This window comes from Hemitrygon akajei, unplaced genomic scaffold (assembly GCF_048418815.1).
Source record: "Hemitrygon akajei unplaced genomic scaffold, sHemAka1.3 Scf000036, whole genome shotgun sequence".
Lineage (NCBI taxonomy): Eukaryota > Metazoa > Chordata > Chondrichthyes > Myliobatiformes > Dasyatidae > Hemitrygon > Hemitrygon akajei.
Window position 1 is genome coordinate 4,932,934 of NW_027331922.1, and position 144,179 is coordinate 5,077,112.

Here is a 144,179-nt window from a genome sequence, read left to right on the forward strand (position 1 = left end):
TCTGCCTACTTCACCCTACAGAACTGTGTCAGACCCCGAACTAATTCCACAGGATCGCCCAATGCGCACAGCCCTGCGTCAGTCACCAAAATAATCCCCGGGGCCGACAGCAAATCGTCAAAATATTTCGCTGCCCACTCCTGTGACTGACACGTATCTCTCCCTAAAATATTCCCCCTGTATCGTTCTCTCCCGAAACCAAATCCCAGCCCCAACTCTCTTCTCACAAACCTACTTCAGTCCGTAAACTAATCCCATTTTCTCCCCTCGGGACAGTGTCAGACCCCGAACTGATCCAGTTGTCCCACTCTCTCCCCCAAGGTCAGTGTCAGACCCTAAACTGATCCGGCTGCATAACTCTTTCTCACAGAGTAAGGCCTGTCGTCAAACCTATCCCAGTCTGCCTACTGCACCCTACTGATCAGTGTCAGACCCCCAACTAATCCAGTTGTCCCACTCTCTCCCCTCAGATCAGTGTCAGACCCCGAACTGATCCTGTTGTCCCACTCTCTCCCCCCAGATCAGTGTCAGACCCCAAACTGATCCAGTTGTCCCACTCTCTCCCCCCAGGTCAGTGTCAGACCCCAAACTGATCCAGTTGTCCCACTCTCTCCCCTCAGATCAGTGTCAGACCCCAAACTGATCCAGTTGTCCCACTCTTTCCCCCCAGATCAATGTCAGACCCCAAACTGATCCGGCTGCATAACTCTTTCTCACAGAGTAAGGCCTGTCGTCAAACCTATCCCAGTCTGCCTACTTCACCCTACAGATCTGTGTCAGACCCCCAACTAATTCCACAGGATCGCCCAATGCGCACAGCCCTGCGTCAGTCACCAAAATAATCCCAGGGAAATAATCCCCGGGGCCGACAGCAAATCGTCAAAATATTTCGCTGCCCACTCCTGTGACTGACACGTATCCCTCCCTAAAATATTCCCCTTGTATCGTTCTCTCCCGACACCAAATCCCAGCCCCAACTCTCTTCTCACAAACCTACTTCAGTCCGTAAACTAATCCCATTTTCTCCCCTCAGGACAGTGTCATTCCCAATCTCCCACCACACAGTTCAGTCCAAAACTCACCCGTTCGCGCATTGTCCAAGCCAGTAATCAAGGTCTTGGGGATCAAGAGACCGTAAAACAAAACTCTGTAAAATTAAATCCCTTTGATTAATGGCGAGAATCGAAAACTGTTTACGGGAGAGTGTGATGGGATGGGGTGGAGAGAGATTCACTCTGTGTCTGACCCCGGGTGTGCGTTACGGGAGTGTATTATGGATTTTCACTCAATGTCTTGACACCGCGTGTGTGTGATGATTCCTGTGTTACTGTGGAATCTTCCCGTGCTGTACACATACCGATTCATCCCTTGAATTGATTTCCAGCAGCCTTGAATCTCGGTTTGAACATTCTTGCATCGCTCTGGGGAAAGATGTTTCAAACGTCGAAACATAATAACACCGGTCTTTATTTGTGACCCAGCCCCTGGAACACGTTTGCTCTGGAAATCAGGAACAAGAAACAGTGAGACACGGAGTGAATTATCTCTTCACACTTTCCCATCACACAGGCGCGGTGTGTCACAGAGTGTATTTCCCGCCACGCGGTCTCATCACGCACACCTGAGTTCAAGCACAGAGTGAATCTCCCCCCACGCCGTCCAAACGCACATTAACAAGGATCAGGAACAGTGAAGTTCCCTCCAAACCATCCATCACACACTCACGGGGTGAAGACACAGAGTGTATCTCCTACCACACTGTCCCATCGCACACTCCTGGGCAGAGACACAGAATGAGGTTCCCTCCATAACGTCCCATCAATGGTTCACAGGATCAAACACAGAGCGAAGATTCCTCCACATCATCCATCATAGACTCTCCAGTCAGGCACAGACTGGGGGAACGTCTAACCCTCCGCTGATACACAGACGGAGTCAGACACTAAATGATACTCGCTCCACACCATTTTATCACTCATTCAGAGTGTCAGAAAAAGAGCGATGCACCCTCCACACTGTCCTATCAGAGACCCCTGAATCAAACATGGAGTGAAGCCATTGCGGATCGTCCCACAGCCTCTGGGCCGGATCCAGAATGAAGTTTGCCCCACACGCTCCACTCTCCCGCGGTCAGCCACAGAGTGAAACGCTCTCTCTCTCTCTCTCTCTCTCTCTCTCTCTCTCTCTCTCTCTCTCTCTCTCTCTCTCTCTCTCTCTCTCTATCTCTCTCTCTCTCTCTCTCTCTCTCTCCACTGCTCCATATCACACACACACATAGGTTTAGACGTTTACACTGCACTCTGGTTATTGTCAAATCTCACGCTCTTGCGGACAGACAAAGAGTGAAGATGCTTCCAAACCGTCCTATCACACATTCCTGGAGTGAGACACAGAGCTAAGCTGCTGTCACAGTGTCCAATCGCACAATCCAGGGATGAGACACAGTGTAGCTCCTTCAGCAGCGTCCGATTACTGACACCCGGAGAGAGACATGGAGTGAAGCTCTTTCTCACTCTCCCATGACACAAGCGCAGGGACAAAAACAGTGTGCACCGTCCGCACCGTCTCATCACACACTCCCGAGATCAGACACAGTGTGAAACTCCCTCCACTCCTCCATGGCCTCATCACACATTCCAACGGTCAGAGTGAGGAGCGAGGGAGTCAATCTCTTCCGGGGTTAGAGTCTGGGTCTTCCTCCCTCCACATCGTCTCATCACACACTCCCTGGGTCAGAGAACAGAATTTATATCCCTCCACAAACTCCAGTCACACACAACCTTGGTCAGACACACTATGAATCTCTCTATCCACGGCCCCATAACACTCTCCAGTGGTCAGACACAGAAAGAAACTCCCTCAACACACACGACAAACGTCAGAGGGACAGTGATTCCTCCTGTATATCTTCTCAACACACCACACAGCAAAGTGTCAGACACAGAGGGAAGCTGCCTCCATACGGTCCCATCACACACTCCCGAGACTAATACAATGTGAATCTCCCTTCTTATCGCTGTTCCTAGCGGGTCACAGAGTCAGGCTCTCTCTGAACCGCCCCATCACACCCTCCTGTGTTCCCACTGTTACGTATTCAGGCAACAATAAATATATATGAGTTCGGCAAGGGTTTTTATAACAAATAACACGTTTATTAAACACTGAAAACAAACCCCACAAAAGTAAACAAACACTAGCGTAACCGGAAAACAGCTGCGGTGCGGCAGATTCACAGTTCTTAATAGCGTTGCAGTTCAAACAGTTCTTAAAGCTTTATTGAAAAAAAACAGTTCTTTAAAGCGGTATGCCGAAAGTTCAAAAGCTCACAGTCCATTTAAAAGGAGAGACTTTTTAAGGCGATTTAAATTCTCTTCCACGTCGTTGTCCTTCGATCCCCGGCGTCGAACTTTCCCACGAAGAATTTTATGAAATATAACGGCTTAAAGGCACTGACCTTCCTTCCACACTATTCTCAAATCCTTTCTGGTCAAACCCAGGGATTAATAGCAAGAATAGTCAACGGAATCCTTCCGAATGAGGATCAAATAAGGTCGAAACCCATCCACCGTCGAAAATCGATTCTCCTCGATGTTTAACTTCCGAACACCGATATTCACTCTCCACTAGCAAAGAAACTGCTGGCAATGACCTTTTAAACTTTAGGCATTATATAAAACTTCATTTTTCAACTAAACTGCGTCATAACATTAAATCACGCAGTGACATGAAGTCAGCTTGGCAAACCCAGCCACGAACTGCCCCACCCCACAGGGTGGGTCTTCCTTTTATAACCTGTAAAAAAAACCTGTCACATGACCTCTACTGGCGAGAAAATGACGTCACTCCACCATCACAAGACCATTACCTCATGTCCATTATAGCTTCAACCCCAGTCACGTGACAAGGGTACCACGTCACGTGTCACGGGTACGTAACACCTCCCTCCAAAAAAAAAACATTTTTGATCTTACAAGAACAAAAATTTTAACTATTACTTACAAGAAAAACAAATGTATAAATTATATAACATACACAATATACAATACAGTAGGAGTGTTACAATAAAAAAAACACCCCAAAAAAAATACATTGTACATTCAACATCGAGATAGACAATCAGCAACCACATTATCTTTACCTTTAATATGAGTTATCACAATATAGTACTCTTGTAACATCAAACTCCAATTTAATAATCTTCTGTTTTTGTTTTTCATCTTACTCAGAAAAACTAACTGATTATGATCAGTGTAAACAATAAGTGGTTTTTGAGTTGTACCAATATATACCTCAAAATATTCCAAAGCTAAAACAAGAGATAACAATTCTTTCTCTATTGTGGAGTAGTTTCTTTGATGCTTATTAAATTTCTTAGAAAAGTAAGCTACTGGATGATCAACCTCATCACCATCATTCCTTCGCATCAATACTGCTCCCGCAGCTTCATCACTAGCATCTACAGCTAATGAAAAAGGTTTTTCAAAGTCAGGTGCCTTAAGCACAGGTTGTTGACATATCATTGTTTTCAATTTTTCAAATGCTTCCTGACAAGGCACTGTCCACACAAACTTCACATTCTTCTGCAGAAGGTTAGTTAATGGAAGGGCAACATTAGCAAAATTCTTACAAAATTTTCGATAATATCCTACCATTCCCAAAAATCTTCTGAGAGATTTTTTCCCCGTCGGAGTGGGAATCTCTAAAATTGCCTGAACTTTTGCCTGAACAGGAGCTACCTTACCTTGACCTACAACATAACCAAGGTAAGTCACAGTGGCATGTTCAAATTCACTCTTAGCTAAATTAATAGTCAAGTTAGCTTTTGAAAGTCTTTCAAACAATTTCTCCACCGCAATTATGTGTGCTTCCCAAGTATCATTTCCTGTCACTAAATCATCAATATAAGCATCAGTATCTTTCAATCCCTGAATCACAGAGTTAATCATCCTCTGGAAAGTACCTGGGGCATTCTTCATCCCAAATGGAAGAACATTATACTCATATAACCCAGATGGAGTTACAAATGCAGAAATCTCTCTACCTCTGTCCGTTAATGGAACATACCAATACCCTTTCAATAAATCAATCTTTGTAAGGAACTTTGCTTTTCCAACCTTATCTACACAATCATCTACTCTAGGAATTGGATATGCATCTGTTTTCGTTACAGCATTCACCTTCCTATAGTCCGTACAAAACCTAATACTACCATCAGGTTTTGGCACCATAACACATGGCGAACTCCAATTCGTGTTAGAATGTCTAATAATATCATTCTCTAACATGTATTCAATTTCTTTCTCAGCAAGTTCACATTTTTCCATGTTCATCCTATATGGATGTTGTTTAATAGGTTTGGCATCTCCAATATCTACATCATGTGAAGCTATAGTAGTCCTTCTCGGAACATCTGGAAACAAATCCTTATATTTAAAAATCAATTCCTTCAACTGTTGTTTCTGCTCTAGCTGTAAATGTGCTAATTTCTCATCCATATTTTTCAGAATGGTCGAATTAGGTAACCTAACAGAAACAATGTTAGATTTAGAATGAAAGTCAGATGAATAATCTATTATGTTCCCAGTTAAATCAAACTCATTCTCACTAACCACAACAGTCACAGTATCAGATTGTTTCCCAAAATATGGTTTAATCATATTAATATGGCAAAGTTGTGTTGACCTTCTACGATCTGGAGTTTTTATTACGTAATCCACATCATTGATTCTAGACACAATTTCATAAGGACCATGAAATCTAGCTTGTAAAGGATTTGTCTGCACTGCGAAAAGAACCAACACCTTATCTCCAGGCTTAAACATCCTCATCCTAGCTTCTTTATCATACCTAGTTTTCATTTTCTCCTGAGCCAAATTTAAATTTTCCTTGGCTAAACTACAAGCTTTATGTAACCTGTCCTTAAATTTCAAAACATAGTCCAACAAATTAGTATGCACTTCCTTACTAATCCACTGTTCTTTCAATAAAGCTAAAGGTCCTCTAACTCTATGCCCAAACACAAGTTCAAATGGACTAAAACCTAAAGAATCCTGTACCGATTCCCTTACTGCAAATAAAATTAAGTTTATACTCTCATCCCAGTCACTTTCATTTTCCACACAATATGTCCTAATCATATTCTTGAGGGTAGAATGAAACCTCTCCAAGGCACCTTGCGATTCTGGATGGTATGCAGACGAAGTGATTTGCTTAGCTCCCAATTTATAAACTATCTGTTGAATCAATCCAGACATAAAATTACTGCCTTGGTCAGTTTGTATTTCCTTAGGCAATCCAAAATAAGTAAAGAATTTTATAAGAGCCTTCGTCACAGTTTTAGCTTTTATATTCCTAAGTGGTACTGCCTCTGGAAACCTAGACGAAGTACACATGATAGTCAACAAATACTGATAACCAGTTTTTGTCTTTGGTAATGGACCAACACAATCTACAATAACTTTTGAAAACGGTTCACCAAATGCTGGAATAGGTTGTAATGGAGCTACTGGTGTAACCTGATTTGGTTTACTCACAATTTGACAAGTATGGCACGTTTTACAAAACATCGCCACATCTTTTCTTAGACCAGGCCAGTAAAAATGTTTTAAAATCTTGTCCACAGTTTTCCTTACCCCTTGATGTCCACCTAAAGGCACACTATGAGCTAAAGTCAAAATCTCATTTCGATAAACTTTAGGAACAACTACCTGGTAAACAACATTCCATTCCTCACTTGCAGGAATTGTAGGCTACCTCCACTTCCTCATCAACACTCCTTTTTCCAAATAATATCCTACTGACACCTTCTCAATTTCACTACCTAGTAAAGCTTGTTCCCTTAATTTTATCATCTCAGGATCTCTATTCTGCTCTGCTATCATCTCCTTCCGAGACAGAGATAAATCTTCATAGTCAGACTTACTCCCAGAATCTTGTTCAAACAACGAAGGTAAGAAAGTCTCTGACACATCCTCAAAACTCGAATCCTGAGTTGAACAGTCATGAGTAACAACCTCATTCTGCACATCAATCTTTTTAGCCATAGCTCTAGTCACAACACAGGAAGAATCTGTGTTAGAATTCATCTCTGGTTCCTCTGACTCCATTGTCAAATGCACTTCTGGAAAAACTTGTCCACCTGCCAAGTCATTACCTAACAATAAAGAAATACACTTCACAGGTAAGCTATGCTGTAATCCTACTTTAACAAATCCTGTAACTAACCCTGATTTTAAATTTACTTTATGTAAATGTACAGGCATAAAATCACTTCCAACACCTCTTATGTAATTTACCTCACCAGTATCACTCTCTTCATTAAACTTCAACACACTATCTAACATCAGTGATTGAGAAGCTCCAGTATCCCTAAGGATTTTTATTGGCACCAGAGTAGATCCTTCTTTCAAGGATACAAACCCTTCAGTTATAAAATGATCATATCCCTTTCTAACTTGGTCAGACTCTAACAAATCCTCATTTGTGTTTACCAAACCCTGTAACTTTACAGGTGCTTCAGTATGTTGCACACAAACATCTGGAACTGCTTCTTTCTCTTTCTTTTTCAATTTGAAACAGTTAGCTATTACATGGTCAGGCTTCTTACAATAGTTACAAATAAGACCAAACTGTCTTTCCTTCACAGGTTTTCCTTCCTCCTTACCTTTTTCATTAACCTCTGATTTAATTTCTGATTTACCTTGAGTCTCCATATTATTCTTCCTCGTAAAAATTCTACCCTGAGGAAATTTATTCTTATGGATTAAATCATACTCATCAGCTAATCTAGCACAGTCCTGCAATTTATCAGTATCCCTCTCATTTAAGTAGGTCCTTACTTCAACAGGAATGCTTCTTTTAAATTCCTCCATCAAAATCAGCTCTTTCAATGTACTATAGTCGTCATTTACATTTTTAGAAGAAACCCATCTCTCAAAACACATAGCTTTATCATAGGCAAATTCCACATAAGTCTTTTCCACAGTCTTTTTCAAACTTCTGAATCTTTCCCTATATGCTTCTGGGACTAATTCGTATGCTTTGAGATTATTCGTTTTCACAATATCATAATCTAATGCTTGCGCAGCAGTTAAAGCTGTGTAAACCTGCTGTGCTTTGCCTTTAATTACACTCTGTAACAACACTGACCATTTTTCTTTCGGCCAGTCTGACATCCGAGCAATAGTTTCAAAACGTTGAAAATATCTTTCCACTTCTGTTTCACTAAATGGAGGGACCAATTTAATTTCTTGACTAGCAACAAACGGTTTTTTAGAATCAGAAGACTGATTCCCAGACCTTAATTTCGCCATTGCATATTCAAAATCTCTCTGCTTCTGTTCAGCTTCCAATTTACACCTCTCTATCATCATTTGTTCAATTTGCAATTGCATCTCCAGATTACTTATTGGAAACGATTCTAAAATCGATTCATCAAAATCACCCGAAGCCACAAAGTGTGATGCGATTTTTCTCTGTATTACAGCTTTTGATGTAGTCTTCAAAATACCTTTAAGGTGCAATCTACGAGCTATCTCAGATACATCAGTTTTTTTCGCCTTCGCTAACAAATCCACGGCTGGCGAATCCAGAAACTCATCAATATTCATCGTTGCCGAAAATCACTCACAAGCCAATCAAACTAAAGAATCGAGCAGTCCCCGTTACCAAAACACCGATTCAAAAGTTAACAAGCATTTAAACCCAAACAATCCAATCACGGACGAGCCCCCATATTTATGATACGTATTCAGGCAAGAATAAATATATATGAGTTCGGCAAGGGTTTTTATAACAAATAACACGTTTATTAAACACTGAAAACAAACCCCCCAAAAGTAAACAAACACTAGCGTAACCGGAAAACAGCTGCGGTGCGGCAGATTCACAGTTCTTAATAGCGTTGCAGTTCAAACAGTTCTTAAAGCGGTATTGAAAAAAAACAGTTCTTTAAAGCGGTATGCCGAAAGTTCAAAAGCTCACAGCCCATTTAAAAGGAGAGACTTTTTAAGGCGATTTTAATTCTCTTCCACGTCGTTGTCCTTCGATCCCCGGCGTCGAAATTTCCCACGAAGAATTTTATGAAATATAACGGCTTAAAGGCACTGACCTTCCTTCCACACTATTCTCAAATCCTTTCTGGTCAAACCCAGGGATTAATAGCAAGAATAGTCAACGGAATCCTTCCGAATGAGGATCAAATAAGGTCGAAACCCATCCACCGTCGAAAATCGATTCTCCTCGATGTTTAAATTCCGAACTCCGATATTCACTCTCCACTAGCAAAGAAACTGCTGGCAATGACCTTTTAAACTTTAGGCATTATATACAACTTCATTTTTCAACTAAACTGCGTCATAACATTAAATCACGCAGTGACATGAAGTCAGCTTGGCAAACTCAGCCACGAACTGCCCCACCTGACAGGGTGGGTCTTCCTTTTATAACCTGTAAAAAAAAACTGTCACATGACCTCTACTGGCCGGAAAATGACGTCACTCCACCATCACAAGACCATTACCTCAAGTCCAGTATAGCTTCAACCCCAGTCACGTGACAAGGGTACCACTGTCACGTGTCACGGGTACGTAACACCACACACAGCGAAATTCCGCTCACACACTCACGGGGTTAGACTCCCTCCACAATATCCAATCACACAGTCTGGCGAAGCATAGAATGAACTTCCCTCTGCACTGTCCCATCACACAACCCCGCTGTCAAACACAGAGTGAAGTTGGATCCATACTGTCCCATCAGACATTCCGGGAGTGGGACATAGGGTGAAGCTGAAATGTTACGTCTCAAAATCCCGGGGTCAGACACAGAGTGAATCCACCTCCACAACGTCCCATCACACTCTCCTGGATTCAGTGACAGAGTGAAACTTCCTCCACGCAGTCCCATCACACTCACCGGGTCAAACACAGAGTCAATCATCCTCCATACCATCTCATCACACACTCCCGATATCGAGCACAGAGTGACGCTTCCTCTCCCCATGCCTGCCCTGTGTTGAGAAACGGGTGAAAGTGGAGGATGATGTCTCACCTCTTCTGCTGGTCATCAATTCGCAGATTTGAGCCTTGGTTTCGTTGACAGATCTGTACTTCGTTTCCATCTCAGTGAACTGATGACGGAGATTGCTGTGCCTTCGTTTAAGATCGGACAGATTAGAGTTCAGCGCAGAGAGATTCTTAAGACAGCTTCTCTGGGAGAGTTCCGGATGGGAATTTTCCGATATTGTGGATTCACACACTCCAGGATCCAGACACAGAGTGATGCTCTCTCTGTTCCGTCCCATCTCTCTCTCTGGGATTCAGACACAGATTGAATCCACATCCACAACGTCCCATCACACTCTCCTGGATTCAGTGCCAGAGCGAAACGCGCTCCATGCAATGGCATCACACTCGCTCGGTCAACCACAGAGTGGATCACCCTCCATACCATCTCTTCACACACTCCCGATGTCAGACACAGAGTGACGCTTCCTCTCTTCATGCCTGCCCTGTGATGAGGAGCGGGTGAAAGAGGGGGATGATGTCTTACCTCTTCTGCTAGTCAACAATTCGCAGATTTGAGCCTTGGTTTCGTTGACAGATCTGTACTTCGTTTCCATCTCAGTGAACTGGTGACGGAGATCGTTGTGCATTCGTTTAAGAGACTGACGAATCTGTGATACTGAGAGAGATGGTGAAGGATGTTTAGCGTTTACAGTGACACGTGAGTCAGCGTCACGCTACCGAACGGGTCACAGAGAGTGTTGTGTCAGTGTCACGGTGAAGGGTGTCACAGTGTTGAAATGTGCTGCTGACACAGTGGGAGGCGCCGGCACCACGTTGAGGGGTGTGTCTGTGTCAGTCTGAGGGGTTATTAATGCCCTGGTAAACGTTTTTCTGTTGTTACAATGGGGTCTGTGTCAGCATCGTGGTGATGATTGATTCCCTGTCTCAGCGCGGGGCATGTTCGAGCTGCTGCGCGGGACAAGTGGGGGCTACTGTGATAGGTGTTTCTGTGCCCCGTCGAGAGGTGTGCCGGGCCACAATGCAGTGTATCTCGATGACAAGGCGAAGGATATTTCAGGTGCGGGAAATGTCAGAGTGAGGGGTCTGGTTGTGTCATGGTGTGTGGAGTATCGGTGTAATGTGTGGTTGTTGGTCTCATTGAGAGGAGTGTGTCTGTATCATTGTGAGAGGCATGTCATGGCCACGGTGTGTGTCCGATTGTCACGCTGAGCTGTGTGTCAGTGTCACGGAGAGGACTATGTCGGTGTCATTGTGAATTTAGGTCTATGTATCAAGGTAAGGGGTTTGTCTGTGTCAGGGTGAGGTCTGGGTAATTGCCTCAGTGAGCGGAGCATCGGTGTGATGTTGAGGGGCGATCTTGTCTCGGACAGGGGTGTCACCTGTGAGTCCTTGTCTCGGTGGAGAGCTGGGCTGGTCACGTTGAGGAGCCTGTAGGTGTCAGTGGTGGCTTAGAGTCACGGTAAAGGGCGTGTCGGTGTCACTGCGGTGTGTTTCGCCTTGAGACAGGTTGTCTGGGAGAGACCTGGGTGGGAAATCTCAGATATCTGGGATTGAAAGATTGAGTTTAACTCATGGACATTGGCGTTGGGTCCTGTTCATCAGCTGATTTTCTTCCCAAAGGAGTATGTAGTTCGGTCAGAGGTGATCTGAGATGGTGAAGGATGTTTGGCGTTTATAATGTGTCAGCGTCAAGCTACTGAGCGGGTCACGGAGAGTGGTGCGTCAGTGTTACAGTAAGAGGTGTGCTGGGCGCCACCGTCAGGTACGTGTCTGGGACGCACTGAGGGGTATATCAGGTTACGAGCGAGGTTTTCGTCAGTGTCACGATGGGAGATGCGTCAGTATCGCGGTGATAGTTGATTCCCTGTCACACCGACTCGGTGTTTCAGTGAGAAACGCGTAGCTGTCATTGTGATAGGTGTTTCTGGTTCAATTTGAGAGGTGTACCGGGTCACATCGCCGTGTATCTCTATGTCGCGGTAAATGATAGGGCATTGAGGAATGCAGTAGAACAGAGTGATCTAGGAATAATGATGCATTATTCCCTGAAGGTGGAATCTCATGTGGATAGGGTGGCGAAGAAAGCTTTTGGTATGCTGGCCTTTATAAATCAGAGCATTGAATATAGGAGTTGGGTTGTAATGTTAAAATTATACAAGACATTGGTAAGACCGAATTTGGAGTATTGTGTACAGTTCTGGTCACCGAATTATAGGAAAGATGTCAACAAAATAGAGAGAGTAGAGAGGAGATTTACTTGAATGTTACCTGGGTTTCAGCACCAAAGTTACAGGGAAAGGTTGAACAAGTTAGGTCATTATTCCTTGGAACGTAGAAAGTTGAGGGGGGGGGACTTAATAGCGGTATTTTAAATTATGAGGGGATAGATAGAGTTGACGTGGATTGGCTTTTTTCCATTGAGAGCAGGGGAGATTCAAAAAAAGAGGACATGATTTGACAGTTAGGGTCAAAAGTGTAAGGGTAACACGAGGGGGAATTTCTTTACTCAGAGAGTGGTAACTGTGTGTAACGAGCTTCAGTAGAAGTCGTAGAGGCAGGTTCGATATTGTCATTTAAAGTATAATTGGATAGGTACATGGACAGGAAAGGAATGGAGGGTTATGGGCTGAGTGCGGTTCAGTGGGACGAGATGAGAGTAAGCGTTTGTCACGGACCAGAAGGGCCGAGATGGCCTGTTTCTGTACTGTAATTGTCATATAGTTATATGGTTTCTGGGTCCATGTGAGAGGTGTACCGGGTCACATCCCGGTGTATCTCTATGTCACGGTGAGAGATATGTCGGGGTCACAGTGCGAGGTTTGACGGTGTTACAGTGAGAGACTCACCAGTGTCATAGTGTCCGATGTATTGGTGTGACAGCGGAAAAAATATGTCGATGTCACGGTGAGGGGTGTGTTTGAGTCACGGGGAATGACCTGTTGTGGTCACGGTGGATCTGTCGCTATCACAGTAAGTTTAGTGTTGTTGTCACGGTGAGGACTGAGTGGGTGACGCTCTGAGGGGCTTGTCGGTGTCACGGTGAGTGATGCGTCATTATGACGGAGAGGGGTATATCGGTGTTTCCATGGAGTGGCTTTTGCTGTCATGATAAGAGATGAGTCGTTCTCAAAGTGATGGACGTGTCTGCGTCACAGTGAGGGATATGTCTACGTCACAGTAATGGATGTGTCCACATCACAGGGTGTGACATGTCGGTGCCACGTCGAGAGGCGTGTCAGTGTTATATTGAATCGTTATTACAATAGGTTGTGTGTTGGTATCAGGCTGAGGGATATGTCAGTTTCATGTTGAGGGATGTGTTGGTGGGGGTTGTGTCGGTGTCACGGTGAGCGTTGAGTCGTGGACATGCTGAGAGACCCGTCAGTACCACAGTGAGGGGTGCCTTGGTATCACAGTGAAAGGTGTTTCTGGGAAGTGTTGGGAATGAGTCGCTGTTACAGTGGCCATTTTTATTCTCTGCGGTGTGGTCGTTGCGACCTGTGTGAAACTCACCATGAATACTCCAGCAGATACCCGTGATAACGAGGGCCGCTGTTAAAACACAGATTAGCCATATGCGTCGGTCTGATCGGTCTCTCCTTGTTGGTTGTTCACTGCCCATGTAGTCTGTGGAAAAATCGGGTCCCTGTCTTTGTCAATCCATCGTCATATTCCCAGATCTACCCCACCCCTGCTCTTCCCATCCTCTGAGTTTAAATCGCATCCTTTCGCTGAGCGTAAATTACAGAGCAGAACAGACGCTTCGTCCCAAATTTTTTGCCACACAAATTATACTTAATACCTAAATCGTTTTTGCCTTCACGGTTTATTTCCGTCCAATCCCTGAACATAAAAGTGACAGTCTAAGAACCAATGAAACGCCTCCATCGATTTTCCTTCACCACCACCCCTGGCAGCACATTCCAGTCACCCACGCTCTCTGTGTAAAAAAAAATCTTGCCCCTCACCTCTCCTGAAAAGATCCTCCCTCTTCCCTTCCATTTCGTGGTATTAGCCAATTCTCTCCGGGGGAGAAATGCACCGGTTGTGTTTTGTGTTTGGTCCCTTCGTCCTGCAGTATCGCAGAGTCGTTTGGCTGTATTCATGTGTATTCATGTATGGTTGCATTGCAATGCAACGTATTGAATTGAAACCGTCTCTTCTCTACCGGTTTCACCTGCTTGGGAAGGGAACCCAAAGCAACATATATCCGAATCTGCTTTCACTACGGATCGCCTCATCTTCCCCACCCTGCTTCCATTCTAACTCACAGAACCATGCTCAGCGCCAGAGATCTGACCGGTGAGACTTTCCTCACTCCGAAACTTCCGCGAATCGCTGCTTTTTAATGCGCACTCGCCCAACATTTACCTGGCTCCTGATCTCTGCTTGGAGACGCCGAAACCGTGTGTCTGTTTGACTCAAACACAGAGGGAGGCTCAATCCATACCATCCTGTCTACCATCCCGGAGTGAGACACAGAGAGAGGCTCCATCCACAACGATCCATCACACAATTCCCTGAACATGCATGGAGTGCAGCTCATTCCAAATTGTCCTATCGCTCACTCCCGTGGTCAGACACAGAGTGAAGCCCAGTCTTCCCCGTCCCAAAGCACACTTCCAGGGTCAGAGAAGAAATGAAGAAATGATACACACTGACTCGTCGCACATAACGGGAGTTAGACATCGAGTGAAACTCACTCCACACAGTCGGATCACAAGCTGCCAGGGATCAGCTACAAAGAGAAGCTCCATCGACACCTTCTCATATCACGCTCTTGGATTCAGATATTTTCTGAAGCTTCCATCCCTGGGCTCAATCGAGGCACAAGCTACGGCACTCAAAGACAGATCAAAGCTCCCTTCCTCCCCTCTCACCAATCCCAAGTCCTTCTCGGATTGTGTGTGTGTGTGTGTGTGTGTGTGTGTGTGTGTGTGTGTGTGTGTGTGTGTGTGTGTGTGTGTGTGTGTGTGTGTGTGTATGTATGTGTGTGTGTGTGTGTGTGTGTGTGTGCGCGCGCGCGCGCGCGCGCGTGTGTGTGTGTGTGTGTGTGTGTGCGTGTGTGTGTCTGTGTAGATGGTAGGCTGCGGGATGAGGGTGGAAGGGGAGGATAGTGGAGGTGATAGAAAGGTTGTCAGGATTGTAGATACTATGCAAGTGGTGTGGAGCCACACGACCGGCCTCTGCATGGAGAGTTCTGAAGAGGCACAGATCGTGTGGATAGATATCCAGTGAAAGGGGAGAGAGGTAACTCCAGACGTCATCTCTCCACATACGCCCCACAATTGCTTGCGACACAGACTGGATGGGGAAAGTTTAGCACATGGATTGTATCTGAGAGACGGAGAGCGGCGTAAGGAAATTACGGTGCGTTGAAGAGGTAGAGCGAGTGTGTGAAATAGACGCGGTAGAGCAAAAGAGAAGACACTGGAGGAAGAAATGTGGAGTGTGCTAGAGACAGAGCGAGAGTGAACAATAACCACTGGCCCGTCGAACATACACGACCGGGGACAGAAACAGTGTGAATCCCCCTCCACACCGTCCCATCACACGCTCCCGGGGTCAGACACAGAGTGTATCTCCCTCCACACCGTCTACATCACAAAATCCCGGGGTCAGACACAGAGCGAATCTCCCTCCACACCGTCCCGTCACACACTCCGGGGTCAGACACAGAGTGAAGCTCCCTCCACACCGTCCCGTCGCACACACCCGGGGTCAGACACAGAGTGAATCTTCCTCCGCACCGTCCCTGCACATACTCCTGGGGTCAGACAAACATTGAAGCTCCCTACACACCGTCCCTTGACACACTCCCCTTTCAGCCACAGAGTAAAGCTCCCTCCGCCCCGTCTCATCACAAGCTGCCCGGGACAGAAACAATGTGACCCTCTGTCCGCACCGTCCCATAACACGTTCCCGGGGTTAGACAAGGGAAGCTCTCTTCACACACTCTCGCTCTCTCTCACACATTCACGGAGTCACAGAAACACAGAAGCAGAGAAAACCTACAGCACAACACAGGCCCTTCGGTTCACAAAGTCATGCCGAGCATGTCACTTCCTCAGAAATTACTGGGCTGATCTGTAGCCCTCTATTTTTAAGATGCTCCATGTACCAGTCAAAAAGTCTCTTAAAAGACCCTATTGTACCCGCCTCCACCACGGTGGATTTATGTTTGCGGATGAAGATTGGAGGAGTTGTGGATAGAGTTGTAGGTTGGTCGAAGGTTACAAGGGGATATAGATAGGCTGCAGAGTTGTGCAGAAACAAATGGCCGTTGGAGTTCAGTCTGAATAAGTGTGAGATAATGCATTTTGGAAGGACAAACCAGATTACTGAGTACAAGATTAATAGTCAGATACTTTAGAGTGTGGATGAACAAAGGGAGATACATCCCTCAACATGAATATATATCCCTCAAAGTCACTGCGAAAGTTGATAGGGTATTTAAGAAGGCCTATGGGATGCTAGGCTTCATAAACGGGGGGATTGAGTTCAAGAGTAGAGAGGTCATCTTGCAACTCTACAAATCTCTGGTGGGACCCCTCTTAGAGTATTGGGTTCATTTCTGGCCACCTGATTATAAGAAGGATGTGGAAGCTATGGAGAGGGTGCAAAGGAGATTTACCTGAATGTTGCCTGGTTTGGAGAACAAATCATATGAAGCAAGGTCAACAGAGCTGGGACGTTTCTCTTTGGGGCGTAGAAGAATGAGAGGGTTGATAGAGGTCTACAAGATTATGAGAGGCGTGAGTAGGGTGGATATTCAGTTCCTGTTTCCAGGGCACTAATAGCAAACACCAAAGGACGTATGTACAAAATTAAGGGACGGAAGTTTAGGAGAGACATCAGGGGTAAGTTTTTTACACAGAGGATTTGAGTGCCTGGAATGACTTGCTAGGGATGGTGGTGGAGGCTAAAACATTATGGGTATTTAAGAGCCTATTGACCTGCACATGGATGAAATAGAAATGGAGGGTTCTGGCATAGTGTGGGTTTAGTGCTTTTTAAGGATAATGGTCGACACAACATGGAGGGCTGTAGGGCCTGTACTGTTCTGTGGTTCAATGGTTCTATTGTTTCCGGTAGCCCATTCTACGCACTTATCACTCTCCGAGGAAAAAGAAAACTTAGGTCATAAAATAGTATAGCACATACAGGCCCTTCAGCCCACAATGCTGTGCCGACCCATAACCCTGCCTGCCATATAAACGCCTGCTAAAAGTCCTCCATAGATCTGTCTCGTAGACTCCAAAATGTTACTATTATACCTGCCCTCCACCACTGACTTAGGCAGTGCATTCCACGCAGCAACCAGTCTCTGAGTGAAAACTTTCCTCTAATATCCCCCTTGAACTTCCCACGCCTTACCTTAAGCCAAGTCCTCTGTACTGAGCAGTGGTGCCGTGGGGAAGAGGCGCTTGCTGTCCACTCTAACTATTCCTCTTAATATCTTGTATACTTCTATCATGTCCCCTCTCATCCTCCTTCTTTCCAAGTGTAAAGCCCTAGCTCCTTAATCTCTGATCATAATCCCGTACTCTCTAAACCAGGCAGCATCCTGGTAATCTCCTCTGTACCCTTTCCAATGCTTCCACATCCTTCCTATAGTGAGGCGACCAGAACTGTGCACAGTACTCCAATTGTGGCCTAACCAGAGTTTTATAGAGCTGCATCATTACATCGCGTCTCTTAAACTCTATCCCTCGACTTATGAAAGCTAACACCTCATAAAATTTCTTAACTAACCATCTACCTGTAAGGCAACTTTCAGGGATCCGTGAAGATATACCCCCATATCTCTCTGCTCCTCCACACTACCAAGTATCCTGCCATTTACTTTGTACTCTGCCTTGGAGTTTCTCCTTCCAAAGTGTACCACTTCACACTTCTCTGGGTTGAACTCTATCTGCCACTGCTCAGCCACTTCTGTATCCTATCAATGTCACTCTGTAATCTGTGACAAATCTCTACACCATCTACAACACCACCAAACTTCGTGGCGTCTGCAAACTTGCCAACCAACCTTTCTACCACAATTTCCATGTCGTTAATAAAAATCACGAAAAGTAGAGGTCCCAGAACAGATCCGTGTGGGACACCACTAGTCACAATCCTCCAATCTGAATGTACTCCCTCACCACAACCCTCCACCTTCTGCAGGCAAGCTCAAAGAACTCTATAAGGCTTGTTAAGCACGAACTGGCCTTCATAAAGCCATGCTGACCGGCTGCTCCTGATCAGACCATGAATCTCTAAATGCCATAGACCTTATCTCTAAAAATCTTTTCAAAGCTTTCCCACCACAGACGTATGGTTCACTGGTCTATAATTACACGGACTATCGCTACTACCCTTTTTGAACAAGGTGACAACATTCGCCTCTGTCCAATCCTCCGGTACATTCCTGTGACGAGGACATAAAGATCCTAGCCAGAGGCTGAGCAATCTCTTCCTCGCCTCGTGGAGCAGCCTCGAGAATATTCCGTCAGCCCCCGGTGACTTATCCGTCCTAATGTATTTTAACAACTCAACACCTCCTCTCCCTTAATATCAACATGCTCCAGAACATCAACCTCAGTCATATCGCCCTCACAGTCATCAAGATCCCTCTCATTGGTGAATACCGAAGGGAAGTATTCATTGAGGAACTCGCTCACTTCCGCAGACTCCATGCACATCTTCTCAGTTTATCTCTAATCGGTCCTATCTTTACTCCCGTCATCCTTTTGTTCTTCACATAATTGAAGAATGCCTTGGGGTTTTCCTTTACTTCTTCGCCAAGGCCTTCTTATGACGCTTTCTTGCTCTTCTCAACCCCTTCTTAAGCTCCTTTCTTGCTATCCTATATTCTCAAAAGACCCATCTGATCCTTGCTTCCTAAACCTCATGTATGCTGCCTTCTTCCACCTGACTAGATTTTCCACTTCACATGTCACCTATGGTTCCCTCACCCTGCATTCTTTATTTTCCTCACCGGGGCAAATTTATCCCTAACATCCTGCAAGATATCCCTAAGCATCGATCACGTACATAGTACATTTCCCTGCTAAAACATCATCCCAATTCACAACAGCGAGTTCTAGCTTTCTAGCCTCATAATTTGCCCTTACCCAATTACACATTTTCCTCTCCTCTCTGAATCTATCCTTTTCCATGAAACTGCTAAAGGTCGGAGAGCGGTGATCACTGTCCCCCAGATGCTCACCCCTGACAGATCTGTGACCTGACCCAGTTTATTACCTAATACTAGATCTAGTATGGCATTCCCCCTCGTCGGCTTGTCAACATACTGTGACAAGAATCCATCCTGAACACACTTAAACTCTGCCCCATCTAAACACGTGGAACTAATCAAGTGCCATCAATATTAGGAAGTTAAAGTCACCCATGATTACAAAGCTGCTATTTTTGCACCTTTCCAAATCTGCCTCCAATCTGCTCCTCCGTATCTCTGCTGCTAGCAGGTGGCCTATAGAATACCTCCAGTAGAGAAACTGCTCCCTTCCTGTTCCTGACTTCCACCCATACTGACTCAAAATAGGATCCTGCTACATTACCCACTCTTTCTGCAGCTGTATCGTACCCCTGACTAGTAGTGGCACCTCTCCTCCCCTTTACACCCTCTCTATCACTTTTAAAGCACTGAACTCCAGAAAAATTGAGAATTCGTTCCTGCCCTGGTGACAGCCAAGTCTCCGTAATGCCCACTACATCATAATTCCATGTATGTATCCAAGCTCTCAGTTCATCACCTTTCTTCCTGATGCTTCTTGCATTGAAGTACTCAGACATTAGCACTTCTACCTTACTACCTTTATACCTTTTATTCTGCTGCTCTTCCCTCAAAGCCGCTCTGCCTTTACTCCATATACTATCGCTCCGGGTTCCAATCCCCTTGCAAATTAGTTTATACTCTCCCGAAAAGCCATTTCTTCTTGTACTGTGCAGTGGTGCCCCGGGGAAGAGGCGCTGACTCTGCACTCTATCTATTCGTCGTAATATCTTTTATACCTATATCATGTCTCCTCTCATCCTTCTTCTCTCCAAAGAGTAAAGTCCTAGCTCCTTTAATCTCCGATCATAATCCATACTCTCTAAAGCAGGCGGCATCCTGGTAAATCTCTTCTGTACCTTTTCCAATGCTTCCACATCTTTCCTGTAGTGAGGCGACCAGAACTGGACACAGTACTCCAAGTGTGGCCTAACCAGAGTTTTATAGAGCTGCATCATTACATCGCATCTCTTAAACTCTATCCCTCGACTTATGAAAGCTCACACTCCATAAGCTTTCTTAACTCCCCTATATACCTGAGAGACAACTTGCAGGGATCTGTGGACGTGAACCCCAAGATCCCTCTGCCCCTCACACTACCAGGTATACTGCCTCTTACGTGTACTCTGCCTTAGAGTTTGTCCTTCCAAAGGGCACCACCTCACACTTCTCCGGGTTGAACTCCTTCTGCCATTTCTCAACCCACTTCTGCATCCTATCAATGTCTCTCTGCAATCTTCGACAATCGGCAACACTATCTACAACACCAGCAAACATTGTGTCGTCTGCAAACTTGCCAACCCATCCTTCTACCCCCACATCCAGGTCGTTAATAAAATCACGAAAAGAAGACCTCCCTGAACCTATCCTTTTGGACACCACTAGTCGGAACCCTGTAATCCGCAAAGTGCTCTCTCCACCATGACACAATGCTTTCTGCAGGCAAGCCAGTTCTGATTCCAGCTGGCCAGTCTTCCCGGGATCCCATGCCTTCTGACGTCCTGAATCAGCCGTTCGCGGAACCTTCTGAAATGCCTTGCTAAAATCTATGTAGATCACATCCACTGCGCTACCCTCAACTACATGCCTGGTCAGCTCCTCAAGGAACTCTATCGCGCATGTAAGACACGATCTGCCCTTCACGAAGTCATGCAGACTGGCTCTGATCAGACCATGATTCCCCGAATGCCCATACGTCATATCTCTAAAAGAATATTTTCAACAACTTTCCCACCAAAGACGAAAGGGTTAATGGTCTATAATTACACGGCTTGTCCCGACGAGCATTTTGGACAAGGGGACAACATTCGCCTCCCTCCAATTCTCCGCTACCATTCCAGTTGGCAACGAGGACATAACGATCCTAGCCAGAGGCTCAACAAACTCTTCCCTCGACTCGAGGCGCTGACTGGGGAATATTTCTTCGGGCCCCGTGGACGAATACGTCCCGATATATTTTAACAAATCCAACATCTCCTCTCCCTTGATATTAACATGCTCCAGAATATTTACCTCGCTGATATTGTACTCACCGTCATCTAGTTCCCTCTCATTGGTGGATACCGAAGAGAAGCGTTTATTGAAGGCCTCGCTCACTTCCACATACTCCAGACACATCTTCCCACTTTTATCTCTAATCGGTCCTATTTTCACTCCTGTCATCCTTTTGTTCTTCACATTATTGAAGAATGCCTTGGGGTTTTCCTTTACCCTACTCGCCAAGGCCTTTTCTTGTCCCCATCCTGCTCTCCTCAGCCCATTCTTAAGCTCTTTTCTTGCTACACTATATTCCTCAATAGACCCATCTGATCCCTGCTTCCTAACCGTCAAGTATACTACTTTCTACCACCTGACTAGAGTCTCCACCTCACTTGTCAACCATGGTTTCACCATGGTTTCACTTCACCCTAGCCATCTTAATATTCCGTACCGGGAGATTTTATCCCTAACATCTTGCAAGAGATACCTAAACATCGACCACAAGTCAATAGTACATTTCCCATAAAAAAATATCATCCCAATTCACACAAACAAGTTCTAGCTTTATAGTCTCATAGTTTGTCGTTCCCCAATTAAACATTTTCCTGACCTCCCTGATTCTATCCTTTTCCATGAGGGAAATGGAGGGAGATAAACTCTCTATCTGACCCGGGAGTGTGTGATGCAACGGTGTGAAGGGAGCTTCACTTTGTGTCTGACCCCTGGAGTGTGTGTTGGACGGAGTGAAAGGAGATTCTCAGTGCGACTGACCCCGGGTGTTTGTGATGGGAGGGTGAGAGAGAGAGAGAGAGAGAGAGAGAGAGAGAGAGAGAAGAGAGAGAGAGAGAGAGAGAGAGAGAGAGAGAGACAGAGAGAGAGATCGCCTCAGCACCGTCCGGACCAACACTCCCAGGATCAGATATTACTGCAGCTTCCTCCAGACCGTCAAATCACAAACACTTCCCTGGTCAGACACAGTGTGAAGCTGCCTCCACTCCGTCTCAGCACGCAGTCCTGCGGTCAGACACAGAGTGAAGCTCGCACGACACCCTCCCGTTAATCAACACGGGGTCAGATACAAGATTGAAGTTCCCTTCACACCGTTTCATTACCCACTGCCGCGGACAGACATAGAGGTGAATCTCCCTCCACATAGTCCAATTGCACACATACCCGGCGTCTGATGTAGAGTGAAGCTCCTATCACACCGTCCCATCACACATTCCCGACGTCAGGAACAGAGAGAAGCTCCCTCCACACTGTCCGGTCACACAGTACCGGGGACAGACACAGAGTGAATATCCCTCCACAGCATCCCATCACACACTCCCGGGGTCAGACACAGTGTGAATCTCCCTCCACTCCTTCCCATCACACACTCCTGGAGTCAGACACAGAGTGAAACTTCCTCCACACCGTCCCATTACACAGTCCCGGGGTCAGACACAGAGTGAATCTTCCTCCACACCGTCCCTCCACACAATCCCGGGGTCTGACACAGAGTGAATCTCCCTCCACACCGTCCGATCACACACTCCCGGGGTCAGAAAGAGAGTGAGACTCCCTGAACACCGTCCCATCACACCATTCTGGGGTCAGACCCAGAGTTAAACTCCCTTCCTCGGTCTGCGCGCCACTCACTTCTCGATGGAGACCGCGAGTCCGGTTTTACGATCTGCACATTCATGTAAGTCTCGCTGTCGTCCATCCTGTCGAGGATCCTCTGCGTCTCTGAGCTCAGCGAGACAAACAAACACCAGATGAGCAGCTGATAAAGAGAGGAGCCGAGAACAGGGGGAGGTATTTCCGGAGAGGAGAGATTTGAGGGTGTGAGAGTGATTGTCTGGACTGATGAGATTGGGGGGGGGGGTAAGAGTAGTAAGAGTGGGGAGATACAGAGTTAGGGGAAGGTTAGGTCGGCGGAAAGGGAGACGTGGGATACTGGGGTCGAAAAGGGGGAGCGGATTGAAAGAAGGAGATGGCGAGAAGTGTGGATAGACCAGGGTCCAAATAGAGAGGGTGGACTCCTGCAGAGAAATTCGGGGAGAGTGTGAGAAAATATAGGACGAGCTGACTAGGGAAAGCAAAAGGAAAATGGAGAGAGAGACAGGGAAACGGACAGGGAGGGGTTGAAGGAACAGAGGGGGAGAGGACGCGCTACAGAGAGGGAGGAAGCGTGCAGGGAAGTGAAGATTGAGCGAGATGGAAATGACAGTTGGACGGATATAGAAAGAGAAGAATGGAGAGATAAAGGAATGGAAGGGGGGAAGAGTGAATGCTGATGAGTGAACATGGATGGAAAGATGGACTGATGTCTTGTCACTTATTCAGAGCCTTTATTGTTAGATAAATTTGCAATGAATTCCCCAGCCTCCAGTTGATTCCCGGTTTGAGTGTCAGCGCTCCCGTTGCTCTGCTTATCGCCGGGGCTTCAGACCCTCTGTGCTCTGGTAACCACGGCCCCGAGACCAGCAGCAACAGGTTCCGAAGTAAGCGAGCCCCCTCCCTCCGAGAAGACGTCAGAACAATAGATTGCCGTTTTTAGACTGTTCAGTACTTATCAAAGAAGGCACATATTTAGATACCGAAGTTCACAGTAAACCAACATACGCTGCGCGGTATCTGAGGTTTGACTCTCTTCACCCATTGGAACTTAATCTGGGGGTTGTCAGTATTTCAGAAAAGTATTGAAAGCGTGCGACTACACTGACTGGGCCGTCTCACAGACAGAAAAATAAAAATAGCAGCGACGACAGCCCAGTACGTGCAAATCAGCAGCTCTCTCAAAACACTCTCCATCACCTTCTGTCTATCATTTTCTCTCTCTGCGTCTCTCATCTCCCCTCACTATCCTCCTATTTCTCTCCCATGAATGCGTCTAACCGCTTCAACTTTGCTCCTAACTACAGCTCACTCCATTTCCCCCCACAACCTCTCTGTCCACTGCCTTTATATCTCATTGTCCACCTCACTAAGACTTCTCTTTCCCACTCCCCTCCCGCTCTACCCCACTTTCCCTCTTCCCACGCTCTCCCGCTCACAGTGAACGTTACCGGTTTGAAATGTGACCGGGCCGTCTGTCCCGCTCCCCTCCCTCTCTACTCCACTTTCCCTCTTCCCACTCTCTCCCGCTCACAGTGAACGTTACCGGACTGAAATGTGACCGGGCCGTCTGTCCCGCTCCCCTCCCCCCACACCGTCCCATCACACACACACCCGTTGTCCGACACAGACTGAATCTCTTTCCACACCGTCCCATCTCACACTCCCGGGGTCAGACACAGAGTGAATCTCCCTTCACACCGTCCCATCACACACTCCCGGGGTCAGACACAGAGTGAATCTCCCACCACACCGTCCCATCCCGCACTCCCGGGGTCAGACACAGAGTGAATCTTCCTCGGAAACGACACACCACACACTCCCGGGGTCAGACACAGAGTAAATCTCTCTCGGAAACGACACACCACACACTCCCGGGGTCAGACACAGAGTAAATATCCTTCCACACCGCCCCATCACACACTCCCGGGGTCAGACACAGAGTGAAACTCCCTCTGCCCCGTCCAATCACACACTCCCGGGGTCAGACATAGAGTGAAACTCCCTCCACACCGTCCAATCACTCAATCCCGGGGTGAAACACAGAGTGAAACTCAATATACCCCGACCCAACACACTACACACTGGAGCAGAAGCAGATTGAATCTCCCTCCACACCGTCCAATCACACACTCACGTGGTCAGAAACACGGTGAATCTACCTCCACACCGTCCCATTACACACACACGGGGTCAGACACAGAGAGAATCTCCCTCCACACCGTCCCATCGCTCACCCCCGGTGTCAGTCACAGAGTGAATCTCCCTCCACACCGTCCCATCACACACCCCCGGTGTCAGACACAGAGTGAATCTCCCTCCATACCGTCCCATCACACACTCCCGGGGTCAGACACAGAGTGAATCCCCCTCTGCACCATCCCATCACACACTCCCGGGGTCAGACACAGAGTGAATCTCCCTCCACACCATCCCATCTCACACTCCCGGGGTCAGACACAAAGGGAGTCTCCCTCCGCCCCGTTCCATTCCACAGTACGGGGGTCAGACACATGGTGAAACTCCCTCTACACCTTAAAATCAGACACTCCCAGGGTTAGACACAGAGTGAAGCTCCCTCCACAACTTCCAATCACACACTCCGGGGGTCTGTCATATGAGAAGCTCACCAGACACCGTCCCATCACACACTCCCAGGCTCGGATACTAAGTGAATCTCCCTCCACACCGCCCCATCACACACTCCCGTGTATGACACTGCGAAAATCTGCCGTCTCGCTCTCTGATAATACAGTACCGGATTCAGAAACAGTGCGAATCTATCTCTTCACTCCCTCTATCCTCTCTCACCAATCACCAGGTTTTCAGCGATCCTCAACAGTGAGAACATTGAACATTGTATTTGTCTCAGAGATAATATGTGAGTGAGACCAGGGGTAGAACTGAGGAGGTAGGGGGAGGGAATAGCGGGCTGTGGACAGGTGGTGAGTATGCAATCACTGGTAGTAAGTGGTGTGAAACCACACGACCGGCCTGTACACACAGAGACGTAGAGAAGCTGAGACCGAGAGATCGTTATCCGGTTGAAGTGAGCAGATGTAACAGCAACGGTGTGCAAGGTGCTTGACCCCGTGTCTGACGCCGGGAGAGTGTGATGGGACAGTGTGGAGGGAGCTTCACCATGTGGTTCACCCCGGGAGTGCGTAACGGGACGGTGTGGAGGGAGATTCTCTCTGTGTCTGACCCCGGGAGTGTGTGATGGGACGGTATGGAGGGGATTCACTCTGAGTCTGACCCCGGGAGTATGTATAGGCAGGTGTGGAGGGAGATTCACCATGTGTCTCACCCCGGGAGTGCGTAACGGGACGGTGTGGAGGGAGATTCTCTCTGTGTCTGACCCCGGGAGTGTGTGATGGGACGGTGTGGAGGGAGACTCACTCTGTGTCTGACCCCGGGAGTGTGTGATGGGACGGTGTGGAGGGAGACTCACTCTGTGTCTGACCCCGGGAGTGTGTGATGGGACGGTGCGGAGGGAGATTCACTCTGTGTCTGACCCCGGGAGTGTGTGATGGGACGGTGCGGAGGGAGAGTCACTCTGTGTCTGACCCCGGGAGTGTGTGATCGGACGGTGTGGAGGGAGATTCACTCTGTGTCTGACCCCGGGAGTGTGTGATCGGACAGTATGGAGGGAGCTTCACATTATGACTGACCCCGTGAGGGTGTGATGGGAAGGTGCGGATAGATTCACTCTGTGTCTGACCCCGGGAGTGTGTGATGGGACGGTATGGAGGGAGATTCACTCTGTGTCTGACCCCGGGAGTGTGTGATCGGACAGTATGGAGGGAGCTTCACATTATGACTGACCCCGTGAGGGTGTGATGGGAAGGTGAGGATAGATTCACTCTGTGTCTGACCCCGGGAGTGTGTGATGGGACGGTATGGAGGGAGATTCACTCTGTGTCTGACCCCGGGATTGTGTGATGGGACGGTGTGCAGGGAGATTCACTCTGTGTCTGACCCCAGGAGTGTGTGATGGGACAGTGTGGAGGGAGCTTCACATTATGACTGACCCCGTGAGGGTGTGATGGGAAGGTGCGGATAGATTCACTCTGTGTCTGACCCAGGGAGTGTGTGATGGGACGGTGTGGAGGGAGATTCACTCTGTGTCTGAACCTGGGTGTGTGTGATGGGACGGTGTGGAGGGAGCTTCACCATGTGGTTCACCCCGGGAGTGTGTAACGGGACGGTGTGGAGGGAGATTCACTCTGTGTCTGACCCCGGGAGTGTGTGATGGGACGGTATGGAGGGGATTCACTCTGAGTCTGACCCCGGGAGTATGTATAGGCAGGTGTGGAGGGAGATTCACCATGTGTCTCACCCCGGGAGTGCGTAACGGGACGGTGTGGAGGGAGATTCACTCTGTGTCTGACCCCGGGAATGTGTGATCGGACGGTGTGGAGGGGATTCACTCTGAGTCTGACCCCAGGAGTGTGTGATGGGACGGTGTGGAGTGAGAATCACTTGTATCTGACCCCGGGAGTGTGTGATGGGACGGTGTGGAGGGAGATTCAATCTGCTTCTGCTCCAGTGGGTAGTGTGTTGGGACGGGGTATATTCAGTTTCACTCTGTGTTTCACCCCGGGATTGAGTGATTGGACGGTGTGGAGGGAGTTTCACTCTGTGTCTGACCCCGGGAGTGTGTGATGGGACGGTGTGGAGGGAGTTTCACTCTGTGTCTGACCCCGGGTGTGTGTGATGGGGCGATGTGAATGGCGATTCACTCTGTGTCTGACCCCGGGGGTGTGTGATGGGACGGTTTGGAGGGAGATTCACTCTGTGTCTGACCCCGGGAGTGTGTGATTGGTCGATATAGAACATAGAGCAGAAAACAGTTCTTCGGCCCACAATGTTCTGACGTCCCTTATACACTGCCGCTCATATAACCAACCAGCGTAAATTCCTCCATATACCTGTCTAGTGGTCTCCTAAATTCCACTAGTGTATCTGCGTCCACCACTGACTCAGGCAGTGCATTCCACGCATCTACAACGCACTGAGTAAAAAAGCCTTCCTCTGAGAGATCCTGTCTCTAAGAATATTTTCCAACAGTTTTCCCGCGCAGACGTAAGGCTCACTGGTCTATAATTATCCGGACTATCTCTGCTTACCTATTTGAAGAAGTGTTACACAATTCGCCTCCCTATAATCCTATGTTATCATTCCTGTGGACAACGAGGACATAAAGATCGTAGCCAGAGGCTCAGCTATCTCTTTCCTCGCCTCGTGGAGCGGCCTTGGGAAGATTCCGTCTGGCCCGTGGGACTAATCCGTCCTAATGTATTTTAATAACACCAGCAGCTCCTGCCCCTCAATATCATCATGCTCCAGAACATAATCTCACTCATATTGTCCTCATCCGAATAACGATCCCTCTCATTGGTGAATACAGAAGATAAGTATTCAATGAGGACCTCGCTCAATTGCACAGCCTCCAGGCACATTCTACCTTCACTCCTGTCATCCTTTTGTTCTTCACATGATTGAAGAATGTCTTGGGATTTTCCTTTACCCAACCCTCCAGGACTTTTTATGCCCCCTTCTTACCCTCCTCAGCCGCTTCTTTAGGTCCTTCCTTGTTATCCAATATTCCAAAAGAGACCCATCTGATCCTTGCTTTCTAAACGTCATGTATGCAGTCATCTTCCAGCGGACTTGATTGTCCATCTCACTAGTCACCCATGGAGGCTTCATATTACCATTCTTTATATTACCCACAGGGACAGTTTAACGCTAACATCCTGCAAGAGATATCTAAACATCGAACACATTTCCACAGTACATTTTCCTGCAGAAACTTCATTCTAATTCACACCCACAAGTTCTAACCTCATAGCCTCATAATCTGCCGTCCCATAATTTAAAAATGCTATCCTTTTCCATGAGGGAAATGGAAGGAATTAAACACTATATCAGCCCACGTGAGTGTGAGAAGCAACGGTGAGGTGGGAGATTCACTCTGTGTCTAACAGCAGGAGTGTGTGATGGGACTGTGTGGAGGGAGATTCACTCTGTGTCTGACCACAGGAGAGTGTGATGGCAAGGTGTGGGCAGAGATTCACTCTGTGTCTGACCCCGGGAGTGTGGGATGGGACGGTGTGGACAGAGATTCACTCTGTGTCTGACCCCGGGAGTGTGTGATAGGACGGTGTGGAGGGAGATCCACTCTGTGTCTGATACCGGGAGTGTGTGACGGGACGGTGTGGAGGGAGATTCACTCTGTGTTTGACCCCGGGAGTGTGGGATGGGACGGCGTATACAGAGATTCACTCTGGGTGTGACACCGGGAGAGTGTGATGGCACGGTGTGGGCAGAGATTTACTCAGTGTCTGACCCCGGGAGTGAGTGATTGGAAATTGTGGAGGTAGATCCACTCTGTGTCTGACCCCGGGAGTGTGTGATGGGACGGTGTGGAGGGAGATTCACTCAGTGTCTGACCCCAGGAGAGTGTGATGGCACGGTGTGGGCAGAGATTCACTCTGTGTCTGACCCCGGGAGTGTGTGATGGGACGGTGTGTAGGGAGATTCACTCTGTGTCTGAACCCGGGAGTGTGTGATGGGACGGTGTGGAGATAGATTCACTCTGTGTCTGACCCCGGGAGTGTGTGATGGGACGGTGTGGAGTGAGAATCACTTGTGTCTGACCCCGGGAGGGTGTGATGGGAAGGTATGGAGGGAGATTCACTCTGTGTCTGACCCCGGGAGTGTGTGATGGGAAGGTGTGGAGGGTGATTCACTCTGTGTTTGACCCCGGGAGTGTGGGATGGGACGGTGTATACAGAGATTCACTCTGGGTGTGACACCGGGAGAGTGTGATGGCACGGTGTGGGCAGAGATTTACTCAGTGTCTGACCCCGGGAGTGAGTGATTGGAAATTGTGGAGGTAGATCCACTCTGTGTCTGACCCCGGGAGTGTGTTGGGACGGTGTGGAGGGAGATTCACTCTGTGTCTGACCCCGGGAGTGTGGGATGGGACGGTGTGGACAGAGATTCACTCTGTGTCTGACCCCGGGAGTGTGTGATAGGACGGTGTGGAGGGAGATCCACTCTGTGTCTGATACCGGGAGTGTGTGATGGGACTGTGTGGAGGGTGATTCACTCTGTGTTTGACCCGGGAGTGTGCGATGGGACGGTGTATACGGAGATTCACTCTGGGTGTGACACCGGGAGAGTGTGATGGCACGGTGTGGGCAGAGATTTACTCAGTGTCTGACCCCGGGAGTGAGTGATTGGAAATTGTGGAGGTAGATCCACTCTGTGTCTGACCCAGGGAGTGTGTGATGGGACGGTGTGGAGGGAGATTCACTCTGTGTCTGACCCCAGGAGAGTGTGATGGCACGGTGTGGGCAGAGATTCACTCTGTGTCTGACCCCGGGAGTGTGATGGGACGTTGTGTAGGGAGATTCACTCTGTGTCTGACCCCGGGAGTGTGTGATGGGACGGTGTGGAGGGAGATTCACTCTGTGTCTGACCCCGGGAGTGTGTGATGGGACTGTGTGGAGGAAGATTCACTCTGTGTCTGACACAGGGAATGTGTGATGGGACGGTGTGGAGGGAGATTCACTCTGTGTCTGACCCCGGGAGTGTGTGATGGGACGGTGTGGAGTGAGAATCACTTGTGTCTGACGCCGGGAGTGTGTGATGGGAAGGTATGGAGGGAGATTCACTCTGTGTCTGACCCCGGGAGTGTGTGTTGGGTCTGTGTGGAGGGAGATTCACTCTGTGTCTGACCCCGGTAGTGTGGAATGGGACGGTGTATACAGAGATTCACTCTGGGTCTGACCCCGGGAGTGTGTGATGGGAAGTTGTGGAGGGAGCTTCACTCTGTGTCTGTCCCCAGGAGAGTGTGATGGCACGGTGTGGGCAGAGATTCACTCTGTGTCTGACCCCGGGAGTGTGTGATGGGACGGTGTGGAGGGAGATTCACTCTGTGTCTGACCCCGGGAGTGTGTGATGGGACGGTGTGGAGGGAGATTCACTCTGTGTCTGACCCCGGGGGTGTGTGATTGGACTGTGTGGAGGGAGATTCACTCTGTGTCTGACCCCAGGAATGTGTCATGGGACGGTGTGGAGGGCTATTCACTCTGTGTCTGACCCCGGGACTGTGTGATGTGACGATGTGGAGGGAGCTTCACCATGTATATGATCCCGAGAGTGTGTGGTGGGATAGAGTGGATGGTGATTCACTCTGTGCCTGACCGCGGGAGTGTGTGATGGGACGGTGTGGAGGGAGATTCACTCTGTGTCTGCCCCCGGGACTGTTTGATGGGACGGTGTTGAGGGAGCTTCATACTGTGTCTGACCCCGGGACTGTGTGATGTGACGATGTGGAGGGAGCTTCACCATGTATATGATCCCGAGAGTGTGTGATGGGATAGAGTGGAGGGTTATTCACTCTGTGCCTGACCCAAGGAGTGTGTGATGGGACGGTGTTGAGGGAGCTTCACAATGTTTCTGAATCCGGGAGTGTCTGATTGGATGGTATAGAACATAGAGCATAGAACGGTACAGCAGTGCAGGCCTGTTTTGCCCAACCTTAAACCCGGCTTCCCATATAAACCACATCTTAAATTCTTCCATTTACTTGTCCAGTAGACTATTAAATTTCACTAGTGTATCTGCCTCCGCCACTGACCAGGGCAGGGAATTCCATGCACCACTCTCTGAGTAAAAAACCTTCCTCTGATATCACCCTTGAAATTCCCACCCCTTACCTTAATACCATGCCCTCTTGTATTGAGCAATTGTACCCTGGGGAAGAGGCGATGGTTGTCCACACCATCTATTCCTCTTAATATCTTGTATACCTCTGTCATGTCTCCTCTCATCCTCCTTCTCTCCAGGTAGTAAAGCCCGAGCTCCCTTAATCTCTGATCATAATCCATACTCTCTAAACGAGGTGGAGTCGTGGTAATTCTCCTCTGTACCCTTTCCAATTCTTCCACATCCTTCCTATCCTGAGGCGACCAGAAACGGACACAGTCCGCCAAGTGTGGCCTAACCGGAGGTTTACAGAGCTGCATCATTAAAATCTATCCCTCGACTTATGAAGGCTAACAACCCATAAGCTTTCTTAACTACCCAATATACCTGTGAGGCAACTTTCAGGGGTCTGTGGATATGTACCCCCAGATCCCTCTGCTCTTCGACACCACCAAGTATCCTGCCATTTACTTTGCCTTGGAGTTTGTCCTTCCAAAGTGTACCACCTTACACTTCTCTGGGTTGAACTCCTTCTGCCACTTCTCAGCCCAATTCTGCTTCCTATCAATGTCTCTCTGCAATCTTTGAAAATCCTCTACACTATCATGTCTGCAGTGAGATGCTGAAGATGTTCTATAGGTCAGTTGTTGAGAGCGCCCTCTTCTTTGTGGTGGCGTGTTGGGGAGGAAGCATTAAGAAGCAGGACGCCTCACGTCTTAATAAGCTGATAAGGAAGGCGGGCTCTGTCGTGGGCAAAGTACTGGAGAGTTTAACATCGGTAGCTGAGCGAAGGGCGCTGAGTAGGCTACGGTCAATTATGGAAAACCCTGAACATCCTCTACATAGCACCATCCAGAGACAGAGAAGCAGTTTCAGCGACAGGTTACTGTCGATGCAATGCTCCTCTGACAGGATGAAGAGGTCAATACTCCCCAATGCCATTAGGCTTTACAATTCAACTGCCAGGACTTAAGAACTTTTTTTTAAAGCTATTATTAATGCTTTTGAGTTAGTGATTTAGATGCATATCATATTATTACTGAGTTAAGTATTGTATGTAATGAGTTTTTTGCTACAACAAGTGTATGAGACATTGGAAAAATGTTGAATTTCCCAATGGGGATGAATAAAGTATCTATCTATCTATCTATCTATCTATCTATCTACAACACCACTAATCTTTGCGTGGTCTGCAAACTCGCCAACCCACCCTTCTAACCCCATATCCAGGTCCTAAAAAAGTCACGAAAAGTAGAGGTCCCGGAACCGATCCTTGTGGGACACCGCTAGTCACAGCCTTCCAGTCCGAATGTACTCCCTCCACCACGACCCACTGCATTCTGCAGGCAAGCCGATTCTGAATCCACCTGGCCAAACTTCCCTGGATCCCACGCCTTCTGACTGTCTGAATAATCCTGCCGTGTGGAACTTCGTCAAATGCCTTCCTAATATCCATGTAGATCACATCTATTATCACTACCCTCATCTATATGTCACCTCCTCAACGAACTCTATCAGGCTTTTTAGACACGACCTGCCCTTCACAAAACCATGCTGACTGTCCCTGATCAGACCATGATTCCATAAATGTCCATAGTTCCTATCTCTTAGGATCGTTACCAAAGTTTTCCCAACACAGACGTGGGGCTCACAGGACTAGAATTACCTGGACTCTCCCTACTAGCTTTTTTGAACATGGGGACAGCAGTCCCCTCCCTCCATTCCTCCGATACCATTCCCGTTGCAACGAGGACATAAAGATCCTCGCCAGAGGCTCAGCAATCTCTGCCCTCGCCTCATGGAGCTGCCTGGGGAATATTCCGTCAGGTCCCGGGGACCTATCCGTCCGAATGTATTTTAACAACTCCAACCCCTCCTCTCCTTTAATATCAGCATGCTCCAGAACATCAACCTCACTCATATATTCCTCACCGACTTCAAGTTCCCGCGAATTGGTGAACACCGAAAAGAAGTATTCATTGAGGACCTCCCGCACTTCGAGAGCCTCCAGGCACATCTTCCCACCTTTATCTCCTGTCATCACTCCTGTCCTATCTTCACTCCTGTCATCTTGTTGTTCTTCACATAACTGAAGAAAGCCTTGGGGTTTTCCTTTACCCTGACACGACGACCTTCTCATGCCCCATTCCTGCTCTCCTCAGCCCATTCCCAAGCTCCTATCTTGCTACCCTATACTCCTCAATAGACCCGTCTGATCCTTGCTTCCGAAACGTCATGTATGCTGCTTTCTTACACATGACGAGATTTTCCACCTCACTCGTCACCCATGGTTCCTTCACCCTACCATTCCTAATCTTCCTCAACGGGACAAATTGATCCCCAACATCCTGCAAAAGATTCCTCAAATTTTCTCAGAAGAAAATCATCACAATTCACGCACGCAATTTGTAGTCGTATAGACAGGTAAATTGCCCTTCCCCAATTAAAGAATAATCTCCTGTCCACTCTGATTCTATCCTCTTCCATGATGGAGAAAGAGGGAGTTAAACTCTCTGTCTGACCCCGGAATGTGATTTAACGGTGAGGAGTGAGATTCACTACGTGTGTTACCCGTAGTCTGTGATGAGACTATGTGTAGGGAGCATCACTCTGTTTCTGACCCAGGGAGTGTGTGATGGGACGGTGTGGAGGGAGTTCCACTCTGTGTCAAACCCCGGCTGTGTGTGATGTGACGGTGTGGAGGGAGATTCACTCTGTTTTTGACCACGAGTGTGTGTGATGGGACGGTGTGGAGGGAGATTCACTCTGTGTCTGACCCCGGGAGTGTGTGATGGGACGGTGAGGAGGGAGATTCACCATGTGTCTGACCCCGGGACTGTGTGATGGGACGGTGTGAGGGGACCTTCACCATGTGTCTGACACCGGGAATGTGTGATGGGACGGTGTGGAGGGAGATTCACTCTGTGTCTGACCCCGGGAGTATGTGATGGGACGGTGAGGAGGGAGATTCACCATGTGTCTGACCCCGGGACTGTGGGATGGGACGGTGTGGAGGGAGATTCACTCTGTGTCTGACCCCGGGAGTGTGTGATGGGACGGTGAGGAGGGAGATTCACCATGTGTCTGACCCCGGGACTGTGTGATGGGACGGTGTGGAGAGAGATTCACTCTGTGTCTGACCCCGGGAGTGTGTGATGGGACGGTGAGGAGGGAGATTCACCATGTGTCTGACCCCGGGACTGTGTGATGGGACGGTGTGAAGGGACCTTCACCATGTGTCTGACACCGGGAATGTGTGATGGGACGGTGTGGAGGGAGATTCACTCTGTGTCTGACCCCGGGAGTATGTGATGGGACGGTGAGGAGGGAGATTCACCATGTGTCTGACCCCGGGACTGTGGGATGGGACGGTGTGGAGGGAGATTCACTCTGTGTCTGACCCCGGGAGTGTGTGATGGGACGGTGAGGAGGGAGATTCACCATGTGTCTGACCCCGGGACTGTGTGATGGGACGGTGTGGAGGGAGATTCACTCTGTGTCTGACCCCGGGAGTGTGTGATGGGACGGTGTGGAGAGAGATTCACTCTGTGTCTGACCCCGGGAGTGTGTGATGGGACGGTGAGGAGGGAGATTCACCATGTGTCTGACCCCGGGACTGTGTGATGGGACGGTGTGAAGGGACCTTCACCATGTGTCTGACACCGGGAATGTGTGATGGGACGGTGTGGAGGGAGATTCACTCTGTGTCTGACCCCGGGAGTGTGTGATGGGACGGTGAGAAGGGAGATTCACCATGTGTCTGACCCCGGGACTGTGTGATGGGACGGTGTGAAGGGACCTTCACTCTGTGTCTGACCCCGGGAGTGTTTGATGGGACGGTGTGGAGGGAGATTCACTCTGTGTCTGACCCCGGGAGTGTGTGATGGGACGGTGTGGAGGGAGATTCACTCTGTGTCTGACCCGGGAGAGTGTGATGGGACGGTGTGGATGGAGATTCACCATGTGTCTGACCCCGGGAGTGTGTGATGGGACGGTGTGGAGAGAGATTCACTCTGTGTCTGACCCCGGGAGTGTGTGATGGGACGGTGAGGAGGGAGATTCACCATGTGTCTGACCCCGGGACTGTGTGATGGGACGGTGTGAAGGGACCTTCACCATGTGTCTGACACCGGGAATGTGTGATGGGACGGTGTGGAGGGAGATTCACTCTGTGTCTGACCCCGGGAGTATGTGATGGGACGGTGAGGAGGGAGATTCACCATGTGTCTGACCCCGGGACTGTGGGATGGGACGGTGTGGAGGGAGATTCACTCTGTGTCTGACCCCGGGAGTGTGTGATGGGACGGTGAGGAGGGAGATTCACCATGTGTCTGACCCCGGGACTGTGTGATGGGACGGTGTGGAGGGAGATTCACTCTGTGTCTGACCCCGGGAGTGTGTGATGGGACGGTGTGGAGAGAGATTCACTCTGTGTCTGACCCCGGGAGTGTGTGATGGGACGGTGAGGAGGGAGATTCACCATGTGTCTGACCCCGGGACTGTGTGATGGGACGGTGTGAAGGGACCTTCACCATGTGTCTGACACCGGGAATGTGTGATGGGACGGTGTGGAGGGAGATTCACTCTGTGTCTGACCCCGGGAGTGTGTGATGGGACGGTGAGGAGGGAGATTCACCATGTGTCTGACCCCGGGACTGTGTGATGGGACGGTGTGAAGGGACCTTCACTCTGTGTCTGACCCCGGGAGTGTTTGATGGGACGGTGTGGAGGGAGATTCACTCTGTGTCTGACCCCGGGAGTGTGTGATGGGACGGTGTGGAGGGAGATTCACTCTGTGTCTGACCCGGGAGAGTGTGATGGGACGGTGTGGATGGAGATTCACCATGTGTCTGACCCCGGGAGTGTGTGATGGGACGATGTGGTGGGAGTTTCACCATTTGTCTGACCCCGGGAGTGTGTGATGGGACGGTGTGGGGGGGAGATTCACTCTGTGTCTGACACCGGGAATGTGGGATGGGACGATGTGGTGGGAGATTCACCATCTGTCTGACCCCGGGAGTGTGTGATGGGACGGTGTGAAGGGACCTTCACCATGTGTCTGACCCCGGGAGTGTGTGATGGGACTGTGTGATGGGACGATGTGGTGGGAGATTCACCATCTGTCTGACCCCGGGACTGTGTGATGGGACGGTGTGAAGGGACCTTCACCATGTGTCTGACCCCGGGAGTGTGTGATGGGACGGTGTGAAGGGACCTTCACCATGTGTCTGACACCGGGACTGTGTGATGGGACGGTGTGAAGGGACCTTCACCATGTGTCTGGCACCGGGAATGTGGGATGGGACGATGTGGTGGGAGATTCACCATGTGTCTGACACCGGGAATGTGTGATGGGACGGTGTGGAGGGAGATTCACCATGTGTCTGACCCCGGGACTGTGTGATGGGACGGTGTGGAGGGAGATTCACCATGTGTCTGACCCCGGGACTGTGTGATGGGACGGTGTGGAGGGAGATTCACTCTGTGTCTGGCCCAGGGAATGTGGGATGGGACGATGTGGTGGGAGATTCACCATCTGTCTGACCCCGGGACTCTGTGATGGGACGGTGTGGAGGGAGATTCACTCTGTGTCTGACCCGGGAGAGTGTGATGGGACGGTGTGGATGGAGATTCACCATGTGTCTGACCCCGGGAGTGTGTGATGGGACGATGTGGTGGGAGTTTCACCATTTGTCTGACCCCGGGAGTGTGTGATGGGACGGTGTGGGGGGGAGATTCACTCTGTGTCTGACACCGGGAATGTGGGATGGGACGATGTGGTGGGAGATTCACCATCTGTCTGACCCCGGGAGTGTGTGATGGGACGGTGTGAAGGGACCTTCACCATGTGTCTGACCCCGGGAGTGTGTGATGGGACTGTGTGATGGGACGATGTGGTGGGAGATTCACCATCTGTCTGACCCCGGGACTGTGTGATGGGACGGTGTGAAGGGACCTTCACCATGTGTCTGACCCCGGGAGTGTGTGATGGGACGGTGTGAAGGGACCTTCACCATGTGTCTGACACCGGGACTGTGTGATGGGACGGTGTGAAGGGACCTTCACCATGTGTCTGGCACCGGGAATGTGGGATGGGACGATGTGGTGGGAGATTCACCATGTGTCTGACACCGGGAATGTGTGATGGGACGGTGTGGAGGGAGATTCACCATGTGTCTGACCCCGGGACTGTGTGATGGGACGGTGTGGAGGGAGATTCACCATGTGTCTGACCCCGGGACTGTGTGATGGGACGGTGTGGAGGGAGATTCACTCTGTGTCTGGCCCAGGGAATGTGGGATGGGACGATGTGGTGGGAGATTCACCATCTGTCTGACCCCGGGACTCTGTGATGGGACGGTGTGGAGGGAGATTCACTCTGTGTCTGACACCGGGAATGTGGGATGGGACGATGTGGTGGGAGATTCACCATCTGTCTGACCCCGGGACTGTGTGATGGGACGGTGTGGAGGGACCTTCACCATGTATCTGACCCCGGGAATGTGGGATGGGACGGTGTGGAGGGACCTTCACCATGTGTCTGACACCGGGACTGTGGGATGGGACGGTGTGAAGGGAGATTCACCATGTGTCTGACCCCGGGACTGTGTGATGGGACGGTGTGGAGGGAGATTCACCATGTGTCTGACACCGGGAGTGTGTGATGGGACGGTGTGGAGGGAGATTCACTCTGTGTCTGACACCGGGAGTGTGTGATGGGACGGTGTGAAGGGAGATTCTCTCTGTGTCTGACACCGGGAGTGTGTGATGGGACGGTGTGGAGGGAGATTCACTCTGTGTCTGACACCGGGAATGTGTGATCGGACGGTGTGAAGGGACCTTCACCATGTGTCTGACACCGGGACTGTGTGATGGGACGATGTGGTGGGAGATTCACTCTGAGTCTGACACCGGGAATGTGGGATGGGACGATGTGGTGGGAGATTCACTCTGTGTCTGACCCCGGGACTGTGTGATGGGACGGTGTGGAGGGAGATTCACCATGTGTCTGACCCCGGGAGTGTGTGATGGGACGGTGTGGAGGGAGATTCACCATCTGTCTGACCCCGGGACTGTGTGATGGGACGGTGTGGAGGGAGATTCACTCTGTGTCTGACCCCGGGAGTGTGTGATGGGACGGTGTGGAGAGAGATTCACTCTGTGTCTGACCCCGGGAGTGTGTGATGGGACGGTGAGGAGGGAGATTCACCATGTGTCTGACCCCGGGACTGTGTGATGGGACGGTGTGAAGGGACCTTCACCATGTGTCTGACACCGGGAATGTGTGATGGGACGGTGTGGAGGGAGATTCACTCTGTGTCTGACCCCGGGAGTGTGTGATGGGACGGTGAGGAGGGAGATTCACCATGTCTCTGACCCCGGGACTGTGTGATGGGACGGTGTGAAGGGACCTTCACTCTGTGTCTGACCCCGGGAGTGTTTGATGGGACGGTGTGGAGGGAGATTCACTCTGTGTCTGACCCCGGGAGTGTGTGATGGGACGGTGTGGAGGGAGATTCACTCTGTGTCTGACCCGGGAGAGTGTGATGGGACGGTGTGGATGGAGATTCACCATGTGTCTGACCCCGGGAGTGTGTGATGGGACGGTGTGGAGAGAGATTCACTCTGTGTCTGACCCCGGGAGTGTGTGATGGGACGGTGAGGAGGGAGATTCACCATGTGTCTGACCCCGGGACTGTGTGATGGGACGGTGTGAAGGGACCTTCACCATGTGTCTGACACCGGGAATGTGTGATGGGACGGTGTGGAGGGAGATTCACTCTGTGTCTGACCCCGGGAGTATGTGATGGGACGGTGAGGAGGGAGATTCACCATGTGTCTGACCCCGGGACTGTGGGATGGGACGGTGTGGAGGGAGATTCACTCTGTGTCTGACCCCGGGAGTGTGTGATGGGACGGTGAGGAGGGAGATTCACCATGTGTCTGACCCCGGGACTGTGTGATGGGACGGTGTGGAGGGAGATTCACTCTGTGTCTGACCCCGGGAGTGTGTGATGGGACGGTGTGGAGAGAGATTCACTCTGTGTCTGACCCCGGGAGTGTGTGATGGGACGGTGAGGAGGGAGATTCACCATGTGTCTGACCCCGGGACTGTGTGATGGGACGGTGTGAAGGGACCTTCACCATGTGTCTGACACCGGGAATGTGTGATGGGACGGTGTGGAGGGAGATTCACTCTGTGTCTGACCCCGGGAGTGTGTGATGGGACGGTGAGGAGGGAGATTCACCATGTGTCTGACCCCGGGACTGTGTGATGGGACGGTGTGAAGGGACCTTCACTCTGTGTCTGACCCCGGGAGTGTTTGATGGGACGGTGTGGAGGGAGATTCACTCTGTGTCTGACCCCGGGAGTGTGTGATGGGACGGTGTGGAGGGAGATTCACTCTGTGTCTGACCAGGGAGAGTGTGATGGGACGGTGTGGATGGAGATTCACCATGTGTCTGACCCCGGGAGTGTGTGATGGGACGATGTGGTGGGAGTTTCACCATTTGTCTGACCCCGGGAGTGTGTGATGGGACGGTGTGGGGGGGAGATTCACTCTGTGTCTGACACCGGGAATGTGGGATGGGACGATGTGGTGGGAGATTCACCATCTGTCTGACCCCGGGAGTGTGTGATGGGACGGTGTGAAGGGACCTTCACCATGTGTCTGACCCCGGGAGTGTGTGATGGGACTGTGTGATGGGACGATGTGGTGGGAGATTCACCATCTGTCTGACCCCGGGACTGTGTGATGGGACGGTGTGAAGGGACCTTCACCATGTGTCTGACCCCGGGAGTGTGTGATGGGACGGTGTGAAGGGACCTTCACCATGTGTCTGACACCGGGACTGTGTGATGGGACGGTGTGAAGGGACCTTCACCATGTGTCTGGCACCGGGAATGTGGGATGGGACGATGTGGTGGGAGATTCACCATGTGTCTGACACCGGGAATGTGTGATGGGACGGTGTGGAGGGAGATTCACCATGTGTCTGACCCCGGGACTGTGTGATGGGACGGTGTGGAGGGAGATTCACCATGTGTCTGACCCCGGGACTGTGTGATGGGACGGTGTGGAGGGAGATTCACTCTGTGTCTGGCCCAGGGAATGTGGGATGGGACGATGTGGTGGGAGATTCACCATCTGTCTGACCCCGGGACTCTGTGATGGGACGGTGTGGAGGGACCTTCACCATGTATCTGACCCCGGGAATGTGGGATGGGACGGTGTGGAGGGACCTTCACCATGTGTCTGACACCGGGACTGTGGGATGGGACGGTGTGAAGGGAGATTCACCATGTGTCAGACCCCGGGACTGTGTGATGGGACGGTGTGGAGGGAGATTCACCATGTGTCTGACACCGGGAGTGTGTGATGGGACGGTGTGGAGGGAGATTCACTCTGTGTCTGACACCGGGAGTGTGTGATGGGACGGTGTGAAGGGAGATTCTCTCTGTGTCTGACACCGGGAGTGTGTGATGGGACGGTGTGGAGGGAGATTCACTCTGTGTCTGACACCGGGAATGTGTGATCGGACGGTGTGAAGGGACCTTCACCATGTGTCTGACACCGGGACTGTGTGATGGGACGATGTGGTGGGAGATTCACTCTGAGTCTGACACCGGGAATGTGGGATGGGACGATGTGGTGGGAGATTCACTCTGTGTCTGACCCCGGGACTGTGTGATGGGACGGTGTGGAGGGAGATTCACCATGTGTCTGACCCCGGGAGTGTGTGATGGGACGGTGTGGAGGGAGATTCACCATCTGTCTGACCCCGGGACTGTGTGATGGGACGGTGTGGAGGGAGTTTCACTCTGTGTCTGACCCCGGGACTGCGTGATGGGACGGTGAGGAGGGAGATTCACCATGTGTCTGACCCCCGGGACTGTGGGATGGGACGGTGTGGAGGGAGATTCACTCTGTGTCTGACCCCGGGAGTGTGTGATGGGACGGTGAGGAGGGAGATTCACCATGTGTCTGACCCCGGGACTGTGTGATGGGACGGTGTGGAGGGAGATTCACTCTGTGTCTGACCCCGGGAGTGTGTGATGGGACGGTGTGGAGGGAGATTCACTCTGTGTCTGACCCCGGGAGTGTGTGATGGGACGGTGAGGAGGGAGATTCACCATGTGTCTGACCCCGGGACTGTGTGATGGGACGGTGTGAAGGGACCTTCACCATGTGTCTGACACCGGGAATGTGTGATGGGACGGTGTGGAGGGAGATTCACTCTGTGTCTGACCCCGGGAGTGTGTGATGGGACGGTGAGGAGGGAGATTCACCATGTGTCTGACCCCGGGACTGTGTGATGGGACGGTGTGAAGGGACCTTCACCATGTGTCTGACACCGGGAATGTGTGATCGGACGGTGTGGAGAGAGATTCACTCTGTGTCTGACCCCGGGAGTGTGTGATCGGACGGTGTGGAGGGAGATTCTCTCTGTGTCTGACCCCGGGAGTGTGTGATGGGACGGTGTGGAGGGAGATTCACTCTGTGTCTGACCCGGGAGTGTGTGATGGGACGGAGTGGATGGAGATTCACCATGTGTCTGACCCCGGGAGTGTGTGATGGGACGATGTGGTGGGAGTTTCACCATCTGTCTGACCCCGGGAGTGTGTGATGGGACGGTGTGGGGGGGAGATTCACTCTGTGTCTGACACCGGGAATGTGGGATGGGACGATGTGGTGGGAGATTCACCATCTGTCTGACCCCGGGAGTGTGTGATGGGACGGTGTGAAGGGACCTTCACCATGTGTCTGACCCCGGGAGTGTGTGATGGGACTGTGTGATGGGACGATGTGGTGGGAGATTCACCATCTGTCTGACCCCGGGACTGTGTGATGGGACGGTGTGAAGGGACCTTCACCATGTGTCTGACCCCGGGAGTGTGTGATGGGACGGTGTGAAGGGACCTTCACCATGTGTCTGACATCGGGACTGTGTGATGGGACGGTGTGAAGGGACCTTCACCATGTGTCTGACACCGGGAATGTGTGATGGGACGGTGTGAAGGGACCTTCACCATGTGTCTGACACCGGGAACGTGGGATGGGACGATGTGGTGGGAGATTCACCATGTGTCTGACACCGGGAATGTGTGATGGGACGGTGTGGAGGGAGATTCACCATGTGTCTGACCCCGGGACTGTGTGATGGGACGGTGTGGAGGGAGATTCACCATGTGTCTGACCCCGGGACTGTGTGATGGGACGGTGTGGAGGGAGATTCACTCTGTGTCTGGCCCAGGGAATGTGGGATGGGACGATGTGGTCGGAGATTCACCATCTGTCTGACCCCGGGACTGTGTGATGGGACGGTGTGGAGGGAGATTCACTCTGTGTCTGACACCGGGAATGTGGGATGGGACGATGTGGTGGGAGATTCACCATCTGTCTGACCCCGGGACTGTGTGATGGGACGGTGTGGAGGGAGATTCACCATGTGTCTGACCCCGGGACTGTGTGATGGGACGGTGTGGAGGGAGATTCACTCTGTGTCTGACACCGGGAATGTGGGATGGGACGATGTGGTGGGAGATTCACCATCTGTCTGACCCCGGGAATGTGGGATGGGACGGTGTGGAGGGAGATTCACCATGTGTTTGACACCGGGACTGTGGGATGGGACGGTGTGAAGGGAGATTCACCATGTGTCTGACCCCGGGAGTGTGTGATGGGACGGTGCGGAGGGAGATTCACTCTGTGTCTGACCCCGGGACTGTGTGATGGGACGGTGTGGAGGGAGATTCACCATGTGTCTGACACCGGGAGTGTGTGATGGGACGGTGTGGAGGGAGATTCACTCTGTGTCTGACACCGGGAGTGTGTGATGGGACGGTGTGAAGGGAGATTCTCTCTGTGTCTGACACCGGGATTGTGTGATGGGACGGTGTGGAGGGAGATTCACTCTGTGTCTGACACCGGGAATGTGTGATCGGACGGTGTGAAGGGACCTTCACCATGTGTCTGACACCGGGACTGTGTGATGGGACGATGTGGTGGGAGATTCACTCTGAGTCTGACACCGGGAATGTGGGATGGGACGATGTGGTGGGAGATTCACTCTGTGTCTGACCCCGGGACTGTGTGATGGGACGGTGTGGAGGGAGATTCACCATGTGTCTGACCCCGGGAGTGTGTGATGGGACGGTGTGGAGGGAGATTCACCATCTGTCTGACCCCGGGACTGTGTGATGGGACGGTGTGGAGGGAGTTTCACTCTGTGTCTGACCCCGGGACTGCGCGATGGGACGGTGAGGAGGGAGATTCACCATGTGTCTGACCCCGGGACTGTGGGATGGGACGGTGTGGAGGGAGATTCACTCTGTGTCTGACCCCGGGAGTGTGTGATGGGACGGTGAGGAGGGAGATTCACCATGTGTCTGACCCCGGGACTGTGTGATGGGACGGTGTGGAGGGAGATTCACTCTGTGTCTGACCCCGGGAGTGTGTGATGGGACGGTGTGGAGGGAGATTCACTCTGTGTCTGACCCCGGGAGTGTGTGATGGGACGGTGAGGAGGGAGATTCACCATGTGTCTGACCCCGGGACTGTGTGATGGGACGGTGTGAAGGGACCTTCACCATGTGTCTGACAACGGGAATGTGTGATGGGACGGTGTGGAGGGAGATTCACTCTGTGTCTGACCCCGGGAGTGTGTGATGGGACGGTGAGGAGGGAGATTCACCATGTGTCTGACCCCGGGACTGTGTGATGGGACTGTGTGAAGGGACCTTCACCATGTGTCTGACACCGGGAATGTGTGATGGGACGGTGTGGAGTGAGATTCACCATCTGTCTGACCCCGGGAGTGTGTGATCGGACGGTGTGGAGAGAGATTCACTCTGTGTCTGACCCCGGGAGTGTGTGATCGGACGGTGTGGAGGGAGATTCTCTCTGTGTCTGACCCCGGGAGTGTTTGATGGGACGGTGTGGAGGGAGATTCACTCTGTGTCTGACCCCGGGAGTGTGTGATGGGACGGTGTGGAGGGAGATTCACTCTGTGTCTGACCCGGGAGTGTGTGATGGGACGGAGTGGATGGAGATTCACCATGTGTCTGACCCCGGGAGTGTGTGATGGGACGATGTGGTGGGAGTTTCACCATCTGTCTGACCCCGGGAGTGTGTGATGGGACGGTGTGGGGGGGGGAGATTCACTCTGTGTCTGACACCGGGAATGTGGGATGGGACGATGTGGTGGGAGATTCACCATCTGTCTGACCCCGGGACTGTGTGATGGGACGGTGTGAAGGGACCTTCACCATGTGTCTGACCCCGGGAGTGTGTGATGGGACTGTGTGATGGGACGATGTGGTGGGAGATTCACCATCTGTCTGACCCCGGGACTGTGTGATGGGACGGTGTGAAGGGACCTTCACCATGTGTCTGACCCCGGGAGTGTGTGATGGGACGGTGTGAAGGGACCTTCACCATGTGTCTGACATCGGGACTGTGTGATGGGACGGTGTGAAGGGACCTTCACCATGTGTCTGACACCGGGAATGTGTGATGGGACGGTGTGAAGGGACCTTCACCATGTGTCTGACCCCGGGAATGTGGGATGGGACGATGTGGTGGGAGATTCACCATGTGTCTGACCCCGGGACTGTGTGATGGGACGGTGTGGAGGGAGATTCACCATGTGTCTGACCCCGGGACTGTGTGATGGGACGGTGTGGAGGGAGATTCACTCTGTGTCTGGCCCAGGGAATGTGGGATGGGACGATGTGGTCGGAGATTCACCATCTGTCTGACCCCGGGACTGTGTGATGGGACGGTGTGGAGGGAGATTCACTCTGTGTCTGACACCGGGAATGTGGGATGGGACGATGTGGTGGGAGATTCACCATCTGTCTGACCCCGGGACTGTGTGATGGGACGGTGTGGAGGCAGATTCACCATGTGTCTGACCCCGGGACTGTGTGATGGGACGGTGTGGAGGGAGATTCACTCTGTGTCTGGCCCAGGGACTGTGTGATGGGACGGTGTGGAGGGAGATTCACCATGTGGCTGACCCTGGGACTGTGTGATGGGACGGTGTGGAGGGAGATTCACTCTGTTTCTTACCCAGGGACTGTGTGATGGGACGGTGTGGAGGGAGATTCACTCTATGTTTGACCCCCGGGAGTGTGTGATGGGACGGCGTGGAGGGAGATTCACTCTGTTTCTGACCCAGGGACTGTGTGATGGGACGGTGTGGAGGGAGATTCACTCTGTGTCTGACCCCGGGAGTGTGTGATGGGACAGTACGGAGGGAGATTCACTCTGTGTCTGACCCCGGGAGTGTGTGATGGGACGGTGTGGAGGGAGCTTTATTCTGTGTCTGACCCCCGGGAGTGCGTGATGGGACGATGTGGTGGGAGATTCACCATGTGTCTGACCCCGGGACTGTGTGATGGGACGGTGTGAGGGGACCTTCACCATGTGTCTGACACCGGGAATGTGTGATGGGACGGTGTGGAGGGAGATTCACTCTGTGTCTGACCCCGGGAGTATGTGATGGGACGGTGAGGAGGGAGATTCACCATGTGTCTGACCCCGGGACTGTGGGATGGGACGGTGTGGAGGGAGATTCACTCTGTGTCTGACCCCGGGAGTGTGTGATGGGACGGTGAGGAGGGAGATTCACCATGTGTCTGACCCCGGGACTGTGTGATGGGACGGTGTGGAGAGAGATTCACTCTGTGTCTGACCCCGGGAGTGTGTGATGGGACGGTGAGGAGGGAGATTCACCATGTGTCTGACCCCGGGACTGTGTGATGGGACGGTGTGAAGGGACCTTCACCATGTGTCTGACACCGGGAATGTGTGATGGGACGGTGTGGAGGGAGATTCACTCTGTGTCTGACCCCGGGAGTATGTGATGGGACGGTGAGGAGGGAGATTCACCATGTGTCTGACCCCGGGACTGTGGGATGGGACGGTGTGGAGGGAGATTCACTCTGTGTCTGACCCCGGGAGTGTGTGATGGGACGGTGAGGAGGGAGATTCACCATGTGTCTGACCCCGGGACTGTGTGATGGGACGGTGTGGAGGGAGATTCACTCTGTGTCTGACCCCGGGAGTGTGTGATGGGACGGTGTGGAGAGAGATTCACTCTGTGTCTGACCCCGGGAGTGTGTGATGGGACGGTGAGGAGGGAGATTCACCATGTGTCTGACCCCGGGACTGTGTGATGGGACGGTGTGAAGGGACCTTCACCATGTGTCTGACACCGGGAATGTGTGATGGGACGGTGTGGAGGGAGATTCACTCTGTGTCTGACCCCGGGAGTGTGTGATGGGACGGTGAGAAGGGAGATTCACCATGTGTCTGACCCCGGGACTGTGTGATGGGACGGTGTGAAGGGACCTTCACTCTGTGTCTGACCCCGGGAGTGTTTGATGGGACGGTGTGGAGGGAGATTCACTCTGTGTCTGACCCCGGGAGTGTGTGATGGGACGGTGTGGAGGGAGATTCACTCTGTGTCTGACCCGGGAGAGTGTGATGGGACGGTGTGGATGGAGATTCACCATGTGTCTGACCCCGGGAGTGTGTGATGGGACGGTGTGGAGAGAGATTCACTCTGTGTCTGACCCCGGGAGTGTGTGATGGGACGGTGAGGAGGGAGATTCACCATGTGTCTGACCCCGGGACTGTGTGATGGGACGGTGTGAAGGGACCTTCACCATGTGTCTGACACCGGGAATGTGTGATGGGACGGTGTGGAGGGAGATTCACTCTGTGTCTGACCCCGGGAGTATGTGATGGGACGGTGAGGAGGGAGATTCACCATGTGTCTGACCCCGGGACTGTGGGATGGGACGGTGTGGAGGGAGATTCACTCTGTGTCTGACCCCGGGAGTGTGTGATGGGACGGTGAGGAGGGAGATTCACCATGTGTCTGACCCCGGGACTGTGTGATGGGACGGTGTGGAGGGAGATTCACTCTGTGTCTGACCCCGGGAGTGTGTGATGGGACGGTGTGGAGAGAGATTCACTCTGTGTCTGACCCCGGGAGTGTGTGATGGGACGGTGAGGAGGGAGATTCACCATGTGTCTGACCCCGGGACTGTGTGATGGGACGGTGTGAAGGGACCTTCACCATGTGTCTGACACCGGGAATGTGTGATGGGACGGTGTGGAGGGAGATTCACTCTGTGTCTGACCCCGGGAGTGTGTGATGGGACGGTGAGGAGGGAGATTCACCATGTGTCTGACCCCGGGACTGTGTGATGGGACGGTGTGAAGGGACCTTCACTCTGTGTCTGACCCCGGGAGTGTTTGATGGGACGGTGTGGAGGGAGATTCACTCTGTGTCTGACCCCGGGAGTGTGTGATGGGACGGTGTGGAGGGAGATTCACTCTGTGTCTGACCCGGGAGAGTGTGATGGGACGGTGTGGATGGAGATTCACCATGTGTCTGACCCCGGGAGTGTGTGATGGGACGATGTGGTGGGAGTTTCACCATTTGTCTGACCCCGGGAGTGTGTGATGGGACGGTGTGGGGGGGGAGATTCACTCTGTGTCTGACACCGGGAATGTGGGATGGGACGATGTGGTGGGAGATTCACCATCAGTCTGACCCCGGGAGTGTGTGATGGGACGGTGTGAAGGGACCTTCACCATGTGTCTGACCCCGGGAGTGTGTGATGGGACTGTGTGATGGGACGATGTGGTGGGAGATTCACCATCTGTCTGACCCCGGGACTGTGTGATGGGACGGTGTGAAGGGACCTTCACCATGTGTCTGACCCCGGGAGTGTGTGATGGGACGGTGTGAAGGGACCTTCACCATGTGTCTGACACCGGGACTGTGTGATGGGACGGTGTGAAGGGACCTTCACCATGTGTCTGGCACCGGGAATGTGGGATGGGACGATGTGGTGGGAGATTCACCATGTGTCTGACACCGGGAATGTGTGATGGGACGGTGTGGAGGGAGATTCACCATGTGTCTGACCCCGGGACTGTGTGATGGGACGGTGTGGAGGGAGATTCACCATGTGTCTGACCCCGGGACTGTGTGATGGGACGGTGTGGAGGGAGATTCACTCTGTGTCTGGCCCAGGGAATGTGGGATGGGACGATGTGGTGGGAGATTCACCATCTGTCTGACCCCGGGACTCTGTGATGGGACGGTGTGGAGGGAGATTCACTCTGTGTCTGACACCGGGAATGTGGGATGGGACGATGTGGTGGGAGATTCACCATCTGTCTGACCCCGGGACTGTGTGATGGGACGGTGTGGAGGGACCTTCACCATGTATCTGACCCCGGGAATGTGGGATGGGACGGTGTGGAGGGACCTTCACCATGTGTCTGACACCGGGACTGTGGGATGGGACGGTGTGAAGGGAGATTCACCATGTGTCTGACCCCGGGACTGTGTGATGGGACGGTGTGGAGGGAGATTCACCATGTGTCTGACACCGGGAGTGTGTGATGGGACGGTGTGGAGGGAGATTCACTCTGTGTCTGACACCGGGAGTGTGTGATGGGACGGTGTGAAGGGAGATTCTCTCTGTGTCTGACACCGGGAGTGTGTGATGGGACGGTGTGGAGGGAGATTCACTCTGTGTCTGACACCGGGAATGTGTGATCGGACGGTGTGAAGGGACCTTCACCATGTGTCTGACACCGGGACTGTGTGATGGGACGATGTGGTGGGAGATTCACTCTGAGTCTGACACCGGGAATGTGGGATGGGACGATGTGGTGGGAGATTCACTCTGTGTCTGACCCCGGGACTGTGTGATGGGACGGTGTGGAGGGAGATTCACCATGTGTCTGACCCCGGGAGTGTGTGATGGGACGGTGTGGAGGGAGATTCACCATCTGTCTGACCCCGGGACTGTGTGATGGGACGGTGTGGAGGGAGATTCACTCTGTGTCTGACCCCGGGAGTGTGTGATGGGACGGTGTGGAGAGAGATTCACTCTGTGTCTGACCCCGGGAGTGTGTGATGGGACGGTGAGGAGGGAGATTCACCATGTGTCTGACCCCGGGACTGTGTGATGGGACGGTGTGAAGGGACCTTCACCATGTGTCTGACACCGGGAATGTGTGATGGGACGGTGTGGAGGGAGATTCACTCTGTGTCTGACCCCGGGAGTGTGTGATGGGACGGTGAGGAGGGAGATTCACCATGTCTCTGACCCCGGGACTGTGTGATGGGACGGTGTGAAGGGACCTTCACTCTGTGTCTGACCCCGGGAGTGTTTGATGGGACGGTGTGGAGGGAGATTCACTCTGTGTCTGACCCCGGGAGTGTGTGATGGGACGGTGTGGAGGGAGATTCACTCTGTGTCTGACCCGGGAGAGTGTGATGGGACGGTGTGGATGGAGATTCACCATGTGTCTGACCCCGGGAGTGTGTGATGGGACGGTGTGGAGAGAGATTCACTCTGTGTCTGACCCCGGGAGTGTGTGATGGGACGGTGAGGAGGGAGATTCACCATGTGTCTGACCCCGGGACTGTGTGATGGGACGGTGTGAAGGGACCTTCACCATGTGTCTGACACCGGGAATGTGTGATGGGACGGTGTGGAGGGAGATTCACTCTGTGTCTGACCCCGGGAGTATGTGATGGGACGGTGTGGAGGGAGATTCACCATGTGTCTGACCCCGGGACTGTGGGATGGGACGGTGTGGAGGGAGATTCACTCTGTGTCTGACCCCTGGAGTGTGTGATGGGACGGTGAGGAGGGAGATTCACCATGTGTCTGACCCCGGGACTGTGTGATGGGACGGTGTGGAGGGAGATTCACTCTGTGTCTGACCCCGGGAGTGTGTGATGGGACGGTGTGGAGAGAGATTCACTCTGTGTCTGACCCCGGGAGTGTGTGATGGGACGGTGAGGAGGGAGATTCACCATGTGTCTGACCCCGGGACTGTGTGATGGGACGGTGTGAAGGGACCTTCACCATGTGTCTGACACCGGGAATGTGTGATGGGACGGTGTGGAGGGAGATTCACTCTGTGTCTGACCCCGGGAGTGTGTGATGGGACGGTGAGGAGGGAGATTCACCATGTGTCTGACCCCGGGACTGTGTGATGGGACGGTGTGAAGGGACCTTCACTCTGTGTCTGACCCCGGGAGTGTTTGATGGGACGGTGTGGAGGGAGATTCACTCTGTGTCTGACCCCGGGAGTGTGTGATGGGACGGTGTGGAGGGAGATTCACTCTGTGTCTGACCAGGGAGAGTGTGATGGGACGGTGTGGATGGAGATTCACCATGTGTCTGACCCCGGGAGTGTGTGATGGGACGATGTGGTGGGAGTTTCACCATTTGTCTGACCCCGGGAGTGTGTGATGGGACGGTGTGGGGGGGAGATTCACTCTGTGTCTGACACCGGGAATGTGGGATGGGACGATGTGGTGGGAGATTCACCATCTGTCTGACCCCGGGAGTGTGTGATGGGACGGTGTGAAGGGACCTTCACCATGTGTCTGACCCCGGGAGTGTGTGATGGGACTGTGTGATGGGACGATGTGGTGGGAGATTCACCATCTGTCTGACCCCGGGACTGTGTGATGGGACGGTGTGAAGGGACCTTCACCATGTGTCTGACCCCGGGAGTGTGTGATGGGACGGTGTGAAGGGACCTTCACCATGTGTCTGACACCGGGACTGTGTGATGGGACGGTGTGAAGGGACCTTCACCATGTGTCTGACACCGGGACTGTGTGATGGGACGGTGTGAAGGGACCTTCACCATGTGTCTGGCACCGGGAATGTGGGATGGGACGATGTGGTGGGAGATTCACCATGTGTCTGACACCGGGAATGTGTGATGGGACGGTGTGGAGGGAGATTCACCATGTGTCTGACCCCGGGACTGTGTGATGGGACGGTGTGGAGGGAGATTCACCATGTGTCTGACCCCGGGACTGTGTGATGGGACGGTGTGGAGGGAGATTCACTCTGTGTCTGGCCCAGGGAATGTGGGATGGGACGATGTGGTGGGAGATTCACCATCTGTCTGACCCCGGGACTCTGTGATGGGACGGTGTGGAGGGAGATTCACTCTGTGTCTGACACCGGGAATGTGGGATGGGACGATGTGGTGGGAGATTCACCATCTGTCTGACCCCGGGACTGTGTGATGGGACGGTGTGGAGGGACCTTCACCATGTATCTGACCCCGGGAATGTGGGATGGGACGGTGTGGAGGGACCTTCACCATGTGTCTGACACCGGGACTGTGGGATGGGACGGTGTGAAGGGAGATTCACCATGTGTCTGACCCCGGGACTGTGTGATGGGACGGTGTGGAGGGAGATTCACCATGTGTCTGACACCGGGAGTGTGTGATGGGACGGTGTGGAGGGAGATTCACTCTGTGTCTGACACCGGGAGTGTGTGATGGGACGGTGTGAAGGGAGATTCTCTCTGTGTCTGACACCGGGAGTGTGTGATGGGACGGTGTGGAGGGAGATTCACTCTGTGTCTGACACCGGGAATGTGTGATCGGACGGTGTGAAGGGACCTTCACCATGTGTCTGACACCGGGACTGTGTGATGGGACGATGTGGTGGGAGATTCACTCTGAGTCTGACACCGGGAATGTGGGATGGGACGATGTGGTGGGAGATTCACTCTGTGTCTGACCCCGGGACTGTGTGATGGGACGGTGTGGAGGGAGATTCACCATGTGTCTGACCCCGGGAGTGTGTGATGGGACGGTGTGGAGGGAGATTCACCATCTGTCTGACCCCGGGACTGTGTGATGGGACGGTGTGGAGGGAGTTTCACTCTGTGTCTGACCCCGTGACTGCGTGATGGGACGGTGAGGAGGGAGATTCACCATGTGTCTGACCCCCGGGACTGTGGGATGGGACGGTGTGGAGGGAGATTCACTCTGTGTCTGACCCCGGGAGTGTGTGATGGGACGGTGAGGAGGGAGATTCACCATGTGTCTGACCCCGGGACTGTGTGATGGGACGGTGTGGAGGGAGATTCACTCTGTGTCTGACCCCGGGAGTGTGTGATGGGACGGTGTGGAGGGAGATTCACTCTGTGTCTGACCCCGGGAGTGTGTGATGGGACGGTGAGGAGGGAGATTCACCATGTGTCTGACCCCGGGACTGTGTGATGGGACGGTGTGAAGGGACCTTCACCATGTGTCTGACACCGGGAATGTGTGATGGGACGGTGTGGAGGGAGATTCACTCTGTGTCTGACCCCGGGAGTGTGTGATGGGACGGTGAGGAGGGAGATTCACCATGTGTCTGACCCCGGGACTGTGTGATGGGACGGTGTGAAGGGACCTTCACCATGTGTCTGACACCGGGAATGTGTGATCGGACGGTGTGGAGAGAGATTCACTCTGTGTCTGACCCCGGGAGTGTGTGATCGGACGGTGTGGAGGGAGATTCTCTCTGTGTCTGACCCCGGGAGTGTGTGATGGGACGGTGTGGAGGGAGATTCGCTCTGTGTCTGACCCGGGAGTGTGTGATGGGACGGAGTGGATGGAGATTCACCATGTGTCTGACCCCGGGAGTGTGTGATGGGACGATGTGGTGGGAGTTTCACCATCTGTCTGACCCCGGGAGTGTGTGATGGGACGGTGTGGGGGGGAGATTCACTCTGTGTCTGACACCGGGAATGTGGGATGGGACGATGTGGTGGGAGATTCACCATCTGTCTGACCCCGGGAGTGTGTGATGGGACGGTGTGAAGGGACCTTCACCATGTGTCTGACCCCGGGAGTGTGTGATGGGACTGTGTGATGGGACGATGTGGTGGGAGATTCACCATCTGTCTGACCCCGGGACTGTGTGATGGGACGGTGTGAAGGGACCTTCACCATGTGTCTGACCCCGGGAGTGTGTGATGGGACGGTGTGAAGGGACCTTCACCATGTGTCTGACATCGGGACTGTGTGATGGGACGGTGTGAAGGGACCTTCACCATGTGTCTGACACCGGGAATGTGTGATGGGACGGTGTGAAGGGACCTTCACCATGTGTCTGACACCGGGAACGTGGGATGGGACGATGTGGTGGGAGATTCACCATGTGTCTGACACCGGGAATGTGTGATGGGACGGTGTGGAGGGAGATTCACCATGTGTCTGACCCCGGGACTGTGTGATGGGACGGTGTGGAGGGAGATTCACTCTGTGTCTGGCCCAGGGAATGTGGGATGGGACGATGTGGTCGGAGATTCACCATCTGTCTGACCCCGGGACTGTGTGATGGGACGGTGTGGAGGGAGATTCACTCTGTGTCTGACACCGGGAATGTGGGATGGGACGATGTGGTGGGAGATTCACCATCTGTCTGACCCCGGGACTGTGTGATGGGACGGTGTGGAGGGAGATTCACCATGTGTCTGACCCCGGGACTGTGTGATGGGACGGTGTGGAGGGAGATTCACTCTGTGTCTGACACCGGGAATGTGGGATGGGACGATGTGGTGGGAGATTCACCATCTGTCTGACCCCGGGAATGTGGGATGGGACGGTGTGGAGGGAGATTCACCATGTGTTTGACACCGGGACTGTGGGATGGGACGGTGTGAAGGGAGATTCACCATGTGTCTGACCCCGGGAGTGTGTGATGGGACGGTGCGGAGGGAGATTCACTCTGTGTCTGACCCCGGGACTGTGTGATGGGACGGTGTGGAGGGAGATTCACCATGTGTCTGACACCGGGAGTGTGTGATGGGACGGTGTGGAGGGAGATTCACTCTGTGTCTGACACCGGGAGTGTGTGATGGGACGGTGTGAAGGGAGATTCTCTCTGTGTCTGACACCGGGATTGTGTGATGGGACGGTGTGGAGGGAGATTCACTCTGTGTCTGACACCGGGAATGTGTGATCGGACGGTGTGAAGGGACCTTCACCATGTGTCTGACACCGGGACTGTGTGATGGGACGATGTGGTGGGAGATTCACTCTGAGTCTGACACCGGGAATGTGGGATGGGACGATGTGGTGGGAGATTCACTCTGTGTCTGACCCCGGGACTGTGTGATGGGACGGTGTGGAGGGAGATTCACCATGTGTCTGACCCCGGGAGTGTGTGATGGGACGGTGTGGAGGGAGATTCACCATCTGTCTGACCCCGGGACTGTGTGATGGGACGGTGTGGAGGGAGTTTCACTCTGTGTCTGACCCCGGGACTGCGTGATGGGACGGTGAGGAGGGAGATTCACCATGTGTCTGACCCCGGGACTGTGGGATGGGACGGTGTGGAGGGAGATTCACTCTGTGTCTGACCCCGGGAGTGTGTGATGGGACGGTGAGGAGGGAGATTCACCATGTGTCTGACCCCGGGACTGTGTGATGGGACGGTGTGGAGGGAGATTCACTCTGTGTCTGACCCCGGGAGTGTGTGATGGGACGGTGTGGAGGGAGATTCACTCTGTGTCTGACCCCGGGAGTGTGTGATGGGACGGTGAGGAGGGAGATTCACCATGTGTCTGACCCCGGGACTGTGTGATGGGACGGTGTGAAGGGACCTTCACCATGTGTCTGACAACGGGAATGTGTGATGGGACGGTGTGGAGGGAGATTCACTCTGTGTCTGACCCCGGGAGTGTGTGATGGGACGGTGAGGAGGGAGATTCACCATGTGTCTGACCCCGGGACTGTGTGATGGGACTGTGTGAAGGGACCTTCACCATGTGTCTGACACCGGGAATGTGTGATGGGACGGTGTGGAGTGAGATTCACCATCTGTCTGACCCCGGGAGTGTGTGATCGGACGGTGTGGAGAGAGATTCACTCTGTGTCTGACCCCGGGAGTGTGTGATCGGACGGTGTGGAGGGAGATTCTCTCTGTGTCTGACCCCGGGAGTGTTTGATGGGACGGTGTGGAGGGAGATTCACTCTGTGTCTGACCCCGGGAGTGTGTGATGGGACGGTGTGGAGGGAGATTCACTCTGTGTCTGACCCGGGAGTGTGTGATGGGACGGAGTGGATGGAGATTCACCATGTGTCTGACCCCGGGAGTGTGTGATGGGACGATGTGGTGGGAGTTTCACCATCTGTCTGACCCCGGGAGTGTGTGATGGGACGGTGTGGGGGGGGGAGATTCACTCTGTGTCTGACACCGGGAATGTGGGATGGGACGATGTGGTGGGAGATTCACCATCTGTCTGACCCCGGGACTGTGTGATGGGACGGTGTGAAGGGACCTTCACCATGTGTCTGACCCCGGGTGTGTGTGATGGGACTGTGTGATGGGACGATGTGGTGGGAGATTCACCATCTGTCTGACCCCGGGACTGTGTGATGGGACGGTGTGAAGGGACCTTCACCATGTGTCTGACCCCGGGAGTGTGTGATGGGACGGTGTGAAGGGACCTTCACCATGTGTCTGACATCGGGACTGTGTGATGGGACGGTGTGAAGGGACCTTCACCATGTGTCTGACACCGGGAATGTGTGATGGGACGGTGTGAAGGGACCTTCACCATGTGTCTGACACCGGGAATGTGGGATGGGACGATGTGGTGGGAGATTCACCATGTGTCTGACCCCGGGACTGTGTGATGGGACGGTGTGGAGGGAGATTCACCATGTGTCTGACCCCGGGACTGTGTGATGGGACGGTGTGGAGGGAGATTCACTCTGTGTCTGGCCCAGGGAATGTGGGATGGGACGATGTGGTCGGAGATTCACCATCTGTCTGACCCCGGGACTGTGTGATGGGACGGTGTGGAGGGAGATTCACTCTGTGTCTGACACCGGGAATGTGGGATGGGACGATGTGGTGGGAGATTCACCATCTGTCTGACCCCGGGACTGTGTGATGGGACGGTGTGGAGGCAGATTCACCATGTGTCTGACCCCGGGACTGTGTGATGGGACGGTGTGGAGGGAGATTCACTCTGTGTCTGGCCCAGGGGCTGTGTGATGGGACGGTGTGGAGGCAGATTCACCATGTGTCTGACCCCGGGACTGTGTGATGGGACGGTGTGGAGGGAGATTCACTCTGTGTCTGGCCCAGGGACTGTGTGATGGGACGGTGTGGAGGGAGATTCACCATGTGGCTGACCCTGGGACTGTGTGATGGGACGGTGTGGAGGGAGATTCACTCTGTTTCTGACCCAGGGACTGTGTGATGGGACGGTGTGGAGGGAGATTCACTCTATGTTTGACCCCCGGGAGTGTGTGATGGGACGGCGTGGAGGGAGATTCACTCTGTTTCTGACCCAGGGACTGTGTGATGGGACGGTGTGGAGGGAGATTCACTCTGTGTCTGACCCCGGGAGTGTGTGATGGGACAGTACGGAGGGAGATTCACTCTGTGTCTGACCCCGGGAGTGTGTGATGGGACGGTGTGGAGGGAGCTTTATTCTGTGTCTGACCCCCGGGAGTGCGTGGTGTGACGATGTGAGGGAGCTTCAGCATGTATCTGATCCCGAGAGTGTGTGATGGGACGGTGTGGATGGAGATTCACCATGTGTCTGACCCCGGGAGTGTGTGATGGGACGATGTGGTGGGAGTTTCACCATCTGTCTGACCCCGGGACTGTGTGATGGGACGATGTGGTTAGAGATTCACCATCTGTCTGACCCCGGGACTGTGTGATGGGACGGTGTGAAGGGACCTTCACCATGTGTCTGACCCCGGGAGTGTGTGATGGGACGGTGTGAAGGGACCTTCACCATGTGTCTGACACCGGGACTGTGTGATGGGACGGTGTGAAGGGACCTTCACCATGTGTCTGACACCGGGAATGTGTGATGGGACGGTGTGAAGGGACCTTCACCATGTGTCTGACACCGGGAATGTGGGATGGGACGATGTGGTGGGAGATTCACCATGTGTCTGACACCGGGAATGTGTGATGGGACGGTGTGGAGGGAGATTCACCATGTGTCTGACCCCGGGACTGTGTGATGGGACGGTGTGGAGGGAGATTCACCATGTGTCTGACCCCGGGACTGTGTGATGGGACGGTGTGGAGGGAGATTCACTCTGTGTCTGGCCCAGGGAATGTGGGATGGGACGATGTGGTCGGAGATTCACCATCTGTCTGACCCCGGGACTGTGTGATGGGACGGTGTGGAGGGAGATTCACTCTGTGTCTGACACCGGGAATGTGGGATGGGACGATGTGGTGGGAGATTCACCATCTGTCTGACCCCGGGACTGTGTGATGGGACGGTGTGGAGGGAGATTCACCATGTGTCTGACCCCGGGACTGTGTGATGGGACGGTGTGGAGGGAGATTCACTCTGTGTCTGGCCCAGGGGCTGTGTGATGGGACGGTGTGGAGGCAGATTCACCATGTGTCTGACCCCGGGACTGTGTGATGGGACGGTGTGGAGGGAGATTCACTCTGTGTCTGGCCCAGGGACTGTGTGATGGGACGGTGTGGAGGGAGATTCACCATGTGGCTGACCCTGGGACTGTGTGATGGGACGGTGTGGAGGGAGATTCACTCTGTTTCTGACCCAGGGACTGTGTGATGGGACGGTGTGGAGGTAGATTCACTCTATGTTTGACCCCCGGGAGTGTGTGATGGGACGGCGTGGAGGGAGATTCACTCTGTGTCTGACCCCGGGAGTGTGTGATGGGACAGTACGGAGGGAGATTCACTCTGTGTCTGACACCGGGAATGTGTGATGGGACGGTGTGGAGGGAGATTCACTCTGTGTCTGACCCCGGGAGTATGTGATGGGACGGTGTGGAGGGAGATTCACCATGTGTCTGACCCCGGGACTGTGGGATGGGACGGTGTGGAGGGAGATTCACTCTGTGTCTGACCCCTGGAGTGTGTGATGGGACGGTGAGGAGGGAGATTCACCATGTGTCTGACCCCGGGACTGTGTGATGGGACGGTGTGGAGGGAGATTCACTCTGTGTCTGACCCCGGGAGTGTGTGATGGGACGGTGTGGAGAGAGATTCACTCTGTGTCTGACCCCGGGAGTGTGTGATGGGACGGTGAGGAGGGAGATTCACCATGTGTCTGACCCCGGGACTGTGTGATGGGACGGTGTGAAGGGACCTTCACCATGTGTCTGACACCGGGAATGTGTGATGGGACGGTGTGGAGGGAGATTCACTCTGTGTCTGACCCCGGGAGTGTGTGATGGGACGGTGAGGAGGGAGATTCACCATGTGTCTGACCCCGGGACTGTGTGATGGGACGGTGTGAAGGGACCTTCACTCTGTGTCTGACCCCGGGAGTGTTTGATGGGACGGTGTGGAGGGAGATTCACTCTGTGTCTGACCCCGGGAGTGTGTGATGGGACGGTGTGGAGGGAGATTCACTCTGTGTCTGACCAGGGAGAGTGTGATGGGACGGTGTGGATGGAGATTCACCATGTGTCTGACCCCGGGAGTGTGTGATGGGACGATGTGGTGGGAGTTTCACCATTTGTCTGACCCCGGGAGTGTGTGATGGGACGGTGTGGGGGGGAGATTCACTCTGTGTCTGACACCGGGAATGTGGGATGGGACGATGTGGTGGGAGATTCACCATCTGTCTGACCCCGGGAGTGTGTGATGGGACGGTGTGAAGGGACCTTCACCATGTGTCTGACCCCGGGAGTGTGTGATGGGACTGTGTGATGGGACGATGTGGTGGGAGATTCACCATCTGTCTGACCCCGGGACTGTGTGATGGGACGGTGTGAAGGGACCTTCACCATGTGTCTGACCCCGGGAGTGTGTGATGGGACGGTGTGAAGGGACCTTCACCATGTGTCTGACACCGGGACTGTGTGATGGGACGGTGTGAAGGGACCTTCACCATGTGTCTGACACCGGGACTGTGTGATGGGACGGTGTGAAGGGACCTTCACCATGTGTCTGGCACCGGGAATGTGGGATGGGACGATGTGGTGGGAGATTCACCATGTGTCTGACACCGGGAATGTGTGATGGGACGGTGTGGAGGGAGATTCACCATGTGTCTGACCCCGGGACTGTGTGATGGGACGGTGTGGAGGGAGATTCACCATGTGTCTGACCCCGGGACTGTGTGATGGGACGGTGTGGAGGGAGATTCACTCTGTGTCTGGCCCAGGGAATGTGGGATGGGACGATGTGGTGGGAGATTCACCATCTGTCTGACCCCGGGACTCTGTGATGGGACGGTGTGGAGGGAGATTCACTCTGTGTCTGACACCGGGAATGTGGGATGGGACGATGTGGTGGGAGATTCACCATCTGTCTGACCCCGGGACTGTGTGATGGGACGGTGTGGAGGGACCTTCACCATGTATCTGACCCCGGGAATGTGGGATGGGACGGTGTGGAGGGACCTTCACCATGTGTCTGACACCGGGACTGTGGGATGGGACGGTGTGAAGGGAGATTCACCATGTGTCTGACCCCGGGACTGTGTGATGGGACGGTGTGGAGGGAGATTCACCATGTGTCTGACACCGGGAGTGTGTGATGGGACGGTGTGGAGGGAGATTCACTCTGTGTCTGACACCGGGAGTGTGTGATGGGACGGTGTGAAGGGAGATTCTCTCTGTGTCTGACACCGGGAGTGTGTGATGGGACGGTGTGGAGGGAGATTCACTCTGTGTCTGACACCGGGAATGTGTGATCGGACGGTGTGAAGGGACCTTCACCATGTGTCTGACACCGGGACTGTGTGATGGGACGATGTGGTGGGAGATTCACTCTGAGTCTGACACCGGGAATGTGGGATGGGACGATGTGGTGGGAGATTCACTCTGTGTCTGACCCCGGGACTGTGTGATGGGACGGTGTGGAGGGAGATTCACCATGTGTCTGACCCCGGGAGTGTGTGATGGGACGGTGTGGAGGGAGATTCACCATCTGTCTGACCCCGGGACTGTGTGATGGGACGGTGTGGAGGGAGTTTCACTCTGTGTCTGACCCCGTGACTGCGTGATGGGACGGTGAGGAGGGAGATTCACCATGTGTCTGACCCCCGGGACTGTGGGATGGGACGGTGTGGAGGGAGATTCACTCTGTGTCTGACCCCGGGAGTGTGTGATGGGACGGTGAGGAGGGAGATTCACCATGTGTCTGACCCCGGGACTGTGTGATGGGACGGTGTGGAGGGAGATTCACTCTGTGTCTGACCCCGGGAGTGTGTGATGGGACGGTGTGGAGGGAGATTCACTCTGTGTCTGACCCCGGGAGTGTGTGATGGGACGGTGAGGAGGGAGATTCACCATGTGTCTGACCCCGGGACTGTGTGATGGGACGGTGTGAAGGGACCTTCACCATGTGTCTGACACCGGGAATGTGTGATGGGACGGTGTGGAGGGAGATTCACTCTGTGTCTGACCCCGGGAGTGTGTGATGGGACGGTGAGGAGGGAGATTCACCATGTGTCTGACCCCGGGACTGTGTGATGGGACGGTGTGAAGGGACCTTCACCATGTGTCTGACACCGGGAATGTGTGATCGGACGGTGTGGAGAGAGATTCACTCTGTGTCTGACCCCGGGAGTGTGTGATCGGACGGTGTGGAGGGAGATTCTCTCTGTGTCTGACCCCGGGAGTGTGTGATGGGACGGTGTGGAGGGAGATTCGCTCTGTGTCTGACCCGGGAGTGTGTGATGGGACGGAGTGGATGGAGATTCACCATGTGTCTGACCCCGGGAGTGTGTGATGGGACGATGTGGTGGGAGTTTCACCATCTGTCTGACCCCGGGAGTGTGTGATGGGACGGTGTGGGGGGGAGATTCACTCTGTGTCTGACACCGGGAATGTGGGATGGGACGATGTGGTGGGAGATTCACCATCTGTCTGACCCCGGGAGTGTGTGATGGGACGGTGTGAAGGGACCTTCACCATGTGTCTGACCCCGGGAGTGTGTGATGGGACTGTGTGATGGGACGATGTGGTGGGAGATTCACCATCTGTCTGACCCCGGGACTGTGTGATGGGACGGTGTGAAGGGACCTTCACCATGTGTCTGACCCCGGGAGTGTGTGATGGGACGGTGTGAAGGGACCTTCACCATGTGTCTGACATCGGGACTGTGTGATGGGACGGTGTGAAGGGACCTTCACCATGTGTCTGACACCGGGAATGTGTGATGGGACGGTGTGAAGGGACCTTCACCATGTGTCTGACACCGGGAACGTGGGATGGGACGATGTGGTGGGAGATTCACCATGTGTCTGACACCGGGAATGTGTGATGGGACGGTGTGGAGGGAGATTCACCATGTGTCTGACCCCGGGACTGTGTGATGGGACGGTGTGGAGGGAGATTCACTCTGTGTCTGGCCCAGGGAATGTGGGATGGGACGATGTGGTCGGAGATTCACCATCTGTCTGACCCCGGGACTGTGTGATGGGACGGTGTGGAGGGAGATTCACTCTGTGTCTGACACCGGGAATGTGGGATGGGACGATGTGGTGGGAGATTCACCATCTGTCTGACCCCGGGACTGTGTGATGGGACGGTGTGGAGGGAGATTCACCATGTGTCTGACCCCGGGACTGTGTGATGGGACGGTGTGGAGGGAGATTCACTCTGTGTCTGACACCGGGAATGTGGGATGGGACGATGTGGTGGGAGATTCACCATCTGTCTGACCCCGGGAATGTGGGATGGGACGGTGTGGAGGGAGATTCACCATGTGTTTGACACCGGGACTGTGGGATGGGACGGTGTGAAGGGAGATTCACCATGTGTCTGACCCCGGGAGTGTGTGATGGGACGGTGCGGAGGGAGATTCACTCTGTGTCTGACCCCGGGACTGTGTGATGGGACGGTGTGGAGGGAGATTCACCATGTGTCTGACACCGGGAGTGTGTGATGGGACGGTGTGGAGGGAGATTCACTCTGTGTCTGACACCGGGAGTGTGTGATGGGACGGTGTGAAGGGAGATTCTCTCTGTGTCTGACACCGGGATTGTGTGATGGGACGGTGTGGAGGGAGATTCACTCTGTGTCTGACACCGGGAATGTGTGATCGGACGGTGTGAAGGGACCTTCACCATGTGTCTGACACCGGGACTGTGTGATGGGACGATGTGGTGGGAGATTCACTCTGAGTCTGACACCGGGAATGTGGGATGGGACGATGTGGTGGGAGATTCACTCTGTGTCTGACCCCGGGACTGTGTGATGGGACGGTGTGGAGGGAGATTCACCATGTGTCTGACCCCGGGAGTGTGTGATGGGACGGTGTGGAGGGAGATTCACCATCTGTCTGACCCCGGGACTGTGTGATGGGACGGTGTGGAGGGAGTTTCACTCTGTGTCTGACCCCGGGACTGCGTGATGGGACGGTGAGGAGGGAGATTCACCATGTGTCTGACCCCGGGACTGTGGGATGGGACGGTGTGGAGGGAGATTCACTCTGTGTCTGACCCCGGGAGTGTGTGATGGGACGGTGAGGAGGGAGATTCACCATGTGTCTGACCCCGGGACTGTGTGATGGGACGGTGTGGAGGGAGATTCACTCTGTGTCTGACCCCGGGAGTGTGTGATGGGACGGTGTGGAGGGAGATTCACTCTGTGTCTGACCCCGGGAGTGTGTGATGGGACGGTGAGGAGGGAGATTCACCATGTGTCTGACCCCGGGACTGTGTGATGGGACGGTGTGAAGGGACCTTCACCATGTGTCTGACAACGGGAATGTGTGATGGGACGGTGTGGAGGGAGATTCACTCTGTGTCTGACCCCGGGAGTGTGTGATGGGACGGTGAGGAGGGAGATTCACCATGTGTCTGACCCCGGGACTGTGTGATGGGACTGTGTGAAGGGACCTTCACCATGTGTCTGACACCGGGAATGTGTGATGGGACGGTGTGGAGTGAGATTCACCATCTGTCTGACCCCGGGAGTGTGTGATCGGACGGTGTGGAGAGAGATTCACTCTGTGTCTGACCCCGGGAGTGTGTGATCGGACGGTGTGGAGGGAGATTCTCTCTGTGTCTGACCCCGGGAGTGTTTGATGGGACGGTGTGGAGGGAGATTCACTCTGTGTCTGACCCCGGGAGTGTGTGATGGGACGGTGTGGAGGGAGATTCACTCTGTGTCTGACCCGGGAGTGTGTGATGGGACGGAGTGGATGGAGATTCACCATGTGTCTGACCCCGGGAGTGTGTGATGGGACGATGTGGTGGGAGTTTCACCATCTGTCTGACCCCGGGAGTGTGTGATGGGACGGTGTGGGGGGGGGGAGATTCACTCTGTGTCTGACACCGGGAATGTGGGATGGGACGATGTGGTGGGAGATTCACCATCTGTCTGACCCCGGGACTGTGTGATGGGACGGTGTGAAGGGACCTTCACCATGTGTCTGACCCCGGGTGTGTGTGATGGGACTGTGTGATGGGACGATGTGGTGGGAGATTCACCATCTGTCTGACCCCGGGACTGTGTGATGGGACGGTGTGAAGGGACCTTCACCATGTGTCTGACCCCGGGAGTGTGTGATGGGACGGTGTGAAGGGACCTTCACCATGTGTCTGACATCGGGACTGTGTGATGGGACGGTGTGAAGGGACCTTCACCATGTGTCTGACACCGGGAATGTGTGATGGGACGGTGTGAAGGGACCTTCACCATGTGTCTGACACCGGGAATGTGGGATGGGACGATGTGGTGGGAGATTCACCATGTGTCTGACCCCGGGACTGTGTGATGGGACGGTGTGGAGGGAGATTCACCATGTGTCTGACCCCGGGACTGTGTGATGGGACGGTGTGGAGGGAGATTCACTCTGTGTCTGGCCCAGGGAATGTGGGATGGGACGATGTGGTCGGAGATTCACCATCTGTCTGACCCCGGGACTGTGTGATGGGACGGTGTGGAGGGAGATTCACTCTGTGTCTGACACCGGGAATGTGGGATGGGACGATGTGGTGGGAGATTCACCATCTGTCTGACCCCGGGACTGTGTGATGGGACGGTGTGGAGGCAGATTCACCATGTGTCTGACCCCGGGACTGTGTGATGGGACGGTGTGGAGGGAGATTCACTCTGTGTCTGGCCCAGGGGCTGTGTGATGGGACGGTGTGGAGGCAGATTCACCATGTGTCTGACCCCGGGACTGTGTGATGGGACGGTGTGGAGGGAGATTCACTCTGTGTCTGGCCCAGGGACTGTGTGATGGGACGGTGTGGAGGGAGATTCACCATGTGGCTGACCCTGGGACTGTGTGATGGGACGGTGTGGAGGGAGATTCACTCTGTTTCTGACCCAGGGACTGTGTGATGGGACGGTGTGGAGGGAGATTCACTCTATGTTTGACCCCCGGGAGTGTGTGATGGGACGGCGTGGAGGGAGATTCACTCTGTTTCTGACCCAGGGACTGTGTGATGGGACGGTGTGGAGGGAGATTCACTCTGTGTCTGACCCCGGGAGTGTGTGATGGGACAGTACGGAGGGAGATTCACTCTGTGTCTGACCCCGGGAGTGTGTGATGGGACGGTGTGGAGGGAGCTTTATTCTGTGTCTGACCCCCGGGAGTGCGTGGTGTGACGATGTGAGGGAGCTTCAGCATGTATCTGATCCCGAGAGTGTGTGATGGGACGGTGTGGATGGAGATTCACCATGTGTCTGACCCCGGGAGTGTGTGATGGGACGATGTGGTGGGAGTTTCACCATCTGTCTGACCCCGGGACTGTGTGATGGGACGATGTGGTTAGAGATTCACCATCTGTCTGACCCCGGGACTGTGTGATGGGACGGTGTGAAGGGACCTTCACCATGTGTCTGACCCCGGGAGTGTGTGATGGGACGGTGTGAAGGGACCTTCACCATGTGTCTGACACCGGGACTGTGTGATGGGACGGTGTGAAGGGACCTTCACCATGTGTCTGACACCGGGAATGTGTGATGGGACGGTGTGAAGGGACCTTCACCATGTGTCTGACACCGGGAATGTGGGATGGGACGATGTGGTGGGAGATTCACCATGTGTCTGACACCGGGAATGTGTGATGGGACGGTGTGGAGGGAGATTCACCATGTGTCTGACCCCGGGACTGTGTGATGGGACGGTGTGGAGGGAGATTCACCATGTGTCTGACCCCGGGACTGTGTGATGGGACGGTGTGGAGGGAGATTCACTCTGTGTCTGGCCCAGGGAATGTGGGATGGGACGATGTGGTCGGAGATTCACCATCTGTCTGACCCCGGGACTGTGTGATGGGACGGTGTGGAGGGAGATTCACTCTGTGTCTGACACCGGGAATGTGGGATGGGACGATGTGGTGGGAGATTCACCATCTGTCTGACCCCGGGACTGTGTGATGGGACGGTGTGGAGGGAGATTCACCATGTGTCTGACCCCGGGACTGTGTGATGGGACGGTGTGGAGGGAGATTCACTCTGTGTCTGGCCCAGGGGCTGTGTGATGGGACGGTGTGGAGGCAGATTCACCATGTGTCTGACCCCGGGACTGTGTGATGGGACGGTGTGGAGGGAGATTCACTCTGTGTCTGGCCCAGGGACTGTGTGATGGGACGGTGTGGAGGGAGATTCACCATGTGGCTGACCCTGGGACTGTGTGATGGGACGGTGTGGAGGGAGATTCACTCTGTTTCTGACCCAGGGACTGTGTGATGGGACGGTGTGGAGGTAGATTCACTCTATGTTTGACCCCCGGGAGTGTGTGATGGGACGGCGTGGAGGGAGATTCACTCTGTGTCTGACCCCGGGAGTGTGTGATGGGACAGTACGGAGGGAGATTCACTCTGTGTCTGACCCCGGGAGTGTGTGATGGGACGGTGTGGAGGGAGCTTTATTCTGTGTCTGACCCCCGGGAGTGCGTGGTGTGACGATGTGAGGGAGCTTCAGCATGTATCTGATCCCGAGAGTGTGTGATGGGATAGAGTGGAGCAGGATTCACTCTGTGTCTGACCCCGGGAGTGTGTGATGGGAGGGTTTGGAGGGAGATTCACTTTGTGTTTGACAATAGACAATAGAGAATTGGGGCAGAAGTAGACCGTTCGGTCCTTCGAGCCTGCACCGCCATTCTGAGATCATGGCTGATCTTCTACTATCAATACCCTGTTCCTGATTTTTCCCCATATCCCGTGATTCCCCTATCCATAAGATAGCTATATAGCTCCTTCTTGAAAGCATCCAGAGAATTGGCCTCCACTGCCTTCCGAGGCAGTGCATTCCAAAAGCCCAAAACTCTCTGGGAGGAGAAGTTTTTCCCTAACTCTGTCCTAATTGACCTACCCCTTATTCTCACACCGTGCCCTCTGGTACTGGACTCTCCCTGCATCTTGAACATATTTCCTGCCTCTATCTTGTCCATTCCCTTAATAATCTTATATGTTGCAATCAGATCCCCTGTCAATCTTCTTATTTCCAGCGTGTACAAGCCCAGTCTCTTTACCCTCTCTGCGTAAGACAGTCCGGACATCCCAGGAATTAACCTGGAGAATCTACGCTGCACTTCCTCTCAGCCAGGATGTCCTTCCTTAATCCTGAAGACGAAAACTGTACACAATACTCCAGGTGTGGTCTCACCGGAGCCCTTTACAAATGCAAAAGGATTTTCTTGCTCTTGTACTCAATTCCCTTTCCAATAAAGGCCAACATTACTTTAGCCTTCTTCACGGCCTGCTGCACCTGCTCATTCACAATCAGTGACTGATGAACAAGGACTCCTAGATCTCTTTGTATTACCTGCGTCTCAATATCACCAAGACCAAGGAGATGGTGGTGGACTTTAGGAGATCTAGGCCTCACATGGAGCCAGTGATCATTAATGGAGAATGTGTGGAGCAGGTTAAGACCTACAAGTATCTGGGAGTACAGTTAGACGAGAAGCTAGACTGGACTGCCAACACAGATGCCTTGTGCAGGAAGGCACAGAGTCGACTGTACTTCCTTAGAAGGTTGGCGTCATTCAATGTCTGTAGTGAGATGCTGAAGTTGTTCTATAGGTCAGTTGTGGAGAGCGCCCTCTTCTTTGTGGTGGCGTGTTAGGGAGGCAGCATTAAGAAGAGGGACGCCTCACGTCTTAATAAGCTGGTAAGGAAGGCGGGCTCTGTCGTGGTCACAGAACTGGAGAGTATAACATCGGTAGCAGAGCGAAGGGCGCTGAGTAGGCTACGGTCAATTATGGAAAACCCTGAACATCCTCTACATAGCACCATCCAGAGACAGAGAAGCAGTTTCAGCGACAGGTTACTATCGATGCAATGCTCCTCAGACAGGATGAAGAGATCAATACTCCCCAATGCCATTCGGCTTTACAATTCAACCGCCAGGAGTAAGATATATTAAAGTGCTGGGGTTGATTGTATTTAATGTATTTAAGTAAACTACTTAAGAACTTTTTTAAAAGCTATTAATAATGCTTTTTGAGAGAGTGATTTAGATGCATATCATATTTTTACTGAGTTAAGTATTGTATGTAATTAGTTTTGCTACAACAAGTGTATGGGACATTGGAAAAAAGTGTTGAATTTCCCCATGGGGATGAATAAAGTATCTATCTATCTATCTACTCCCTTACCTAACTCTACAGCGTTCAGATAATAATCTGTCTTCCTGTTCTTACTCCCAAAGTGGATAACCTCACAATTATTCACATTAAACGTCATCTGCCAAGTATCTGCTCAGTCACCCAGCCTGTCCAAGTCACCCTGAATTCTCCTAATATCCTCATCACATGCCACACTGCCACCCAGCTTAGTATCATCAGCAAACTTGCTGATATTCTCAATGCCTTCATCTGAATCGTTGATGTAAGTCGTAAACAGCTGTGTTCCCAACACCGAGCCCTGTGGCACCCCACTGGTCACCACCTGCCATTCAGAGAAACACTCATTCACCGTTACCCTTTGCTTTTTATCTGCCAACCAGTTTTCTATCCATGTCAATATCTTCCTCCCACTGCCATGAGCTCTGATTTTACCCATCAATCCCCTATGTGGGACCTTATCAAATACCTTCTGAAAATCAAGGTACACTTCATCCACTGGATCTCCCTTGTCTAACTTCCTGGTTCCACCCTCGAAAAACTCCAATAGATTAGTCAAGGATGATTTTCCCTTGGTAAATCCATGCTGGCTCGGCCCAATCCTATCACTCCTATCTAGATATGCCATTATTTCATCTTTAATAATGGACTCTAGCATCTTCCCCACTACTGATGTTCGGCTGACAGGACGATAGTTCTCTGTTTTCTCCCATCCTCCTTTCTTAAAAAGTGGGATAACATGAGCCATTCTCCAATCCTCAGGAACTGATCCTGAATCTAAGGAACATTGGAAAATGATTACCAATGCATCCGCAATTTCCAGAGCCACCTCCTTTATTAACCTAGGATGCAGACCATCTGGACCTGGGGATTTGTCAGCCTTCAGTCCCATCAGTCTACTCATCACAGTTTCCTTCCTAATGTCAATCTGTTTCATTTCCTCTGTTACCCTATGTCTTTGGCCCATCCATACATCTGGGAGATTGCTTGTGTCTTCCCTAGTGAAGACGGATCTGAAGTACTCATTAAATTCTTCTGCCATTTCTCTGTTTCCCATAACAATTTCACCCAATTCATTGTTCAAAGGCCCAACATTGTTCTTAACTATCTTCTTTCTCTTCACATATCTAAAAGAGCTTTTGCTATACTCCTTTATATTCCTGGCTAGCTTGCGTTGATATGGTTATATGGTTACATGTGTGTGTGTAACGTCACACTGTCTGACCACAGGGGTGTATGATAGGACGGTGTAGAAGGAGCTCCACTCTGTGTCTGAGCCCCGGGAGTGTGTAGTGGGACATTGTGGAGGGGGTCTCACACTGGGTGTAACCTCTTGAATCCGTAACGCGATAGTGTGGAAGGAAATACCCTGTACGTGATCCCGGTATTCAGTGATGAAAGAGTTTGCATGGAACTGAGCGTGGGAGGGCGTGACGGAACGGAATGCAGGGAGGACTGCGTCCAACCCCGGGAGTGTGTGACGGGACGACGTGGAGGGAGCTTCACTCTGTGTTTGACCCCGGGAGTGTGTGATGGGACGGTGTGGAGGGAGCTTCACTCTGTGTCTGACCCCGGGAGTGCGTGATGGGACCGAGTGGAGGGAGATTCACTCTGTGTCTGACCCCGGGAGTTTGTGATGGGATGCTGCGGAAGGATATTCACTCTGTGCCTGACGCCTGGAGTTTGTGATGGGACGGTGTGGAGGGAGATTCACTCTGTGTCTGACGCCCGGAGTGTGTGATGGGACGGTGCGGAAGGATATTCACTCTGTTTTTGACGCCTGGAGTTTGTGATGGAACTCTGTGAATTGTGCTTCATCCTAAGATAAGCGATGGCATGGTGTGGAAGGACCTTCACTCTATTTCTGTACTGGGTGTGTGTGATGGTGAGGTGATGTTGGACCTTCACTTTGTGTCTGACTCCGGGACTGTACGTTGGGACGGTGCGGAGGGAGATTCACTCTGTCTGACCCCTGGAGAGGATCATGGGACGGTGCGAAGAGAGCTTTACTTTGTGTTAGGCCCCGGGAGTGTTTGAAGGAACGGTGTGGACGAAGCTTTACTGTGTGTCTGACCACTGGAGTGGGTATTGAGATGGTGTGGAGGGAGATTCCTTCTCTGTCTGACTCCGGGACTCTTTGATGGGACGGTTTGGAAGGAGCTTTACTCTATGTATGACACCTTATGTGTATGATGGGAGAGTGTGGAGGGAGATTCACTCTGTGTCTGACCCCAGGAGTGTTTGATGGGAGCGTGTGGAGGGAGCTTCACTCTGTGTCTTACCCCGGGAATGTGTGATGGGACGGTGTAGATGAAGCTACACTTCATCTGAAGCTACACTGACACTGGAGTGAGTAACGGAACAGTGTGGATTGAGCTGCACTGTGTCAAACCCCGGGAGTGTGTGATGGGACGGTGTGGAGTGAGCTTCACTGTGTCTAACTCCGGGAGTGTGTGATGCGACGGTGGGGAGGGAGGTTCACTCTGTGTCTGACCCCGGGAGTGTGTGGTGGGTCGGTGTGGAGGGAGATTCACTCTGTGTTTGACACCGGTCGAGTGTGAGTGGACGGTGTGGAGGGAGATTCACTTTGTGTCTGACCCTGGGAGTGTGTTGGGAAGCTGCGAGGGATTTTCTCTCTGTTTCTGTTGCTGTGGTCTGTGTGATGGGACGTGTGGAGGAAGATGCAATTATATCTGACCCTGGGAGTGTTCGTTCGACGGTGCTCTCACTCTCTCTCTCTCTCTCTCTCTCTCTCTCTCTCTCTCTCTCTCTCTCTCTGTCTCACACACACACACACACACACACACACACACACACACACACACACACACACACACACACACACACACACACACACACACACACACACACCGGTTTCCACACTACCATCCCTTTAGCCGTTGTTCCCCCATCATTTCCAAAGCCACCGCTTTCATTCAGCTCTCCCCCGCACCTTACTTACTGTGGAGGATGTCCAGGAGGCGACTCATTTCCGGGGAAAGGTCAAATTTCAGTCCGGTGAACGTTCACTGCGAGCGGGAGACAGTGGGAAGAGGGAAAGTGGGGTAAAGAGGGAGGGGAGACAAATAGAGTAGGCTGAGTGAGGAGTACAGTGAGATCGAAAGGCAGAGGAGACAGAGAGAGTGGAGCCAAATCGAAGAGCGTTCAAGTCATTTATCGGAGAGAAACAGGGAGATGGGGAGGGCATCATGCATCCCCATGCATCATGGGGATGCATTAGTGAAGGGCACAGAGAGAAAAAAAAACGATGGACAGAAGGCAATGGAGGGTTTTTGTGAGAACTGCTGAACTCAGTCTGCTGGGCTGACGTCACTGCTATTTTTATTTTTGCTGTCTGTATGACGGCCCAGTCAGTGTAACCGCACGCTTTCAATACTTCTCTGAAATACTGAAACCCCCCAGCTTATGTTCTCATGGGCGAAGAGAGTCAATGCTCATACACTGCTCAACGTGTGTTGGTTTCCTGTAAACTTAAATATCTACATGTCCGCTTTCTTTGACAAGTACTACACAGTCTAAAAATTACAATCTATCCTGGATGGTCTGCACCTGGGCTGGACTGGAACCAATGTCCTAGGGGGAGAGTTTGCTCCTGCTGTTCAGGATGCTTTAAACTAATGTGGCAGGGGGATGGGAACAAGTGCAGAGACACAGAGGGTTGTAAAATGACGGTAGAAGCAAAAAATTGTAAGGCGAAAAGTGAAAGTGGCGGGCAGGCAAATCCAGGCCAAGAAGTAAAAAGTGCCACGTTTCAACATAATTGTATAAGGGCTAAGAGAGTTGGAAAAACAAGCCTGAAGGTTTTGTGTGTCAATGCGAGGAGCATTCGTAACAAGTTGGATGAATTGAATGTGCAGATAGTTATTAATGAATATGATATAGTTGGGATCACAGAGACATGGCTCCAGGGTGACCAAAGGTGGGAGCTCAACATCCAGGTATATTCAATATTCAGGAGGGATAGACAGGAAAGAAAAGGAGGTGGGGTAGCATTGCTGGTTAGAGAGGAGATTCACGCAATAGAAAGGAAGGACATTAGCCTGGAGGATGTAGAATCGATATGGGTAGAGCTGCATATCAGTATGGGGCAGAAAACGCTGGTGGGAGTTGTGTACAGGCCACCAAACAGTAGTATTGAGGTTGGGGATGGCATTAAATAGGAAATTAGAAATGCGTGCAATAGAGGAACAGCAGTTATAATGGGTGACTTCAATCTACATATAGATTGGGTGAACCAAATTGGTAAGGGTGCTGAGGAAGAGGTTTTCTTGCAATTTATGCGGGATGGTTTTCTGAACCAACATGTCGAGGAAGCAAAAAGCAGAGAGCAGGCCATTCCAGATTGGGTATTCAGCAATGAGGAAGGGTTAGTTAGCAATCTTGTAGTGCGAGGCCCCTTGGGTAAGAGTGACCATAATATGTTGGAATTCTTTATTAAAATGGAGAGTGACATAGTTAATTCAGAAACAAAGGTTCTGAACTTAAAGAAGGGTAACTTTGAAGGTATGAGACGTGAATTAGCTAAGATAGACTGGCAATTTATACTTAAAGGGTTGACGGTGGATATGCAATGGCAAGAATTTAAAGATCGCTTGGATGAACTACAACAATTGTTCATTCCAGTTTGGCAAAAGAATAAACCAGGGAAGGTAGTGCGCCCGTGGCTGACAAGGGAAATTAGGGATAGTATCAAGTCCAAAGAAGAAACTTATAAATTAGCTAAAAAAAATCGGCACACCTGAAGACTGGGAGAAATTCAGAGACCAACAGAGGACAAGAAAGGGCTTAATTGGGAAAGGGAAAAAAGATTATGAGTGAAAGCTGGCAGGGAACATAAAAACTGACTGTAAAAGCTTTTATAGATACGTGCAAAGAAAAAGATTGGTCATGACAAATGTAGGTTCTTTACGGTCAGAAACAGGTGAATTGATCATAGGGAACAAAGACATGGCAGACCAATTGAATAACTACTTTGGTTCTGTCTTCACTAAGGAGGGCATAAATAATCTTCCGGAAATAGTAAGTGACCGAGGGTCTAGCGAGATGGAGGAACTGAGGGAAATATATGTTAGTAGGGAAGTGGTGTTAGGTAAATTGAAGGGATTAAAGGCAGGTAAATCCCCAGGGCCAGATGGTCTGCATCTCAGAGTGCTTAAGGAAGTAGCCCAAGAAATAGTGGATGCATTAGTGATAATTTTTCAAAAATCCGTAGATTCTGGATTAGTTCCTGAGGATTGGAGGGTGGCTAATGTAACCCCACTTTCTTAAAATAGGAGGGAGAGAGTAACCGGGGAATTATAGACCGGTTAGTCTGACATCGGTGGTGGGGAAAGTGCTGGAGTCGGTTATCAAAGTGGTGATTACTGCACATTTGGAAAGAGGTGAAATCATCGGACAAAGTCAGCATGGATTTGTGAAAGGAAAATCATGCCTGACGAATCTTATAGAATTTTTTGAAGATGTAACTAGTAGAGTCGATGGGGAGAGCCAGTGGATGTGGTATATTTAGATTTTCAAAAGGCTTTTGACAAGGTCCCACACAGGAGATTAGTGTGCAAACTTACAGCACACATTATTGGGGGTATGGTATTGATGTGGATAGAGAATTGGTTGGCAGACAGGAAGCAAAGAGTGAGAGTAAACGGGACGTTTTCAGAATGGCAGGCAGTGACTAGTGGGGTACCGCAAGGCTCAGTGCTGGGACCCCAGTTGTTTACAATATATAATTTTGATTTAGAGGAGGGAATTAAATGCAGCATCTCCAAGTTTGCGGATGACACGAAGCTGGGCGGCAGTGTTAGCTGTGAGGATGATGCTAAGAGGATGCAGGGTGACTTTGATAGGTTAGGTGAGTGGGCAAATTCATGGCAGATGCAATTTAATGTGGATAAATGTGAGGTTATCCACTTTGGTTGCAAGAACAGGAAAACAGATTATTATCTGAACGGTGGCCGATTAGGAAAAGGGGAGATGCAACGAGACCTGGGTGTCATTGTACACCAGTCATTGAAGGTGGGCATGCAGGTACAGCTGGCAGTGAAAAAGGCAAATGGTATGTTGGCATTCAGAGCAAAAGGATTTGAGCACAGGAGCAGGGAGGTTCTACTGCAGTTGTACAAGGCCTTGGTGAGACCGCACCGAGAATATTGTGTGCAGTTTTGGTCCCCTAATGTGTGGAAAGACATTCTTGCCATAGAGGGACTACAGAGAAGGTTAATCAGATTGATTCCTGGGATGGCAGGACTTTCATATGTAGAAAGACTGGATCGACTAGGCTTATACTCACTGAATTTAGAAGATTGAGGGGGATTTTATTGAAACGTATAACATTCTGAAGGAATTGGACAGGCTAGATGCAGGAAGATTGTTTCCGATGTTGGGGAAGTCCAGAACGAGGGCTCACAGTTTAAGGATAAAGAGGAAGTCTTTTAGGACCGAGATGAGGAAAAACTTTTTCACACAGAGAGTGGTGAATCTGTGGAATTCTCTGCCACAGGAAACAGTTGAGGCCTGTTCATTGGCTATATTTAAGAGGAGGTTAGATATGGCCCTTGTGGCTAAAGGGATCAGGGGGTATGGAGACAAAGCAGGTACAGGGTTCTGAGTCGGATGATCAGCCATGATCATACTGAATGGCGGTGCAGGCTCGATGGACCGAATGGCCTACACCTGCATCTATGTTTCTAATGTTTAACGTCTTCTCGGAAGGAGGGGACCCGCTTACTTCGGAGGGAGTTGCGGGTTGACCGGGGCCGTGGTTTCCAGAGTACAGAGGGTCTGAAGCCCCGGCGATAAACAAAGCAAAGAATATGCTGACGTTCAAACCAGGTATCAACTGGAGGTTGGGGTTGTGGAGGGGGATTCGTTTGCAAATCTCTCTGACAATGAAAGTTCTGAATGAGTGACAATATATCAGTCCGTCATTCCCGCTCTGTTCACTCATCATCGGTCACTCTTACCCCTTTTACAATTTTTTTCTCACTCCCTTCTTCTCTTCCTATGTTCCACCAACTCCTATGTTGCATCACCCACAATCGTCCCGTCCCTGCATCTCTCTTCCCTCACTGTAGCGCTTTGTCTCCCCGCTCTCTTCCTTCTCCCCTGCCTGTCGGTTTCTCTGTCTGTCTGCCTGTCTGTCTGTCTGTCTGTCTGTCTGTCTGTCTGTCTGTCTCTCTCTCTCTCTCTCTCTCTCTCTCTCTCTCTCTCTCTCTCTCTCTCTCTCTCTCTCTCTCTCTCCTGCTTTCCCCAGTTAGCTCGCCCTTTGTTTTTCAACTTTCTCCCCTAATTTCTCTTACAGGAATGCACCCTCTCTATTTCGACCCCTCTCTGTCTCAATGCATCCCCTCTTTCTGACCGCAGTATACCACGTCTCTCTTTCCGCCAAACTCTTTCCTTCCCTTCACTCTCGCCGCCCTCTGTTACTCCATACTCTCACTTTCTCCAGCCACTCTCATCGGTCCAGACCAACCCTCTTACACCCTCAATTTCCCTTTACCCCAGGACTTCCTCCTCCTGCTCTCGGCTCCTCTGTTTATCAAATGCTCATCTGGTGTTTGCTTGTCTCGCTGAGCTCAGAGAAGCAGAGGATCCTCGACAGGATGGACGATAGCGAGACTTACATGAATGTGCATCTCGTAAAACCAGACTTACAGTCTCCATCGAAAAGTGAGTGGGGCAGAGACGGAGAGAGTGAGCTTCAGTCTCTTTCTGACACAGGGAGTGTGTGATGGGACGTTGTGGACGCAGATTCCCTCCGTATCTAACCCCGGGATGTGCGATGAGACGGAATGGAGGGAGATTCACTCTGGGTCTGATCCCGGGATGTGTGATGGGACGGTGTGGAGGGAGATTCACTCGGTGTCTGACCCCGGGAGTGTGTGATGGGACGGTGTGGAGGGAGATTCACTCTGTGCTTGAAACCGGGAGTGTGTGATGGGACGGAATGGAGGGAGATTCACTCTGGGTCTGACCCCGGTAGAGTGCGAGGGGCCGGTGTGGAGGGAGACTCACTCTGTGTCTGACCCCGGGAGTGTGTGATGGACAGTATGGAGGGAGATTCACTCTGTGTATGACCCCGGGTGTGTGTGATGGGACGGTGTGGAGGGAGATTCACTCTGTGTCTGACCCCGCGAGTGTGTGATGGGACGGTATGGAGGGAGATTCACTCTGTGTCTGACCCCGGGAGTGTGTGATAGGACGGTGCGGAGGGAGATTTACTCTGTGTCTGACACCGGGAGAGTGTGATGTGACGGTTTGGAGGGGGATACACTCTGTATCTGACCCCGGGAGTGTGGTGGAGTGGGGACGGTGTGGAGGGAGATTAACTCTGTGTCTGACCCCGAGTCTGTGAGGGACGGAATGGAGGGAGATTCACTCTGTGTCTGATCCCGGGAGTGTGTGATGGGACGGTGTGGAGGCAGATTCACTCTGTGTCTGATCCCGGGAGGTGTGATGGGATGGGTGTGGAGGCAGATTCACTCTGTGTCTGATCCCGGGAGTGTGAGATGGGACGGTATGGAGGGAGATTCACTCTGTGTCTGACCCCGGGGAGTGTGTGATGGGACGGTGTGGAGGGAGATTCACTCTGTGTCTGACCCCGGGAGTGTGTGATGGGTTTGTATCTGCTGGATACAAACTGTGTTTTGGGATCTATGTGTCTGGTCCCCGGTCTGTCATTAGGAGGGTGTGTAGGAATTTCTCTGTATGTCTGACAACAGGATTATTTGATGGGACGGTGCAGAGGAAGCTGTGTGGAGGCAGATTCATTCTGTGTGTAACCCGGCGAGTCTGTGTTCGGGACGGTTCGGAGGGCATCTTCACATTACAACGGATAGGGGGGTATTTGTGATAGGCCCGTGTGAATGCCCATTCTGTGCCTGTCTACCGGCGGATGGTAATTGATGGTGCGGAGAGAGAGTCGCTCTTCCTTGGTCCCATATTCGTGAGCAGGCGATGTGACGAAGCAATGTTTTCTAACTGTGATTCAAAGCGTCTGGAAAGAGGAGAATGCATGTGAATCTCGCTCCACTCTATCCCATCCACACCGTCCCAACACACACTCCCGGGTCAGACACAGAGTGAATCTGCCTCCACACCGTCCCATCACACAATCCCGGGGACAAAAACAGAGTGAATCTCCCTTCACACCGTCCCATCACACACTCCCGGGGTCAGACACAGAGTGAATCTCCCTCCACACCGTCCCATTACACACTCCCGGAGTCAGACACAGAGTGAATCTGCCTCAACACCGGTCCAATCACACAATCCCGGGGTCAGACACAGTGTGAATCTGCCTCAACACCGTCCAATCACACAATCCCGGGACAAAAACAGAGTGAATCTCCCTCCACACTGTCCCATCACACTCTCTGGGGATCAGACACAGAGTAAACCCTCTCCAGTGGTATCCCATCACACACCCTCGGGATCAGACACAGCTGTGAATCTCCTTTCACACCGTCCCATCACACACTCCGGTATCCTACACAAAGTGATTCTCCCTCCACTCTAACCCAGCACACACTGCCGGAGTCAAACACAGAGAGAATCTCCCTTAACACCGTCCCAGCACACTCTCCTGGGGTCAGACTCAGATTGAATCTCCCTCAACACCATCCCATCACACACTCCCGGGGTCAAACACAGAGTGAATCTCCCTTAACACCGTCCCAGCACAATCTCCTGGGGTCCAACACAGAGTGAATCTCCCTCCACACCTTCCCATCACACACTCCCGGGTTCAGACAGAGTGAATCTCCCTCCACACCGTCCCATCACTCACTCCTGGGGTCAGTCACAGAGTGAATCTCCCTCCACTCTATCCATCACAAACTCCCTGGTCAGACACGGAGTGAATCTTTCTCCACACCGTCCCATCACATTCTCCCGGATCAGACATTGAGTGAATCTCCCTTCACACCCTCCCATCACACACTCCCGGGGACAAAACCAGAGTGGAAGCTCCCTTCACTCCGTCCCATCACACACTCCCGGGTCAGACTCAGAGTGAATTCCCCTGCGCACCACCTCAGCACACACTCCCGTTGTCAAATACAGAGTGAATCTCCCTTCACTCCGTCCCAGCACACTCAACTGGGATCAGACACAGAGTGAATCTCCCGCACAACCGTCCCATCACACACTCCCGGGGTCAGTCACAGAGTCAATCCCTCCACTCTATCCCATCACAAACTCCCTGGTCAGACACGGAGTGAATTTCCCTCCACACCATCCCAGCACACATTCCCGCGTCAGACTCAGAGTGAAATTCCCTCCACACCGTCCCATCACACACTGCCGGGGGTCAAACACAGAGTGAATCTCCCTTCATTCCGCCCCATGACACACTCCCGGGTTCAGACACAAAGTGAATCTCCTTTCTACACCGTCCCATCTCACACTCTCGGGGTTTTACACAGAGTGAATCTGCCTCCACACCATTGGTGTTATTTCTGCTCACTTCCACCGGATATCGATCTCTCGGTTCTCAAATTTTTCTACCGTTCTGTTTGCACAGGCCGGTCGTTTGGATTCACACCAAGTCCTCCAGTGACTGGACCACTACCACCCCTCCACAGCCCTTCTTCTCCACCCACTTACCTACGGGGTAATAAGCATTAATGGGAGAGAAACAGGGAGATAGTGAGGGGAGAGTGAGGGACGCAGAGAGAGAAAGTGATAGACAGAAGGTGATGGGGGTTTTTTGAGAGAGCTCCAGAACCCCGTCTGTTAGGTTAAGTTCACTGCTATTTTTATTTTTTGCTGTCTGTGGTGACGGCCCAGTCAGTGTGGCCGCACGCTTTCAATACTTCTCTGAATACTGGACAACCCCTCAGCTTATGTTCTCATGGGCGAAGAGAGTCAATAATCAGACACTGCTCAGCGTGTGTTGGTTTCCTGTAAACTTCAAAATCTAAATGTCTGCTTTCTTTAATTAGTACTACACAGTCTAAAAATTACAATCTATTATTCTGACGTCCCTCGGAGGGAGGGGGCTCGGCTTACCTCGGAGGGCTTTGCGGGTTGCCCGGGGCAGTGGTTTCCAGAGCACAGAGGGTCTGAAGCCCCGGCGATAAGCAGAGCAATGGGAGCGCTGACACAAACCAGGAATCAACTGGCGGTTGGGGTTGGGGAGTGGTATTCGTTTGCAAATCTCTCTGACGATGAAGGCTCTCAAACAGTGACAATATACCCGTCCGTCTTTCCGTCACTGTACAGTCATCATCATTCACTCTTCCCCCTCTTCCATTCCTTTCTCTCTCCCTTCTTCTCTTTTTAATGCCCTACCAACTCCCATGTTCCAAATCCCTCAACCGCCCCTTCCCTGCAATCTTCCTCCCTCTCTGTAGCGTTTTCTCTCCTCCCTCTCTTCCTTCGCCTCTCCGTCCGTCTCTCCCTCACTCTCCCCTCTTTTTCCTCTCTCTCTCTATCTCTCTCTCTCTCTTAAAATCTCTCTCCCTCTCTTTCTCTCTCTCTCTCTCTCTCTCTCTCTCTCTCTCTCTCTCTCTCTCTCTCTCTCTCTCTCTCTGTCTCTCGCTCTCTCCCTCTCTCCCCATCTCTCTCTCTCTTTCTCTCTCTCCCTCTCTCTCTCCCCTCTCTCTCCTCTCTCTCTCTCTCTTGTCTGTCTGTCTGTGTCCTCTCTCTCTCTCTCTCTCTCCTCTCTCTCTCTCTCTCTCTCCTCCCCCTCTCTCTCTCTCTCTCTCTCTCTCTCCTCTCTTCTCTCTCTCTCTCTCTCTCTCTCTCTCTCTCTCCCCTGCTTTTCCCCAGTTTTGCCCTAATTTGTCTGCAGATCCACCCTCTCTATTTCGAAACTCTCTGTCCCTACATCCTCCCTTTCTGACACCAGTATACCAGTCACTCTTTCCGCCATGGTCTGTCCTGCCGCTCACTCTCGCCTCCCTTTGTTTTTCTCCACTATCACTGCTCTTCCTCCAGCCACTCTCATCGGTTCAGACCAACCCCTCTCAAACCCTCAATCTCCCTCTTCCTCAGCACCTCCTCCCCCAGCTCTCGGCTCCTCTCTTTATCAGCTGCTCATCCGCTGTGTTGTTGAGCTCAGCTGAGGACTCAGAGGATCCTCGACTGGATGGTCGACAGCGAGACTTACATGAATGTGCAGCCGTAAAACCGGACTGACCCCGGGAGTATGTGAAGGGACGGTGTAGAGTGAACTTCACTCTGTGACCGATCCATGGGGGTGTGTGGAGGGCGAATCCCTCTCTTCTGAACGACGGAGAGGGTAAAGGAACGGTGTGGATGGTGCTTCACACTGTGTCTGACCCCGGGAATGTGTGATGTGACGGAGTGGAAGGGAGGGTTTCACTCTGTGTCTGACTCCGGGAATGTGTGAAGGGACTGAGTGAAGTGGAGCTTCAATCTGTGGTTGGACACAGATGTGGCGGTAAGGAGGGAGCTTCGCCTTGCATCTTATCCCGAGAGTAAGCGATGGAATGGTTTAGAGGGAGGTTCGCTCTGTGTCTGAACCGGAGAGTGTGTGATCGGACGGTGTGGAGGGAGATTCAATCTGTGTCTGCCCCCGGGAGTGTGTGATGGGTCGGGTGTGGAGTGAGCTGCTCTCTGTGTCTGACTTCTGTATTGTATGATGGGACTGTGTGGAGGGAGATCACTCTCTTTCTGACCGAGGGCGTGTGTAAGGGCTGGTGTGATGGCGCTTCACTCTGTGTCTGACTCCGGGAATGTGTGATGTGAGAGTTCGGAGGGATTTTCACTCATCTTCTGACCCCGGGATTGTGATGGGGACCGGTGTGGAGGGAGATTCCATCAAAATAGAGATTCACTCTCTGTCAGACCCCGGGAGTGTGTGATGGGACGGTCCGGAGGGAAATGACAAGTTTGACGGTAGAAATGAGAGGCCACACTGCGCAGCAGTTCAGCCTGTTGAACGCGATCTGTTTAAAAAGGGCAAAGATCATGCAGAAGTTTTAAATTCGGAGCAAGAAGGCAGCGGGAGAGCACCTAAGGTTTTCCAGCGGGAAGACATTTTGAGTTGTCGGCGGAAGAAAGTGGCCAGACTGTGCAGGCGCGTGACGTCAGACAGTTGAGTGCGAACGGTATAAAGGGGAAGGCAGCCGTATCCAGCGGGACAGCGTTGGGAGCGGGGCAGCAGAGTGAAAGGGCTTTGTCTCCATGGCCTTCGGAGGTAACGGGAAGAGTTGATCGCAGTCAACAACTCTGTATTCACACCGCCCGTCTCTCCCTCACGCTCTCTCTTCTCTCATAACTGTCACTCTTTAACTCCCTTGCTCTCTCGCTCCCTTTGTCTCGCAACCCTCTCCCCAAATTTCTCCTCCCCAATGCCCACACTAACCTTCTCTTTCGCTATCCCTCTCACCAGTATCACTCCCCTTCAGACATAACCTCGCTCTCTTTACTCCGCCCCTCTAAATGTATTTCCACTTTCTCGCCCCCATTCACTCCCATTTTCTCGCCCATCGCTCCATTTCACTCCTCACTCCGTTTATCCTTTTCATCCTCACTCTCCTGTTCTGTCTCCTCGGCTCTTTCCCCTTACTTCCAACGCTCTCTCACTTCCATCCCTACCTCTCAGCCTTCTCTTCCGCACTCTATTTTCTTGTCTCTCTGCCATCACCCCTCCCCCATTCTTACCGGTCTCTCCTCCTTCTATTTCTCTCTCTCTCTCATTGTCTCACTGTCTTTCCCCAGACCGTCAGACCTCCACCGACTCAGAGCTGAACTTTGGGAAAGACGAACCCCTCGTCTTTGAGGTTGAGGATCCCTTCCATTGCCTCGGGACCCGGCGAGATGAGAGACTCTGCACAAACAGGTCAGAGTTCACAGTAGCGGCGCCATTCTGAAGGGGTCACGTGTCAAACTCCCAAGTGACCATGTTTCTAATGTATCTGCCTCGACCACTACCTCTGGCAGCTTGTGGTATGGGGAGAAGAGCGAGGTGCTCTATTTTGCTAGGTCTAATATCGAGGTGAATATAGTGCTAATGGTAGCACTCTTGGCAGATTCTTGTAACAGGCTGAGATCTCTCTGCAGATTGTTCCTCTGAATCCCCAGGACTGTTAGTGGTCGATAAGTGTCTACTGAGCGAGTTCTTACCTCATTCCTCAGATCCGCCCGTAAAGCCTCACCTGGACGAGTTCTCCAGACTCACCTGACTGAGCATCGCCGTGATAGTTTCCTTGTCCAGTAAAGCTGTCCGTCGCCCTTCAATTACTCACGCATTAATCCGACTAAAACAGCCCGACACCCGGGAATACTGAGCGAACGGTCCTGCCCGCCTGCAACCAACTCTCACGCCTGGCTGTAATATCATGCTTCCAGGCGTTGGCCCCTGCCCTGAGCTGGTCAACCTTCTGTACATACTTCCTACTTTGAAACGGAAGCTGCTCAGACATGAGTCCCAGCAGACTCAACATTCTGCTTCCCCAACTTTGTCTGAGGTCTGTTCCAACAACCACTCCACTATCTGTTCAGGCGTTCTGTCCTTCATCCCCCTGTTAGTGGTAGAGGGAGATAGAGGGAGTGATGAGAGAGAATGAGAAAGTGGGTAGAGAGAGGGCAGAGACAGTGAAAGGGTAGGGTAGAGTGAGAGAGAGGTTAGAGAATAGAGAGAGTGGGGGAATGAAAGAGAAAGTGTGTGGATAGGAAGAGGCGGTGTAGAGAGGAGAAGGCAGAGAGAAGGGAGAGGAAGAGTGGAGGTGGAGAGAGAAGGGTAGAAAGAGAGAGTGGGACAGAGAATAGTAGAGAGAGAGTGAGAGCGAGAGAGACAGAGAGAGGGAGATAGAAAGGTGCAGAGAAGGAAAGAGCAGGGTACAGAGAGAGTCTGTGGGAATAGAGAGGTGTGTGGGGTGAAGAGAGAGCGGGTGAACAGAATAAGGGAGAGTGTAGAATTACTGAAAAGAGACGGCAGAGTGAGGAAAATTGGGGTCTCGAAAGAGAGAGGAGGAGGTAAGTGTAGGGGTAGAGAGAGGGAGAGTAGCAGAGAGAAAGTATGGAGGTAGACAGTGAGGGTGGGGGTAGAGAGACGGAGATTGAGATATAGTGATGGCAGACGGAGAGTGCGTGTAAAGGGAGAGAGAGAGCGCATGTGTGGCTGTTACAGAGAGAGAGTGTGTGAAGGCAAAGAGTGGCTGTGGACGGCTCATATTCTGCAAGGAGGCCCTTGTCCAGTGGGGGGCCTCAGCGGTCTGTTCTCGGACCCTTACTGTTCGTGATTTGTATACATGACCTAGATGAGGAAGTGGATGGATGGGTTAGTCAGTTTGATGATGAAACAAAGTTTGGCAGTGTTGTGGAGAAATGTAGAGTGCTGTTAGAGTTTACAGCAGGACAATGATTGGATGCAAAACTGGCCGGAGACGTAGCAGATGGAGTTCAAACCAGATACGTGTGAAGTGCATCAGTTTGATCGGTCAATAATATGGCAGGATATAGTAATAATGGTGAGAATCCTGGCCCTGTGGAGGATCGGAGAGATCTTTGGGTCGGAGTCCAGAGGACGCTCAAAGCTGCTGCGCAGGTTGACTCTGTGGTTATGAAGGCGTACGGGGTATTGGCCTTCATCAATCCTGGATTCAAATTAGAGCCGAGAGGTAATGTTGCAGCTATATATGCCCCTGACCAGAACCCACTTGGAGTAATGTGCCCAATTCTGGTCGCCAACGGGAAGGATGTGGAAGCCATTGGAAGGGTGCAGCGAATATTTACAATGATGTTTCCTCGATTCGGGAGCATGCCTTATGATAATTGGTTGAGTGAACTCGGCCATTTCTCCTTGCAGCGACGGAGGATGAGAGGTGACCTGACTGAGGTGGAAACGATGATAAGAGGCATTAATCGTGTGGATAGTCAGAGGCTTCTATTCCCCCAGGAAAATGGACACGGGTTTAAAGAGCTGGAGAGTAGGTAGAGATGAGATGTCAGGGGTATGTTTTTTTTTACTCAGAGAGTGGATAGTGCGTGGGAATGGCTGCCAGCAACGGTGGTGGAGGCGGATAAGATTGGGTATTTTAAGAAGCTTTTAGATACGTACATGGAGCTTAGTGAAGGGCTCTCGGTAAGCCAAGTAATTTCTAAAAGAGGGACATGTTCGGCACAACTCTGTGGGCCGAAGAGCCTGTATTGTGCTGTAGGTTCTCTATGTTTCTATGAAAACTGCGCAACTCAGAACATGGGTCCCAGCAACATACCATCCAGGACTCTCGTTCTCTCCACAGAGGCTCCGTTTGTTACCCATATTAACGAATCCCCTGTCAGGGCAGCTCGCCTCCCCTCTCCCTCACATTCCCTTCTGAGCCTCAGAACATTAAACAGAGACACCAAACTGCTATCAGCAACTACCACCACAAACACACACACACACACACACACACACACACACACACACACACACACACACACACACACACACACACACACACACACACACACACACACACACACTCACAAAACTGCATCCGAAGTGTGTGGTTGTGTATTGTGTGTAAGGGGGGTGTGTTCGGGTTGAAGCCGAAATGGGAATATATTGCTGGTGATATAGTGGACACTAGAGGGAGTGTTGTCCACGCAGAGCTGTGGAGAGATTCCGAACCGTGATGTCAATATCCTGTGGAAAGGGGGAGACGTGACAACAGGCATCAACTTTCCCCTTCCTCCTCACACATCCCTCTGATCAAAGAGAAGGGGGGGGGGTGTAGCGGAGTGAGGTACAGATATACAGAGGGGAGTAGGGGAGGTATGGGACGGAAATGGGTTTAGGGTATAGGGCAGGGCGGGGTGCTGCATACGAAGAAGAGTATGGGGGAATGAATAGGGTTCGGAGACATGGAGGTTTGTAAGGGAGGGAAGAGTGAAGGTGACGGGAGGGGTCCCTCTATTCACACTGTGTATTCCCCAGCCTTGTACACCAAAATCCCTCTCTCTTTCAACACTTCCCACTGTTCACAATCCAGGTCGTTCCTGGATACAACAAATTAAAAAGCGCTTAAGTTCCAAGTTACCAAGAGCACCTTTGCCAGAAAACATCTTGTCCACATCCACACATTGCAGATCCTTTCTCATCCAAGACAAACTTGGCCTTGCTCCAATTTAGAATCTAAAGCTGAGGAGCGTCCTATCCTTTCCGACATTTCCTTGAAAACTAATGACTTTCTGATCACTAGATGCAAAGTGTGCCCCTGAACAAAACTCTGACACTTGCCTTGTCTCATTACACAGCAGCAGATCATGTATTGCTCTCTCTCCCTCCCATTCTCTCTCTCTCTCTCTCCCCCCTCTCTCCTCTCTCTCTCCTCACTCTCTCTCTCCTCTCTCTCTCTCTCTCTCTCTCTCTCTCTCTCTCTCTCTCTCTCTCGCTCTCTCTCTCTCTCTCTCTCTCTCTCTCTCTCTCGTTGGAACGTCTTCGTACTCATTAAGGAATCTTACCTGAACTGAACATTTTTGACAAACTCTATCCCACAGGTCCTTTTGCAATATGCGTCTCAGCCAAAAGGTGGGAAGCTGAAATGACCTGCTATCACAGTCTTATATTTCCTGCAACAGTCTACGATCTCTCTACAGATATGTTCCTCCTAATCCAGCGGACCGTTGGCTGTTCTAAAATGTAGCCCCAATCTCATGGCCATTAATTTCTTGTTCCTCATTTCCTCATCTCCATTGTTAAATCAAGAACAGTCGATGTTCTGTACATGGATTTCAGCAAGGCATTTGATAAGGATCCCCATGCGAGGCTTATTGAAAAAGTAAGGCGGCATGGGTTCAAAGGGGCATTACGGTGTGTCTCCAGAACTAGCTTACCCACAGAAAGCAAAGAGTAGTTGTAGACGGGTCATAATCTGCGTGGATTTCGTTGACCAGTGGTGTGCCTCAGGAATCTGTTCTCCGACCCTGACTGTGCTTGACTTTTATAAATGACCTGTGTGAGGAAGTGGAGGGCTGGGTTAGTAAGTTTGCTGATGACCCAAAGGTTGGACGTGTTGTAGATTGTGTGGAGGGCTGTCAGAGGTTACAGCGGAACAATGATAGAATGCAAAACCGGGCTGAGCAGTGGCAGATGCAGTTCAACTCAGATAACACGCGCTGTTGCTCTCTGGTCGCTCTCCCCCCCCACCCCCTCCACACTGACGGGAGATTCCAAAAGCTTGGCCCTTGCCTCCCAACCCCTCCCCTCCGCGTGCAGGGCAGGCACACACCTCCCCACCCAACCCCCCCCCCACCCCCCGTCGACGTTCAGTTTCCATAGACGCTCTCACAGCTGTAGAGCAGGTACATGAACAGGTCTTGCTCGTGATGTTCCTCCGGGAGACAGACGACGAGAGGGGTGACGTGAAGATCCCTCGCTCTTTGCACACCACACCGCTCCAGGCCGCGTACCACCACCCCCCCCCCCCACCTTCCATTGCCTCCGCAATCGGGAGGTCGTCAGTCTCACTTCCCTGCCCCGCACCCTCTTCCACCCTCCCTCCATGGACCACAACTCTCACACCCCTCTCCCTCCTCCTCCTCCTCTCCAATCTTGGCAAGTGTGACGAACTTTACTGTGGACTGTCGAGAGAGAGGGAGGGAGGGAGTTAGAGAGGGAGTGAGAGAGAGAGGGATAGAGCGAGGGAGGGAGAGGTAGGGAGAGAGAGGGAGTGGGAGAGGGGGATAGAGAGGGGTGAGGGAGAGAAAGGGGGAGAGAGAAATTGGGGAGAGAGAGGGGGAGAGTGAGGGGTGAGAGAGGGGGAAGAGAGAGAGGGGGAGAGAGAGAGAGGGGAGAGAGGGGGATGAGAGGGGGGAGACGGGGAGAGAGGGTGAGGGGGAGAGGGGTGTGGGAGTGGGAGAGAGAGGGAGAGGGAGAGAGAGAGGAAGAGGAGGAGAGAGAAGGGGGGAGAGAGGGATAGAGACAAAACAGAGACACACCAGCCGCGATGGTTTGGAACTCTTCTGAGCCCAAAAGATCGGATTAAACGTCGGCACACGGTGCACGACGAACTTGCGCCGGGTCACTTCGCATAATCCACAGGAGTGGATTTTGGGGGTACCTTGTGGGACCACTTGTGTTACCCTTGTTCTGTGTCTGTTGTGCGGGAACCACTCGAAGACGATATTCCTGTGACAGGTCGCTTCTGGTGATAAGTTTGGTGACACAAAGCTGGGTGGCAGTCTGAAATATGAGGAGGGTGTTAGGAGAATGCAGGGCGACTTGGACAGGTTGGGTGAGTGGGCAAATGTATGGTAGATGCAGTTTAATGTGGATAAATGTGAGGTTATCCACTTTGTGGCAAGAACAGGAAGGCAGATTACTATCTGAATGGTGTCAAGTTAGGAAAAGGGGAAGTACAACGAGATATATGTGTCCTTGTTAATCAGTCACTGAAAGTAAGCATGCAGGTACAGCAGGCAGTGAAGAACGCTAATTGCATGTTGGCCTTCATAACAAGGGGAGTTGAGTATAGGAGGAAAGAGGTCCTTCTGCAGTTGCACAGGGCCCTGGTGAGACCACACCGAGAGTATTGTGTGCAGTTTTGGTCTCCAAATTTGAGGAAAGACATTCTTGCTATTGAGGGAGTGCAGCGTAGGTTCACGAGGTTATTTCCCGTAATGGCGGGACTGTCACATGTTGAAAGATTGGAGTGACTGTGCTTGTGTACACTGGAATATAGAAGGATGAGAGGGGAACTGATTGAAACATATAAGATTATTAAGGGATCGGACAGGCTAGAGGCAGGAAAAATACTCCCGATGTTCGGGGAGTCCAGAACCAGAGGCCACAGTTTAAGAATAAGGTTAGGCTATTTAGAACAGAGTTGAGCCAAAACTTTTTTCCTCCAGAGAGTTGTGGATCTATGGAATTCTCTGCCTCAGAAGGCAGTGGCGGCCAATTCTCAGGATTCTTTCAATATTCTCTAGATATATCTCCTAAAGATAGCAGAGTCAAGGGATATGGGGAGAAGGCAGGAACGGGGTACTGATTGTGGATGATCAGCCATGATCAATTTGAATGGCCGTGCTGTCTCGAAGGGCCAAATGGCCTACTCCTGCACCTATTGTTAATTGTCTATTGACGTTTTGATAGGTACACGGAGCTTAGAAAAAATAGAGGGCTATGGGTAAACCTAGTAATTTGTAAGACAGGGGCATGTTCGGCACAACTTTGTAGACGGAAGGGCCTGTGTTGTGCTGTATGTTTTCTATGTTTCTATGTTTCCACCCGTAAAGCCTCAGTTTGACGAGTTCTCTTGTTTGTTTTGACTCTGCTCTGCGGTGACATTTTCTCAGCTCTGTAATGTCACCCCTCCCCCTGTAACTCATTTCGCTTTCTCACGTCTAAAAATAGGGAACCCCGAAATATCGTGTTGTCCTGCTTGCTCCTCCTACACCCAATTCTGAATAACGGCTACAATATCAGAATTCACTGTGTTGATTCCTGCCCTGAGCTCGCCTGCCAGTCTTTAAATCTTCCTGCATTGAAATATACGGAGCTCAGGGCACCAGTCGCTTGATGCACAACCTCTTGATTCCTGACTTTTTCTGAGGTCTTAACAACATCTGTCTCCATATCGACTCCGCTGTCTGCTCTCGAACTCTGAATCCCATCCCACTGCAACTCCAGTTCAACAACTCTCCCAAAATCTCTCATGTAGAGTGCTGACAAAGCTTCCCGCTAGGATATCCGTTTCCCCTTCAGTTTATCTATTTTGTACACGTCCCACATTCCTTGGAAACAATACAGTGATTCCAAGTTTTTCGAGCCCTCCCACCGACACCAGCACTTGAGCTACGGGCTAAACTGTCTGGTCTTCCTCTGTCTGGGCACACGGGAACGGGTGGTGGTCCTGTCCTTTACTTTCATAGCTAAATCCCTGACCTCATTTTGCAAAACCACCTTCCCATACTTACCGATTTTATTTGTACATATCTCCTGCTCACTCAGCCTCTTAAGAATCAAAGAGAATAAACGGTGTGCTGCGAAAAGAGGAAGGAAGGGGCGGAGAGTGGGGCCACAGAAAGGGTGTTCAGATTGTAGCCGTTAGAGCAGAACGTGTGAGCTACCATTTTCTTGCTCCCAATCTCTAATTGGAGTCAGCTTAAACGCCGATATCCACTGACCCATGACTAGGAGTCAGAGACAGAGCGAGAATCACTCCATACAATCCCATCACACACTCCGAGAAACATACACTGAGTAACGCTCCCTCCGCAAGGATCCATTCCACACTACCGGGGTCAGACACAGAGTGAATCTCCCTCCACACTGCTCCCATTATGCACGCCCGGGGTCAGACACAGAGAGAAACCCCTTCCGCACCTTCCCATCACTCAGTCCCGGCGTCTGACACAGACAGAAACTCACCCCACACTGACCCATCACGCTCCTGGTGTCAGACACGTGAACAACCCCACGCACCATCGCATCACAGTTTACTGGAGTCAGAAAATGTGCGCAGCTCCCTCTGCTCCCCACCCCCTGTCTCCCCACTCACCAATACCGAGCACTTCGGTGTTCCAGCAGACTCGAACTGTGTGTGTCTCTCGGAGATGGTGTGTGTGTCTGTGTGACCGGATGGCGTGCTGCCAGAAGAGGAAGGAAGGGAGGAGAGAGGAGGCCAGTGAAAGGGTGGTGGGGCTGCAGCCACTGATGGTGGAACCACGTGACCGGTCTGTGCATGTAGAGCTGTGGAGAGGCTCAGAAACTGGTGACAGATATCCGGTGGAAGGGGGGAGGTGTAGCACCAGACGCCTTCTCTCACTCATAGTCACCACAATTGCATGTGAACACCGAGAGGGGAGCGGGGCGATGGAGATTGTGAGGGTTTAGAGGATGAAGCGTCTCACGGAGAGTGGGGTGAGCCATAGGGATGGTAGAGGATGAGGGACACAGCGACGTGAGAGAGACTGGTTCACGGTGACGCGGGAGCTTGCAAGGGATTGAGGGGTGACGGAGACCGGAGTGGTGTAGGAGAGGGACTGTTTGACGGAGATTCCCCAGATTCTTTGATCTCTTCCCACCCGATGAGTTTAAACAGCACACTGCGTTTTTCTACAGAGCAGAGGATGTCAGTAACAGAGCAAAACAGACCCTTCGGCCCAAAAGTTTGTGATATACCAAATGAACTAAATCCCTTCTGCAGACACCATGTCAGTCTCCCTCCATTCCGTGCACACCAACGAGCCTGTTAAACAGCCTGAAACGCCTCTGTGGATCTCCCTCCACCACCAGCGCTGGCAGCACGTTCCAATCACTCACCAAACCCTTTGACAACAGAAACGCACCAAACACATCTCCCTTCAACTTACCCCCTCTCACCCTAAAGCCGGTATTAGACATTCCCACCTTGAGGGTAAAATACCCGCTGTCTGGTCAATCTGTGTCTCTCGTAATGACGTAAACAGCTGTCAGGTGTCCCCTCAGACTCCCCCGCTCCGGAGAAAATAAACCAAAATTTCCGACCTCTGCATTTAGATTTTGCTCTCTATTTCTGGAAGCGTCCCAGGGAACCCTCCTCTATATCCTCTCCAAAGGCCCCCACAGTCATCCTGTAACGGGGCGACCGGAATGAATGAGTGGACTCGGAACGTCAACCCCAGTCCCAATCCCTATCTACTTTGTCCGTCGGCTCCTCGCACCCTGATCCTGTTCACTGAAGTCGCGCTCTCATTCAGTTCTTCCCACTATTCACGTGTCCCATTCTGTAGGAGAGTGCAAAACATCATCTGCTCCTACCGGTAAATCTTCATCTGGACGAGTTCTCCATTCTCACCTGACTGAGCAACGCCGTGATAGTTTCCTTGTCCAGTAAAGCTGTCCGTCGCCCTTCAATTATTCCCGCATTGGTACGACTAAAACCCGGGATACTGAGCTATCTGTCGTCTCCGTAATACAACCAACTCTCATGACTGGCTGAAATATCATGTTTCCAGGCGTTGGCCCCTGCCCTGAGCTGGTCAGCCTTCTGTACAATACTTCCTGCATTCTGTCATTCTGTCTTCCCAACTTTGTCTGAGGTCGGAACCACATCTGTTCCAACAACCACTCCACTATCTGTTCAGGCGTTCTGGAGTTCATCCCCCTGCAACTCTAGTTTAAACCACAACACTCTCCCTTTCTGATGACACAACGGCCCGCTGGGATACTAGTTCCACTCAAATCCAGGTGCTCATGGCAGAGGAAGTGAAGGAGCTAAGCATCGTTGGGGCGATGTGGCGCAGCATCTAGTCAGGAGTGTGTGGTGCCCCCAGTGTTCCCTCGGAAGAAAAGAAATTCTGTTCTGGTCAATTGTAGATTTCAGAGGGGGCACACGTGTAACCCCCAGGTTCGGCGGGCTGCGTTAGACTAGCGGAAGACAGTCGCCGCAGCCTCCTCCCACCACACGCCAAGCTGATGAAGTCTCGTTTGTGTCGATGCTGCGTGATGTCTGGCCCTTGTACAACTCAGTGTCGCGAAAGATCAGACGGTGCACCATATACTATTAAAGAAATGTGCGTCATAGTTCTAAACGAAAGGAAAACGGCCCATTTCAATGACTACACGGTTCTCCGTCCTTGAATTCCACATCGATTTCCTCCGATCGACGTCAAATCCCGGACCATCACTCCATGTCAATTCCATCCTGCGGTCTCCCAGTTCAACCCTCGCATGTCTTCTCTCTCTTCATCTCTCGTCCAAAAGATCGCTGATATCTCCTCTCAGACACACAAGAACGAAACAATAATTCTCGCATTCGATGACGCACTTTGCACAGCCACCGTTATTTCGCTCGTCATAACCCAGACACTGCTGCAACGGAGAAACCATTACATCATCAGTGAAACCTCACAGACCGTTACGTCGTTGTGTGTGTGTGTGTGTGTGTGTGTGTGTGTGTGTGTGTGTGTGTGTGTGTGTGTGTGTGTGTGTGTGTGTGTGTTGCAGTGACGACGACTGTCACGCCGGTGATGCAGCAGGATGAGTGTTGGTGTCACGATAAGGGAAGAGTCCGACTCAAAAGTGATGGACGACAGTGTGTTGCTGTGATGGTTGTGTCCATGTCGCAGTGCAGGAGGTGTCGGTGTCACGGTGAGGGGCGTGGTCGGTGTTCCAGTGAAAAGTTATTACGGTAGGCTGTGTGTCCGTATCAGGTGGATTTATCGGTAATAAGTTGAAGGATCTGTTGGTGGGGGTTGTGTCGGTGTCACGGTGACGGGCCCGTCAGTACCACAGTGCGGGGTGTGTTGGTGTCACAGCGAAGGGTGTTTCCGGGGAATGTTGGGAATGTGTCGTTGTTACAGTGGCTATTTTAATTTTCTGCGGTTGGGGCGTTCCGACCGGTGTTAAACTCACCATGAAGCCTCCAGCGTATACCCGTGATAATGAGGGTCGCTGCCACAACGCTGATTCACCATATGCTTTGTCTCTCCTTCTGGGTCGTTCACTGCCCATGTCGTCTGTGGAAATATCGTTCCTTGTCTTTGTCAGTCTATCATCATATTACCTGATCTAGCCACACCTGCTCTTCCCACTCTCTTCTCCACCTGGAGACGAGTGAACGTAAATCACAGACACTTCCATCTAGTGTGTGTGTGTGTGTGTGTGTGTGTGTGTGTGTGTGTGTGTGTGTGTGTGTGTGTGTGTGTGTGTGTGTGTGTGTGTGTGTGTGTGTGTGTGTGTGTGTGTGTGTGTACATATTGTGTAAATTATTTTTCATATTGATGTCCTGCATGTGTGTTTACTACCTTTCTATCTTTACAGAGTGCGAGTGTTTTATGTCCTGTGCAACTATTGGTATTGTGATTTCCAGCTTGGTCCTGGCAGTATTCATGGGGAATCATGTATTATGGAATTACAATAAAGCTTATGTGAACTGAATTGAAATGAAATTGCACTTAAATCTGAAGGGGGCAATATCCTGGCGGGGAGGTTTGTGGAGACTATTGGGGAAAGTTTAAACTAAGATTTCAGTGGGTGGGAGACCGAACTGAAGTGAGGGAGGAAAGGGAGGTTGGCTCTCAAATAGAGTGAGCTCGGAAACAGTGCGAAAGGGGGAATAAGCAGATGATAGAGAAGGGCTGCGCTCAGACCGATGATATGAGATGTGTCGATTTAATATGATGAGTTTTATGAACAAAGCGGATGAGCTCCGAGCGCGTATCCGCAATTGCAGCTATGATGTTGTGGTCATTACAGAGACTTCGATGGTTCTGGGGCAGGAATAGGATTTCGAGTGCCTAGCTTTAGATGTTTCAGAAAGGACAGGGGAGGAAGGCAAAAGAGCTGGGCTCGTTGCACTGTTGATCAGAGATAGTGTCTCGGCTGCGGAAAAGGAGGGAGTCATGGACGGGTTGTCTACGAAGTCTCCGTGTGTGGAAGTTAGGAGCGGGGGGGGGGGGGAATCAATATCTCTACTGAGTGTTTTTAATAGACCTCCCCCAATTGTAACAGGGGCATCGAGGAGCAGATAGGGAGACCGATTGCGCAAAAGGGAATTATAACAGTTCTAACTTTTAATCCTCTAATCTTTGTAAAATCAGCAAATTGGCTGATCCAATTTGCCACATTATCAACCGGATTATTGATATAGATGACAAATAACAATGGACACAGCACTAATCCCTGTGGGACACCACTAGTCACAGGCCTGCACTTAGAGAACCAATCCCTCACTACCACTCTCTGGCTTCTCCCATTGAGGCCAATGTCCAATCCAAATTACTACCTCACCATGTATACCTAGCGATGAATCTTCCTAAATAACTTCACTTGCGGCCTCGCACATACCAATCACATCCTTGCCAGAGAACAACCTGTCCCAATCTACGCGTTTTAGATCCTTTCTCATTTCTTCAAATTTGTCGTTTTTTCCAAATTAGAAATTCAACCCGAGGAGCAGATCCATCTTTATCCATGATCAAGTTGAAACTAATGGCATTATGACCACTGGAACCAAAGAGTTTCCCTGCACACATTTCCGTCACCTGCCCTAATCCATTTCCTAATAGGAGATCTAATACTGCATCCTCCCCAGCTGGTTCATCAATTGGTACAACTGTATGCTTTTTTTTGCTTCGTATGCTTTTGATAAGAACTTTTAAGTAATTATGCGGTTTTATTTACGTTTTAAAGATAGATTTGATAATTTAATGATGGCGATTGTTTTCCTTCTGTGCAAATGTTTCAGGAATATTTTGCATGTGCTTATTTTTTCCTTATCTAATATTATGTAGGTTATTTTTAATACTGAAGATCGTTTCTAATAACTCTTCTTTTCAACTCAATTGTAATGAGCTGTATGTCGGCTGTAATGAGATGTATATCCCGAAGAGGGAGACAGAGATTACTCTTTTCATTTTTACCTTCTATTCGGCAGGTGGAGTGTATAATTGTCTTTTTACGCATTCTGCGGGGCTAACGTCGATCGATATCGGCTTTTTTTTTTCCGGGCTTTGTAGGTTGGGTGTTTTCTTCCCGTTTTTCTTTTCTTTTTAAATTATTTTTAACCCCATTATTGAATTCAGGTACGTACACAAATTATTATCATTGTTGTTTTTCTCCGTCATTCACAAATACCTATCCTGACATGCGTACATAAAACATGTAACATAGAATAGTACAGCACTTTACAGGCCCTTCGACCCACAATGTTGTGCCGACGCTCAAACCCTGTCTCCCATATAACCCCACATCTTAATTTCCTCCAAATACCCGTCTAGTAGTCTCTTAAATTTCACTAGTGTATCTGCCTCCACCACTGACTCAGGCAGTGCATTCCACGCACAAACCACTCTCTCAGTGAAAAACCTTCCTCTAATATCCCCCTTGAACTTTCCTCCTCTTACCTTAAAGCCATGTCCTCTTGTACTGAGCAGTGGTGCCCTGGGAAAGAGGCGCTGGCTGTCCACTCTATCTATTCCTCTAAATATCTTGTACTCCTCTATCATGTCTCCTCCCATCCTCCTTCTCTCCAAAGAGTAAAGCCCTAGCTCCCTTAATCTCTGATCATAATCTATACTCTCTAAACCAGGCTGCATCCTGGTAAATCTCCTCTGTACCATTTCCAATTCTTCCACATCCTTCCTATAGTGAGGCGACCAGAACTGGACAAAGTTCTGCAAGTGTGGCTTAACTAGAGTTTTAAAGGAGCTGCATCATTACATCTCGTCTCTTGAACTCTATCCCTTGACTTCTGAAAGCTAAAACCCCATAAGCTTTCTTAACTACCCTATCTACCTGTGAGGCAACTTTCAGGGTTCTCTGGACATGCACCCCAGATTCCTCTGCTCCTCCACACTACCAGGTATGTTGCCATTTACTTTGTACTCTGCCTTGGAGTTTGTCCTTCCAAAGTGTACCACCTCACACTTCTCCGGATTGAACCCCATCTGCCACTTCTCAGCCCACTTCTTCATCCTTTCAATGTCTCACTGCAATCTTCAACAATCCTCTACACTATCTACAACACCACCAACCTGTATGTCCTCTGAAAACTTGCCAACCCACACTTGTACCCCCACATCCAGGTCGTTAATAAAAATCACAAAAAGTAGAGGTCCCAGAAAAGATCCTTGTGGGACACCACTAGTCACAACCCTCCAATCTGAATGTACTCCCTCCATCACGACCCTCTGCATTCTGCAGGCAAGCCAATTCTGAATCCACCTGTCCAAACTTCAAAGGCTGTTGGGCTGGTGAATGCGTATGCGTGGCTGGGCGAGGTAAGGCTGCGGAGTTTTAGGTGGTGAGGTTTGAGGTGCTATGGCGGATACACTCGTATGGTGAAGCCAGGTTAATCTGGCCCATGCCTTTCACTAACGTGCTCCGATACCAGTTGATTCAATGAACCGGGTGTGCAGTGGGACACATCATCTGTAATGCATCCCCGGATCATTGACTGTTTCGTGTCTTTAGTCATTAGAGATCTTCCCAAGGTGGCCCAGACAGGGCTGAACAGACCAGGCTTGTGTTTTTCCCATGGACCAGGATAATGAGAGGCATGTAATTCTGAGGGTAATTATATCTTTAATCATCATTACCTATCGTCCGTATGTTTGGGATTGCATGGGTTAAATTGACAGTGTTTAGTGGGCATTCAGTATCACTGCACCTGCGCTCAGCAGTGACTTGTTTTCTGTGGCTCCATCTTGAGTTAAACTTACTGCTTCTCTCTCGACTTTTGGTTATCTGGGCTTTTTTTTGCCATTTCTAAGTAAGGTAAATGTTTGATGCAGATTAGTGGGCCGAAGGGCCTGTATTGTGCTGCAGGTTTTCTATGTTTCTGTCACATTAAAATTGGCCTTTCTCCAAATTAGAATCTCAACCCACTGACGAGACCGGTTAAATTTTGGCAAACAATGCTGGAGCCGCGCAGCAGGACCGGTCAGGATTTATGTGACGTAGTAAGCAGCTGACGTTTCGTGCAAGAACAATCAGCATGACCGGAAAAAAAAGATCAAAAGTTCGGAGAAAAACTATTTATTCCTCATGGTAGCCCCGAAGATCCTGAATGGATCTAAGAAATTTAGAGGGCTATGGGAAACGCCTATGTAGTTCTAAGGTGGGTACATGCTTGGCACAGCTTTGTGGGCCGAGGGGCCTGTATTGTGCTGAAGGTTTTCTATGTATCGATAACATTAAAATTGGAACTTCTCCAACTTAGAATTTCAACCCACGGATCAGAAATGTTTTTCTGTATAAAATGCTGGCGCAGCTCATCATGCCCAGGCAGGATCTTTGCCAAGTAGTAAGCAGCTGAGGGTTCGGGCTAAGATCCGTCATCAAGACTGGAACAAATAATATCAAAAGTTACAGCAAGACAATGAGAGAGGGGTACAAGATGTGCAAAGCGGTGGGTGATAGGGAACCCAAGGAGATGGGGAAAGGTGTATTCAAGAGATGGAAGTTGCTAGAAGTAAGTGTTGAAGTGCTGCAGAAGGGGCTATCTGATAGGAGAGGGCTGAAGAGCATGGAACGTGGGGATGTGGGTGGACCCCAGGGGTATGTGATGTTCAGGGTCACAGAATTGATGAGAGGGGGAAATGGTAACTGTAAAGTGGGAACAATTACCGGAAGTTCGAGGTATCGCTGTTGTCATGTTTGTATTTGATCGTTGATTTCTGGAGTTGCAGTAATTGCCTCCTTTGGCCTTAAGCGTGGATTTCCCTCATCGGCCGGTTTCTCATCGATCTTTCTGCATGAGAACATTCAAAGGAATGGCACTGTGGCCAGTGGGTGCAAAATGTTCCCCTACACAAAATTCTGTCATTTTGCAGTCTCTTTCCCTAATAGCAGATCGGCACTCTAATCGGGATTTACACTTTGTGATGAGGTAAACCTTTTTCAACACATTTGCAAACACAGTCTCATCTATTCCTGTTTCGGTAGGGGACTCCGAGTGAATATATTGAAAGTTGAAACCCCCTACTATAAAAACGTTATGTTTGTAAAATATTTGACCTCTTGACAAATCTATTCCTCCAAGTCTCTTGGAATTTTGTGTCGTCAGTAACTTAGCCCCATTAAAATGGTCACACCTTTCTTATTTCTCACTTGCACCCATTTCACCACACCAGAAGAGCTTTTCAGTCTGTCCTGATGGAGCACGGCCATCCCAATTTCCCTGATTAGCAATGCCACACATCCCTGTTTAGTCCCTCACGGTCTGTCTCATGAAATACAACAGAACCTCCGAAAACTGACCTGTCTGTTGAGTAAATACAGAAGATAAAATATTTAGGGTCTTCCACCATTTATTTTGACTCTCCAAATGCAATAGCTTTCTTATCTTCCAGAGAACCAAAATTGTCACTAACAACGTAGATCCGGCATTTTAGCTAATTCACCTTTCCAACGTCCATTCTGAAGGTCAGGCCACTATTTACACCATGCTTAACCGTTTGATTCTTGATTGCATTATAAGAATTCTTAAAACAGTAGTTATAATGTGTGACTTCAATCTACATGTAGATTTGTTGAAACAAATTGGTAAGGGTGCTGAGTAATAGGATTTCTTGGATTGTATGCGGGATGGTTTTCTGAACCAACATGTCGGGGTACCAACTGGAGGGTAGGCCATTCTAGATTGGGTATTGTGCAATGGGGAAGGTTTATTTAGCAATCTTGTAATACGTGGCCCCTTGGGTAAGAGTGACCATAATATGGTGGATTCTTCATTCCGATGGAGAGTGACATAGTTAATTCAGAAACAAAGGTTCTGAACTTAAAGAAGGGTAACTTTGAAGGTATGAGACGTGAATTAGCTAAGATAGACTGGCAAATGATACTTAAAGGGTTGACGGTGGATATGCAATGGCAAGCGTTTAAAGATCGCATGGAAGAACTACAACAATAGTTCATCCCAGTTTGGCAAAAGAATAAACCAGGGAAGTTGGTGCACCCGTGGCTGACAAGTGAAATTAGAGATAGTATCAAGTCCAAAGAAGAAACATATAAATTAGCCAGAAGAAGCGGCACACCTGAGGACTGGGAGAAAGTCAGTGTCCAGCAGAGGAGGACAAAGGGCTGAATTAAGAAAGGGAAAAAAGATTATGAGAGAAAGCTGGCAGCAAACATAAAAACTGCAAAAGTTTTTATAGATATGTGAAAAGAAAAAGATTGGTCAAGACAAATGTAGGTCCTTTACAGTCAGAAACAGGTGAATTGATCACAGGGAACAAAGACATGGTAGACCAATTGAATAACTACTTTGGTTCTGTCTTCACTAAGGAGGACATAAATAATCTTCCGGAAATAGTAGGGGACAGAGTGTCTAGTGAGATGGAGGAATTGAGGGAAATACATGTTAGTAGGGAAGTGGTGGTAGGTAAATTGAAGGGATCAAAAGGCAGATAAATCCCCAGGGCCAGATGGTCTGCATCCCAGAGTGCTTAAAGAAGTAACCCTAGAAATAGTGGATGCATTAGTGATAATTTTTCAAAACTCCTTGGATTCTGGATTAGTTCCTGAGGATTGGAGGGTGGCTAATGTAACCTCACTTTTTAAAAAAGGATGGAAAGGGAAACCGGGGAATGATAGACCGGTTAGCCAGACATCAGTGGTGGGGAAAATGCTAGAGTCGGTTATCAAAGATGTGATAACAGCACATTTGGAAAGAGGTGAAATCATCGGACAAAGTCAGCATGGATTTGTGAAAGGAACGTTATGTCTGACGAATCTTCTAGAATTGTTTGAAGATGTAACTAGTAGAGTGGATTGGGGAGAGCCAGTGGATGTGGTATATTTAGATTTTCAAAAGGTTTTTGACAAGGTCCCACACAGGAGATTAGTGTGTAAACTTAAAGCACACCACAACATATGGTATGGTATTGATGTGGATAGATAATTGGTTGGCAGACAGGAAGCAAAGAGTGGGAGTAAACGGGACCTTTTTTCGAATGGCAGGCAGTGACTAGTGGGATACTACAAGGCTCAGTGGTGGGACCCCAGATGCTTACAATACATATTAATGATTTAGCCGAGTTAATTAAATGCAACTTCTCCAAGTTTGCGGATGACACGAAGCTGGGCGGCGGTGTTAGATGTGAGGAGGATGCTAAGAGGATGCAGGGTGACTTGGATAGGTCAGGTGTGTGGGCAAATTCATGGCAGATGCAATTTTATGTGGATAAATGTGAGGTTATCCACTTTGGTTGCAAGAAAAGGAAAACAGATTATTATCTAAACCGTGGACGATAAGGACAAGGGGAGGTGCAACGAGACCTGGGTGTCATTGTACACCAGTCATTGAAGGAGGCCGTGCAGGTATAGCAGGTGGTGAAAAAGGCAAATTGTATGTTGGCATTCATAGCAAAAAGATTTGAGTACAGCAGCAGGGAAGTTCTAAGGCAGTTATACAAGGCCTTGGTGAGACCGCACCTAGAGTATCGTGTGCAGCTTTGGTCCCCTAATCTGAGAAAATACATTCTTGCCATAGAGGGAATACAAAGAAGGTTCACCAGATTGATTCCTGGGATGGCAGGACTTTCATTTGAAGAAAGACTGGATCGACTAGACTTATACTCACTGGAAAGTAGAAGATTGAGGTGATCTTATTGAAACGTATACAATTCTAAAGGGTTTGGACAGGCTGGATGCAGGAAGATTGTTTCCGATGTTAGGGAAGTCCAGAACGGGGGGTCACAGTTTAAGGATAAAGGGGAAGCCTTTTTGGATCGAGATGAGGAGAAACTTCTTCACACAGAGAGTGGTTAATCTGTGGAATTATCTGCCACAGGAAACAGTTGAGGCCGGTTCATTGGCTATATTTCAGAAGAGGTTAGATAAGGCCCATGTTGCTAAAGGGATCAGGGGGTATGGAGAGAAAGCAGGTACAGGGTTCTGAGTTGGATGATCAGCCATGATCATACTGAATGGCAGTGCAGGCTCGATGGGCCGAATGCCCAACTCCTGCACATATTTCCTATGTTTCTATGCTGTGTCTGTGAGTGTGCGGCGGGGTGGAGAGAGGAGAGAGATTAGAGTTCGATGCGTCTCTCAGACAGAGCGGACGAGAGGCTCCCGTTGACTCCGGGCATTGACCAGAACTTCGCCTGACTTTCCCGGGTCGGAGTGTGTCTGAACTCCCTACCCTTGCACGCTGAGTTCCCTCCGTTCCTCGACACGACACCCCCCGTTCGCGGCGTTTGTCGGGCACTTGCGCCCCGGTGTCCCCCACTCCCCGGCGCTCGTAACTCTCCACAATTCAGTGCGTTCCCTGTATTGTGAACAGAGGCCCTTCTGTCTCCCGACACTGTTAACAGTCCGAGTCCCAACTCTGTGCGCTGAGACCTGTCATCTGAGTTAAATCTGCCTTCAACATCATCCGCCATGCACGATGTGTGTGAATCTACTTTTGTGCACCGATGTCCCGCTGACCCTTGACCCTCCATGTGAGTGACCATGACGCGACCTCAGAACTACCTCGGCTTTCCCGCAGCCCTCTATTTTTCTAAGCTCCATGTAGACATCCAGGAGTCTCCTGAAAGACCCTACCGTTTCGGCCTCCAACTCCACCGCCGGCAGCCCATTCCACGCACTCATCACACTCTGCGTAAAAAAAGCTTACCCCCGACATCTCCTCTGTACCTACTTCCAAGCACCTTTTAAAACTGTGCCCTCTAGTGCTGGCCATTTCAGCCCTGGGGACAAGCCTCTGTCTATCCACACGATCAATGCCTCTAATCATCTTGTACAACTCTATCAGGTCACCTCTCATCCTCCGTCGCTCCAAGGAGAAAAGATCAACCTATTCTCATAAGGCATGCTCCCAAATCCAGGCAACATCCTTGTAAATCTCCTCTGCACCCTTTCTAAGGTTTCCACATCCTTCCTGTAGTGATGTGACCAGAACTGAGCACAGTACTCCAAGTGGGGTCTGTCCAGGGTCCTATATAGCTGTAAAATTACCTCTTGGCTCCTAAAATGCAATTCCACGATCGATGAAGGCCAACACAGTGTGTGCCTTCTTAACCACAGAGTCAACCTGCTCAGCTGCTTTGAGCGTCCTATGGACTCGGACCTAAATACTATTAATACTATATTCTGCAATCATATTGACCTACCAAAATGAACCATTTCACACTTCTCTGGGTTGAACTCCATCTGCCACTTCTCAGCCCAGTTTTGCATCCTATCGATGTCCCGTTGTAACCTCTGACAGACCTCCACACTATCCACAACACCTGGAAACTTTGTGTCATCAGAAAACCTACAAACCCATCCCTCCACTTCCTCATCCAGGTCAGTTATAAATATCACGATTAGTCAGCAGTCCCAGCTGCATCCCAAAGGGATTATAGACCCTTCCCCATCTACTTGCCAAAGCTTTACTAAACCCAATATGGCGTAGTTGTACAGTTGTCCTAAACCTTTTCTCACCCGCCCGGAATACGCCCATAAAATTTTGGGAGTAGGCATACGGAAAGGAGAGAGAGGGGAAGGAGGGAGAGGGAGAGATGGACAGTGGAAAAGGGGAGAGTGGGGTAGGAGAGAGAGTGGATATGGGAGATAGACGAAGGGAAAGGGGAGAGTTGGAAAGGAGGGAGAGTGGAGAGGGATAGATGGACAGAGGGAAAGGGAAGAGTGGTGAAGGAGGGAGAGTGGAGAGGGAGAGATGGACAGAGGGAAAGGGAAGAGTGGTGAAGGAGGGAGAGTGGAGAGGGAGAGATGGACAGAGGGAAAGGGAAGAGTTGGGAAGGACGGAGATTGGAGAGGCAGAGATGGACAGAGGGAAAGGGAAGAGTGGGGAAGGAGAGAGAGTGGTTAGGGAGAGATGGACAAGGGAAAGTGGGGAGTGAAAAAAGAGGGAGAGTGGATAGGGAGAAATAGACAGAGGGAAAAGGGAGAGTGGGGAAGGAGGGAGTGGAGAGGGAGAGATGGACAGAGGGAAAGGGGAGAGTGGGGAAGGAGGAAGGGTGGAGAGGGCGAGATGGACAGAGGGAAACGGGACAGTGAGGAAGGAGGGAGAGTGGATAGGGAGAGATAGAGAGAGGGAAACTGGAGAGTGGGAAAGGAGGGAGAGTGGAGAGGGAGAGATGGGTTAACGTAGGAGAGAGGGGATGAAAGGCAAAGGGAGTGGAAGAAAGGAAAAGGAAGAAAGGAAAAGGAAGAGAGGGGAGATGAAAGGGATGGGGGAGGGGTAAGCCGGTAGGTTGAGTTGCTGGAGGGGAGAGATGTAGAGTGGGGAGACGGGGGGGGGGGTAAAGCGCAAGGGGAAGCAGGGCAGAGAAGGAGAGAGTTCGAAAGAGAGGGTTGAAAGGGAGTGAATGGTGTAGAAGGGTGACGGGCCAGAAAGAAAGCGAGAAGGGGAGCCGGGCGGTTGAAAGAATAGTGGAGAAAGAGACGAGAGAGGAAGGAAGGTGAAGGAGAGAAGATGGGTAGAGAGGGATGGAGAGGAAGAAGAGGGGAGGAAGTGAGCGGTGGTAAGGATAAAGGGAGAAGTCGAGCGGAGAGGGAGGGGTGTAATTCACAACCCACATGGGGTGGGTGGAATGCCGGTGACCTCTGTCCGTTAACAAAATCACCCCTCATCCCTCCTCCTTCCTCCCCTCTCCACGTCCTCTCCTCCATCATCAGCCCCGGAATTCCCTCCACACTCCTTCACCCCTCAGTCCCCTTCCCGTCCACCCCTCCCGTCTGCCGCTGGCCCCCTCCCCGACTTCCCAGGCAATTCCCCGCCGACAAGCCCCTCCAGCTCCCCCTGGCAGCGAGAGGGGCAACAACTGCGGAACCCCCTTTTGTCCCGATTACGCCCTCCCAGTAACGGAACCCTCCTCTCTCCAATGCGCACCCATCCCTAACCCCGCCCCATCCCTCTCCGCCCACTCGGCAGGTCAGGCGGAGCCCGTGGAGTGGAATAAACAGTCGACGATCCGGCTGAAACTGTTCAGCAGTACATCTTTATTTGCGAGTAACTTTCCGGAAGGCCGGGGGTCTCTCTGGAAACCGTCTGAGAGAGCAGGGCGCCGGAGATTCCTTGGGGTTCAGTGGGGCCTGCAGCAGTGGAGACCGGGTCCGGGGCAGTAAGCGGTGATGATGGGGTCCGTGGCATTCAGCAGCACACTTTCCTTTCAGGCTCCTACAACGCCTTACATGGTTGGACCTGCTGTTTTCAGATCCTCTGGGAGAGATTGGAGAGAGGTAGTCAGTGGGAGAGAGAGAGAGAAGAGAGAGAGGAGAGAGGAGAGAGCGAGAGAGAGAGAGATGAGAGAGAGAGAGAGAGAGAGAGAGAGAGAGAGGAGAGAGAGAGAGAGAGAGAGAGAGAGAGAGAGAGAGAGAGAGAGAGAGAGGAGAGAGAGAGAGAGAGAGGGACTTTGAGTGGGAGGGATGGTGAGGAAAGACGACGAGGGATGGGGAAAGCGCACGATGGATTGTGGGAGTCAGGGCAAGGGAAGAAGGGAGAGGGAGAATGAGGGGGGAGGGGGAGTGGGCAGTGAGAGATGGAGGAGGCAAGTAGGGGAGAGCGAGGGAGCAATAAAGTGTGCCGAGAGGAGTGAGTGCGAGAGAGAGTGGGGTAGGAATGGGAGGGGGACGAAAGGAGTGAGTGAGAAAAGTGCGAAGGGTAGGAATGGGGGGAGGGGAAGTGAGTGAGTCAGAGAGAGTGGAGGTAGGACTGGAGGGGACGTGAAGTGCTTGAGAGAGAGTGAGGTTCAGAGAGTGGTGGTTAGGACTGGGAGGGGATGAAAGGAGTGAGTGAGGGAGAAAGAGTGGGGGTAGGACTGGAGGGGACGAGTGGAGTGAGTGATAGAGAGTGGGGGTAGGACGGAGGGGACGAGAGGAGTGAGTGAGCGAGTGAGTGTGGGTAGGTCTGTAATGGGATGAGAAAAGTGAGTGAGAGAGAAAGAGTGTGGGTAGGACTAGAGGGGGACGGGTGGAGTGAGAGAGAGAGTGGGGATAGGATTGGGAGGGGACGAGAGGAGTGAATGTGAGAGAGAGTGAGGGTAGGACGGAGTGGAAGAGAGGAGTGAGTGAGAAAGAGATTGAGGGGTATGACTGGGATGGGACGAGAGGAGTGAGTGAGTGAGGGAGAGTGTGGGGGTTAGGGCTGGGAGGGGACGAGAGGAGTGAGTGAGAGATAGAGTGGGGAGTAGGACAGGGAGGGGAGGAGAGTAGTGAGTGAGTGAGCGTAGGGGGGTAGGAATGGGAGGGGGACGAGTGGAGTGTGAGAGAGTGGGGGTAGGACTGGGAGGTGACGAGAGGAGTGAGTGAGAAAAGAGTGACTGGTAGGACATGAGGTAACGAGAGGAGTGAGTGAGTGAGTGAGTGAGGAGAGAGTAGAGGTTAGGACTGGGAGGGGTCGAGAGGAGTGAGTGAGAGAGAGGGGGTAGGACTGGGTGGGGACGAGAGGAGTGAGTGAGTGCGAGAGAGAGTGGGAAGATCGGGAGGGGCGAGAGAGGGTGAGAAAGTCATAAAGGAAAGTACAACACAACACAGGCCCTTCGGCCCACACAGTCCATGCCGAACCATTTAACGCGCCTGCTTCCTTCGATCTGCCCCGGGACCATCACCCTCCAGACCCCTGCCAACCGTGTACCGATACAAATGTCCCTTAAACTTCCAAATCAGGCTGGCACGCAGTGCTGGCGCCGGCGATCTTTCCCTCAATCTGTCGGCCATCTGAGTGAAGAAAATTCCCTCCAGCTCGCATTTACCCAGACTATACCCTCATCATCCTGTACACCCCCCCCCCAAATACCCTCTCAATCTCCTACCTTCCGAGGAATAAAGGTGACATTTATACAATCTGACCTGCTTCAGTGTTGTGGTTTTGTGTCATAATCCGGATTTCATTAGGGATCTTAAGTTAAAGGAACCCTCAGGGATCGGCGATCATAATAGGATTGAATTCACACTGCAGTCTGAGAGGGAGAACCGTAAATCGGATGTACCAGTATCGTATTTGAATGAAGGGAATTCAGAGGCAGGAGATGGGTCGTCATTGGAGAGAGTGCAGAGCAGGTTCACGGGGAAGATTCAGGGAATGAACGGGTTGACACATGAGGAGCGTTTGGCAGCTTTGAGCCCGGACTCACTGGAATTTAGAAGAATATGGAGAGGTGGGTGTGTCTCGCATTGAAACCGACTGAAAAGGACTAGATAGGGTGGATCTGCAAAACTAAGGGGGCATAGCCTCGAAACTGAGGGAGGACCCTTCAGAAAAAAGGAGGAATTTCCTTTAGGCAGAGGATAGTGAATCTGACGAACGCGGTGCCACAGCGGTTGTGGAGGCCAATGCCGTGTGAATACTCAAAGCAGAAATTGGTAGTTCCCTGATCGGTCAGGGCACCAAAGGATATGGCGACAAGGCAGGTATACGTGGTTGAGTGGAAACCGCGATCAGAAATGGCGGAGTGGTGCAGCAGAGGCGACGGTCTGAGCGGCCTAACTCTACTGGTGTGTCTTATGGCCTCTCAGTCTCCATCTTTTCAGCGGCCATCTACTGCGGCGTAATTAATAACTTAATAAGTCCTATCTCCCCATTATCTTTCTCTGACCCGCCACAGCTCCCATGCCCCAGACCCTCTCCACCTCACCCTCCCCTCGCTGCCCGGAGCGAGGGTCCCGACACGCGAGAAGCCAAAATTGAGGCAAGAACTTACTGTTGACAGTAAGCGAGCACCAACAGGATGGAGAGGAGGGCGAAGGCTTTCACGGAAGGAGTCATGTTGGAAGTTGCCCGAGGATGCAGATCGTTCAGGAACGCCTGTTCACGCAAGAATAAGCTTCCCCCGAGACTGCCGGCGTATTTATGTGGTGTGATGCCACTGGACACGTCATCAAAGACACGATCAGAGGCTCGGGGCGCTGGGAAGGAGGTGCTCCGGAGGGCGGTGCCCGTCCTTGTTCACTCCACAATGCGGAGACGTGTCGTCAAATTCTGTTGCCGTTCCACAGACGTTCAGGAGACAGGCTGACAACGCACGGCTGATTCATATGTGGTGTCTGTGAGTGAGCGGCAGGGCGGAGAGAGGAGAGGGATTAGAGTTCGATGCGTCTCTCAGTGGGAGCGGACGAGAGGCTCCCGTTGACTCCGGGCATTGGCCAGAACGTCGCCTGATTTAGAAACATAGAAAACCCTACAGCGCAATACAGGCACTTTAACGCACAAAGCTGTGCCCAAAACGTCTTTATCTTAGAAATAGCCTAGGGTTACCTATAGCATTTATTTTTCTATGCTCCATGTACCTGTCCAGTAGTCTCTTAAAAGACCCTATCGTATCCCCCCGAAACCAACGTCGCCGGCAGCCCATTCCACACACTCACCACTCTCTGAGTAAGAAAACTTACCCCTGACATCTCCGCTGTACCTGCTCCCCAGCACCGTAAACCTGTGTCCTCTTCTGGCAACCATTTCAACCCTGGGGAAAAAAGCCTCTGACTATCCACACGACCGATGCCTCTCATAACATCATACAGCTCTATCAGGTCACCTCTCATTCTCCGAGAAAAGGCCGAGTTCACTCAACCTATTCTCGTAAGGCACTCTCCCCAATCCAGGCAACATCCTTGTAAATCTACTCCGCACCCTTTCTATGGTTTCCACGTTCTTCCTGTAGTGAGGTGACCAGACTGAGCACAGTTCTCCAAGTGAGATCTGACCAGGGTCCTAGATAGCTGCAACATTACCTCTCGGCTCCTAAATTCAATTCCACGATCGATGTTGGGATTAGACAGAGGGAAAGGGGAGAGTGGGGAAGGAGGGAGTGTGGAGAGGGAGAGTTAGACAGAGGGAATGGGCAGAGTGGAGAAGGAGGGAAAGATGGACAGAGGGAAAGGGGAGAGTGGGGAAGGAGGGAGATAGTGGGGGTTCCGTGTCCTTACTGAAAGGGGGGGGGGGTGGGACACACCTCTATTTCCCTTAATCGGGAGAGTGAGAGTGAGCCGGCGGTATGTCGAATAGCAGGTGAATGAGTAGTCACGTCACTTTTAATTGTCATTTCGATCATAACGGTTGGCACAGTACACAGTAAGAACGAGACAACGTTTTTCAGGACCATGGTGTTACATGACACAGTACAAAAACTAGACTGAACTACGTAAAGACAACACAGAAAAAAAACTACACTAGACTACAGACCTACCCAGGACTACATAAAGTGAACAAAACTGCAGGCATTACCATAAATAATAAACAGGACAATAGGTCAGTAAGTTGGTGTCAGTCCAGGCTCTGGGTATTGAGGAGTTTGGGTACAGTTCTGGTTACCGAATTATAGGAAAGATGTCAACAAAATACAGAGAGTACAGAGGAGATTTACAAGAATGTTACTTGGGTTTCAGCACCTAAGTCACAGGGAAACGTTGAACAAGTTAGGTCTTTATTCTTTGATAAAGAATACCTGATAGAGATATTTAAAATTATGAGGGGTATAGATAGAGTTAACGTGGATAGGCGTTTTACATTGAGAGTAGGGGAGATTCAAACAAGAGGACATGAGTTGAGATTTAGGGAGCAAAAGTTTAGGGTTAACACGAGGGGGACTTCCTTTACTCAGCGAGTGGTAGCTGTGTGGAACGAGCTTCCAGTAGAAGTGGTAGAGGCATGTTCGGTATTGTCATTTAAAGTAAAATCGGATAGGTATATGGACAGGAAAGGAATGGAGGGTTATGGGCTGAGTGCAGGTCGGTGGGACTTGGTGAGAGAAACCGTTCGGCATGGACTAGAACGTCCGAGATGGCCTGTTTCCATACTGTAATTGTTATATGCTTATACTGACAGTGCGGGTCCTGCCTCTGTGCGCCGAGACTTGTAACCTGAGTTAAATCTGCCTTCAGCATCATTCGCCATGCATGATTTGTGTGAATGTGTGTGTGTGTGTGTGTGTGTGTGTGTGTGTGTGTGTGTGTGTGTGTGTGTGTGTGTGTGTGTGTCCCACCATTCTGCACCGTTTCATACCTGTTGGGACGTGTCATCACGTGACCTCACACCGGCGGGGAAATTACTTCACCCCCACCATCACAAGACCATTACATCATCCTCACCAGACAACCAATTACATCATGGTCATAAGACAGTCGCAAGATCACCACGTGGCTTGTGACACAGTAAACTGCAAGAGCTGGGCGTTAATGCTCTCTTGCCAAGACAAGTCAAGTCACTTTTATTGTCATTTCGACCATAACTGCTGGTACAGTGCGCAGTAAAAACGACACAACGTTTTTCAGGACCATGCTGTTAGATAACACAGTAAAAAACTAGACTGAACTACGTAAAAACAGCACAGGAAAAAACTACACTAGACTACAGATCTACCCAGGACTGCATAAAATGCACAAAACAGTGCAGGCATTACAATGAACAATAAACAGTACGATATTTCAGTAAGTTGGTGTCAGTCCAGGCTTCGGGTATTGAGGAGTCTGATAGCTTGGGGGAAGAAACTGTTACAGCGTCTGGTCGTGAAAGCCCAATTGCTTCGGAGCCTTTTCCCAGATGGCAGGAGGGAGAAGAGTTTGTATGAGGGGTGCGTGAAGTCCTTCATAATGCTGTTTCCTTTGCGGATTTAGCGTTTCGAGTAAATGTCCGTGACGGCGGGAAGCGAGACCCCGGTGATCTTCTCAGCTGACCTCACAATACACTGCAGGGTCTTGCGATCTGAGACGGTGCAATTTACGAACCAGGCAGTGACGCAGCTGCTCAGGAAGCTCTCGAAACATCCCCTGTAGAATGTGATGAGGATGTGGGGGGTGGTGGGAGATGGACTTTCCTCAGCCTTCGCCGAAAGTAGAGACGCTGCTGGGCTTTCTTTGCTGAGGAGATGGTGTTGTCGGAACGGGTAAAATTCTCCGACATGCGAACACTTTTGTTTTGTTCACATTCAGAGACAGGTTGTTGGCTCTGCACGTGAGATGGTGCAGAACTCCCCAGAACCCTCCAAATAACCACCCCCACTTGCACAGCAGCAGAAAAGCTCTTCTCACCCACTCCAGCAAAAATCATAGCACCCCACCGAGCTCTCGTTTGCAGCCTATCATAAATAAGGACACAGACTTGCAGAACCCCAAATTCTACTCATTCACCCGGTATTCGACATACCACAGTCTCGCTCTCTCCCTAATAAGGGGAAAAGAGTGTTCCCCTTTTCAATAAAGACACAGACTTGTAATACACCAACTGATTGGAAAGCTGAGCCTGCTGGGCCTGAACACCTCCCTCTGTAACTGGATCCTTGATAGAGGTAATTAAAATTATGAGGGGGATAGATAGAGTTGATATGGATAGTCTTTTTCCATTGATACGAGGGGAGATTCAAACAAGAGGACATGAGTTGGAAGTTCGGGGGCAAACGTTTAGGGATAACTCGAGGGGGAATTTCTTTACTCAGAGAGTGGTGGCTGTGTGGAACGAGCTTCCAATAGAAGTGGTAGAGGCAGGTCCGGCATTGTCGTTTAAAGTAAAATTGGATAGGTATGTGGACAGGAAAGGAATGGAGGGTTATGGGCTGAGGGCAGGTTGGTGGGTCTAGGTGAGAGTAAGCTTTCGGCAGGGTATAGAAGGGCTGAGATGTCCTGTTTCCGGGCTGCAATTGTTATATGCTTATACTGACAGTGCGAGTCCTGCTTCTGTGCGCCGAGACTTGTAACCTGTGTTAAATCTGCCTTCAGCATCATCCGCCATGCATGATGTGTGCCAATGTGAGTGTGTGTGTGTATGTGTGTGTGTGTGTGAGTGTGTGTGTGTTTGTGTGTGAGTGTGCCCACACATCTGCACCGATGTCACGCTGACCCACGACGTTCCCCACCATTCACTCCCTGTGAGTGACTACTATACGCCAAGGCGTCTACCTCCCTGGTCACTCCACACCTCTCTCTGTGTCTGTCCAACCCTTCTACATCCAAGTCCCTCTGCCCCTCGATTCTTCTCACCATCCTCTCTCAGCATTTTTTTTGCCTTGTAGGAGCCCTTGAAATAACTTTTGGATCTCAGGGAATCCCTGCGTTTAAAAAAAAAGTATTACATCTCGAGCTCCCGGTACGTGAGCGTGATCAGCAAGTTGTGCATCGAATTATCAGCGCACTTTTTATTAGATAATGAGTTTTAGCCCACTTTCCTTTAAAACAAAGCGATAGTTATGTTCAGCAAAATTTTTTGCAATCCCGATTTTTCTCTATTTCCTGAATTTTACAAACTCTTAAGGCCAGCGTAATAAATATGTGTGTGTGTGTGTGTGTGTGTGTGTGTGTGTGTGTGTGTGTGTGTGTGTGTGTGTGTGTGTGTGTGTGTGTGTGTGTGTGTGTGTGTGTGTGTGCGCGCAGAGAGCTGGGGATTTCTGGCGCCGACTGTCTGGGCACAGAGATCAGGAAAAAAGAATGACGCAACAAGACTTTTAACTTCGTACATCAGCGGCTACTTTGTCATGAATCCCCTTCTGCTGTGAAATGGGGACAGCACGTTTTCCCTGCTGAGGGTGGGAGAGGCTGCGTAACGTCGAGATAGCGGATGAACGAGTAGCCTTTAGAGTAGCCTTTAGAGTGAAATGGAGACACCATTTTCTCCCTTATTCGGCAGAGAGAGTGAGAGAGACGGTGGTATCGCGAATACTGGGTGAATGAGGCGTCTTGGAGGTACTGCGTGCGTGTCCTTACTGAAAGGGGGTGACAACTCTATTTCCCTTATTCGGGAGAGAGAGAGAGTGAGCCAGCGGTATGTCGAATAACAGGTGAATGAGTCGTCAAGTCATCTTCTATTGTCATTTCGACTATAACTGCTGGTACAGTGCACAGTAAAAACGAGACAACGTTCTTCAGCACCATGGTGTTACATGACACAGTGCAAAAACTAAACTGAACTACGTAAACATAACACAGACCGAGCTACACTAGACTACAGACCTACCCAGGACTGCATACATTGCACAATACAGTGCAGGCATTACAATAAATAATAAACAAGACAATAGGGCTGTAAGTTGTCAGTCCAGGCTCTGGGTATAGAGGAGTCTGATAGCATGCGGGGAAGAAACTGTTACAGAGTCTGGTCGAGAGAGCCCGAATGCTTCGGAGCCTAAACCCAGACGGCAGGAGGGAGAAGAGTTTGTAGGAGGGGTGTGTGTGGCCATTAATAATGCTGCTTGCTTTGCGGATGCAGCGTGTATGTAAACGTCCGTGATGGCGGAGAATGGAGACCCCGGTGATCTCAGCTGACCTCACTATCCTCTACAGGATCTTGCGATCTGAGACTATGCAATTTCCGAACCAGGCACTGACGTGCTCTCGATACAACCCCTGTAGAATGTGATGAGGATGGGGGGTGTGATGGGAGATAGACTTTCCTCAGCCTTCGCCGAAATTAGAGACGCTGCTGGGCTTTCTTTGCTGTGGAGCTGGTGTTGAGGGACCGGGTGAACTTTTCCAACAGGCGAACACCTTTGTTCTGTTCACATTCAGAGACAGGTTGTTGGCTCTGCACGTGAGATGGTGCAGAACTGCACAGACCCCTCCAAATAACCACCCCCACTTGCACAGCAGCAGAAAAGCTCTTCTCACCCCCTCCAGCAAAAATCATCGCACCCTCACCGTGCTCTCAAGTGTGCAGCCAATCATAAATAAGGACACAGACGTACAGAACCCCAAATTCTACTCATTCACCCGGTATTCGAAATACCACAGGCTCGCTCTCTCCCTAATAAGGGGAAAAGAGTGTTCCCCGTTTCAATAAAGACACAGACTTGTAGTACACCAACTGTTCAGAAAGCTGAGCCTACTGGGCCAGAACACCTTCACTCTGCATCTGGATCCTTGATAGAGGTGTTTAAATTTATGAGGGCGACAGATAAGTGTTGACATGGATAGTCTTTTTGCACTGAGACTAGGGGAGATTCAAACAAGAGGATATGAGTTGGGAGTTAGGGGGCAAAAGATTAGGGATAACACGAGGTAGAATTTCTTTACTCAGAGAGTGGTAGCTGTGTGGAACGAGCTTCCAGGAGAATTGTTAGAGGCAGTTTCGGTATTATCATTTAAAGTAAAATTGGATAGGTATATTGACAGGAATGGAATGGAGGGTTATGGGCTGAGTGGAGGTCGGTGGGTCTACGAGAGCGTTAGCGTTTGGCACAGACTAGAGCGGCCGAGATGTCCTGTTTTCGGGCTGTAATTGTTAAATGGTTATACTGTTCCGAGTACAGATACAAAGCCAAATGAAATGAAGTTGGCATCTAACCAGAAATGCTATTGGCCTCTAACCAGGAATGCAGAGAATGTGTGTGTGTGTGTGTGCGTGTGTGTGTGTGCGTGTGTGTGTGTGTGTGTGTGTGTGTGTGTGTGTGTGTGTGTGTGTGTGTGTGTGTGTGTGCGTGCGTGTGTGCGTGCGTGTGTGCCTGTGTGTGTGTCTGTGTGCGTGCAGAGAGCTGGAGATTTCTGGCGCCGACTGTCTGGGCACAGAGCTCAGGAAAAAAAAAATGACGCAACGATACCTTTAACATCGTACATCAGCGGGGACTTTGTTATGACTACCCTTCTGCTTTCGAAATGGGGACAGCAGTTTTCCCTGCTGAGGGTGGGAGAGACTGTGTTATGTCGAGTTAGCGGATGAACGTGTAGACTTTGGGATACTGTGAGTCTGTGTCTTTATTGAAACGGGGACACCGTTTTCTCCCCATTTCGGCAGAGAGAGTGAGACAGAGCCGGCGGAATGTCGAATACCGTGTGAATGAGTAGTCATGTAACTATTAATTGTCATTTCAACTATAACTGCCGGCACAGTACACTGTGAAAACGACACAACGTTTTTCAGGACCATGCTGTTAGATAACACAGTAAAAAACTAGACTGAACTACGTAAAAACAGCACAGGAAAAAACTACACTAGACTACAGATCTACCCAGGACTGCATAAAATGCACAAAACAGTGCAGGCATTACAATGAACAATAAACAGTACGATATTTCAGTAAGTTGGTGTCAGTCCAGGCTTCGGGTATTGAGGAGTCTGATAGCTTGGGGGAAGAAACTGTTACAGCGTCTGGTCGTGAAAGCCCAATTGCTTCGGAGCCTTTTCCCAGATGGCAGGAGGGAGAAGAGTTTGTATGAGGGGTGCGTGAAGTCCTTCATAATGCTGTTTCCTTTGCGGATTTAGCGTTTCGAGTAAATGTCCGTGACGGCGGGAAGCGAGACCCCGGTGATCTTCTCAGCTGACCTCACAATACACTGCAGGGTCTTGCGATCTGAGACGGTGCAATTTACGAACCAGGCAGTGACGCAGCTGCTCAGGAAGCTCTCGAAACATCCCCTGTAGAATGTGATGAGGATGTGGGGGGTGGTGGGAGATGGACTTTCCTCAGCCTTCGCCGAAAGTAGAGACGCTGCTGGGCTTTCTTTGCTGAGGAGATGGTGTTGTCGGAACGGGTAAAATTCTCCGACATGCGAACACTTTTGTTTTGTTCACATTCAGAGACAGGTTGTTGGCTCTGCACGTGAGATGGTGCAGAACTCCCCAGAACCCTCCAAATAACCACCCCCACTTGCACAGCAGCAGAAAAGCTCTTCTCACCCACTCCAGCAAAAATCATAGCACCCCACCGAGCTCTCGTTTGCAGCCTATCATAAATAAGGACACAGACTTGCAGAACCCCAAATTCTACTCATTCACCCGGTATTCGACATACCACAGTCTCGCTCTCTCCCTAATAAGGGGAAAAGAGTGTTCCCCTTTTCAATAAAGACACAGACTTGTAATACACCAACTGATTGGAAAGCTGAGCCTGCTGGGCCTGAACACCTCCCTCTGTAACTGGATCCTTGATAGAGGTAATTAAAATTATGAGGGGGATAGATAGAGTTGATATGGATAGTCTTTTTCCATTGATACGAGGGGAGATTCAAACAAGAGGACATGAGTTGGAAGTTCGGGGGCAAACGTTTAGGGATAACTCGAGGGGGAATTTCTTTACTCAGAGAGTGGTGGCTGTGTGGAACGAGCTTCCAATAGAAGTGGTAGAGGCAGGTCCGGCATTGTCGTTTAAAGTAAAATTGGATAGGTATGTGGACAGGAAAGGAATGGAGGGTTATGGGCTGAGGGCAGGTTGGTGGGTCTAGGTGAGAGTAAGCTTTCGGCAGGGTATAGAAGGGCTGAGATGTCCTGTTTCCGGGCTGCAATTGTTATATGCTTATACTGACAGTGCGAGTCCTGCTTCTGTGCGCCGAGACTTGTAACCTGTGTTAAATCTGCCTTCAGCATCATCCGCCATGCATGATGTGTGCCAATGTGAGTGTGTGTGTGTATGTGTGTGTGTGTGTGAGTGTGTGTGTGTTTGTGTGTGAGTGTGCCCACACATCTGCACCGATGTCACGCTGACCCACGACGTTCCCCACCATTCACTCCCTGTGAGTGACTACTATACGCCAAGGCGTCTACCTCCCTGGTCACTCCACACCTCTCTCTGTGTCTGTCCAACCCTTCTACATCCAAGTCCCTCTGCCCCTCGATTCTTCTCACCATCCTCTCTCAGCATTTTTTTTGCCTTGTAGGAGCCCTTGAAATAACTTTTGGATCTCAGGGAATCCCTGCGTTTAAAAAAAAAGTATTACATCTCGAGCTCCCGGTACGTGAGCGTGATCAGCAAGTTGTGCATCGAATTATCAGCGCACTTTTTATTAGATAATGAGTTTTAGCCCACTTTCCTTTAAAACAAAGCGATAGTTATGTTCAGCAAAATTTTTTGCAATCCCGATTTTTCTCTATTTCCTGAATTTTACAAACTCTTAAGGCCAGCGTAATAAATATGTGTGTGTGTGTGTGTGTGTGTGTGTGTGTGTGTGTGTGTGTGTGTGTGTGTGTGTGTGTGTGTGTGTGTGTGTGTGTGTGTGTGTGTGCGCGCAGAGAGCTGGGGATTTCTGGCGCCGACTGTCTGGGCACAGAGATCAGGAAAAAAGAATGACGCAACAAGACTTTTAACTTCGTACATCAGCGGCTACTTTGTCATGAATCCCCTTCTGCTGTGAAATGGGGACAGCACGTTTTCCCTGCTGAGGGTGGGAGAGGCTGCGTAACGTCGAGATAGCGGATGAACGAGTAGCCTTTAGAGTAGCCTTTAGAGTGAAATGGAGACACCATTTTCTCCCTTATTCGGCAGAGAGAGTGAGAGAGACGGTGGTATCGCGAATACTGGGTGAATGAGGCGTCTTGGAGGTACTGCGTGCGTGTCCTTACTGAAAGGGGGTGACAACTCTATTTCCCTTATTCGGGAGAGAGAGAGAGTGAGCCAGCGGTATGTCGAATAACAGGTGAATGAGTCGTCAAGTCATCTTCTATTGTCATTTCGACTATAACTGCTGGTACAGTGCACAGTAAAAACGAGACAACGTTCTTCAGCACCATGGTGTTACATGACACAGTGCAAAAACTAAACTGAACTACGTAAACATAACACAGACCGAGCTACACTAGACTACAGACCTACCCAGGACTGCATACATTGCACAATACAGTGCAGGCATTACAATAAATAATAAACAAGACAATAGGGCTGTAAGTTGTCAGTCCAGGCTCTGGGTATAGAGGAGTCTGATAGCATGCGGGGAAGAAACTGTTACAGAGTCTGGTCGAGAGAGCCCGAATGCTTCGGAGCCTAAACCCAGACGGCAGGAGGGAGAAGAGTTTGTAGGAGGGGTGTGTGTGGCCATTAATAATGCTGCTTGCTTTGCGGATGCAGCGTGTATGTAAACGTCCGTGATGGCGGAGAATGGAGACCCCGGTGATCTCAGCTGACCTCACTATCCTCTACAGGATCTTGCGATCTGAGACTATGCAATTTCCGAACCAGGCACTGACGTGCTCTCGATACAACCCCTGTAGAATGTGATGAGGATGGGGGGTGTGATGGGAGATAGACTTTCCTCAGCCTTCGCCGAAATTAGAGACGCTGCTGGGCTTTCTTTGCTGTGGAGCTGGTGTTGAGGGACCGGGTGAACTTTTCCAACAGGCGAACACCTTTGTTCTGTTCACATTCAGAGACAGGTTGTTGGCTCTGCACGTGAGATGGTGCAGAACTGCACAGACCCCTCCAAATAACCACCCCCACTTGCACAGCAGCAGAAAAGCTCTTCTCACCCCCTCCAGCAAAAATCATCGCACCCTCACCGTGCTCTCAAGTGTGCAGCCAATCATAAATAAGGACACAGACGTACAGAACCCCAAATTCTACTCATTCACCCGGTATTCGAAATACCACAGGCTCGCTCTCTCCCTAATAAGGGGAAAAGAGTGTTCCCCGTTTCAATAAAGACACAGACTTGTAGTACACCAACTGTTCAGAAAGCTGAGCCTACTGGGCCAGAACACCTTCACTCTGCATCTGGATCCTTGATAGAGGTGTTTAAATTTATGAGGGCGACAGATAAGTGTTGACATGGATAGTCTTTTTGCACTGAGACTAGGGGAGATTCAAACAAGAGGATATGAGTTGGGAGTTAGGGGGCAAAAGATTAGGGATAACACGAGGTAGAATTTCTTTACTCAGAGAGTGGTAGCTGTGTGGAACGAGCTTCCAGGAGAATTGTTAGAGGCAGTTTCGGTATTATCATTTAAAGTAAAATTGGATAGGTATATTGACAGGAATGGAATGGAGGGTTATGGGCTGAGTGGAGGTCGGTGGGTCTACGAGAGCGTTAGCGTTTGGCACAGACTAGAGCGGCCGAGATGTCCTGTTTTCGGGCTGTAATTGTTAAATGGTTATACTGTTCCGAGTACAGATACAAAGCCAAATGAAATGAAGTTGGCATCTAACCAGAAATGCTATTGGCCTCTAACCAGGAATGCAGAGAATGTGTGTGTGTGTGTGTGCGTGTGTGTGTGTGCGTGTGTGTGTGTGTGTGTGTGTGTGTGTGTGTGTGTGTGTGTGTGTGTGTGTGTGTGTGTGTGTGTGTGTGCGTGCGTGTGTGCGTGCGTGTGTGCCTGTGTGTGTGTCTGTGTGCGTGCAGAGAGCTGGAGATTTCTGGCGCCGACTGTCTGGGCACAGAGCTCAGGAAAAAAAAAATGACGCAACGATACCTTTAACATCGTACATCAGCGGGGACTTTGTTATGACTACCCTTCTGCTTTCGAAATGGGGACAGCAGTTTTCCCTGCTGAGGGTGGGAGAGACTGTGTTATGTCGAGTTAGCGGATGAACGTGTAGACTTTGGGATACTGTGAGTCTGTGTCTTTATTGAAACGGGGACACCGTTTTCTCCCCATTTCGGCAGAGAGAGTGAGACAGAGCCGGCGGAATGTCGAATACCGTGTGAATGAGTAGTCATGTAATTATTAATTGTCATTTCAACTATAACTGCCGGCACAGTACACTGTGAAAACGAGACAACGTTTTTCAGGACCATGGTGTTACATGACACAGTACAAAAACTAGAATGAACTACGTAAAAATAACACAGAGAAAGCTACTCTAGACTACAGACCGACACAGGACTGCATACAGTGCACAAAACAGTGCAAGCATTACAATAAATAATAAACTGGACAATAGGTCAGTAAGGTGTCAGTCCAGGCTCTGGGTATTGAGGTGTCTGACGTCTTGCATAAAGAAACTGTTACACAGTCTGATAGTGAGAGCCTGAATGCTTCAGAGCCTATACCCAGACGGCAGGAGGGAGAAGAGTTTGAATGAGGGGTGCGTGGGGTCCTTCATAATGCTGTTTGCTTTGCGAATGCAGCGTGTGGTGTAAATTTCCGTAATGGCGGAAGATAGAGCCCGATGATCTTCTCAGCTGACCTCAGTATCCGCTATATGGTCTTGCGATCTGAGTCGGTGCAATTTCCGAACCAGGCAGTGATGCAGCTGCTCAGGATGCTCTCGATACAACCCCTATAGGAAATGATGAGGATGGGGTGTATGGTGGGAGATGGACTTTCCTCAGACTTCGCAGAAGGTAGTGTGGCTGCTGGGCTTTCTTTGCTGTGGAGCTGGTGTTGAGGGACAGGGTGAAATTCATTGCCAGGCGAACACCTTTGTTTTGTTCACATTCAGAGACAGGTAGTTGGCTCTGCACGTGAGATGGTGCAGAACTCCCCAGACCCCTCCAAATAACCTCCCCCAATTGCACAGCAGCAGAAAAGCTCTTCACACACCCTCCAGCAAAAATTATCGCACCCCCACCGAGCTCTCAACTTTGCAGCTAATCATCAATAAGTAGACAGACTTACAGAACCCGACATTGTACTCATTCACCCGGTATTCGACGTGCCACAGGCTTGCTCTCTCCCTCGTAAGGGGAAAAGAGTGTTCCCCGTTTCAATAAAGACACAGACTTGTAGTACACCAACTGTACAGAAAGCTGAGCCTACTGGGCCTGAGCACCTCCCTCTGAAACTGGATCCTTGACAGAGGTAATTAAAATTAAGAGGGGGATAGATAGAGTTGACATGGATAGTCTTTTTGCACTGAGACGAGGGGAGATTCAAACAAGAGGACATGAATTGGGAGTTAGGGGGCAAAAGTTTAGGGATAACTCGGGGGGGAATTTCTTTACTCAGAGAGTGGCAGCTGTGTGGAACGAGCTTCCTGTTGAACTGCTATGGGTAGGTTCCGTATTGTTAATTAAAGTAAAATTGAATAGGTATATGGACAGGAAAGGAATGGAGGGTTATGGGCTGAGTGCAGGTCGGTGGGTCTAGCTGAGAGTAAGCTTTTGGCAAAGACTAGAAGTGCCGGGCTGTCCTGTTTCAGGGCTGTAAATATTATATGGTTGCACTGTACCGAGTACAGATACAAAGCCAAATGAAATAAAGTTGGCTTCTAACCAGGAATGCAAACAATATTCTGATTTGCAAATCCTTAACGACCAGTTTGTGTGGATTTAAGGGTGGGTTGGCAAGTTTGCAAACGACACAAAGGTTGGTGGTGATGTGGATAGTGTAGAGGATTGTCGAAGATTGCAGAGAGACATAGACAGGATGCAGAAGTGGGCTGAGAAGTGGCAATGGAGTTCAACCCGGAGAAGGCTGAGGTGGTACACTTTGGAAGGACAAACTCCAAGGCAGAGTACAATCTAAATGGCAGGATACGTGGTCGTTTTGAGGAGCTGGGGGATCTGGGGGTACTTGTCCAGAGATCCCTGAAAGTTGCCTCACAGGTAGATAGGGTAGATACGAAAGATTATGGGGTGTTAGCTTTCTTAAGTTGAGGGATAGAGTTTAAGAGTCACAGGTTAATGATCCAGCTCTATAAAACTCTGGTTAGGCCACACTTGGAGTACTGTGTCTAGTTCTGGTCGCCTCAGTATAGGAAGGATGTGGAAGCTCTGGAGAGGGTACAGAGGAGATTTACCAGGAAGCTGCCTGGTTCAGAGAGTGTGCATTATGATCAGAGATTAAGGGAGCTAGGGCTTTACTCTCTGGAGAGAAGGAGGATGAGAGGAGACATGATTGAGGTGTATAAGATATTAAGAGCAATAGACAGAGGAGACAGCCAGTGCTTCTTCCTCAGGGCACCACAGCTCAGTATAAGAGCACATGGCTTTAAGTTAAGGGGAGGGAAGTTCAAGTTTAGAGGAAGGTTTTTCACTGAGAGTGGTTGGTGCGTGGAATGCCTTTATTCTTTGGAGTGTAGAAAGTTTAGGGGGAACCTGTTAGAGGTATTTAAAATTAAGAGGTGGATAGAAGGAGTTGACGTGTATTGGCTTTCGCCATTGAGAGCAGGGGAGTTCCAAACAAGAGGACATCAGTTCTGAGTAAGGGGAAAAAAGTTTAGGGTTAATACGAGGGGAACTTTCTTTACACAGAGAGTGGTAGCTGTGTGGAACGAGCTTCCAGTAGAAGTGGGAGAGACAGGTTCGGTATTGTTATTTAAAGTAAAATTGGATAGGTATGTGGACATGAAGGGAATGGAGTGTTATGGGCTGTGGGCAGGTTGGTGGGTCTAGGTGAGAGTAAGCTTTCGGCATGGTCTAGAAGGGCTGAGATGTCCTGTTTCCGGGCTGAATTGTTATATGCTTAACTGACAATGCGACTCCGGCCTCTGTGCGCCGAGATTTGTAACATTAGTTAAATTTGCCTTCAGCATCATCCGCCATGCATGATGTGTGCGAATGTGAATGTGTGTGTGTGTGTGTGTGTGTGTGTGTGTGTGTGTGTGTGTGTGTGTGTGTGTGTGTGTGTGTCCCACCCTTCTGCACCAATGTCACGCTGACCCACGTCGTTCCCCACCGTTCACTCCCTGAGAGTGACTAATGTACGCCAAGGCCTCTACCTCCCTGGTCACTCCACACCTCTCTCTGTGTCTGTCCAACCCTTCTACATCCAAGTCCCTCTGCCCCTCGTTTGTTCTCACCGTCCTCTCTCAGCATTTTATTGCCTTGTAGGAGCCCTTGAAATAAATTTTGGATCTCAGAGAATCTCTGCGTTTAAAAAAAAAGTATTATATCTCGAGCTCCCTGTCCGTGATCGCGGTCAGCAAGTTGTGCATCGAATTATCAGCGCTCTTTTTTAGTAGATAATGAGTTTTAGCCAGCTTTCCCTGAAAAGAAAGCGATAGTTATGTTCAGCTAAATTTTTTGAAATCCCGATTTTTCTCGATTTCCTGAAGTTTACAAACTCTTAAGGCCAGCGTAATATATGTCTGTGTGTGTGCGTGCAGAGAGCTAGGGATTTCTGTCGCCGACTGTCTGGGCGCAGAGCTCAGGAAAGAAAATGACGGAACAAGACTTTTAACATCCTACATCAGCGGGTAGTTTGTCCTGACTCCCCTTCTGCTGTGAAATGGGGACAGCAAGTTTTCCCTGCTGAGGGTGGGAGAGGCTGCGTTACGTCGAGTTAGCGGATGAACGAGTAGCCTTTAGAGTACGTTGCGTGTGTATGTATTGAAAGGGGAACAGCATTTTCTCCCTTATTCGGCAGAGAGAGTGAGAGAGTCGGCGTTATGGCGAATACCGGGTGAATGAGTCGTCTTGGAGTTACTGCGTCCGTGTCCTTACTGAAAGGGGGTGACACCTCTATTTCCCTTATTCGGGAGAGAGAGAGAGTGAGCCAGCGGTATGTCGAATAACAGGTGAATGAGTCGTCAAGTCATCTTCTATTGTCATTTCGACTATAACTGCTGGTACAGTGCACAGTAAAAACGAGACAACGTTCTTCAGCACCATGGTGTTACATGACACAGTGCAAAAACTAAACTGAACTACGTAAACATAACACAGAGCGAGTTACACTAGACTACAGACCTACCCAGGACTGCATACATTGCACAAAGCAGTGCAGGCATTACAATAAATAATAAACAAGACAATAGGGCTGGAAGGTGTCTGTCCAGGCTCTGGGTATAGAGGAGTCTGATAGCCTGGGGGGAATAAACTGTTACAGAGTCTGGTCGAGAGAGCCCGAATGCTTCGGAGCCTATACCCAGACGGCAGGAGAGAGAAGAGTTTGTAAGAGGGGTGTGTGTGGCCATTAATAATGCTGTTTGCTTTGCGGATGCAGCGTGTCGTGTAAACGTCCGTGATGGCGGGAAGGGAGACCCCGGTGATCTTCTCAGCTGACCTCACTATCAGCTGCAGGGTCTTGCGACCTGCGACTGTGCAATTTCCGAACCAGGCAGTGACGTGCTCTCGATACAACCCCTGTAGAATGTGATGAGGATCGGGGGGGTGTGGTGGGAGATGGACATTCCTCAGCCTTCGCCGAAAGTGGAGACGAAGTTGGGCTTTCTTTGCTGTGGACCTGGTGTTAAGGGACAGGGTGAAATTTTGCGACAGGCGAAGACCTTTGTTTTGTTCACATTCAGAGACAGGTTGTTGGCTCTGCACGTGAGATGGTGCAGAACTCCCCAGACCCCTCCAAATAACAACCCCCACTTGCACAGCAGCAGAAAAGCTATTCTCACCCCCTCCTGCAAAATTCATCGCACCCCCACCGAGCTCTCAAGTGTGCAGCTAAACATAAATAAGGACACAGACTTACAGAACCCCAAATTCTACTCATTCACCCGGTATTCGACATACCACGGGCTCGCTCTCTCCCTAATAAGGGGAAAAGAGTGTTCCCCGTTTCAATAAAGACACAGACTTGTAGTACACCAACTGTTCAGAAAGCTGAGCCTACTGGGCCTGAGCACCACCATCTGCAACTGGATCCTTGATAGAGGTATTTAAAATTATGAGGGGGATAGATAGAGTTGACATGGATAGTCTTTTTCCATTGAGACGAGGGGAGATTCAAACAAGAGGACATGAGTTGGGAGGTAGGGGGCAAAAGATTAGGGATAACACGAGGGAGAATTTCTTTACTCAGAGAGTGGTAGCTGTGTGGAACGAGCTTCCAGTAGAATTGTTAGAAGCAGTTTCGGTATTATCATTTAAAATAAAATTGGATAGGTATATTGACAGGAATGGAATGGAGGGTTATTGGCTGAGTGGAGGTCGGTGGGTCTAGGAGAGCGTTAGCATTTGGTACAGACTAGAGGGGCCGAGACGTCCTGTTTTCGGGCTGTAATTGTTATATGGTTATATGTTCCGAGTACAGATACAAAGCCAAATGAAATGAGGTTGACATCTAACCAGAAATGCAATTGGCATCTAACAAGGAATGCAAAGAATGTGTGTGTGTGTGTGTGTGTGTGTGTGTGTGTGTGTGTGTGTGTGTGTGTGTGTGTGTGTGTGTGTGTGTGTGTGTGTGTGTGTGTGTGTGTATGTGTGTGCAGAGAGCTGGAGATTTCTGGCGCCGACTGTCTGGGCACAGAGCTCAGGAAAAAAAAAATGACGCAATAAGACTTTTAACATCGTACATCAGCGGCTACTTTGTTATGACTCCCCTTCTGCTGTGAAATGGGGACAGTTGCTGAGGGTGGGAGAGCCTGTGTTATGTCGAGTTAGCGGATGAACGTGTAGCCTTTGGGATACTGTGAGTCTGTGTCTTTATTGAAACGGGGACACCGTTTTCTCCCCATTTCGGCAGAGAGAGTGAGACAGAGCCGGGGGAATGTCGAATACCGTGTGAATGAGTAGTCATGTAACTATTAATTGTCATTTCAACTATAACTGCCGGCACAGTACACTGTGAAAACGAGACAACGTTTTTCAGGACCATGGTGTTACATGACACAGTACAAAAACTAGACTGAACTACGTAAAAATAACACAGAGAAAGCTACACTAGACTACAGACCGACACAGGACTGCATACATTGCACAAAACAGTGCAAGCATTAAAATAAATAATAAACTGGACAATAGGTCAGTAAGGTGTCAGTCCAGGCTCTGGGTATTGAGGTGTCTGACGTCTTGCATAAAGAAACTGTTACACAGTCTGATAGTGAGAGCCTGAATGCTTCAGAGGCTATACCCAGACGGCAGGAGGGAGAAGAGTTTGAATGAGGGGTGCGTGGGGTCTTTAATAATGCTGGTTGCTTTGCGGATGCAGCGTGTGGTGTAAATTTCCGTAATGGCGGAAGATAGAGCCCGATGATCTTCTCAGCTGACCTCAGTATCCGCTATATGGTCTTGCGATCTGAGTCGGTGCAATTTCCGAACCAGGCAGTGATGCAGCAGCTCAGGATGCTCTCGATACAACCCCTATAGGAAATGATGAGGACGGGGTGTGTGGTGGGAGATGGACTTTCCTCAGACTTCCCAGAAGGTAGTGAGGCTGTTGGGCTTTCTTTGCTGTGGAGCTGGTGCTGAGGGACAGGGTGAAATTCATCGCCAGGCGAACACCTTTGTTTTGTTCACATTCAGAGACAGGTAGTTGGCTCTGCACATGAGATGGTGCGGAACTCCCCATACCCCTCAAAATAACCTCCCCCAATTGCACAGCAGCAGAAAAGCTCTTCACACACCCTCCAGCAAAAGCCATCGCACCCCCACCGAGCTCTCAACTGTGCAGACAATCATCAATAAGGAGACAGACTTAAGAACCCCACATTCTACTCATTCACCCGGTATTCGACGTGCCACTGGCTTGCTCTCTCCCTCGTAAGGGGAAAAGAGTGTTCCCCGTTTCAATAAAGACACAGACATGTAGTACACCAACTGTTCAGAACGCTGAGCCTACTGGGCCTGAACACCTCCCTCTGCAACTGGATCATTGACAGAGGTAATTAAAGTTAAGAGTGGGATAGATAGAGTTGACATGGATAGTCTTTTTGCACTGAGACGAGGGGAGATTCAAACAAGAGGACATGAATTGGGAGTTAGGGGGCAAAAGTTTCGGGATAACACGAGGGGGAATTTCTTTACTCAGAGAGTGGCAGCTGTGTCGAACGGGCTTCCTGTCGAACTGGTATAAGGAGGTTCCTTATTGTTATTCAAAGTAAAATTGGATAGGTATATGGACAGGAAAGGAATGGAGGGTTATGGGCTGAGTGCAGGTCGGAGGGTCTAGGTGAGAGTAAGTGTTTGTGAAAGACTAGAAGCACCGATATGTCCTGTTTCCTGGCTGTAATTGTTTAATGGTTGTACTGTGCCGAGTACAGATGCAAAGCCAAATGAAATGAAGATGGAATCTAACCAATAATGAAAAGAATATTGAGATTTACAAATCCTTAACGACAAGAATATGTGGGTCGAAGGGTGTGTTGCCAAGTTTGCAGACGACACAAAGGTTGGTGGTGTTGTAGATAGTGTGGAGGACAGTCGAAGATTGCAGAGAGACATAGACAGGATGCAGAAGTGGGCTGAGAAATGGCTGATGGAGTTCAACCCGGAGAAGGGTGAGGTGGTACACTTTGAAAGGACAAACTCCAAGGCAGAGTACAAACTAAATGGCAGGATACGTGGTAGTCTTGAGGAGCAGGGGGATCTGGTGGTACATGTCCACAGATCCCTGAAAGTTGCCTCACAGGTAGATAGGTTGGATACGAAAGCTTATGGGGTGTTAGCTTTCTTAAGTCGAGGGATAGAGTTTAAGAGTCACGAGGTAATGATGCAGCTCTATAAAACTCTGGTTAGGCCACTCTTGGAGTACTGTGTCCAGTTCTGGTCGCCTCAGTATAGGAAGGATGTGGAAGCATTGGAATGGGTACAGAGGAGATTTACAAGGATGCTGCCTGGTTTAGAGACTGTGCATTATGATCAGAGTTTAAGGGAGCTAGGGCTTTACTCTCTGGTAGCAGAAGGATGAGAGCAGACATGATAGAGGTGTACAAGATATTAAGAGGAAACAGACAGAGTGGACAGCCTGTGCCTCTTCCCCAGTGCACCACTGCTCAGTACAAGAGGACAGGACTTTAAAGTAAGGGGAGGGAAGTTCAAGGGGGATATTTGATCAAGGTTTTTCACTCAGAGAATGGTTGGTGCGTGGAATGCCTTTATTCTTTGGAGCGTAGAAGGTTGAGGGGGCACCTGTTTGAGGCATTTAAAATTAAGAAGGGGTTAGACAGACTTGACGTGGATTGGTTTTTGCCATTGTGAGAAGGGGAGATTCAAACAAGAGGACATGAGTTGGGGGTTAGGGGGCAAAAGTTTCAGGTGTAACACCAGGGCGACTTTATTTACACAGAGAGTGGTAGCTGTGTGGAAAGAGTTTCCGGTAGAAGTGGTAGAGGCAGGTTCGGTATTGCCTTTTAAAGTAAAATTGGATAGGTATATGGACAGGAAAGGAATGGATGGTTATGGGCTGAGTGCAGGTCGGTGTGTCTCGGTGAGAGTAAGCGCTCGGCATGGACTAGAAGGGATGAGATGTCCTGTTTCCAGGCTGTAACTGTTATATGCTTATACAGACAATGCGAGTCCTGCCTCTGTGCGCCGAGACTTGTAACCTGAGTTAAATCTGCCTTCAGCATCATGCTCCATGCATGATGTGAGCGAATGTGAATGTGTGCGAATGTGAATGTGTGTGTGTGCGTGTGTGTGTGTGTGTGTGTGTGTGTGTGCGTGTGTGTGTGCGCGTGTGTGTGTGTCCCACCCTTCTGCACCGATGTCACGCTGACCCACGTCGATCCCCACCGTTCACTCCCTGTGATTGACTACTATACGGCAAGGCCATTACGTCCCTGGTCTTTGTGTCTGCCCAACCCTTCTACATCCAAGTCCTTCTGCCCCTCGATTCTTCTCACCATACTCTCTCAGCATTTTTTTGCCTTGTAAGAGCCCTTGAAATAACTTTCGGATCTCAGGGAATCCCTGCGTTTAAAAAAAAAGTATTATATCTCGAGCTCCTGGTACGCGAGCGCGAGCGGCAAGTTGTGCATCGAATTATCAGCGCTCTTTTTAGTAGATAATGAGTTTTAGCCAACTTTCCCTGAAAAGAAAGCGATCGTTATGTTCAGCTAAGTTTTTTGAAATCCCGATTTTTCTCTATTAGACTGAATTTTACAAACTCTTTAGGCCAGCGTAATAAATGTGTGTGTGTGTGTGTGTGTGTGTGTGTGTGTGTGCGTGTGTGCGTGTGTGTGTGTGTGTGTGTGTGTGTTCCCCGTTTCAATAAATACAGAGACCTGTAGTACACCAACTGATTGGAAAGCTGAGCCTGCTGGGCCTGAACACCTCCCTCTGCAACTGGATGCTTGATAGAGGGATTTAAAATTATGACGGGGACAGATAGAGTTGACATGGACAGCCTTTTTTCCATTGAGACGAGGGGAGATTCAAACAAGAGGACATGAGTTGGGAGTTAGGGGTCAAAGGTTAAGGGGTAATACGAGGGGGAATTTCTTTACTCAGAGAGTGGTAGCTGTGTGGAACGAGCTTCCAGTAGAAGTGTTAGAGGCAGGTTCGGTATTATCATTTAAATTATAATTGGATAGGTATATTGACAGGAATGGAATGGAGGGTTATGGGCTGAGTGTAGGTCGGTGGGTCAAGGAGAGCGTTAGCGTTTGGCACAGACTAGAGGGGCCGAGACGTCCTGTTTTCGGGCTGTAATTGTTATATGGTTATACCGTTCCGAGTACAGATACAAAGCCAAATGAAATGAAGTTGGCATCTAACCAGAAATGCTATTGGCATCTAACCAGAAATGCAAAGAATGTGTGTGTGTGTGTGTGTGTGTGTGTGTGTGTGTGTGTGTGTGTGTGTGTGTGTGTGTGTGTGTGTGTGTGTGTGTTTGTGAGTGTGTGTGTGTGAGTGTGTGTGTGTGTGTGTGTGTGCGTGCAGACAGCTGGAGATTTCTGGCGCCGACTGTCTGGGCACGGAGCTCAGGAAAAAAAAATGACGCAACAAGACTTTTAACATCGTACATCAGCGGGTACTTTGTTATGACTCCGCTTCTGCTGTGAAATGGGGACAGTTGCTGAGGGTGGGAGAGCCTGTGTTATGTCGAGTTAGCGGATGAACGTGTAGCCTTTGGGATACTGTGAGTCTGTGTCTTTTTTGAAACGGGGACACCGTTTTCTCCCCATTTAGGCAGAGAGAGTGAGACAGAGCCGGCGAAATGTCGAATACCGTGTGAATGAGTAGTCGTGTAACTATTAATTGTCATTTCAACTATAACTGCCGGCAGAGTACACTATGAAAACGAGACAACGTTTTTCAGTACCATGGTGTTACATGACACAGTACAAAAACTAGACTGAACTACGTAAAAATAACACAGAGAAAGCTACACTAGACTACGGACCTACACAGGACTGCATACAGTGCACAAAACAGTGCAAGCATTACAATAAATAATAAACTGGACAATAGGTCAGTAAGGTGTCAGTCCAGGCTCTGGGTATTGAGGTGCCTGACGTCTTGCATGAAGAAACTGTTACACAGTCTGATAGTGAGAGCCTGAATGCTTCAGAGCCTTTACCCAGACGGCAGGAGGGAGAAGAGTTTGAATGAGGGGTGCGTGGGGTCCTTCATAATGCTGTTTGCTTTGCGGATGCAGCGTGTGGTGTAAATTTCCGTAATGGCGGAAGATAGAGCCCGATGATCTTCTCAGCTGGCCTCAGTATCCGCCATATGGTCTTGCGATCTGAGTCGGTGCAATTTCCGAACCAGGCAGTGATGCAGCTGCTCAGGATGCTCTCGATACAACCCCTATAGGAAATGATGAGGATGGGGTGTGTGGTGGGAGATGGACTTTCCTCAGACTTCGTAGAAGGTAGTGAGGCTGCTGGGCTTTCTTTGCTGTGGAGCTGGTGTTGAGGGACAGGGTAAAATTCATCGCCAGGCGAACACCTTTGTTTTGTTCACATTCAGAGACAGGTAGTTGGCTCTGCACATGAGATGGTGCGGAGCTCCCCAGACCCCTCCAAATAACCTCCCCCAATTGCACAGCAGAAGAAAAGCTCTTCACACACCCTCCGGCAAAAATTATCGCACCCCCACCGAGCTCTCAACTTTGCAGCTAATCATCAATAAGGAGACAGACTTACAGAACCCCACATTGTACTCATTCACCCGGTATTCGACGTGCCACAGGCTTGCTCTCTCCCTCGTAAGGGGAAAAGAGTGTTCCCCGTTTCAATAAAGACACAGACTTGTAGTACACCAACTGTTCAGAAGGTTGAGCCTACTGGGCCTGAGCATCTCCCTCTGCAACTGGATCCTTGACAGAGGTGATTAAAGTTAAGAGTGGGATAGATAGAGTTGACATGGATAGTCTTTTTGCACTGAGACGAGGGGAGATTCAAACAACAGGACATGAATTGGGAGTTAGGGGGCAAAAGTTTAGGGATAACTCGAGGGGGAATTTCTTCACTCAGAGAGTGGCAGCTGTGTGGAACGAGCTTCCTGTTGAACTGCTATGGGTAGGTTCCGTATTGTTAATTAAAGTAAAATTGAATAGGTATATGGACAGGATAGGAATGGAGGGTTATGGGCTGAGTGCAGGTCGGTGGGTCTAGCTGAGAGTAAGCTTTTGGCAAAGACTAGAAGTGCCGAGCTGTCCTGTTTCAGGGCTGTAAATATTATATGGTTATACTGTACCGAGTACAGATACAAAGCCAAATGAAATAAAGTTGGCTTCTAACCAGGAATGCAAACGATATTCTGATTTGCAAATCCTTAACGACCAGTTTGTGTGGATTTAAGGGTGGGTTGGCAAGTTTGCAAAAGACACAAAGTTTGGTGGTGATGTGGATAGTGTAGAGGATTGTCGAAGATTGCAGAGAGACATAGACAGGATGCAAAAGTGGGCTGAGAAGTGGCAATGGAGTTCAACCCGGAGAAGGCTGAGGTGGTACACTTTGGAAGGACAAACTCCAAGGCAGAGTACAAACTAAATGGCAGGATACGTGGTGGTGTTGAGGAGCAGGGGGATCTGGGGGTACATGTCCACAGATCCCTGAAAGTTGCCTCACAGGTAGATAGGGTAGATACGAAAGCTTATGGGGTGTTAGCTTTCTTAAGTCGAAGGATAGAGTTTAAGAGTCACGGGGTAATGATGCAGCTCTATAAAATTCTGGTTAGACCACTTTTGGAGTACTGTCTCCAGTTCTGGTCGCCTCAATATAGGAAGGATGTGGAAGCATTGGAAAGGGTACAGAGGAGATTTACAAAGATGCTGCCTGGTTTAGAGACTGTGCATTATGATCAGAGTTTAAGGGAGCTAGGGCTTTACTCTCTGGTAGCAGAAGGATGAGAGCAGACATGATAGAGGTGTACAAGATATTAAGAGAAACAGACAGAGTGGACAGCCTGTGTCTATTCCCCAGTGCACCACTGCTCAGTACAAGAGGACATGGCTTTGAAGTAAGGGGAGGGATGTTCAAGCGGGATATTTGATGAAGGTTTTTCACTCAGAGAATGGTTGGTGCGTGGAATGCCTTTATTCGTTGGAGCGTAGAAGGTTGAGGGGGCACCTGTTTGAGGCATTTAAAATTAAGAAGGGGTTAGACAAACTTGACGTGGATTGCCTTTTGCCATTGTGAGAAGGGGAGATTCAAACAAGAGGGCAAGTGTTGGGAGTTAGGGGGCAAAAGTTTCAGGTGTAACACCAGGGCGACTTTATTTGCACAGAGAGTGGTAGCTGTGTGGAAAGAGTTTCCAGTAGAAGTGGTAGAGGCAGTTTCGGTGTTGTCGTTTAAAGTAAAATTGGATAGGTATATGGACAGGAAAGGAATGGATGGTTATGGGCTGAGTGCAGGTCGGTGTGTCTCGGTCAGAGTAAGCGCTCTGTATGGACTAGAAGGGATGAGATGTCCTGTTTCCAGGTTGTAATTGTTAAATGCTTATAAAGACAATGCGAGTCCTGCCTCTGTGCGCCGAGAATTGTAACCTGAGTTAAATCTGCCTTCAGCATCATGATCCATGCATGATGTGTCCGAATTTGAATGTGTGTGTGTGTGTGTGTGTGTGTGTGTGTGTGTGTGTGTGTGTGTGTGTGTGTGTGTGTGTGTGTGTGTGTGTGCGTGCAGACAGCTGGAGATTTCTGGTGCCGACTGTCTGGGCACAGAGCTCAGGAAAAAAAAATGACGCAACAAGACTTTTAGCATTGTACATCAGCGGGTACTTTGTTATGACTCCCCTTCTGCTGTGAAATGGGGACAGCAGTTTTACCTGCTGAGGGTGGGAGAGCCTGTGTTATGTCGAGTTAGCGGATGAACGTGTAGCCTTTGGGATACTGTGAGTCTGTGTCTTTATTGAAACGGGGACACCGTTTTCTCCCCATTTCGGCAGAGAGAGTGAGACAGAGCCGTCGGAATGTCGAATACCTTGTGAATGAGTAGTCATGTAACTATTAATTGTCATTTCGACTATAACTGCCGGCACAGTACACTGTGAAAACGAGACAACGTTTTTCAGGACCATGGTGTTACATGACACAGTGCAAAAACTAAACTGAACTACGTAAACATAACACAGACCGAGCTACACTAGACTACAGACCTACCCAGGACTGCATACATTGCACAAAACAGTGCAGGCATTACAATAAATAATAAACAAGACAATAGGGCTGTAAGGTGTCAGTCCAGGTTCTGGGTATAGAGGAATCTGATAGCAGGGGGGGGAGAAACTGTTACAGAGTCTGGTCGTGAGAGCCCGAATGCTTCGGAGCCTATAAGCAGACGGCAGGAGGGAGAAGAGTTTGTAGGAGGGGTGTGTGGGGTCCTTCATAATGCTGTTTGCTCTGCGGATGCAGCGTGCTGTGTAAACGTCAGTAATGGCGGAGAAGCCAGACCCCGGTGATCTTCTCAGCTGACCTCACAATACGCTGCAGGGTCTTGCGATCTGAGACGGTGCAATTTCCGAACCAGACAGTTACGCAGCTGCTCAGGATGCTCTCGATACAACCCCTATAGGAAATGATGAGGATGGGGTGTGCGGTGGGAGATGGACATTCCTCAGCCTTCGCCGAAAGTAGAGACGCTGCTGGGCTTTCTTTGCTGTGGAGCTGTTGTTGAGGGACAGGGTGAAATTTTCCGACAGGCGAACACCTTTGTTTTGTTCACATTCAGAGACAGGTTGTTGGCTCTGCACGTGAGATGGTGCAGAACACCCCAGACCCCTCCAAATAACCACCCCCATTTGTACTGCAGCAGAAAAGCTCTTCTCACCCACTCCAGCAAAAAGTGTGCAGCCAATCATAAATAAGAACATAGACTTACAGAACCCCAAATTCTACTCATTCACCCGGTATTCGACATACCACAGGCTCACTCTCTCCCTAATAAGGGGAAAAGAGTGTTCCCCGTTTCAATAAATACAGAGACCTGTAGTACACCAACTGATTGGAAAGCTGAGCCTGCTGGGCCTGAACACCTCCCTCTGCAACTGGATGCTTGATAGAGGGATTTAAAATTATGACGGGGACAGATAGAGTTGACATGGACAGCCTTTTTTCCATTGAGACGAGGGGAGATTCAAACAAGAGGACATGAGTTGGGAGTTAGGGGTCAAAGGTTAAGGGGTAATACGAGGGGGAATTTCTTTACTCAGAGAGTGGTAGCTGTGTGGAACGAGCTTCCAGTAGAAGTGTTAGAGGCAGGTTCGGTATTATCATTTAAATTATAATTGGATAGGTATATTGACAGGAATGGAATGGAGGGTTATGGGCTGAGTGTAGGTCGGTGGGTCAAGGAGAGCGTTAGCGTTTGGCACAGACTAGAGGGGCCGAGACGTCCTGTTTTCGGGCTGTAATTGTTATATGGTTATACCGTTCCGAGTACAGATACAAAGCCAAATGAAATGAAGTTGGCATCTAACCAGAAATGCTATTGGCATCTAACCAGAAATGCAAAGAATGTGTGTGTGTGTGTGTGTGTGTGTGTGTGTGTGTGTGTGTGTGTGTGTGTGTGTGTGTGTGTGTGTGTGTGTGTGTGTGAGTGTGTGTGTGTGAGTGTGTGTGTGTGTGTGTGTGTGCGTGCAGACAGCTGGAGATTTCTGGCGCCGACTGTCTGGGCACGGAGCTCAGGAAAAAAAAATGACGCAACAAGACTTTTAACATCGTACATCAGCGGCTACTTTGTTATGACTCCGCTTCTGCTGTGAAATGGGGACAGTTGCTGAGGGTGGGAGAGCCTGTGTTATGTCGAGTTAGCGGATGAACGTGTAGCCTTTGGGATACTGTGAGTCTGTGTCTTTTTTGAAACGGGGACACCGTTTTCTCCCCATTTAGGCAGAGAGAGTGAGACAGAGCCGGCGAAATGTCGAATACCGTGTGAATGAGTAGTCGTGTAACTATTAATTGTCATTTCAACTATAACTGCCGGCAGAGTACACTATGAAAACGAGACAACGTTTTTCAGTACCATGGTGTTACATGACACAGTACAAAAACTAGACTGAACTACGTAAAAATAACACAGAGAAAGCTACACTAGACTACGGACCTACACAGGACTGCATACAGTGCACAAAACAGTGCAAGCATTACAATAAATAATAAACTGGACAATAGGTCAGTAAGGTGTCAGTCCAGGCTCTGGGTATTGAGGTGCCTGACGTCTTGCATGAAGAAACTGTTACACAGTCTGATAGTGAGAGCCTGAATGCTTCAGAGCCTTTACCCAGACGGCAGGAGGGAGAAGAGTTTGAATGAGGGGTGCGTGGGGTCCTTCATAATGCTGTTTGCTTTGCGGATGCAGCGTGTGGTGTAAATTTCCGTAATGGCGGAAGATAGAGCCCGATGATCTTCTCAGCTGGCCTCAGTATCCGCCATATGGTCTTGCGATCTGAGTCGGTGCAATTTCCGAACCAGGCAGTGATGCAGCTGCTCAGGATGCTCTCGATACAACCCCTATAGGAAATGATGAGGATGGGGTGTGTGGTGGGAGATGGACTTTCCTCAGACTTCGTAGAAGGTAGTGAGGCTGCTGGGCTTTCTTTGCTGTGGAGCTGGTGTTGAGGGACAGGGTAAAATTCATCGCCAGGCGAACACCTTTGTTTTGTTCACATTCAGAGACAGGTAGTTGGCTCTGCACATGAGATGGTGCGGAGCTCCCCAGACCCCTCCAAATAACCTCCCCCAATTGCACAGCAGAAGAAAAGCTCTTCACACACCCTCCGGCAAAAATTATCGCACCCCCACCGAGCTCTCAACTTTGCAGCTAATCATCAATAAGGAGACAGACTTACAGAACCCCACATTGTACTCATTCACCCGGTATTCGACGTGCCACAGGCTTGCTCTCTCCCTCGTAAGGGGAAAAGAGTGTTCCCCGTTTCAATAAAGACACAGACTTGTAGTACACCAACTGTTCAGAAGGTTGAGCCTACTGGGCCTGAGCATCTCCCTCTGCAACTGGATCCTTGACAGAGGTGATTAAAGTTAAGAGTGGGATAGATAGAGTTGACATGGATAGTCTTTTTGCACTGAGACGAGGGGAGATTCAAACAACAGGACATGAATTGGGAGTTAGGGGGCAAAAGTTTAGGGATAACTCGAGGGGGAATTTCTTCACTCAGAGAGTGGCAGCTGTGTGGAACGAGCTTCCTGTTGAACTGCTATGGGTAGGTTCCGTATTGTTAATTAAAGTAAAATTGAATAGGTATATGGACAGGATAGGAATGGAGGGTTATGGGCTGAGTGCAGGTCGGTGGGTCTAGCTGAGAGTAAGCTTTTGGCAAAGACTAGAAGTGCCGAGCTGTCCTGTTTCAGGGCTGTAAATATTATATGGTTATACTGTACCGAGTACAGATACAAAGCCAAATGAAATAAAGTTGGCTTCTAACCAGGAATGCAAACAATATATTGATTTGCAAATCCTTAACGACCAGTTTGTGTGGATTTAAGGGTGGGTTGGCAAGTTTGCAAACGACACAAAGGTTGGTGGTGATGTGGATAGTGTAGAGGATTGTCGAAAATTGCAGAGAGACATAGACAGGATGCAGAAGTGGGCTGAGAAGTGGCTGATGGAGTTCAACCCGGAGAAGGCTGAGGTGGAAAACTTTGGAAGGACAAACTCCAAGGCAGAGTACAAACTAAATGGCAGGATACGTGGTAGTGTTGAGGAGCAGGGGGATCTGGGGGTACATGTCCACAGATCCCTGGAAGTTGCCTCACAGGTAGATAGGTTGGATACGAAAGCTTATGGGGTGTTAGCTTTCTTAAGTCGAGGGATAGAGTTTAAGAGTCACTTGGTAATGATGCAGCTCTATAAAATGCTGGTTAGACCACTTTTGGAGTACTGTCTCCAGTTCTGGTCGCCTCACTATAGGAAGGATGTCGAAGCATTGGAAAGGGTACAGAGGAGTTTTACAAGGATGCTGCCTGGTTTAGAGAGTGTGCATTATTATCAGAGTTTAAGGGAGCTAGGGCTTTACTCTCTGGTAGCAGAAGGATGAGAGCAGACATGATAGAGGTGTACAAGATATTAAGAGAAACAGACAGAGTGGACAGCCTGTGTCTATTCCCCAGTGCACCACTGCTCAGTACAAGAGGTCATGGCTTTGAAGTAAGGGGAGGGATGTTCAAGGGGGATATTTGATGAAGCTTTTTCACTCAGAGAATGGTTGGTGCGTGGAATGCCTTTATTCTTTGGAGCGTAGATGGTTGAGGGGGCACCTGTTTGAGGCATTTAAAATTAAGAAGGGGTTAGACAGACTTGACGTGGATTGCCTTTTGCCATTGTGAGAAGGGGAGATTCAAACAAGAGGACATGAGTTGGGAGTTAGGGGGCAAAAGATTAGGGATAACACGATGGAGAATTTCTTTACTCAGAGAGTGGTAGCTGTGTGGAACGAGGTTCCAGTAGAAGTGGTAGAGGCAGTTTCGGTATTGTCGTTTAAAGTAAAATTGGATAGGAATATGGACAGGAAAGGAATGGATGGTTATGGGCTGAGTGCAGGTCGGTGTGTCTCGGTCAGAGTAAGCGCTCTGTATGGACTAGAAGGGATGAGATGTCCTGTTTCCAGGTTGTAATTGTTATATGCTTATAAAGACAATGCGAGTCCTGCCTCTGTGCGCCGAGACTTGTAACCTGAGTTAAATCTGCCTTCAGCATCGTGCTCCATGCATGATGTGTCCGAATGTGAATGTGTGTGTGTGTGTGTGTGTGTGTGTGTGTGTGTGTGTGTGTGTGTGTGTGTGTGTGTGTGTGTGTGTGTGTGCGCGTGTGTGTGTGTGTCAAACCCTTCTGCACCGATGTCACGCTGACCCACGTCGTTCCCCGCCGTTCACTACCTGTGATTGACTACTATACGCCAAGGCCATTACGTCCCTGGTCTTTGTTTCTGTCCAACCCTTCTACATCTTTGTCCCTCTGCCCCTCGATTCTTCTCACCATCCTCTCTCAGCATTTTTTTTGCCTTGAAGGAGCCCTTCAAATAACTTTCGGATCTCAGGGAATCCCAGTGTTTAAAAAAAAAGTATTATATCTCGAGCTCCCGGTACGTGAGCGCGATCAGCAAGTTGTGCATCGAATTATCAGCGCTCTTTTTAGTAGATAATGAGTTTTTGCCAACTTTCCCAGAAAAGAAAGCGATAGTTATGTTCAGCTAAATTTTTTGAAATCCCGATTTTTCTCTGTTCCCTGAATTTCACAAACTCTTAAGGCCAGCGTAATTAATGTCTGTGAGTGTGCGTGCAGAGAGCTGGGGATTTCTGGCGCCGACTGTCTGGGCGCAGAGCTCAGGAAAGAAAATGACGGAACAAGACTTTTAACATCCTACATCAGCGGGTAATTTGTCATGACTCCGCTTCCGCTGTGAAATGAGGACAGCACGTTTTCCCCGCTGTGGGTGGGAGAGGCTGCGTTACGTCGAGTTAGCGAATGAACGAGTAGCCTTTAGAGTACTTTGAGTGTGTATTTATTGAAATCTGGACAGCATTTTCTCCCTTATTCGGCAGAGAGAGTGAGAGAGTCGGCGGTATGGCTAATACCGGGTGAATGAGTCGTCTTGGAGGAACTGCGTCCGTGTCCTTACTGAAAGGGGGAGACACCTCTATTTCCCTTATTCGGGAGAGAGAGAGAGAGAGAGAGAGAGAGAGAGAGAGAGAGAGAGAGAGAGAGAGAGAGAGAGAGAGAGAGAGAGGAGAGAGAGAGAGAGAGAGAGAGAGAGAGAGAGAGAGAGAGAGAGAGAGAGAGAGAGAGAGAGAGAGAGAGAGAGAGAGAGAGAGAGAGAGAGAGAGAGAGAGAGAGAGAGAGAGAGAGAGAGAGAGAGAGAGAGAGAGCCAGCGGTATGTCGAATAACAGGTGAATGAGTCGTCAAATCATCTTCTATTGTCATGTCGACTATAACTGCTGGTACAGTGCACAGTAAAAACGGGACAACGTTTTTCAGCAGCATGGTGTTACATGACATAGTGCAAAAACTAAACTGAACTACGTAAACATAACACAGACCGAGCTACACTAGACTGCAGACCTACCCAGGACTGCATACATTGTACAAAACAGTGCAGGCATTACAATAAATAATAAACAAGGCAATAGGGCTGGAAGGTGTCAGTCCAGGTTCTGGGTATAGAGGAATCTGATAGCTGGTGGCGGGGGTGGGGAAGAAACTGTTACAGAGTCTGGTCGTGAGAGTCCGAATGCTTCGGAGCCTATAACCAGACGGCAGGAGGGAGAAGAGTTTGTAGGAGGGGTGTGTGGGGTCCTTCATAATGCTGTTTGCTCTGCGGATGCAGCGTGCCGTGTAAACGTCAGTAATGGCGGAGAAGCCAGGCCCCGGTGATCTTCTCAGCTGACCTCACAATACGCTGCAGGGTCTTGCGATCTGAGACGGTGCAATTTCCGAACCAGACAGTGACGCAGCTGCTCAGGATGCTCTCGATACATCTCCTGTAGAATGTGATGAGGATGGGGGGTGTGGTGGGAGTTGGACATTCCTCAGCCTTCGCCGAAAGTAGAGACGCTGCTGGGCTTTCTTTGCCGTGGAGCTGGTGTTGAGGGACAGGGTGAAATTTTCCGACAGGCGAACACCTTTGTTTTGTTCACATTCAGAGACAGGTTGTTGACTCTGCACGTGAGATGGTGCAGGACACCCCAGACCCCTCCAAATAACCACCCCCATTTGTACTGCAGCAGAAATGCTATTCTCACCCCCTCCATCAAAATTCATCGCACCCCCACCGAGCGACCAAGTGTGCAGCTAATCATAAATAAGGACACAGACTTACAGAACCCCAAATTCTAATCATTCACCCGGTATTCGACATACCACAGGCTCGCTCTCCCTAATGAGTGGAAAAGAGTGTTCCCCGTTTCAATAAAGACACAGACTTGTAGTACACCAACTGTTCAGAAAGCTGAGCCTACTGGGCCTGAACACCTCCCTCTGCAACTGGATCCTTGATAGAGATATTTAAAATTAGGAGGAGGATAGATGGATTTGACATGGATAGTCTTTTTCCATTGAGACGAGGGGAGATTCAAACAAGAGGGCATGAGTTGGGAGTTAGGGGGCAAAAGATTAGGGATAACACGAGGGAGAATTTCTTTACTCAGAGAGTGGTAGCTGTGTGGAACGAGCTTCCAGTAGAATTGTTAGAAGCAGTTTCGGTATTATCATTTAAAATAAAATTGGATAGGTATATTGACAGGAATGCAATGGAGGGTTATTGGCTGAGTGGAGGTCGGTGGGTCTACGAGAGCGTTAGCGTTTGGCACAGACTAGGGGGGCCGAGACGTCCTGTTTTCGGGCTGTAATTGTTATATGGTTATACTGTTCCGAGTACAAATACAAAGCCAAATGAAATGAGGTTGGCATCTAACCAGAAATGCAATTGGCATCTAACAAGGAATGCAAATAATCTTTGTGTGTTTGTGTGTGTGTGTGTGTGCGTGCAGACAGCTGGGGATTTCTGGCCCCGACTGTCTGGGCACAGAGCTCAGGGGAAAAAAAATGACGCAACGAGACTTTTAACATCGTACATCAGCGGGTACTTTGTTATGATTCCCCTTCTGCTGTGAAATGGGGACAGCACGTTTTCCCTGCTGAGGGTGGGAGAGCCTGATTTATCCGTGTTAGCGGATGAACGAGTAGCCTTTGGGATATTGTGAATCTGTGTCTTAATTGAAACGGGGACACATCTTTCTCCCTTATTCGACAGAGTGAGTGAGAGCCGGCCGTATGTCTAATACCGGGTGAATGAGTCGGTTTGGAAGTACTGCGTTCGTGTCCTTACTGAAAGGGAGGGGGGGGGCACCACTATTTCCCTTATTCGGGAGAGAGAGGGAGAGTGAGCCGGCGGTATTCAAGTCGTGTAAACGTCCGTGATGGCGAAAAGCGAGACCCGGTGATCTTCACAATCACCTCACAATCCGCTGTCATCCAGACAGCCGGAGCCAGAAATCTCAGCTCTCTGAGCGCGCGCACACACAGACACACACACACACACACACACACACACACACACGCACACACACACACACACACACACACACACACACACACACACACACACACACACACACACACACACGCACACGCACACACATTTATTACGCAGGCCTTAAGAGTTTGTACAATTCAGGTAATAGAAAGAAAGAGGGATTTCAACAAAGTTTAGCTGAACATAACTATCGCTTTCTTTTCAAGGGAAGTTGGCAGAAACTCAGTATCTACTAAAAAGAGCGTTGATAATTCGATGCGCAACTTGCTGATCACGCTCATGTAGCGGATGCTGGAGATATAATGCATTTTTTTTTAAACACAGGGTTTCCCTGAGATCCGAAAATTATTTCAATAGCTCCTCCAAGGCAAAAAAATGCTGAGAGAGGATGGTGAGAAGAATCGAGGGGCAGAGGGACTTGGATGTAGAAGGGTTGGACAGACACAGAGAGAGGTGTGGAGTGACAAGGGAGGTATAGGCCTTGGCGTATAGTAGTCACTCACAGGGAGTGAATGGTGGGGAACGACGTGGGTCAGCGTGACATCGGTGCAGAAGGGTGGGACACACACACACGCGCGCACACACACACACACACACACACACACACACACACACACACACACACACACACACACACACACACACACACAGATTCACACACAACATGCATGGCGAATCATGATGAAGGCAAATTTAACTCAGGTTACAAGTCTCGCCGCACAGAGGCAGGACTCGCACGGTCAGTATAAGCATATAACAATTACAGCCCGGAAGCAGGACATCTCAGCCCTTCTAGACCATGCCGAACGCTTACTCTCACCTTCTCCCACCAACCTGAACTCAGCGCATAACACTCCATTACTTTCCTGTCCATATACCTATCCAATTTTACTTTAATTAACAATACGGAACGTGCCCATAGCAGTTCTACAGGAAGCTCGTTCCACACAGCTGCCACTCTGTGAGTAAAGAAATTCCCCCTCTTGTTATCCCTAAACTTTTGCCCCCGAACTCACAACTCATGTCCTCTTGTTTGAATCTCCCCTCGTCTCAATGGAAACAGACTATCCATGTCAACTCTATCTATCCCCCTCATAATCTTAATTACTTCTATCAAGGATCCAGTTGCAGAGGGAGGTGTTCAGGCCCAGTAGGATCAGCTTTCCAATCAGTTGGTTTACTACAAGTCTGTGTCTTCATTGCAACGGGGAACACTCTTTTCCCCTTATTAGGGAGAGAGCGAGACAGTGGTATGTCGAATACCGGGTGCATGAGTGGAATTTGGTGTTCTGTAAGTCTGTGTCCTTATTGATGATTGGCTGCGCACTTGAGAGCTCGGTGGGGGTGCGATGATTTTTGCTGGAGGGAGTGAGAAAAGCTTTTCTGCTGTATGTGCAGGGGGGTGTTCTTTGGATTGATCGGGGGGGGGGGGGGTGGTTGTGGTTTCTGCATCATCTCACGTGCAGAGCCAACAACCTGTGTCTGAATGTGAACAAAACAAAGGTGTTCGCCTGGCGGAGAATTTCACCCTGTCCCTCAACACCAGCTCCACAGCAAAGAAAGCCCAGCAGCGTCTCTACTTCCTGCGAAGGCTGAGGAAAGTCCATCTCCCACCAAACCCCCCATTCTCATCACATTCTACAGGGGTTGTATCGAGAGCATCCTGAGCAGATGCGTCACTGCCTGGTTCTGAATTTGCACCGACTCAGATCGCAAGACCCTGCAGCGGATAGTGAGATCAGCTGAGAAGATCACCGGGGTCTCGCTTCCCGCCATCACGGACGTTTAATCCAAAAGCTAAATCCGCAAAGGAAACAGCAATATGAAGGTCTCCACGCATCGCTCATGTAAACTCTTCTCCCTCCTGCCATCTGGGAAAAGGCTCCGAAGCATTCTGGCTCTCACGACCCGACTATGTAGCAGTTTCTTCCCCAAAGCTATCAGACTCCTCAATACCCGGAACCTGGACTGACACCAACTTACTGCCCTATTGTCCTGTTCATTATTCATTGTAATGCCTGCACTGTTTTGTGCACTTTATTCAGTCCTGGGTAGGTCTGTAGTCTAGTGTAATTCATTCCTGTTTTGTTTTTACGTAGTTCAGTCTAGTTTTTGTACTGTGTTATGTAACAGCATGGTCCTGAAAAATGTTGTCTCGTTTTTACTGCGTACTGTACCAGCAGTTATGTTCGAAATGACAATAAATTGACTTGACTTGTCTTGGCAAGGGAGCGTTAACGCCCAGCTCTTGGAGATTACTGTGTCACAAGCCACGTGGTGATCTTGCGACTGCCTTATGACCATGATGTAATTGATTGTCTGGCAAGGATGATTTAATGGTCGTGATGGTGGGGGTGAAGTAATTTCCTCGCCGGTGTGAGGTCACGTGATGACACGTCCCGACAGGTATGAAACGGTGCAGAAGGGTAGGAACACACACACACACACACACACACACACACACACACTCACACACACACACACACACACACACACACACACACACACATTCACTCACATCATGCATGGAGAATGATGCTGAAGGCAGATTTAATTCAGTTTACAAGTCTCGGGGCACAGAGGCAAGACCCGCACTGTCAGTATAAGCATATAACAATTACAGCATGGAAACAGGCCATCTCGGCCCTTCTAGTCCATGCAAAACGCTTACTGGCACCTATTCCCACCGACCTGCACTCAGCCCATTACCCTCCATTCCTTTCCTGTCCATATACCTATCCGATTTTGCTTTCAATGACAATACCGAACCTGGCTCTGCCACTTCTACTGGAAGCTCGTTCCACACAGCTACCACTCTCTGAGTAAAGAAATTCCCCTCTCGTGTTAACCCAAACTTTTGCTCCCTAACTCTCAACTCATGTCCTCTTGTTTGAATCTCCCTTACTCTCAATGGAAAAAGCCTATCCACGTCAACTCTATCTATCCCCCTCATAATTTTAAATATCTCTATCAGGTATTCTTTATCAAAGAATAAAGACCTAACTTGTTCAACCTTTCCCTGTGACTTAGGTGCTGAAACCCAAGTAACATTCTTGTAAATCTCCTCTGTACTCTCTCTATTTTGTTGACATCTTCCCTATAATTCGGTAACCAGAACTGTACACAGACTCCTCAATACCCAGAGCCTGGACTGACACCAACTTACTGACCTATTGTCCCGTTTATTCTTTATTGTAATGCCTGCACTGTTTTGTGCACTTTATGTAGTCCTGGGTAGGTCTGTAGTCCAATGTAGTTTTTTTTTTTCTGTGTTGTCTTTACGTAGTTCAGTCTAGTTTTTGTACTGTGTCATGTAACACCATGGCCCTGAAAAACGTTGTCTCGTTTTTACTGTGTACTGTGCATGCAGTTATGGTCGAATTGACAATTGAAAGTGACTTGACTACTCGTTCACCTGCTATTCCACATACCGCCGGCTCACTCTCACTCTCCCGATTAAGGGAAATAGTGGTGTCCCCCCCCTCCCTCTTTCAGTAAGTACACGGACCTCCCAATATCTCCCCCCTTCCCCACTCTCCCCTTTCCCTCTGTCCATCTCTCCCTCTTTCTCCACTCTCCCTTTCCCTCTGTCTCACTCTCCCTCTCCACTCTCACTCCTTCCCCACTCTCCCCTTTCCCTCCGTCCATCTCTCCCTCCTTCTCCACTCTCCCCTTTCCCTCTGTCTCACTCTCCCTCTCCACTCTCCCTCCTTCCCCACTCTCCCCTTTCCATTTGTCTACTCCCAACATTTTGTGAAGGTATTCCGGACGGGTGTGCAAAGGTTTGGGACAACTGTACAAACACGCCACACTGGGCTTAGTAAAGCTTTGGCCAGTAGATGGGAAAAGGTCTATAATGCTTTGGGATTCAGCTGGGACTGCTGACTCATCGTGATATTTATAAATGACCTGGATGAGCAAGTGGAGGGGGTGGGTTAGTAAGTTCGAAGTGAGAGGTGATTCATTTCGGTAGGTCAAATATGATGGCAGAATACAGTATTAATGGTAAGACTCTTGTCAGTGTGAGGATCAGAGGGATACTGCGGTCCGAGTCCATAGGACGCTCAAAGCAGCTCAAAGCAGCACAGGTTGAACCTGTGGGTAAGAAGGCGTACGGTGCATTGGCCTTCATCGATCGTGGAATTGAATTTAGGAGCAGAGAGGTAATGTTGCAGCTATATAGGACCCTGGTAAGATCTCACTTGGAGAATTGTGCTCAGTCTGGTCACCTCACTACAGGAAGAACGTGGAAACCATAGAAAGGGTGCGGAGTAGATTTACAAGGATGTTGCCTGGATTGGGGAGCATGTCTTACGAGAATAGGTTGAGTGAACTCGGCCTTTTCTCGGAGAATGAGAGGTGACCTGATAGAGGAGTATAATGTTATGAGAGGCATTGATCGTGTGTATAGTCAGATGCTTTTTTTCCCCAGGGCTGAAATGGTTGCCACAAGAGGACACAGGTTTAAGGTGCTGGGGAGTAGGTACAGAGGAGATGTCAGGGGTAAGTTTTCTTACTCAGAGAGTGGTGAGTGTGTGGAATGGGCTGCCGGCGACGGTGGTTTTGGGGGGATACGATAGCGTCTTTTAAGTGACTCCTGGAACATGGAGCTTAGAAAAATAAAGCGCTATCGGTAACCCTAGGCACTTTCTAAGATACGGACGTGTTGGGAACAGCTTTGTGCGTTAAAGTGCCTGTATTGCGCTGCAGGGTTTTTATGTTTCGAAATCAGGCGACGTTCTGTTCAATGCCCGGAGTCAACGGGAGTCTCTCGTCCGCTCCCACTGAGAGACGCATCGAACTCTAATCTCTCTCCTCTCTCCGCCCCGCCGCTCACTCACAGACACAACACAGGAATCAGCCGTGCGTTGTCAGCCTGTCTCCTGAACGTCTGTGGAACGGGAACAGAATGTGCCGACACGTCTCCGCCTTGTGGGGTGAACAAGGACGGGCACCGCCCTCTGGAGCACCTCCTTCCCAGCGCCCCGAGTCTCTGACCGTGTATTTGCTGACGTGTCCAGTGGCATCTCACCACATAAATACGCCGGCCGTCTCGGGGGGAGCTTATTCCTGCGTGAACAGGCGCTCCTGAACGATCTGCATCCTCGGGCAACTTCCAACATGACTCTTTCCGTGAAAACCTTCGCCCTCCTCTCCATCCTGTTGGTGCTCGCTTACTGT

The 144,179-nt window shown here is 50.4% G+C and overlaps 1 long non-coding RNA gene across 1 annotated transcript; it reads right to left on the reverse strand.

Annotated features, from left to right (window-relative positions):
* Positions 1–10,601: 10,601 nt before the first annotated feature.
* On the reverse strand, positions 10,602–89,542 carry LOC140720088 (uncharacterized). Its single transcript, XR_012097099.1, has 4 exons — positions 89,442–89,542; positions 85,774–85,891; positions 13,542–13,655; positions 10,602–10,683 (listed from the first exon to the last, which is right to left on the reverse strand). It is a non-coding gene; the product is annotated as an uncharacterized lncRNA (long non-coding RNA).
* Positions 89,543–144,179: the final 54,637 nt, after the last annotated feature.